General features: G+C 32.3%; 3 protein-coding genes and 2 long non-coding RNA genes across 7 annotated transcripts; 4 read left to right on the top strand and 1 right to left on the bottom strand.

Moving 5' to 3' along the window:
- The first annotated feature begins 11,681 nt into the window (after nucleotides 1-11,681).
- On the top strand, nucleotides 11,682-70,057 carry LOC108460623 (uncharacterized). The gene is made up of 9 exons (XM_017760187.2): nucleotides 11,682-12,173; nucleotides 13,128-13,245; nucleotides 13,383-13,813; nucleotides 14,536-14,633; nucleotides 14,765-14,886; nucleotides 16,446-16,520; nucleotides 68,383-68,469; nucleotides 68,846-68,921; nucleotides 69,619-70,057. Exons 1-9 carry the CDS (start codon nucleotides 12,139-12,141, stop codon nucleotides 69,855-69,857), a joined length of 1,281 nt encoding a protein of 426 aa, XP_017615676.2. The 5' UTR covers nucleotides 11,682-12,138; the 3' UTR covers nucleotides 69,858-70,057.
- LOC128291740 (uncharacterized) lies at nucleotides 23,657-24,497 on the top strand. Its single transcript, XR_008281564.1, has 2 exons — nucleotides 23,657-23,826; nucleotides 24,124-24,497. It is a non-coding gene; the product is annotated as an uncharacterized LOC128291740 (long non-coding RNA).
- LOC128291741 (uncharacterized) lies at nucleotides 24,743-25,814 on the top strand. The gene is made up of 2 exons (XR_008281565.1): nucleotides 24,743-24,853; nucleotides 25,497-25,814. It is a non-coding gene; the product is annotated as an uncharacterized LOC128291741 (long non-coding RNA).
- Nucleotides 70,058-71,188: 1,131 nt separating the features above from the next.
- LOC108460309 (DNA gyrase subunit A, chloroplastic/mitochondrial) lies at nucleotides 71,189-90,985 on the top strand. 3 transcript variants are annotated; one of them, XM_053026946.1, is made up of 27 exons: nucleotides 71,189-71,742; nucleotides 71,967-72,036; nucleotides 72,174-72,239; nucleotides 72,321-72,422; nucleotides 74,090-74,133; nucleotides 74,225-74,324; nucleotides 74,498-74,584; nucleotides 76,546-76,616; nucleotides 78,109-78,217; nucleotides 78,319-78,381; nucleotides 79,531-79,596; nucleotides 79,685-79,773; nucleotides 81,004-81,052; nucleotides 81,840-81,926; nucleotides 82,101-82,194; nucleotides 83,145-83,215; nucleotides 83,322-83,411; nucleotides 84,000-84,125; nucleotides 84,238-84,395; nucleotides 85,376-85,457; nucleotides 85,545-85,709; nucleotides 85,802-85,903; nucleotides 88,435-88,571; nucleotides 89,205-89,325; nucleotides 89,416-89,470; nucleotides 89,585-89,684; nucleotides 90,620-90,985. In XM_053026946.1, the coding sequence occupies exons 1-27, from the start codon at nucleotides 71,321-71,323 to the stop codon at nucleotides 90,777-90,779; spliced, it is 2,886 nt and encodes a 961-aa protein (XP_052882906.1). In that variant the 5' UTR covers nucleotides 71,189-71,320; the 3' UTR covers nucleotides 90,780-90,985. The 3 variants fall into 3 exon arrangements, with proteins under 3 accessions (XP_052882906.1, XP_052882907.1, XP_052882908.1); XM_053026947.1 differs by having other exon boundaries at nucleotides 89,588-89,684; XM_053026948.1 differs by lacking the exon at nucleotides 71,967-72,036 and having other exon boundaries at nucleotides 71,695-71,742.
- Nucleotides 90,986-104,936: 13,951 nt separating this feature from the next.
- On the bottom strand, nucleotides 104,937-108,035 carry LOC108458861 (histone-lysine N-methyltransferase, H3 lysine-9 specific SUVH1-like). The gene is made up of 2 exons (XM_017758260.2): nucleotides 107,774-108,035; nucleotides 104,937-107,524 (listed from the first exon to the last, which is right to left on the bottom strand). The coding sequence occupies exon 2, from the start codon at nucleotides 107,406-107,408 to the stop codon at nucleotides 105,414-105,416; it is 1,995 nt and encodes a 664-aa protein (XP_017613749.1). The 5' UTR covers nucleotides 107,409-107,524; nucleotides 107,774-108,035; the 3' UTR covers nucleotides 104,937-105,413.
- Between the last annotated feature and the right edge of the window lie 10,496 nt (nucleotides 108,036-118,531).

A 118,531-nucleotide genomic window follows, 5' to 3' on the forward strand; every position in this document is an offset into this window, starting at 1 on the left:
CAAAATGAAATCTTCTTCTCTAGTTTTTGTCCATCATGTATTTCGAGGGCGCAGCCTCATCCATCCATGGCTTTCACCTTCGGATATGTTTGTCGCCGGAAACCAATCTTCTACCTTGTTGTTGTGAAATCGATCGACAAAGGGATGCCACCTTGCTACTGAATGTGGAGCTCATGCCCTTCGGGATTGTGGGGTGGCCAGGACTCTTTGGTCTTGTCTCGACATGCAGTAGCCTATAGATCAAAACCAGTGTAAGTTGGGTGTTTGGCTATCCTTTATGTAGGTGATTAATGGTTCCAAGGGGTGTATACTCGTCCTCTTAACAACATGGCTTTGTGGCATGCTCAGAATAAATTTGATCATGAAGGTGTAAGACACACGAGCAATGCAATTGTTACCTTTATTCTTAGCTATATGTGCACAAGAGCTTGAGGCTTTGGGTGTATGTCTTTCTGTCAACCGAGCTGGTTTAGACATTAGCTGGGATTCTCCTTTCGTGCCTATTGTAAATATTAATTTTGATGCACACCGATGGCTTTTGTGGGAATAAAAAAATTTATTAATTTAATCAATGAATGGAACCATGCAATTTATGAAAAATAATAACAAATATTCGTCATAGATGATGAAGGACAAGCTTCATCAACACAACAAAGGCTTTAACCTCAGCATCAATAGAACATCATGACACGTTGACAATTGGTTTTGTCACAACTCAAGTACGACATAACTAGAGTGATTATAAGCACTTAATACGATAAGGAAATCGGCTTCGGATGGTCTAAAGCGGCGAGCAAAAATCAACAAAAGAATCAAGTATTCACCAAACTAGAGAGGACGACAACAAAACAAAAAAAACTTAAGGCAATACGAGTTCAAATCGATTCGTGAAATCATTTATTATTCTAAAATACTCTCAAAACATAAGCATATAAAGAAGTTAACAAAGAGTCACCCATTTTTTAAGAAAAATATTGGTGACAGGTGGATTTTTATTCTATCCATCACAACTTATGAAGATAACAAATATAGTTACAAAATATATTTGTAAACTAAAAAGAGAGAAGTCATGCAAAGTAAATAAGAAAAATAAAGAAAGAAAGGGTTGTGGTGAGAAGGAGAAATGGATGAGTGATAGCTAACCTGAAGGCTACCATCACGTTAGGCAAAACAAAATATGAGAAACAAACAACTTGGAGAAAAAAGAAAAAGAAAAAATTCATTACATAAAAGTTAGATATATTGAAGAACGAAGAGTGAAGGATTGAATTTTAGGCGTTTAATCCCTTAAAAAAATAGTAAAATAATTGTTTAAATCCTTAAATATTTGTAAAATTATATTTTTATATAAAGATAAAACCACACATTCCCACCCATTTATAATTAATTTTTGGCACACAATGGTCAGACCCAATATTATTCCAACAAATGCTCTTAAAAATTGTAGAGGGAATGGAAAACACCAGTATATATTCCACCAACAAATAAAAGAGAAATACAAAAACAAGATTATGGCCGAAGTCTATATTTAAGTACTTGTCCATTAGTTTCTAGATACTAATTTAATTAAAAATTATTTTAAAAATATTTTTTAAAAATAATATTATTATGAAAGAGTTTTTATCGTTTTATATTTTTATATAAAATTTATAAAAATAACTTAAAACTAAAATAGATCAACATAATACTAAAAGTTAAATCTAAAATATCAAATTTCTTAAAGTTTCAATTTTACCATTTTAACTAAAATTTCGTTAATATTTATTAATAAATATCACTTTTAATAATTTTTTACTATTTGCGTCATTTTCTAACTTTCCGCTTAAAAGTTAACAGCATGGTATAATGTGGGCGTTTGGAATGAATACTTCAGATGTTACAAATCAATGTTGGACATTTATTACAAGGCATTCATTTGTAAACAAGTAACCTTCATAAAATTTACTTTCATTTTTATGTTTAAATTATACAAATATAATATTAATTTTGGCACACTCCTAATATAAGTGAAAAGAATTATGTATAAAATATATTTATTAAAAGTTTATATAAAAAAAATTCAATTCTTTTTGTTTCTTTTTTTTTTTTAATTTTCCCTTCATAATTGTAGCATCAAGTTAGCTAGATATGAAAAAAGATGAAAGTTGACACAAATCAAAACGATTCTAGCAAATGAGAAAAGAGGTAATTTGGCTTCGGAAAAAGTTTGGCTCAAGGGGGATGACCCTCTAAATGATGATAATGTGAATATGAATTCGCTAGATAGTGAAAGAAGGTTCTTTAAGACACGTTAATGAATTTCGTGTGGTGTAAGCAATTAATGGATGAACTTTTGGAACTGATACATTGATATGAAAGAACTTAGCATTATTTCTCTTAGTTTGCTTTCCTTTCCCTTTAGAGGGAGAAGCAACCGCTAAGTTAACTTTTTCTTTCTGAACAAGCTAGCCATCATTCAACATCAACTCAAAAGATTGTAATTCCTTCATGAGTTGTGTAAGCGTCAATTGCTTGTTCCTAAAGTTATATGAGGCCTTAAGGTCAGCAAAATCATTTGACAAACTTTTAAACACAATCTCAGTTTGTGTGTTTTGGTCCAAGTTGGCCCTATTGCCTTCGACCTTGATAAATTAGGTCATAAGAGTAACCGTATGATCTTTGACCAGAGTGTCAAGTTTTTGCTAAGCATTCATCAAACTAGTTATCACGAGCTGTTGAGCCAAAGCAGCTTGACCTTCGAACATGTCTTCTAGTTTGTCTAACATCGTTTTGGAGAAATCACCTCTCTAGTTGCTTATACAAGGTACTGGTCATGCTTGCCAGTATGTAGCAACAAGTTATCTCATCAGATTCTCGCTAGCTAGTTATTGCCTCAGCTTGGTTGTCCGGAGGGCATTTGCTATCAAGAACTAACTTATGTTTCTTACAACTTATGACAATATTGAGAATCCTCTTTCATTCTTTATAGTTGTTTCTGTTTATTTTATTTTTAGTTATGATGTTAATTAAGGGAGTTGGTGCCATTTTCGAATTGCAAAATAAAAATAGTCCATCCATTAATTATCTTTGTAGTAAGTAAATATTTTAAAAAATTATTTTACAATATACGATATGCATTTAAATGACACATGTGTCTTACATTAAAGCTTAAAAGCATTTGTAAGTCGTTGTAATAATAATCCCTACGCCTATTGAATTAAGTTACCGTTGATAATCTTTATCGACTAGTAAGAACATAAATTTCCATCCAATTAATATGTGAACTTAATTCCTTAGGTATTCACACATACTAATAATTGTTTCACGTTTGGTCATTATTCTAACTTAAGTAGAGCTTTGTGGGAAGTTACTTAACTAGAATAATCTTGAGTGCATAACCATCAACTCAACACCCATCATAATCTATACTATGAATGGGTTGTTGTGGGACAATCTTAATGACTAATATATAATACTAGTTTTCCTCTTAAAGGAAATCTCTCATTGAAATCCACATGATAATACTTACTTTAACATCTTAGTTCTGGCGGGTACAAAGTTTGACGTATAGCTCTGAAATAGTTTAATTTGCAGAGTAGTATTCACCCAAGTATATCTTTTGGCTTACAGAGTGGGCAGATTCGATTATGCATGTAAGATAATGGTAGTCTAATATCAAATTTCCATTTTGGTCGGAGTAGGATGTCAGATAAGTAATAAGGTATTGTGGAATGAGTTCACGCCTGAAAGGGATATGCGCTATTTTGTTTGTAGCATAGTGCAAGTTGAGTTGCAAGGTAAGCTAGTTAGGAACCAACTGAATATAAGTCTGGGTAATTAGAAAAAAGGGTACTCAATTAGGTTTCTCAAAAGTTGTAGACCTTTGGAAAAGACAATTCAGTAAGGATATGACATTTATCAAGTTTCAATAAGGGCTTAGGTTATAGATATTTAGGTTAGAAAGAGAGAGTTTTTCTTCTTTCTTCTAAAGTACTATTATTTAAATATTAAGGAACCTAAAGTATTTATTTCTCCTTTAAGTTAGAGTTGTAAATATGGATCTTTGCTAGTGAATACCCCATACTAAGGTAAGTATTATGACTCTGCATGTTAAAGTTATGAAAAATTATGTAACACCCCTTAACCCCGTCCCGTCGCCGGAACAGGATTATGGAGTATTATCGATTATTACAGTACATTTACATGTAAAACAGGAATAATACTGTACATCAAATACATCTTAATATACCTTTAATGAGCCATCGGTACTCAATAAGTACATTTAAAACAAACCGGGGCTCGATCGAAAGCTTAGAAAATTTTTCATGAAATTTCAAAGTTTCCTCCTATGAATAGTACCACACGGGGGTGTGGTCTAGGGGACATGCCCGTGTGCCCCTTTTAACATGCCCGTGGGAACACCCCGTATCATTCACATGGCCTGGACGCGCCCGTGCCCTCTACCCGTGGAACTTTCTGTCAATTTACTAATGGCTAACTAATTTCATACGGCCAAGATACACCCCCGTGTGCTTAACCCGTGTGGATTTATTTTTGATTCGAAACAAGCGCAGTTTTCACAGGGCCATAGCACATGCCCGTGGTGCATGGCCGTGTCTTTCACACGGCTGAGACACAAGGCCGTGTCCCTGCCTGTGTAGTAACGCTTGAGCATTCTGTTTTGGACATTTTTAGGTGCAGGGGACACACGGCCTAACAACATGCCCGTGTGCTAGCCGTGTGTCTCACACGGTCTGGTCACACGTCCGTGTACCAGGCCGTGTAGACTCAAAATGAGCCTTTTGTCATAAACTTACCATCCCTGCAAAACTTAAGCTTCAAGCTAGCAATTTCCTTAACTTTCAACCTTAAATCATCCAACCAATGTACCCTCATTAGTACCACAATTTATATAAAATATACTACATCACCACAACAATTAAACACGCTTAGATTTAACTTCAAACATATATATATATATATATTCCATACCGTAGTCCAACAACTTTAATACCATTTACTATAACTATCATGTATAAAACAACAACTTAATAGCCTAGGTACATGCCATTTTACCAAAAAGAAAGGTACTTCACCGCTTTGAGTCCGGGATTGGCTTGAATGTTGAATCCTTAACTCTTTAGTACCTAATCCTGCGCATGGAAACAAAACCGTACGCTGAGTATACACTCAGTGGTATTTCTATAAACTAGCACTTAAAGCATTAATAAATCGTTTATATATTTAAACCCTAAGCCTTTACTTTCATGATCTTAACGGTTCGTTTACTCATATTTATCTCTTAGCCTTTAAATGTCATTAAACAATTCTTTACACATTTTGTATCATTCTATACTTTTCAATAATCATACATTAGTATGTTATTTATATTCGCTAACAATCAACATTCAGTCATAATCATATAATTGGTAGCAGTCAGTCTTCAGTACCTTTATTTACCCCTATTAACATAACTCAGACCTGGACGGATACACGGATCCTACCCACACACCGGATAGTATCTGATGTTTTATCTACCAAGTGAAATACACCGTAAGGGTAATAAAGATATGATAATAGTAGCGATAGCGGTACACAGTACCTCATCAAAACAAATCCGGAACAATAACAGTGGTCGACACTTATAGTGTCTCATCAATACCCAGTTGGAATATCACTGAACACTTCCAATCCTATGGCATGCCAACTATATCCGACTAGCCCGACTCTGTTAATAGGGTTTTCATAGCTCGATAATAGATATAATTACCGTTACTTTCATTCATTATACATTTTTGGAAGTCACATTAATAATATATCCAATAAGTTTAGTTTATAGAAATACAAACCGTACTTCTCGAGTTTACTCGATATCCTCGTTCACTTTCTCCTTTCCCTTCTTCGATAATGTTTTCGGTGCTACGTTAGCTACATAAAAATTAACATTTAAAATTATCAATGAATGTTATTTAATGACACATTCTTTATTTTCCATGTAACTTTCACATAAATTCCAATTTAGTCCTATCACCATATCCATTCTTTCTCTTCAAAATTAATCATTTATTTTCAGTTAATACCTACTATAAGTAAGTTTCAACTCTTAGTATTCAATATAAAACAAGTTTCAACTCTTAGTATTCAATATAAAACATAAATTCTGAATATCTTTCAATTTAGCCCCTACTATGTCAAAACTTATTTCTCTTTTACAAATTAATCATTCTCCTACTCCTAACTTAAATTCCTATAAATTAAACTCATAATTCTTAAATTTATCCAACTTAATCAACATCTAACAATTCACTAACTTTCTAATTTTCAACATAATTCATGTAAAACCTTGTCTTAGGATTTCAAAAACATCAAAATTACAAAAAAAAAAAAAAGATTAAATTGATTTACCAATCAGACTTGAAACTTCAAAGCCCTAATTTTTGCTTTTCTTTTTCTTTCTTTCTTTCCCTGCTATTCGTGCCTTCTTTCTTTCTTTTTATGTTTTATTTATTTTATTTTCTTTATTTAATTAATATGTTATAATTATATAATATAATATAATTTTCTTATAATATAAGTAATTACCTAATAATCATACACTTATATCATTTATTTTAATTCCACATGTATTTCACTATTACCACACACTTGTCACATTATGGTCTAATTGCTACTTTAGTCCCTTAACTTTTCTTTAGTCTATAATTAAACCTTTATTCTTTATGCAATCTAGTCCTTTTTCCCAATTAATCTTAATTCAAACTAATTCACTAAATTAGAATCTAATTGATCACTCAAGTATCATTCGTAAATATTTCTTTGTTTTACAGAAATAATGACTTAAACCTTCAGTTTTTAATGACCGTAATTTTCGAGTCATTACAAATTAAGTTTGAATAAGTGCACGAATAGTAAAATGAAGAAGTAAGGCTTTATATGAGTTTTATCTAGGTTTGAGATGATGATAAATGTTATACGAATAAGTTTTAATGGTGTTTTTCTATTTTATAAGCTGCTATCTGGGGTTGTCAGATGAGCCCCTGAGCTGACTCTTGCATGTATACTATTCATATGAGACATTTAGGTAGAAATTGATCAAATGAAACTGAAACTAGAAAAGTATAGTATATCAATTATGCTATTGTATGAATGTTTGCCGAGGACAACACGTATAATTTGTATGGAATCTTTCAAATTTAAGCATGTGATAAGTACTGTGATGTTGAAGTATGGTGGTATGGATACATCTGGAATGTATGTTAGTTTGAGCGTATGTTAGTGAATTAAAGTGTTAATTCTTAAATGATGTTAATGCATGAAAGGTTTGTCAAGTGAGTCTGTGTCTATTCACTGCTGTGGAGTCTAAAGGGGTTTGTCGAAATTAAAAACACGAACTCAGATATGAACTTTTGAAGGAAAAGTCTATGGCCATGACACTCTTTGAAAGGAACTAAATGACGATGATTACCTAATGAGGTTTTCTACGTGTCCCAAGACGATGATGGGCAAACCTCACGACACGTGAGTTTATGAAAATCCATATCATAAACACGTTAGGAAAGAATAACTTTTGTGGCGAACTCTGAAAGAATAGCCTTTATATTGAACTTTAAAAGAATAACCTTTGTATCGAACTCTGAGTGGACATGCCTTTGTGGCATAATATGTTAAACCTCATTTATGAAGTGTTTTAATGGAATTCCTCGTGGTGGGTTACATATGAAACTATGTGGCATATTCTGCATGGCCCTTAATCTTGATCAGAAAGACTGGAATGAATTAGAGTATTTGATGAATTCAGGATAAGGACCAAATAAACTTAAAGAACAAACGAAGATTGATAGTTTGAATAGATAATGAGATGGATGAGCTCTCATTGAAAGAACAATTTTGAATAAAGGTTGCGTCTGATAACTTGAAAAAGGGCATCTTTTTATAAACAGTAAAGGAAAAGGGTTAGTCGAAGCTAAGATTAGGTATGAAAAAAATTTTCGAGCATTGGTCTGCATGGAATACAAGTAAGGAACCTTGATAAGATAAGTGTAAAAGAGGGTCTCGAAATAATGAACTTGTTGATGGTAATGGATTCAGACTAGGATATAACAGATAGAATGAATGGATGTGATTTCAAAAGTGTGATATCCATTGTGATAGATCATTGATGCTGAAAAAAGAGGAGCTGGCAGTGATGAATTATCTGGTACTTTATGGAAACAATGACTAGGGTATAAGTGGCTATTTCTCGCTGAGTTTTTATGAACCTACATGAGTTATACTTTATGTTTCAAGTTGAATATGAATCTGCACTAGGAAGGACGACGATACTAGGACTACACCAAGGATCAACGTATCAGGTTATTATGCATACAAGGCAAATCTTTGGTGGCATGTTCAAAGTCTGGATGTTACTTAGAAATTCATACTTTGGGATAACTATAATAAAATAGGATCTAAATTTAGACATTTTTGTAATTAATCTACCATTTCTTGCAGTTGTATTTATCTATTATATATACATATGTAAATCAGTTTGAACCTATGTGTAGTTAAGTTGTAATTAATCATGAATTGTATAGATAGATTAAGCTTTTGTCTGTATTTATGTGGTAATACCTAAGATCTGGATTTGACAAATCAGATCAGTTTAAGGGTGTTACATTTACCATAGGGAGCGTTGGGGTAAAACTTGCTCGAAGTAATATCATACCATCATACATAGACCATTGATAGAGGTTGGATGTCTGACTCACATGATTATTCTAATTTTACAAAAGAAAAAAAACATAAAATTAAAATCAAACTTGTGTGGAGATGATAGTTCACGATCTAATTACATAACCCAAAATTTATGAAAAACTTAAAATACACATGATCTAATTTCTAAGAATTACAATTTTTGGCAAAATTAGTTTATTACATAAATAAAATTATTCCATACATTCATCTACATATATCACAATCGAAACATGCATACAATTTAAAGAACGTCACATATTATCTCAATTTAATCAAACATGAGAAAAAAAGAGAGAAAATTCGGTATCATTTATAATATAAACATATCACAATCTGACTCTGATACTAACTGTTGAAAAAATTAGTTAAGAAAACAGTTATTTTCGTATAGTGGTAGTTTACAAAATTTTTTCTTAAATCGAGCCTGTTGTGATATTTATAGTAATAAACTCTAACCAAAATATACTTGTGCTCTGTGCGATGCGAATTAAAGTCGATCCTAGCTCTCAACTGAATGGTCTTCTCTGCTATCATTGAATCACAAATTACCTCGAGTGTGGGCTTAAGTAATACGAACCAAATCACAGAACGGAAAGTTTTATTTACTTCCAATAGGAAAGTAAATCTTTTCTATAACCGGTAATTGTATGTTTTTTTAAAAAATAGATTTTATTCTTAGAAATAAGTTTTCACTACTTTCTGGCAGAATAATGACAAATGAGCAAGTGTGTCAATTACTTATCCGATAATTCTTATTTACAGAAAAACAATACAAGAGTTCTGTTTAAATAAGACCTGATTAAATAATAATATTTTAATAGAAAATACAACTTCTACTCTAAGTAGAAGAGGTAGGGGGCAACAACACCCTTGTACAATATTCTAGGTTTGTCACTCATTGTATTTTACAATGCCAATTGGGTCTTTCTTATATTGGGTTCAATTATACGTGCTTCCTAACTTTTATCCAACACTTATGATTTATCTAATCCAATATTTATTTTCTATTGTCCAAAATATTAATTAATTAATTAACTAAATTAATTTCTTAATTAAATAATTTTCTTAATTCAATCCCAATTTTGTTAAATTCATAACAACTTCACCGTCATAGAATCTATGAGAAAATATATTTAATTTCCTTATTCAACAAATCCATAATGGCTAATTAATTTAATTACATTTCGAACTTCAATTATTTAATTTTAATTAATTAAATAATAATTCGAAGAACTTAAAATTAATTCTCAAGTAATCTTTTGTGCTTAATGAGAAAACACATTCACTGCAGATAGTGATACATGCGATCTATCTCTCTTCATCGTTTTCATCCATTTCATATTATTGGTTCTACATGCAATTTGTTTTTGGTTATCTCGAGCTAGCGGAGGAACTGGTTGGACATATATAATTAGGGCTCAAAAAATTTGCAGTTATGTTCCAATTTTTCACCTATTAATTACAACATTTTTTAGTCATGAAGATATTCCACTAAAGTATCATAACTGAGTTCTCCATTATTATATACCATGATGAAAGCTTCTTAATAAGTGTTTGTCCAACGACCTTTTCATCAGCATGTAACCCTCATAAGATATTCTTAATTTCTTTGAGATAAATCCGAACTCCTAATATGATTTTCTTTTATCTCATGGTAACTATTAATCTTTTTTCATGAAAAGCTAATTTCTATCAAATAGTAAAAAAAATCATTTATCATAAAGACAAATGACCCATAATCATATTTACTTTTCATCTATCATATAATGCTGATGAGAGTATATCATTTACCCTTTATTGGGCTATGAATTCCATTGTTGTGGAATGATGCTACATACTGCAGAAGTCGTATACCCAACATACAGACTTTCATTTATATCAAAGTATACGAGTCAAGTATACATAGTTCATCATCCACTTATGATTAATATATTCCATACTATGAATGTCACAAGCGAATGAATTCATAAACAGATCTAGGATCTATTCTACTTGATTCGTGTCTGATGTACTATTAGTCCAGTTAGTCACATTTATATTTCTGTCTTGTAGGAGTCATTTGCTCTGATACCTAAGATATTGTATCTCCTTAATTAGACTTGATAGACAACATATTAGTCTTTCAATTAGTTTATTCATTTTTTATTAGACTAAGAACATGTTTAAGTTATCTACTAATATAAGTTGTCTTTCTTTATTATGATCTGACCACATAATATCACTTAGTATTGGTTAAATGTTAGATAATCAATAAGTCAATATTTGCTTTCATTTTGCTTTGCATGTAAAAACCGTTGAGGACAATATACAAAGATATTCACGAAACTGATGAATATTTTATTAAACAATTTGTTCAAAAAATACAAATGCATATAGACAAAAAACACTATGCTAAAGGCACTAGATCCCAACACTTGCCACCTGGTCGACCACATAACCATTCCAACTCCCCTCACTTTCAGCTACGTGGTACTATAGGGCAATGAATGACCCTTCTATATATACCTTAGAGCACAAGGAACCAAAGGTCCCTCCTCTTTGTTTGTTATAGGTGAACTAGCATTTTGCTCCACCACTTTCTCATCGCTTTTCTCCTATCAACAATAATAATAATTTTCTTCTTGAGTTTCAGGTCTAGAATTTAGGATTTAAATCGAATTTCAAGTTTAAGGTTTAATGTTTATATCAACTTTCGAATTTTAAATTTAAGGATTAATAGACCATAACTTGAGTTCATGTTCGTATAAAGTTATTAATAGTTATTTTAAATTCATCGTTATGTACTATTTTATTACTCGTTAATATACATTAAAATTTTGCATTGACAATTCTTAATAATAAAAAAAACAAAACAAAACTCCTTCATTGACAAATATTTATAAAAAAATGCATGAAATATTCACATTATTAATTATAAAAAAAATCCAGGCTATTAATTAACAAAATTATTCCTTAAAACAGACGTCCTAGTTAAGTAAATGATAACATGATAATTATACAAACAATTGAGAAGCATTTAATAAGAAAAGAAGGAAGATAGGAGAGATGAAAGAAAGAAAGGAGAAATAATGGTGGTGAGGTTGAGGGTGTGGGGGCAGCGGCTGTCCAAATGGACGTCTCTCAAATAAAGAAAAGGGAAGAAACTTCTGCCTCTTTTCTTCTGACCCCTCCATTCCATTTCCCCATCTCAATTTTAGTGAAATATCAATCAAAATCCCCCCCAAAAGAAAGTCATCCCACCTATTCCCATCTCTTCCAATCCACTTTACTTTCTAACGTATTTTTCGCTGTCTTTTCTCTGCTTTTCCTTTCTCATCCCGAAACCTACCTTGTTTGTTTCCCTCACTTCTCATACTCTATTTATTTCTAATTTTTGGGAAGGGGATTTATCTGGAGTGTTGCTGATCAAAGTCTCCTGTTTCTAAAATGCAGAATTCCGATCAAGAAAAGCAAGATCAGAGGTAATTATAATCTGGGTATTTCTTCCTTTCTTCATTCTTGATGCTTTCACTTACTTCTTTTCTGTGTTCAACTAGTTTTAGCTCATGGGTCGTTTTCCTTTTCCAGATTTTTTTGTAAGGTATTTTTATCAAAAGTTTTTGGATTAGTATTCTGTTCATCTGTTGCTTATTTTTCTGTTTTGGGTTTTGGAGGAGTGAGCTGCAGTTAGGAAGCCAAAATTTAGGACTTCTACAAATACCATGTTTGTGTTGATGACCAAATTTGAAACCTGGTTCTATCTAATAAACGGTTTATCTGCTCATAGATCAGAGAGTTTGGTGCTTGATTTGGATTGATCAGGAATTTGGAAGTAATATTTGCATTCGAGAATGGACTGAATATGCTTCTCTTACAAAATCTGCTTGTATTTGTGTCTTATGTTTGCCCTCAGTTTGGAGATATTGCGTCCAGTTCTAATTTTAGTTGGTAGCCCTCTTTAAATCTAGGGTATTGTTTTCAATGAACCTTAAACATGGTTGTTTTTTTTTTTTTTTTTAGTAATTGTTGTTTAGTTTTCCTTTGAAGTTTCTCTTGCATGGCAGTTCCTCTTCTCTGTAGGAAGTTTCTTGATGCCTTGGAAGTACCGTTTCCTATTTACATTTTTTTATATAAGTAAATTCATTTATTGGCAAGTAGGAACTGAAATTTTGATGTAAGATAGATTTCCTGTCTTTGTGTTAGCTTTAATAATTGTTCATAGTTTGTGGATGAATTGTTGGAATCTTGCTTTTTGGAGTTTGGACTTGTTTTTGTTAATTACTTTCTTTTTATTATTCATGCATGCTTGTTGTGTGTTAATTTTTTTTTTTTTTGGGGGAGAGACGGGAGATGGTGATATTTCAAAGAGGTATACTTGATAAGGTCTGAGGTTTGCTGTTTGATTTTTGGGTGATTGTTTGGTCTTGTTTTCTCAGGATAACTTGCAACATGGAGGATTCCCATATGACCATTGAATTCCTTCGAGCACGTTTACTGTCCGAACGATCTGTCTCAAAAAGTGCAAGACAGAGAGCTGATGAACTGGCAAGAAGGGTATGTTTAAAATGTTTTACTTGGGAAGGTTTTTGAGGTTTGCTGTTTCTAGTTTATCTTCTCTCCTCTTTCTATCTCATGCTCAAGTACATCGACTTTCTCTAATGCTTTATAGTGTTGGATTTTATATAACTTAGGTAGCTGAACTGGAGGAACAACTAAGAATTGTGTCAGTCCAAAGGAGGAGGGCTGAAAAGGCAACAGCAGATGTTCTTGCTATTTTGGAGAATAATGGGGTAAGTGATGTCTCTGAGGAACTTGATTCAAGCTCCGACCAGGACACACCTTTTGAGTCCAACATGGATAATGTTTCTACTAAAGAAGAGGAGAGCTCTGTAAGTTCAAAAGCGAGAAGAAAAGAGTCAGATGAACTTTCAGGTTCCGATGATTTTTCTTCCGTATCTGGTAGAAGCCTGTCTTGGAAAGGCCGCAAGAGTGCTTCTCATTCTCCTGAAAAGTATAAAGACTCACTTGCAAGAAGGCGCAATAGCTTTACGTCTATGGGGTTTTCGTCCCCAAAACATCGCCAGGGAAAATCATGCAGGCAGATAAGACGCCGGGAGTCAAGGTTGGTACATGAGACTCTTGCTTTTATTCTATAAGAAAGAAGTGGCATGCCATATTTTACAGACAGAAAAGAATATACTGTTGTGTAATTCTGGATGATAAAATCTGTATGATATGTTCTCTGATGCAAGGAATATTAACATTGAAGTCATGAATAAAAAAGACTGATATGATAAAGAGAAGGATGGGTGCAGTAGTAGATCTCTGGTTGGACATGAGAGAAAAACGAAAAAGAAGATGGAGATGGAGAGAGTACATTTTTACTTTGCCACTTTTGTACGGCTTAATGTGTCATGGAAACTATAGAAAAGAAAGATCAAAATGAAATAATGTTCAACGGTCATTCTTCTCATTTTCGATTATAAAAATTTCTTCCCTTGAGAATTCTCTTCATTGTGTTACATGTTAATTTCTTTCATGTTCGACCTGAATGTCCTGTCAGGTATTTACTCATTAGTCAAGTAAACCAGATATATATGAATGCTTTTTTCCTTTTAGCTGATCTGTAGCAGAGGATCCTAAATCAGAACCAAAAGATTAAAATTGAAATAATTTCATAGTTAAGGATTATTCTTCTCATTCAATTGTAAAAATGACTGTACTTGAGATTTCTCTTCATCTTGATACGTTTTAACTTCTTGTGTGTTCAAGATGAATCTCACAGGTATTTCTGCTCGTTAGTCAAAGTAACAAAAATTATTTATGCTTGCTTTATTTTATCAGGTTAGTAGCAGAGGAGCCTAAGTCAGATGATGTCAAGGTTGATCCGCCTGTAAATGGACTTGTAAACCCTTTGGAAGTTAATACTAATCACTCTGAAAGTGAGTCTAATATCTTGCCAATGCATCTGAAATTCGTTAAAATAGAAGCTCTTTCGACACTCTACTTTCAGATGCCTTAAAAGATGAAAGAAATATAACTGCTTATGGTCTTGGTTTTCATGGGGACACAGGTGAGAAAGACATGGAAAAGGCCCTAGAGCATCAAGCACAACTTATTGACCGTTATGAAGCAATGGAAAGGGCACAAAGAGAATGGGAAGAGAAGTTCAGAGAAAATAATAGTAGTACACCGGTATGTTTAAGCAACACTTATTTGATACAGATAATTTATGTTCTTTTACCATCTTGCTTATGATATCATACTAAAACTTTGTGTGTTTTTCTTTTTGTTTCAAACAAGTAAATTCCATGATAGACAGTTTTAGATCAAGGTTACTGTGGTTGAGCATTTTAAAATTTCTAGTTCAAAGAAATTACATTTATATGAAACTATGGAAGTGCTATGAAAAAATTTGCTTTAAGAAAAAAAGAAAAAAGAAAAAAAGAAACTCCTTTCCTACTAGTAGAATTTGCTTCCTTAGTTATGGATGCCTGCTATCTCTTACATACTTCCATATACATGTAATCAGTATTGTTAAGGAAGTGCAGTATTTCTGGTGCAGGATGTTAAGGGCTTCTACAGTACCTTTTACGATATTTTAATTTTTGTTTAGTGCTAAATCAAATAAAATGTTAATGCCAGCTTGACATCTGGACTGTACATGGTGCTGAAATGTAAAATAGTTGGTTTCTAATTTATCAAGCAGATGAAGAAAATCGCATAATTGAATTGATGTGGTGATTAATTATGATATTTGAGGAACTTTAATTGAGGAATTGATAAAGGGAATCTGGTTTTCAATTGATGTAGGCTGGAAAATTGGAAATTTAAAGATGAAACAAAGGTTAAGACCTCAGCGAACGAATCTTATTTTCAAAGTATCTATTTCCATAAAAATACATACAGATGAAAGAAGTAGGACCTTGCAAAAGCTGAAGGTTGCCACTTTGGCTACTCAAGTAGAAAGGGAGGGTCTAAAAGCTTATCTTCTATCGAACTTGGGAAGATCTATAAGTGGATATATTTTTTTTTGCAGTGGAAAGTTGGGTGAATTTTATTTTGTTTGGCTATCCTCTAGTGAAGATTATTGGTCGCAAACTCTCTTTCAGACTTAATTATCTTTTATATTCTTGTGAGATGAGAAAACTCCCTATCCTGCACTCTCTCGTAGGCACGTGCATGGCTGCTGAAACTGCTAGCTGACAAATCCTTCATACAATTAACCTAACTTTTAAGATAGAATCAATTATTAAAAATAATTACATGTGCTGATTCTCTAACTTTTTTATCTGATCTTTTGAAAGCTGAATTGAAAGAGCTTTGGTATTTGGTTCTAAAGGTGGGATCCTTGTGTGCTGTCCTATGGACTAGTGTCACCTAGGAAGTCCCTCTGCTATCCATATCTATTTGACGTGTGATGTCACTTACACCATTGAAACTAAGACATTTGCTCACCCTATAGAGTGCTAGCATGACTCTTTATTTGATGCATTAACTTCCTGTAATGGCCTATATAGAGGGATTCATACCTCAATCTGAAGGGTGGGGGCTGCAGTGTAGTATCAATTTCCTTTTGTGGTTGCTATGTGCACTTTTTTCTTTTAAATGTTTTCTCGATCTCTATTGATAATGTGGTTGTGTTTATCATATGCTATATGCTATCTAGACAGTTTATCGAAAGATTTGTCGCTTGTCTGATTATCTTGCTTCTCCATGCTGACATAATGATTTTTTGGTTAAAAACTTTTTAGGATTCATGTGATCCTGGGAACAACTCAGATGTCACTGAGGAAAGAGGTAGCTCACAGGTCCAAGAGGCAGAGGGGGAACATATTTGCTTCTCCAAAGAATTACCCAAAACTCAATCCCATGATCCTGTCCCACCTTCACATGATGGGATGGATCAGTTACAGGAATGTAATTGTAGTAGCTCCTTTTCTCCTGCTTCTCTAGATCCTCCATCCTCAGGTCAGAAGTTTGTATCTCCCATGGCAAAAGTTTGTATTTGCTGCTCCAAAGAATTACCCAAAACTCAATCCCATGATCATGTGCCACCTTCACATGGTGAGATGGATCAGTTACAGGATCGTAATTGTAGCAGCTCCCTTTCTCCTGCTTCTCTAGATCCTACATCCTCAGGTCAAAAGTTTGCATCTCCCATAGCAAAGGAAAATCATGATCAGGAGAGCCTGCAGAGCAACCATTCTCCGTTACCTAGCTCTCATCAATTTGCACATGTACATGGTTCCCCTGGGCAGCAGGCAGTGCATCACTATTCATCTGATATGAGCAGTAGTTCAATCATGGAATCTTCAGGAAACAAAAATGAGCTTTATGCATTGGTGCCACATGAAGCACCTGGCAAGTTTACCAATGTTCTGGATGCTCTTAAACAAGTCAGGATGTCTTTACAACAGAAAATCCATACATTGCCACTTTTAGAGGGTGCATCTGGAGGAAAAGCTATTGAACCTTCTGTTCATGGAAGACAAATTGGGGAGAGAGTAGAGATTCCTGTTGGATGCTCTGGACTCTTCAGGGTTCCAACTGACTTTTCAGCAGAGGCCTCTAAAGTGAACTTTCGGGGTTCAGGTTTGCAGTTAAGTTTGGCAAACTATTTCCCCGAAGCAGTAGTTGCACCTTCTTCTAGCAACCATCTTCTTACCACTTCTTATATGAACACTCAGTCAAGTAGTTCTAGTAACTATCAGCCAGTTAGTAGTGATCGGTTTTACAGTAACCCTTACATGGATGTTAGATCAAGTTATTCTGCAGTCCCAACTGCATCTGGTTACATAAATGATGATCAAAATTTCACAGGTCGATATGCAGAGACAGGGTCAAGATCCACTCAGAAACCACGTTTTGATCCTTACATGGAACCAGGCCTACCCTCATCTGGTCTGCAGAGTTATCCAACTTTCCCTACCTATCCTGACCTAGTGCCGCAGATGCAAACTAAAGAAGCATTTCCAGTCTTCCGTACACCCAGCTCAGGTCAGGTACGTCCTGATCAGTTTTCATTTTACGATAACCATTTTAGATCAGATACTTATAGATTCTAGTACAGCCATTAAGGTTCTTGTAACTTATTTACATTGCATCTTAATCACATGAAGATGCTGGCCGTATCATATCTTTTGAAGGCCGTTTCAGTATCAGTATCTCTTTCTCTTTCTCTTCTCTTTAGTAGTCAAGGGAGATGGAGTTTACCAAGAGATGCAACTGTATTCATATATATATTTTCTCATTAATACCGTTGTTGACAGAAATACTTTTGTATCAATAAACAAACTTATAATATTGCTATAGTATTGTAGTCTTAGTGTTGCGCACTGTTAGTGAAGTCTCTAACCGTTCTTGCTAAAAGTTACTAATGAATTCACCAAGTAAAAGGATTAAACGAGTGCACTAATAGAATGTTCCTCCTAGGAATTTTTCTTTTACAAGATGAACACAGTTCATTTGGGTTAAAGTACCACAAAACCTCCTGTACTATATCTTGGATTGCATTTTAGTCTCTGTACTAAAAATATAGATAAATTATTTTTATATGTTCAGTTAAAATTTGGTGTTTATATATAAGGTATGATAACAAATTTAGCCTTCAATTTTATACATTTATTCGATTTGACCCTTACTTTTATTGGAAGTAAATTAGAAAATTTTGAAACTAATAAGGCTAAAGGGTCAAAAAGGCTTTAGTAACAAATTAAAAAAAATCAATTCAACTCTTTTAAAATTTAAAAAAAATTATAACAGATAGTTATAAAAATTTAAAATTAAAATTTTTTATTAAAAATAATTACCGATCTATTAAAATTTAATAGTTATAAGATTTAAAAGAAATTAATCTCTACTTTTTATTGGGGCAGTACTTTTATTTTTATTATAAAAATTATAATTTATAATCAATAAAAGAGTAAAGGTCAAAATGAATAAATGTGTAAAGGTTGTGAGTTAAATTTGTTAATATTTTTTTCATACAACACCAAATTTCAACTGAGGTGTTGTTTTGCTTGCTTGTCTAGCATATAAGGGTTAATTTGCTCATTTTTTTAGTAGAAGGATTAAAATGTAATTTAAGATATGGTACAGGGGGCTTTGTGGTTCTTTTACCATTAATTTGACATCCGAACTCAAAAAGTCATTGACTTACACACAAAAGGCTTTGAGCAGGAAAACAAAAAAAAACTGACCTAAACTGAAAATCGACCCGAACCGAAGTATTTGAACTATTTATGGAATGCAAGTTTAAAAACTGTGGTTACTCGAAACCGAACTAAATTCTTTCATTTATTTAGTATATAATTAATTTTGATTTTTATGATATAAAAATAAATATTTTATATTTAAAATAATGAAAATAATTTAAATTTTTGAAAAATTATTATTTTTAAAAATATTTATGAAAAATATTTCAAAATTTTATCAAATGATATTTAAAAGGCATAAACAAAGCTTATTTTATTAAAATAAAATTTTAAAAACTAAATATAAAAATTCAAAAATCAAACCAAAACCGAATCAGAATGACTGATTTAAAAAATTTTAAAAATTCAATTGAACCACACCGATATCATCCCTACTTACGGCCACTCATACCCCACTCAAATTGCTACGTTGATCAAACACCAGGGATCAAACAAAGTAATCCAAGAAAGAACTTTGAATCGAAGCAGTATAAAACCTCTTTACAAGTAGAAAAAAAGACGCCGAGATCTATGATTAAAGTTATGGTAATGATAGACTCCGTCATCCTCTCCAGCAGATGTATTGACAGTCAACGATACGATGGAACTTTAAAAATAACCATTTGATTGAAAGCACCAAAACAAACAATAAAGGAGCTGCTGAAAACACATAATGCTCCAAATACTCAACAAAACAGCCTTTTTTACCATCCATACCCTCACTGGAACTCATCTCCATCATGCTGACGATTAGCGCCTGAAAGTCCTTGCTTTGTTTCATGCAACTGTGTTGAAACTGGACTGGATCGGCCAATATATTGGTCTAGACAAAGAGACTAAGGGTGAATTTAGATGGGCGGTGCGTTTAGCTGCGATTAGTGTAAAAACAGCGGTAGCGGTGAGATTAGATATTGTAGCGATACTGTAACGTGAGACAAAAAGTAACTTAAATACACCGCACCGCAATCAATCGCCCATCCAAACAAACGAAGCCTAAGGGCTAGTTCTCGGTTAAAAGTGCTTTCAAAAAATGTTGTACAAAAATGCTTTGAAAAAGTGTGATTTGTTAATTTTTAATGTTTTTCATTGCTGCAAAAAATTATGATTGAAGGTTAAAAAAATCTTTTTTAGACATGATATGTGATATTTAAACAATTTAATATAATAATACATGAAGTATATACCTTAAATACCTTTTAAGTAATTAATATAAATTATTTGTAAAATTAATGACTCATAAAATATTTAAAAACTTAAATATAAATTTATATAATGATACATAAAATATAAATTAATTTAATTTTTTTATATATCTTTTAAATAGTTAATATAAATAAGGATGTTTTGATCGTTTTCACTTCCAAACGCAAAAGCCAAAAGCACCTAAATCTCAACTTCTGCGTTTGGGTGAAAAAATAATTTTCCATCGCAATTTTGACCTCAAAAGCCAAGTATTCTTCATTGCTCCTATGGTGGAAAATCACTTTTGGAATTTCAAATGCAATAAAGAACGGGACTTAAACTGATCTCTAAGCAAACGTCTCAATAAAAAAACCAAAATCAAGATAGAAAAAAAACAGTTGAACCAATTTATATATATATATTTATTAATTTTATGATTTTTTAATTAATTATTTGATTATAGTTGAACTAGTGGTTGAATCGATGGTTTGATTGATTCAACCACCAATTTGATTTCTAAAACATTGGTTCCATGGTTCTTGAACCAAGAAAAAAGACCTAAAGCTTAAAAAAGATAACTTTTGGAAAAAGATGATAAAAAAAGGGAGGAGCAAAAAAGATCAAGCAAGAGAGTCAAAGCCAAAGAAAACAAAAAGGGAAAAGGAAAATGAGATAAAAGAAAGAAAGAAAAGAAAACCCTCCTCTTTCGTAGAAATAAAAGGAAGGGAAAGAATCATCATATTGATGCCAACGAAAATTTTAGAAAAAAATTGGAGAGATGAAAATATGTTATCCAAATAATTGATTTGTGGTACCTTTAAAAATCTTATTCAGATGATGTTGGCTCTTTAAATAGCTTTTTCAAAATAAGTGGTAAATTAAAATGTTAGGTCCACTAATAAGACACATTGCATTTTCAAGGGAAGACATAAGTTCGAACTTTGAAGACGACATTATTGAGAAAGATAGTCAAGAATCTCATACATGCACAGTAAAATGAATATGAAGAATGTAAAAAACAAGTGATAACTTAGATAGAAATTTTCCTAATAATTTAGATAGAAATTTTTCTAATAATAACAATAAAGATACCTAATAATATTTTGGAGATTGAATCAAGCCAAATCACCTAAGTCAAACCCTTGGATTGTGGACATTTGGATTGGATTGGAACTCTAATTGGTTAGTTGCCAAGAGTCATTATTTGCATTACTTCTTATTATTATATTGTAATCAATTTTTCATTCCTTCTCATTACTACAGAGATGTCAAAACAAAGCGTTGATGCCATGTTCAAGTTAATCGATCAATTGATGAGTACTTTAAGAAGAGATTACAAAATGAAAGTAGGAGTACAAGGAGTACAACTAATCTCTCACGTGTTGTGAAATGTTATTGGTGTAGTTCAAAATATCATGAGAGTTTCTCATGTCCAATTAAATATCCAAATAGAGAGAATACGATTGAGCTATCACTTTTTGTGCAATGTTATTTGTGTAGTTCAAAAGATCATAAGGGTTTGTCGAAACCATTTTTAAGTTTTGAAAAACGTGGATCGACTTTAAAAATGTAAATGGAGTCGCCACCAATCTTTTCCAAGGTGAGATTGGGCCACCTTAAAATCAATCGTTTTAATAAAACATCTGGGCCTATTAAAACAATAATTCTTTTTGGTCTGCTAAGTTTGAGAAAATGGGCTCGGGAGTCAGTTACGTACGAGGAAGGATTAGCATCCTCGTAACGGCCAAAAATTGGTACCTATTTGATTAGTTGATGTATTGATGTCGAAATTTGAAAAGATTTTAGAGTACGATCCTTTTATTTGAAAGAAAATTGAAATTATTCGAATAAAATGTAAAGACCTACCCATTTCGAAGGAGAGAATGCCATACCCAGTAAGTTAGGGTCTAACATTTCAGACCTTCGGGACTAAGTTGGTCTTCGATTCTTAAAATTCATGTATGAAGGTTCAAGAGAAGGATATTCGATCCTCTGAGACTTATGAAAAATTAGAACTCAGTAAGTTAGAGCTCAATCTCTCAGAACTCCCAAATACTGAAGGTTGCCTTGATTTTGGAAATCACTACCCTCAATATAACGCGATGCCACACCCAGTAAGTTAAGGTGCAACGTCCCGAATTTCAAGAATAGGTTTTTATTTGAACCTCATACAATTAGATTTAAGAAGGGTACTCAATTATTTAGGTTCAACGAGGAAAATTGGTACTCAGTAAGTTAGGGCACAATCCTCCCGAGGATCCCAGATATCGAATATTGCCTTTATTTTGAAAACAATCGAGGATAAATATTTGAATAAAATGAATTTGGGGCGGTTGAAACTCAACACAAAAAAATGATGACATGCGATATGAAAATAGCGATATAATAATAAACTTGACGTGTATATATTAATACCTAGAACACAGTAAATATAAGAAAAATCAACAATAATTATAACAATAGTAATAAATATAATAACATAACAAGCATAGCAATAAAGATATTAACGATACGAAAATGCATAATAGAAGTGAAAATAATATGTCGAATGTTGATGTATATATATAGTGATAATAGTATAGTTAAAATAACAATGCTAAATTAGTGAAAGTGAAAATAATAAATAATAATAATTTAGTATAAAAAATATTCGATAAAAAACTATGGTATATAAAAATAATAAAAATAATATAATAGGTCTATTAATAATTATATTTAAAACACTTTAGCGAAAAATATATACATATAAAAATTATAAATAATAATAGTAAAACAATAGTAGTAAACGGTAAAAATAAATAAATAAAATATGATAAATAAAATATAATACATATAATAAACTATATTTAAAAAATTATTAACTTTTAATAAAATATATATAAAAAATTTAAAATAAACAATACAGAAAAATGATTATTAGTAAAAGCGAAAATAATATAACAAATAATGTAATAAGTATAATGACAATTTATACGTAAAATAATTAGTTTTACTTTAAATATATATATATATACATATACTAAGCATACAACAAATATATAAATAAATAAATAATATAATAATGTGAAACATAACTCAAATTGATTAAATTAAATGAAAATAAATAAATAATAATAATGAAAATGATATAATAAGTATAAAAATAATATATAAAAAATAATATAATAAATAATAGGAAAATCACTAAAATGATAGTAAAAAAATAAAATAGATTAATAATAATACCAAAAAAATTAATTTTGTGATAAAAGTGTTTGAAATAAAAAAAGGCTTAATTGGAATCAAAACGGGAGTTCTGGGGTAAAACATAAATAAAAGGGGATAGGAGGACCACATTGGAGCGCGCGTGAAACAAGGGGGGCTTAAAAATGTAATTTACCCAAATTCCTGAACCCAGCATTTAATATGGACCAAATTAAAAGCTGCACAAAATTGCTAGGCGAAATTCAAAAACAAAAGTGAAGCAGATTTGGGCAGCAAGAAAATGCACGGGGATTTAGTGTGCAAATTGACCCTTTACGGGCAAAATGCGTGGGCCCCTGCCATTAAAAGCTATTGAATGGCATTCTGCCATTTTTTTAAAAACCCATTTTATTTCTTTATTTTTCTATTGTTTTTCAAAAAAAAAGAAGCAGAATGCTTCTTCTTCCTTGCTCCCTCTCCATTTTTGCTAAGAATTCAACCTAGCTTGCGCTACCCTAGAGGATCATCGGTGCCACGCACCTCCACCCACCGCCGGTTCACGGATCAAGATCAGGTAAGCCCTCCTTTCTTTCTTTTTACTTAAAATCAGTCTATAAACAAAACAAAAAAAGAAGAAAAAAAAAGAAATACGAATCAAAAGAAAGTTACAGGAAGAAGAATGAAAAATCACCTTTCAAACCTTAGACCAGATTTTTGATTTACTTCCGATTTTTCTCTATAATTTCTGCTAGTGTACTTATATCATGAGCCAAAAAAAAGACCCCTTTTACAATGTTTAGAATGGCTTTTATAGCCTAGAAAAACAAATAAAATCTTCTATTGGTTGCTATCTGTTTGCTTCCTGTTACAGGTGTTGTTGTGGATATCTCGGAAGCACGAGGCGTGACAAAGAGGGACTGCTGGTAGCGCATGTATCGGAGGTGCGGTGGATGGTGGAGGCACGTACGATGTGGGGATTGGGGTATTGAAGTGAATTTTGTTTTGGTTTTGGGCTGTTTTGGGTTATAGGATTGGGCTAGTGGTTAATGGGTTTGATTAGTAGGCTAGGCAAAGAAAATTGGTCCAACAGGGTTTATGATGTCCAATTAAATAAGTATGACTTTGTACCTTTTGTTGACTCTTACTCTAGTGGAAAAGAGATTTGTGATGGTGAACTTTGTGAACTGGAAAAAGATGTTAGTAAGAATTTTTTCCTTAAATTTATAGAGTTAGATGAGATAGAAACGTCATGTTCTCCTACTGAGATGTATTGTACTAAATTAAATATTCATAATACTTATGAGGGGGATATGGGAAGTGAGGAAAAAGAAAAGAGATCATGAGTGATAAAAGTCTACTTGATGGTCCAAATTTGGTGAGTGAAAACCCATATGAGATGACATTGGAGAGTTCTCAAGTGGAAAAACAAAATGAAAAGCAAGAAAATATCCATACAAAAGTGAAGAATGATTATGTTTTAACTAACTCTAACTCAAATTTGTCCAACGGTGTTTTTTTTGTTATAGAATTTCAAGGATCCATTGACAGACTCTCAATTATATTACTCTACGATCGACAAACAATTTACTTGTGGGAAAGAGGTAAGTTGAGTATTGATAATTCTCCACAAGTGCTAGAAGGAAAGAAACGTAAGGATACACTAGAAAAGTAAGGATACACTAGAAATTAAAATATGTAGGCATACCTTGAATGTTTTTTATAAGTATTCTACTTATTTTATTTTTCCTTACAACATGCTTTCTCATTAGTCAAGTTTCAATAAACCACAGTCTTAAAGTTCAATTAATTTTATGAGTTTATTTAGGTATGTAAAAGTTACTTTCATTGCATTCGATAGATTTATTAAAGAACTTTATGCATTTGATCTTGCAACAAATTTTTTTACCTTAAACTTTAAATATGAATTTTATATAATAATATTAAACTTCTGGATTTTGATTATTATGTAAAATTGTTAACTAATCTTCAGAAATTCTTATGGACGACCATGCATATTCAAAGAAAGTTAAAAGTTATTTTTTACTTGAACACTCATGTGCCTAATATTTCTTTGTTCAGTGTTGATAGTTCGTTTTTTAAGGAGAGGTACTTGATCCATGTTGATTTGGAGAACCAAAATCATATCTTTGATCTTGGAAATAGATTTGGTGCACAAGAAAACTTAGGTAAGTATTTATTTGCTTTTATTGTTATTAATTCTAATCTCTTTTATTTTTTCTACAGCTAAAGATTCGAGGACGAATTTTCTTGAGGAATGGTGGAATGATACGAATCTCAAGACCCAATTTCACATTTATGGATGTGATGGGCTTACACTACCTCAAGGCCCAACAACAAGGTTAAATGTCAAACAAATCAAACCAAGATTCGATCAAAGCTAGTATATGATAATGAATCTTTTCGAGGAAATGGAGAATGATACATGCACAGAATGAGTGAAATGTATTAAAGTCAATTCAATCAAGCTGTCAACTTTCAAGCTGAAAAGATTAGTCAACTTATGACAAATTTTTGGATGGGATCCAACCATTTTTGGATTAAGATGTCTTCATAATATTCAAATATCTATTTCTTAGGTTTGAAACACACTTTGAATCACTCGATTTCGAGTTCAGGAACTCAAGTTATGATCATTTTAGTCAAGTTTATTTCTGATCATTTAGAGCCCTAAGTGAAATCCGCGACTTTGAAAAACTTACGATTCTTTTCCATACTCATCCTTATCAACCTTTTAGTTAGAAGCATGATGATGAAAATGAAACTGAACATTAATGAAAGCATGGAAATTTTGAAAATGAGTAATTGTAATAGCCCTAATTTGACCCTAGTCGGAAAGTGGTTTCGGGACCACAAAACCGAGTCGTAAAAATAATTAACCGTCATATTCGATGCTTATTATATGTGAACGTGCATGTGTGAAAGTTTCATACTATAATTTTGTTAATTGTATGTGAAATTATTAAATAGGACTTATGTGAGAAAATTTTGAAATGTGATAGATAAATTTATAAGTGGTTTATTAATGCATGTTTTAAAGAGTTTGGACTTGCATGTCAAATGTCTCTTTTTGTTTATAGTGGCCGGCCATGTTGATGTTTATGACAATATATATGTATTATTTATTAGTTTTAAGGCAACTAAATGGCTTTATAATTTTTATAATATTAATGAATAAAGAAATAAGTAAAAATTTGGGTAAAGAAAACAAAGCTTTATCTTTGTCTTCTTAGCCGAATTGAAAGAAGGAAATGGGGCAAAAACATTCGATCACTTGAAGCTTGAAGAAGGTTAGTAAATTATGTTAGTTTTTGAAATTTTAAGCTTAGTTTAAGTTAATTAACTAGTTTCATATTTAGCCCATTTGAAAACTTTGAAATTTGGATGTTGGTTTGAGCTTTCGGTTGTGGTTGTCAAGGGAGGAGATGAGATTTTGTTTGTCTTGAACAATCGTTTGGTATATAAATGTTAAATGGGAGCAAATGCCGTTTGGGTGATTGAAATAAATAATTAGAGGTTTAATTATCAAAAGGTTCGGCTATGTATATGATTTTTAAGGTATAATTTTGAATAATATAAGTAATGTTATGCATAGGTTTCGGCTTGATATTATCTTTATAAGTATAATTAATTCATTTTGATAATAAAGTATGAGGTGATAGGTAAAATTATTATGGTGGCTTAGGTTTAATGACATTCGGCTATGGATTATAAGTGTTAGCTAATTCGGCATAAGAGTATAAGTGTTCATTTCTTTGTATTTGAAGTCTTGAAAAATAGGTAGTGGTTAATTAAAGCGATGAAGGCTAAATCTTTAAGTTTGGTTAAATTAGGCATTCGGCATTTCTTATGACATTAGATATAAGTGTATGAAAGGTTAAGTTTAAGTAGTTGGTGTGTTAAAATGTTGATGATTTGGGTGCTACCTATGGTTGATTTAGGTACGGTCTTTGCATGAGTAAAAATATACTTATGGAGATGGTTACTATATTTTACTAAAGTATCACTATATGCATTTATATTAAGGAATATTCAGCTATGTTATATATATATATATATATATATATATATTGAAATGATTATAATGGATAATATGTAAGAGTAGTTTCGGTTTGTCAAATATGCGGTATGTGTATGGCAAATTGTATAACTATGATGCATTGAAGTTACCCTATATGATCGAGTAGATAATTAGATTACTAGTAGTATATATATATGTAATTTTTTATTCATGGTAACTTGGCATGTGGATTGGGTATATGTTAGTCAATATATGCATTGGAGGTGATGTGTTAAAATAATTAGGTATACGGTTTGGTTTCATTATTGAGTATAAGGGTTAAGTGCTTTAAATTGCCTTTGATGTTCGAAATGATTAAACAAATTTATTGGTTTAAATTAAGCTCAAGAGCAAAGAGGAGCTAGATCCGATAAGGGAAAGGAGAAAGCAGTCGAATAGCCTATTCACAACTATTCAAAATTTTCCGAGGTAAGTCTTTGAGTAATGGAACTTAGCTTATGATTTGATAAAATCATGATTTATAAGCATAATATATAAATTGTGACCTAATGTATCTACTTGAATTAAGTAGTGAGATAAGTAGTTAGTACATATGACTTGTATCCGAATGGTTATAGAAATCATGTTGGATAGTGAAACGAAATCGGGTTCTTTGCATGTGACTATTGAGCCGAAAGTGAAATTATTGATAAGCATGTTGTGCTTGAGTTCTAGTAAGGTAAATGAAATGCTAATGTATTATGATATATATATGTGAACGATAATTGAGGATTTTAACCGGGCTAAGACCCGCAGGCCTTGTGTGAGATATATATCCGGGCTAATTCCCGAAGGCATTCGTGCTGGTGTTATATCCGGGCTAAGTCCCGAAGGCATTCGCGCTGGTGTTATACCCGGGCTAAGTCCCGAAGGCATTCGTGCTAGTGTTATATCCGGGCTAAGTCCTGAAGGCTTTGTGCTGGTATTACATCCGGGCTTAAAGTCCCGCATGCTTTGTGGTGGTGATTGGATTTGGGTTTTAAACCTAGTAGACTTAATGCCGATGATTGGAGTAAGATTTTGATTTCGAATGTTCGTAGTAAACTACCATTGAATATGTTCAATACATTAAGTTGGTCAGGTATGTGTTATATACTTTTATATGTTAGATTGATCGGAATTGAATCATGAATGCGAAATGAGAAGTATATGTGAAAATCTCATATGTGTATGTGTGTATTCGGTTATGGTGAAAGGTTATATGAGATTGATTTGGTGATATACATGTTAAATAATATGAATGCAAAGAATAGGTAATAAATTTGCTTGAGACAGCAGCAGTAACGTGATTTCAGAAAATCACCATAAATTGTGGGAGTTGAGTTAGAGGCTGAATAAATTATGTTATGAAATCTTAATGAGTCTAGTTTCTTATAAAAGAAACCGTGTAAGCAAAAGAATTTCCAATAATGAGATAATTGAAGTGGCGCGGAATGGAGTCAAAATGACTTCGAGGTCCCCTGTTCTATTTTCAGAAAATCATTATAAATGGTACAAAAATGGTTATAAGATAAAATTTATATTCTTAGACTCCTTAATGAGTCTAGTTTCAAATGAAATAAATGATAACATATTTCAAATTCTGTATAATGGGAAAATTGATTCGTAGTGAAGAGTGGTCAGAATAGTCAAATAGTGAAACAGGGGAAATTTCAATAAAAATCTGGTATTGATTGGTCAAATCAAAAATTCTGAAAATTTTATATATGGAAGATATATGAGTCTATTTTCAGGGAAAATTTACATCACTTGATTTGGAGTTTCTTATCTCCAGTTATAAATAATTTAGTGACTGTTGCTCAGGAAGACAGCTTGTAGTGAATTTGTGATTTTGTTGCAAACATGGTTAAAACTTGTTAATGAGATGCTTTTCGAGTTCTTACGATCTTATTTGTGATTTAAATATTTGGTTTTAATTGAGTTCAGATTCAAGTGAGGTGAATTTGCTAAATATGCATTACGTTCATGGATACTTGGCCAAAGTGGCAATTATCTAGGAATGATTTCTTGAAAATTTGAAATAATCGATCTATAAGTAAATTAATTGTTTGCATTGCTTAAAACTTACAAAGCATTGAAGCTTCCTCCGTGTTCTCTTTTCCATTTCTTATAGGTTTATACTTTAGCTCGAGTTGGAAGGGCCGGAGATATCATCACACTATCGAGTCATTATGTGAGTTGAGAAGATTGTATATCATCATGGTTTAAGGCATGTATAGGATAGACTATAGGTAGAATGATATTTTAAATTTGTATACATTATAGCCATGCGAAGATGGCTTGCTCATTTTGTTTAGAGAAGCCTTATAATTGAACTAATGTGGTGAAATGTTTTAGTTATAACTTGACAGTAGCTAATTTGTTATTAGATATTCGGTTATGTTTTGATAGTGAGTCATTTTGGAAATTTATAAGAGCTCTTATGGAAAATCAATGAGACATGTTTGCATTGTTGATTATTTATGTCTGGTAAGTATCTTTGACCTTATAGAAGTTTTGTTCAGTCAAGTAATACCTCTTAACCTTATTCCAGCAACGGATACGGGTTTAGAGTGTTACAGTAATCAAAACTTTTAATTGATTCTTTTTTTTGCTTCAATCAAATATTTATTTATTTGTTTATGGCTTCAATCAAGCATAAGAAATCTTATTTATTTTTCTAGGTTTTGTAAAATAGGAAAATAAAGTCTTGTAAAAAGACGATGGTTGGGTTTGGACTCGAAAGTTTGATAAAATTTTTAGGATTTATTTTGTAAACTTTTAGATGTTTTACATGTGTATTTTGAAATTTTATATTTTTAATTTATGATTTTATTTATAAAATATTTTAATATAATTTTAATAATTTTTCATTTTTAGAATTATTGTTAAGATTTAAAAAAAATCAAAATGATATTTTAGTTATAGTTCGGAGACCAGATTAGTAATTAACCATTTAAATTAATGTTCCATATCATCATTTAAAAAATGAAATTTAACAGAAGGACTAATTTGCATGTTTCGAAATGTATAAGGGCTAATTTACGCTTTTTTAGAGTAGAGGGTTGAAATGCAATCCGCCCCTCTGTACAGGGGCTTCCCTAATACTTTTACCTTGAGTCCCTCCTACTTCTGCTTACACTAACAAAAGGTTTAGTTTTCTTTTAGCCATTATGCTTTTCGAAAGTTTTGAATTGAGTCCTTCTACTTTAAATTGATCAAATTTAATCTCTGTATTTTTTAATTGGTCAATTTTAGTCGTCGTATTTTTAAAATTTTAGTCTTGACCCAAAAATATCAATTAAATCCATTTAGTTAAATTCAATTACTAGTCATGTATTATGAGTACAATTGTAGATCTGATTCATATTCTCCAATTTGATCATTCTAAGCCCCTATACTTTTTTAAGTTTTGAAATTTTAGTATTGATGCAAACTGCATTTGTTAATCCATTAATTGGGTTTTTAATGACTAATATATGAAAATAACAAGTTAACATAACATTAATCATATAATAATATGTATGGCACATCAAAATTTGAAAATAACATCACTTAATAAATTTAACAGTTATCATTTGGTGAAGTATGAAACTTAGAAATTTGAACAATATAGAGATTAAGAATAAACAAATTAGAGAACAAATATTAAAGCTAAAGGTTTTACAAAGTACAAAGGCTAATAGCATATTTTAACCGAGGACAAAACAAAAGAGTTAAAGTTTGACGATATCTACCTTCGTTGATTTACTTGGAATGGTAAGTGATTCTATAACTTAAATAAAAAAAGGAAAAGAAAAAAAAGTGGGTGGTACCCTCCAAATAAGGAGTGAAATCTCAAGAAAACAAAAGAAAATGAGCATTTATCACCATGCTTATTGCTTAAGGCAAGATTTCATTCATCATCTAATTTAATGATTCTACTCCATTAACTTCGCTTCATCTTCTCATCATTTCATTTATTTTTCTTCACAACTTGACTTTATTTCTAGTGAGAACCCTACTCCAAATTTGATATCCTCATCTTCTTGTTTTAAGTTGGACATGGTATACAATTGAGAAACCTAGTAAAAACTAGATTTCACCATTAATAACTACTTCAAACTTGCTAATTTAATACATATATTAAGATATGATTGAAAGGCACAAATAAAGGATTTATAATTGCTATAAATATATGTTGTGTAACGTCCCCCTATTTAAACCTGACTTAGAAATTTCTTTAACTAATTTCTATTAATTTAACCCATAAAACCTCAATTTATTCAACTAAATCAATATCTAAAAATTCTCTATTTTTCTTCATTTTAACCTCATACATGTAGAACTTTTAATTAGGCATCCATAAACATAAAAATCATAAGAAAATGAGCTAAAACAACTTACCAATCAAACTTTAGGGCCTTAATCCTCAAATTTCCCTTTTTTATTTCTTTCTTTCTTTCTTCTTTCTTTCACGTTTGCTCTCTGTTAGTCTTTCTATATTCTTTTCTATTTTATCAATTTTACTTATTATACTATTATTAACCTATAATAAATATAAAACTAACATGTGTAATAGCTATAACATAAAATATCTTATAGCTATTACACATATATACCAACTATTACACACGTTATTCAATATTAACACACACATGGCACTTAGGGTCTAATTACTAGATTAGTCCCTTTTACTTCTTTAATCTATAATTAAACTTTTATTCCTTATGCAATTTAGCCCTTTAAACTAAATTCAAGCTACTTCACTTAATTAAACACTAAATAACCATTCAACTATAATTCATAAATATTTCTAATAAATATTCATGAATAAATTTCACGAAAACAGTACTCAAGACTCAATTTCCGATACCGTAACTTTCGGTTCATCACATGTTGGGGATCGACCTGCATAAACAACGAGATAATAAAAGTGGAGAGAAACGAACATAAATACTTTACGTGAAAAACCCTTCGAAAAGAATAAAAAATCACGGGTAAAGGGGGCTTCGTTTTTTCACTAATGAGTAAACAAACGAGAGTATAATATGGATAAAATAACCTAAATGTACAACATATACATTACCACAAACCTCGAATACAGAGCTCAAAATCTCAAAGAGCAATCTGGTAAACAAAACTCTAAATCTTATAGGGCACTCACAAAAGGAGTACAAAATATTCTCGATAATTATCACAAATCTCTTACCAAAACTCATATGCGACTACATCTTGTCGCTCTAAAAAAAAACCCTTATTGGTTGGCATGTCAAAACAAGATATAATGACCCTTTAAATAGGTTAAGATTAGAGTTCTAATTATACTAAAATATCCCTAAAATAATTATAGTCCAAATGGGAGAAGAAGTCCTGCTTGAAATCTAAAATTCGGCTACCAAATGAGAGAACACGTCATGATGTCCCGAGTTACATCGTCGTGACATCGTAATCTTCTCTATCACAACGTCACTATCTATTTCTCTTAAAATACGAGACATACCCCTCAATATATATTTTAAATTATTGATGAAAACAATTGATTTAACTTTTATAGTTGTAGTTATCAAGAGTTTGTGATTGTCTTAAAGATGTTTTTAATTGATGTGTACATATATACTACCCTTTTATTAGAAAAAGTAAACTAAAGGATCTCACAATTATCAATATATATTATATATGCATGTATTTCTCAAATTTATAGTCTTTTTCGGTTGATAACGCAATTTAATATCTATTAAAAATTCCAATTACACATATGTGCGTGTGAAAAATCAAGTATTTAAATCACTACATCAATTAATATTATTAATATATATAATTGATAGGTGTAATAAATTGTATATATTAAAATAAAATTTTAGTCGTGTGGTAAATTTAAAGTTTTACTAATATAATTAACATGGATTCAAATTTCATTGTATATATTTTTATTGATTTTATTAAAATAAAAAGACTAAAATAGCCTCAAATAATTTAAATTATTTTAATTATAGATAAATATTTTTGTATTTTTCCTAATTAAATTGGTGCACAATTGACTCGTAATACCTACTCAATCAGACAATTAAATAGTAGTATAGATATAACTATATATATAAAAGGTTGGTTGACATGTGGATCAAAATCTTTTTTTTCTTTTTTTCTTTTGCATTATATAAGAAAATGATAATTTTTAATTTAGTCCCCATGTTACAATCAAATTTTAGATTATATAATAATGATAAATTTTCAATTTTGATTCTTGTGCTACATTCAAATTTAAAATTCAATTTTTGACATAATTTGATACCTTAATTTAATTTTTTTATAATAAAAAAAGGCAATCAAATGCTTTAACTTAAAAAGACCTTACAAAGAATCACCCAATTTATCTTCTAACAATAGTTTCCTAACATGAAACGTAGGAAAATCAATAATCGTGAGCTCAGTATCCTCTCTTGGACAAGTTTTAGCTATCCAATTAGTAACCATATTCTCCTCTCTTCGAATGAACTAGAACTTCATTTGAAAGCACCTCCTAACTGCAGTAGTCTTACGTACCAATGTCATCGAATGACAGTTCCCAGATCTATCCGTAAGACGCTCCACTGCCCCCAAACAATCACTTTTCACAATGACTTTCTTATAATATCTTAGCTTAGCAACCTCAAGTTAGCAAAGAATAGCCTACCTTAATTTTTTACAATGTCATTGATTAGCTCAAATACTTTATGTTGACTAAGATGTTTATGTAACTTTTAATTGTTATTAATGTTAATAAAATTATTTGTTAAATTTAAGTCCATTGGAATGCCACTTTTTGTTACATGACTATTAAGTGAGTATTTTTTTAATTTCTAAAATTACACCAGCGAATTTAACAAAAAATTTAATGGTGTTAGCAATTAGATCTGAATTTTTAAATTTAAAAATAAAAAGACTAACTTTCTAAAATAAAATATAAAACTAAAATTTAAATATAGAAAAAGTAAAAAAATATATATATTTTAATATTCAGAAAATGAAATGAAATTTGTGCTATAAAATTAAAATCTCAAAAACAAATTAATTATAAAAATAAGGACATAAAACTAAAACAAAAAGTTATTGTTAAACCAAATTGTTTGTCTCCTCAGTTGTCACCTGGCTTTTATCAAATAATATTACAGATGATTTAAGTTTTATATGGAATGAAGGAGACATTGAAATAACATAGGTTTTATATTTATTGAATATATATATAATATAACAACTTAGATTTTGATGCATTACCTACTCTTTTAATTTTCTTCCATACTGAATCAGATCTTCTGTCATCAACAGCTGACTTGATACTAAAAATATCAGTCAAATTAGGATTAAAGGAAACACAAAAATTCTTCCTTTTTTTAGAAAAAAAAAATCGAATAAATAACGTTCTATAATGCCATATGATGTGTATCAAAGTCACTTTTTTAAGGTTATATTTGTTTCTATATTTATATTATGGTGTGCAAAAGAGTTACTGTCAATGAATCTCGATAATACAATAAAGTCCAATGATTGTTTACATTTTGCATCAAGGGAAATAGTCCATTGAACACTGAACGGAGCATAGCAAGAATATCAATTTCTATAAAGAATTTTTTGGCATGTAAATCTCATTTATTTTATTTTTTTCATTTTTATCCCATTAACAATTTTTTTATTATGTAACATATATTCAACATTTGTAAAATGTAGTTCTTTTACTAAGATAATTTCAAAAAAATTAATTACTAAAATAGATCACCGTAAAAATTTCAAGCAAATAATCCATTTTGGTATTTATTTTTGTAAACTCATTTCGATATTTATTTTTGTAGCAAACGTACCATTTTGATAAATAATCTCTTGAACATACCATTTAAGTTATTAAATTTTATATCTAGGATAACAAAGCAACAAATAAATACATATCAATTACAAATAAATATTCGAAAAGATCACATTCTTTCCCTCTACCCTTGAAATCATTTTGTAATGATGTTTCAATCATTTTGTTAGAAAAAAAAAATAGGTGCCGCTCATCTCTCTCTCTCCACCCCTTGAGACTGTTTGAAACACCTTATTTTGATAAATAACTGTATTGACATATCATTTCAGTATTTAATTTTTTTAAAATGTAATATACAAGAAAAAAAAGCCTTTTTTTTTGCGCAAGGTATCTTGGGTGTTCTGGCAGATGTGTGGTGCCATTTAGAATATACAAATTGCTTGGCCTAAAGATCTTTTGTGGAACCAAATATCTCGGAGCAGGAGTATTACTGAACTATGGAGGATGGTTTTTTATGTCACTATATCATTATATGGAGTATATGGACAATTCGGAACAGTATGGTTTTCAACGGCAAGGTTCTTGATTTGCAAGAACTATTCGACTATTGTGGCTAGACTGGGTTGGTGTGGCTGTGCTGGCAAGTTTTTCGCTAGATGATTTCTTTTGCTCTCCTGAAAACGTTGGAGTGCCAGTTGTTAGTAAGATTGACACCAAGAAGAAGGCTTGGATACCTCCTCCTGTCGGATCAGTTAAATTTGACATAGATACGTCTGTCGCAGTGAACCTTGGTGCAGCCAGGGTCGTGATCATAGAGGTGTCTCGTTAATTATTTTTTCTAAATCTATTAAGTGTTGTTGACCCTGCCTTGGCTGTCAAGGAAGCTCTAGCTATTTTATTGGCTTCCAAGTGTGCTTGTTCTTGTAAATTACAGATAGAAAGTGATTGCTCTAATGTTGTCTCTTGTTTCAAGATGCATCAGAGATATTATAGAGTTTTGTATTGGCATTTGCAGGGAAATTCTTATAATTCCAAGAGAGGCAAATGGAACCACTGATCGCCTGCTAAGGCTGGAGTTAATACAAAATGTAATGTCCAGCAGAGGATGATTTGTCATCTATCTACTTATGTAGGTCTCATGTCTATAAGGGTTACTAAGCCTTTAAAAATTTTAAACTATTTCCTTTTGTCATCTATCAACATTAAAAGTGAGAATATTGAAACAAAAATAATTAGCTATCCAATTTGCTTAGCTTCTTTCAAGTACAAAGTAAAAACAAAAAAATATTTTCTACATTTAACAACCCTTGAGCTATGTTCAACGAAAATTGAAGCCAATTAAACGACCACAAGTTATCCTGCTTTAAGATGGCAATCTTTTAAGATGTATTGTGTGATATCGCCCAACTCTTCTAAGCCAGTGGTTGATTGTTACGTGCCAATTAATTATTATTAGATTAGTTTATCATTTTATAAGGAGACTTTATTTATGAATATTTTATATCTTTAAAAAGATTTTTTTAATCGAATATATTTTAGAAACGTATTAGGAGCCTCTCTTTATTTAATGCGTTTATTTTGGTTTCTGTAATAAAATAAAGTCAAATTAAGCAAATTTTACGAGATTTGATATTCTCTCTAATGAGTCTTAAAGTCTCGAATTCCATTTGACGAATTTCATTTGTTCATAATAGGTGATTCACAAGGAAGAAGTAGAAAATTAGGGAAAGAGAGCAATGATAAGATAGATAGTTTGTTTGTGAATCATCCGGTGACAAGATCCATCAGTCGAGAGCATAACGATTTCGCTTCAAAGCTAGGAACAATGGGTGATTCCATTACGAGAGAGGAGTTGGAGTTGTTTAAAGCAAAAATAGAGTTGAAGTTTCATGCTACAGATGAGGGAATTGATGATTTTCAATCAAAGCTTTGATAATGAAAAAGGGTTGATAGTAGTAATAGCAGTGTTGACAAAAACAAGAGTCGATTAGAGAAATAGGAAACCAAATTAGAAACAATGACAAGATTCAGTGTGGTTCCACGATACACGAAGTTAGATTTTTCGACTTTCGATGGGACAAATGACCCTCTAGCTCAGTTGCACTGATGCGAGAAGTTCTTTGCAAATCAGAAGACAGTTGAAATAGACAAAATGATCTAGCCACTTTTCACTTGACAGGAAAGGCACAATCATGGTATTATCAAATGGAGCAAGGCAAGAACACCTTAACCTTTCATGGAAGGCATTCAAAGAATACGATACTCTACAAATTAGACCACTCTTGCACGAGAATCTTTTAGGGGAATTAGCGAAGTTAAGTAAAAATGGATTGATGGAAGACTATCTTTGCCAATTTCAAGAACTATTAGCCCATGTAGATTCCTTGAGATTGGATCAACAAATTAATTTATTTACTGCAGGGTTATTAAATTCAATCTAAATAGATGTGCAGTTGCGGAAACTTAAAAACTTGGTTCATGTTATGAATTTGTCATGAACTTTTGACACAAAATATCAATCGAATCAAGTTGACGACCTACGTAGTTGAGAGTCGACAAAAAACTCTAGTGATAACAAGAAAGATCCTCATTTTATTAAAAAGTTGACTCGTGTGGAGATAACAAAATGACGAGACAAAAGTCTTTATTACAATTGTGACGAATAATACTCGTCAAAACACTAATGTAAAAATTTATTTTGATTGGATATAAAAGATTCCAGGCTCTTGTGCAAAATCAAAAGGAGTTTCAATCTCAAATTTGTAGACGCTTTTTCCAAGAGTGGAGTGATGTTACATAACAATTAATTATTATTAGAATATTTTATTATTTTATAAGGAGATTTTATTTATAAGTATTTTATATTTTTATGAGATTTTTTAATTAAAAGTATTTTAAAGAGATATTAGGCATCTTTCTTTATTTAAAGTCTTTAGTTTGGTTTCCTTGCCTTATAAGCCTTATTTTTAAATAAGTAAATTTGTGTTTTAAAATTACTCATAGTCTCTTCCCAACTCATAAATAAGAGGATAATGCGCTTGAGTTCACTCAAACCTACGTTCTTCTGCATGGCAACAATACACATGCTAATCGAATTAAGACTTTATCCATAACTTATGTAGCTTTTATTTAAAAGGCCAATTGGTAGTAATAAAATTAAATCAAATTAAACAAATTTTATAAGATTTGAGATTCTCTCTAATGAGTAAATTCCTTTAAATGAATTTCACTTATTCATCATAGATGGTTCGCAAAAAAGAAGTAGAAATCAAAGAGAGAGGCTTGACAATTGCTTGTGAATTGTCTGGTGAAAAAATCCATCTATACGCACCATAATAACGATGGAAACCAACATTAAAAGAATAGGATATGGAATCCAGAAAATTGTGGGTTTATAATTTTTTATGTGCTTATCATTTCTTTTATATTTTAAATATTCTTTTTAATTTTTTAGTTTTAAAATTATTCATGTTTTTATAGTTTCAAAATTGTGGCCTTATATATTCTTTTTAAAATTTTAAAGTTTTTAATAAATTTTTATAGTTTTAAGAATAGAAAAATTTAATTTTTAATGTTTTTATAATATGAAAAATAGCTCTTAACTAAACGGTGCTAATTTGGAATTTGTTTAATCTACTTAGTCTCTAAATATATGTAAATGCTAACGTGACATTATTTTGTATTATATGCCACATCAGTAAATGAATCTAAAATAAAATAAAAACAATAAAAAAAACCCCTAAACACACATGGGCACAATTAAATCAATGTAAGAGCTCCTAAATGAAGAACCTTAAATCTCAAATCCTCTCATTCTCTACTGAAATTTTGCAGAAATCGAAGCTTGAAATCTAATGGGTTAGTAAAAGAATCGAAAATATTGTCTAAAAAAGTGGTTAGAAGTCATCCATGGAGAAGTTGCCTTATTCGAAGTTGGTTTCTTCATCACGAAGGGAGTTCGTTTATGATGGAGAGAAAATAACATGTTTCTGTAACAATTTTGCTCTAAGAGAGGCTTCGTGGAGCGATTTAAACCCCAGTAGAAGGTATTGTGGTTGCTCAGATTATTGGGTAAGCACATATTTAGCCAATTTGTTTTAGGGTTCATAAGAAATTGGAGATTTTTTAGTTTGTCTGTTTTTTGTATCGGTTAGCCAATTTGTTTTAGACTTCATAAAAAATTAGGGATTTTTTTAGTTGTTTGATTTTTGTGTCAACTAGACTAAATTGGTGCTACAATTCATCATAACATTAGATTTTTTAGTGAATTGTAGGTTTTATATAATAAAAAGTCGAACTTTTTTTGTGTGAATTGTAGGTTAGCGGATACGGATTTTTTAAGTGGTACAATGATAAGCTGTGTAACAGGGCAAATAAAGTAATATGTGAATTACGTGATAGCGAAAGGAAACTTGAAAAGGAGAATACAAGACTTAAGAATCATATTATGAAGTGTGGAAGTGTTGAGATGTTTGAGAGTGTTAGTAGAAGTAGTAATGTTGAGATGTATAAGAGTGGCAGTGTGCAAAATGTGGGCAATAATAACCAAACAAAAAAGGTCAATCATGATGTTGTAGATCACATTGAATTAAACACAAAGATTAAGAGATTGAAGCAAAAATATAAATCACTCAAGAAAGAGAAAGAGTTTTATAGGAAAATGTTTATTTGTAGTGTATTATTTATCTTATGTGTCACATTATTTAGGAATGTTATAATTTGAAAAGTATAGTGTCATGTTCTTCTCGTTTGTATATCTAGTACCTCAAACTTTCTTGTTGACATACATTGTCACGTTCAAATTGGTGCTTATAGATAATTTAAGGGAAGTATAATGAAAGGTCTACGAGCAAAATAAACAAAAGAATGTTTGTTGAAAAAAGAAGTTACATGTACCAAAATGTTGGATAATTGACATTGTATGTCATGTTCAAAATAGCAACTAACAAAATGACCCTAGACCTACATAGTTGCCTATAGTAAAAATGATATACCACATCAAATTGTTACATATACCATCATTATTATACCAACTTCAAGCAAGTCCTAGAAGCTTATCACATGTAATGACAAACAAAAAAATACGTTAAGCAACTTATTCAACAAACAAACAAAATGTTTAGTCAGAACAACATCTCAATTCATTTCTTCATCTTCTTTGCTAAAGTGCATTCATGTATGTCGATAGGTTCCTGAGATACCATCTTTTTTTTTTTTACTTCTAGTTCTAATACTCTTACCAGATTGAGGAAAAAATCACAACCCCAAACTAGATTTAAATACTTTGAAACTTGACAGTAAAAAAATGTTTATGATATACTTGTGATCCAGTTGTGTTAGGTTGAATGCATGGTCTTTTGTTGTTCTTTTTTTAGCTTCTAGTTCTTGTACTCATACCAAACTGAGACAATAAATAATCACAATTCCAAATTAGATTTAAATATTTTGGAACTTGATAGTGAAAAAGTGTTTACGATATACCTCTGATCCAGTTGTGTTAGGTTGAAGGCATGATCTTCTGTTGTGACCTTCACCACCATATTTTTTGCATCTCAGAATTAGACCAACCCTACTGAGTTGTCCATGCCTCACTTTTTTTTGATTCATTTTTTGCCTTCCTTTTATTCTTCTTTGGCCTACCAAGCATTATTTTCTCAACTAGTGGAAGCACAGGCTCAATACCAAATTTCTCCACTAATGTGACCCATTTATAGGTTGTAAAGCATATGCATATGCTTTCAAATACGTCTCTTTCTGGTAGTACCTATGTATGTAGTCATCAGGATCTTGTTCAATATGCCATATAGGGGTGTTCAGTCAGTTAACCAACCCAAAATAACATTAACTGAATTAACCGACCCTTCAAAATTTTTAACCGTTAACCGAACCAAAATTTTTTCAAAAAAATTAACCAAACCTAAATTTTTTCAGTTAATTTGGTCGATTAACCGAATTAACCGAAAATTATATTTTTTTTTATTTTTGGTTAAAATAAGTATAAAATTAACCAAATTAACCGAATTACCCAAATTAACCGAATTAACTTAATTATTTGTATAAAATTATATGTTATTATTTTTATTCTTAGTTTTAGATTTTTATTTTATTTTTATTTATTAAATTATTTGTAATTTTATGATTGGGTTGGATACTTGGGTTAATATATATTAGATTGGATATTTGGATTTATGTTGGATTGGGTTTGAGTGAATAGTGGACTATTAATATATTATAATTTTATTTATTATTTTTTTGGTTAAACCGAGAAAATTCGATTAACCGACCAGTTTCGAACCGAATTAACCGTTAACCGAAAATTTAAAAAATTATTAACCGACCCCCGACTGAATAAATTTGGTTAACCGACCGATTAACCGAATTTTTTTGGTTTTACCCGAATTTTGCACACTCTTAATGCCATATAACAGAACAAGCATGGGAACAAGGGATCTCAGATAATTTCCAAGTTCGACAACTACAGGTTTTATCCTACGTTTATTATGTACTGTTTTCTACCTTTCTTAACTTCACACCCATTTTCCCCATTCCAGATCATCTTCCAATCAACACCTTCCTTCTTGCTGTCATCAAATTTCTTCTTTATCAGTGGACCATAATTGTACTTTTATGAACTGCATTCTTTCTCTTATCCACTATTCTGATCATCATTTTAACTCTGATTTCCTTCAACATGGTTATTATGTTCTTGAATCTAGACTCCATGATGCTAAAGTTAAATGCTTCACAGAGGTTATTATTAACAATATTTGACACAGGTACAACCCTTGGAAGGCTTTGGTCTAAGCTTTCGAATTCTTAGAGAACAACTCATTTGCAACACTTTCATCAATCTTATACAATTCTTCTTTATTTTGTTTACACTCCCTCTCTGTTGTAAACTTCACAATTTTCCAAAAAGAAAATTCAAATGTCTTTGCTTTTTTCCTACCAGATTAGTTTGATAAGACAAACATAGCACAATTTCTATCTTCTACTTTAGGCGGAATGACATTAATGGCTATCTCAAGATCTTGCAAATTAATTTAAAAAATATAAGTAAAACATTAGTAATAAATTGGTGCAAAATAAATAGCATCAGTAATAAATTGGTGCAAAATAAATAGCACCAGTAATAAATTGGTACAAAATAAATAACATTATTTACCTTTTGTGGGTCACTAATAATGGTATACCCAAAACCATATTTCATTCCTAAGTCTGTTGTCAAAATACTAAGAAACCATGACCAAGAATTAGTGCGTTCCCTTTCAACAATAGCCCAGGCAACTAGGTACATCTGATTGTTTCCATTTCTCCCAATAGCAGACAACATCTCACCCTTAAATGGACCTTTTAAGAAGCAACCATCCAAACCTAGTATAGGTTTGTACCTTTCTTTCCAACCTCTTTTCAATGTTTCAAAATAGACATAAAGCCTCTTGAAATGTGGTGAAGATTCAGATGTGACTCTATTCACTCCCATCTTTATAGTACTTTTAGGATTTTTTAGTCTCAACTTATTAGCATAATCCCACAGCATAGCAAATTCCTCTACAAAGTTTCCTGCCAACTTATCATTCACCATTTTTTTTGGCCCATCTACACCTTGTCATTTTAACATTCACATATATTTTTAAAGTTACCCTTTTTGTATCTCCCTTGACTTCATTTTTGGATGGTCTCTAATTGTAGCTTCAAAATGATCTACAACTACTTTTAGATTAACCATTCTGTTTCTAAAACAAATACAACAATTGTGCTCATCATGAAAACTTTTCACTTGCATGCATCTAGACATGTTACTGTAACTTAGAAATATTCCTCATTTACACTTTTTTGATGCAATGCATTTAACTCTAACCCTATTTGGTTTATTCTTGATTATGTTAAGTTCCCTTTTACAACACATTGAGTACTTACAAATTGCAGATTTGAATTGCTCACCATCTTTAAACACCATCCCAATAAAGAAATGTGGACTTGTTTAGTTTGGATTGTATGTGGGGAACCAACTTCTTCTTTTACAAGCATCAGTATTGTCATTACCATCTGACCCAATTATGCTTTCATGATCATCACTATCAAAATATTCAATCTCATTTCCCTCTTCTTCTTTATCAACTCTATCATTTAGTCTTTCATCGACTTCTTCAAGGACCTTAACCTTAAACTGCTCTTTAGAGCTTTCACTTTCAGTCTCATCAAGTATTGCTTCCTTAGCTTTCCCACTAGTTTTCTCCTCTACTTCCCTCAGCTTTTGCCTAGCTTCTTGAAGCTCCTTATCATCATCACCATCTAAAAAGTACATCACCTTCATTAAATAAACATTCGCATCTTCTGAATCACTATCACTTTCATCCTCGACCCTCTCCTCACCATCTTCAACACTACTCTTTAAACCTCCATCACCCTCTTCTAACCCTTCAACAGATACATCTAAACCATCTAAACCTTTAACACCCTCACCACATTTACTACCTTGGCTGCTAACAACCTCAACAACCTTCCTACCTAAACCTTCACCACCCTCACCGCCTTGACTGCCAGCAACCTCAACACCCTTCCCACCTAAACTTTCAACACCCTCACCACATTGACTGCCAACAACATCAACACCCTTCCCACCTAAATCTTCACCACCCTTACCACCTTCACTACCAGCAACCTTAACACCCTCCCCATTTAAACCCTCAACACCCTCACCACCTTTACTGCTAATAACCTCAACAACTTCATTACCATCACCAACACTTTCCACAGTCGCTACAACTAACATTAAATCATCAACATCAAAAATAGTAATGCCAATCTCATACTCTACATGCAAGTTTATCTCCTTATACTTAACCTGGTAGTTCAACATGTCATAGTGTTATTGTCATTCCACACAACCCTAAGATTATCCTGCAAAGTCCTACTGCCAGGTACATGGAAATAAATTAGTTTCACTATGTTAAACTCTAACCCTTTTTTAACTATTTTACACAATTCAAAATATGATATCGTATATGGATCATCTTTAAGCCTCACCATCTCACCACATGAATACCTAATATGAGATCACGTACAAATTTATCTCTAACATACACGTTTATGTAGTATTCCTCCTCTGTAGACATCTGCAGTTTAAACAATAAAAAAAACATATTACAAAAGTTAGAAAATAGTAAGATTCCATACTAACAGACAAACAAAGTGCAGCCAAAAAAGGTATAGACAAACAAAATATAAAATATTATAAACAATACAAAATGCATATAAAGTTAACTGATTTAATAATTATATAATCAAATCTGATAAAGTCTATATACATATAATAACATAACAACAACAAAAGATAGAGGGACCACTTCAATAAGTTTAGCTACTGAATTATGCCTAGAACTATTGCCCCCACCAACCAACATTATAACCCCCATCTAAAATTTGTGCACTGAACTAAAAAGTATAATGAACATGCAAATTTGTCAAATGAAACAATCAGAAAGTCCTCTTTTTGGGTTTTGGGTTTATTGAGGGATTTCGATTTCATTAGTAGCCAAAAACTAAAATACACGAAATTCCTCTTCTAATTAGTAGCAAAACCCTAAACCAATGTCTCAAAAATAAAAATAAAAAAACAATAAACAAAAAATCCCTAAAATCAAAATACCTTAAATAAAAATTTCCAAAATCAAAATCCCTAACCCAAAATCTCCAAACTCAAAAACCTTAAACATAAACCGAAATGACATACATAATATTTTCAAAGTGAAAACTTTTAAAAACATACTCCAATATATCATCCAAAATCAAATGTGATTCTACAACAGCCTTTGGTAGTCTTCTTTCGCATAATTTTCTTATTTTCTTGAATTAGGGTTCACTATATGCTCTCTCTCTTTCTCTCTTTTATTAATTGATTCAAGAGTTTTTTGGTTTTAGGACCGGTCAAGCTTTTTTTTTTTGAATATCTGATTCTTTTTTAATTATTTTTAATTTTAATTAGGTGTCAAATGCATTGGTACCTAGGTGGAATAAATTTTTTTTCCAAATCAATGTCATTAGTCACCTAATGGCTACGTCAACATCTCTATTAAAAACATGCCAAATTGACCATAAAAAAAAAAACATTAGGTGTGAAAGTGATAAAAAAAAAGGTTAAAGGCCAAAATGACCAAACAACCAAATGTTAGGGGCTATATTTTATATTATGCCTACAATTTTTATAATTTTAATAATAGGTTACATTTTTCATTATTTTATATAATATTTATATTTCTCTATTAATTTTTAATAAATTTCTTTTTTATTTTGTAATTTTTATAATTTTGTAATTTTATATAGATTTCATATATTTTAATAATATTCTATTATTGTTAAATGATTTTAAATTTTAAATTTTACTATTTTTAATATTTTAAGTTTATATAATTTTGTACAATTTTTTTATATTTTAAACAATTTTAAGGATATAATATATCACATTTGCCACATGTCATACTCTTGGCACACCATGTGGCAAAGATAACAACTATTAAGGGCTTACACAAAACTTGGTGATTGGAGGGCTTAATTGATTGTTTATATTTAATTATTGAGGACTCAATTGATTGTTGTTTTTGATTGAGGAATCAATTGATTATTGAATTGTTTTACAGGCTTTATTAAGCCAATAAATCCTTAAAAATAAAAATTGATTCAACTAATTTTTATACTAATTCAATCAATCAGTAAGATTCACATATTAATTGATCCAATCCCTCTCTCCGAATATCGAATATTCTAATCCCAAACAAGTCTTGTTTAGATAATTGAATCGCATTCAAGTTAGTTTGATCCAACAAACCTTAAATCTTTCATCATCAAATTCAATAAAGAGTTGATTTCTTAAGACCATCCTAAGCTTTACTCCTTTAATTTCGTCTCTCATTAACTAATCAATCACCATTCTCACATCACTCAACCTCGCCATATTTCCAATAACGCACTTCTCGTATCCCCAGAAAGCCTCATTATCCCTAAAAAGCATTAAAATCTTTTGATATTAGCTTTAGATGAACCATCACCCTTAGAGAGAGACACAGAAATTAAATTCTAAAGATCCCTGTTGAGTATTGACGTGGACCATGAAAATTTCCCTTCCATTTTTTTTTCCAATTTTTCAATTTCTTTACTTTTATTTTAACTAATATAATTTTCTTTTTCAAAAATTTATTTTATAGACTCTTCCCACTATATCACTCATAATATCTTTCTAATTATTTAATCACATTTCATTAAATTTTTATGTCATTAACATATAATTTTGATAAAAAATTTACCCCAAACCCAGAACCCTGAATCTCAAACTTAAAATCATGAACCTTGAACCCTAAACTCAAGTTAATTATTCAAGATTCAAATTTAGGATTTAGAGTTCACGATTCAAAATTTTGGACTCTGTGTTCAGAATAAAAATTACTAAAATTATGTGTCAATAACATGAAAAAAATTATTGAAATGACGTTAAATAATTTGAAAGAAACCATACATGATGTGATGGGAAAGGTCCATAAAATAATTTTTCAATTCCAACTATTAAATTTTTTTGAGTTAAAATCAAATTTAATTTTAACTATGTCGAAATTTTAATTGAAGTATAAAAAAATAAAAAAGAAATAAAAAAAAAAACTAAATGTATAAAAGGAGGTCCAATGATAAACTCGTGGAGCAATACTTTTAGAAACACAATGCAATTACACTCATCTCACCTTTTTCACGCATTGAGCTTAACTTTGGCACATTATTTTTACTCTCAAGCACGTAATGTAGTAGTTTCGAAACACCGTTATTACTTTATTTTGAATGTCTATTAAAAGAATTATATCATTATACTAAATTAAATTTTATCAAAATATTTTATATTAATAAATAATTATTAGTGGAATGGTAAAGATTTTTATACAAATTTGTTAATTTTGTGTTTAATTTTTAAATAATATTTTTTAATTATTTTATTTAAAAATTATATAAAAGTATAAAAAGATAAAAATATTTTTATAATAATATTAATTATCTTTTAAAGTAAAGATATTTTAGTAATTTCATAATTAAATTGATGTCGAGTTGGCTTGTGATATTAACTTAGTTCACACTTTATATATAGATATATATTTTTAATTAATATTTATTTAATATCATAATCACTTTTTTTAATTTTCTTAGATACATTTCTTATATTAGCTTACCCATTTGAAACAATAAGGAGAACTCATAATGGGTACTGCGAACGTGTAGTACAAGATGGGGGAGTACTTGTGTACTACTTTTTAATGGAAACTTTTGTACTTTTAGTGCATTTTGTGCAAGGAAACACTTAAATTTGGCAACCCATCCCACTCACTTCTAAACTAACCAAATCCAAACGTCTCGTTATTGTTGAAAAAGTTAGCATATTTTATTTTGCTTCTAAGGAAAGAAAAAAAAATTATTTAGTAACTAATTGATGGTTGATAAAATGGAGAAAACCGAATCCTTTAAAATTTACATTTTGTAGGTCACTTAGAAGAGGGGACAATAATGCTTAATTATTTATTAGTATTGTTATAACAATAATTAAGTTATACTAAATGTATAACAATAAGATGATGGTGGATCACATTATAGGGACGTGGAGAGTTGTTAAAATAAGAGTAGTTCAACTATAAGTGGTGTGGAGAGCCATTAAAAATGGTGATTTACATATACTATCTCTTTATTGCCCTTCTCTTTTTGAACGAGGCTTCAAATGAGTCTTTCATCTCATAATTGCCTCCCTGATTGAGTCCAACCTAAACTCATATTAGAGTATGGTCCAAATGTGACTACTTTCAGGTTGGTGAGCTTGGGAAGTTGGAAATATGATGGTCACTAAACTAATTATAAATATGACAAAGGCAAGCGCATCTATCGAATAATAATATAGCTATGGTGAGTAGAGAATATCATATCCATGAGGACTAAAAGTATCAGTAATTATCATTTTTCTATTATTTAGCTAACAATTTGGAGTGATGTGTTTTAATCTAAATTTACTAAACTAATTTAACTAAGAACACAACCGAGTATGAATCAAGGAAATAACTGAATATTAACCAATAAGATAAACAATACCCAGGAAAGAAACTACTTAGACTTCACTTATTATTATGAATCTGAATTAAACGATTTATTCACTTGTTTCTTGATCCGTAGAAATCCCTAAATTATGTTAATATCTATTTCCAAAGTAAGAACAACTAACTCTAAGTTAATTAATTGAAATCTCTTTCTAATTAAAACCCCTATCATCGCATTAACTCAATTTATGAATTCTCTTATTAGATTTGACTCTAATTCGGTAGATTTATGTTATTCTATTTCTAGGATTGCATGCAACTCCACTTAATTATGCTAGATCTACTCTTAAACAGAGACTTTTGCTCCACTGAATTAAGCACGTTAAACATGAATTAATATCCCCAAAATATTAAAATAAGAAATAAGCATACATAATCGAGAATAAGATTATCGCTTAAAAATAGAAGTTAAATAAAAGGTTTCATCTTCCCTAGATATATAGGGAATTAATTCATAATCCTGAATGAAAACATCTCAAAGTCAGAATAATCACAAGACATAAAGAAACTCAATAAAACTTCGAAAGAAATTAAAAAGAGATCTTCGATCTTAATGAATATCCGCTTCCGAGTTGATTTCGATGGTGTTATTCGAGTCTTTTCTACGATCTTCTCTTATTGCCCCTTTATGTCTTCTTCTAATGAACATTTATAGACTTTAGAATGCTCAGAAAGCCTAAAAATTGGGTTTTTTCGCATATTTGGGAAGCAATGTGCGATATCAACACGAGCTGGCACATGGGCATGTGTCCAGCCCGTATGGCTCCTGAAAACAACTTTATTTGTTTGATTTTGGCTCGTTTTTCGCTCCTTTCGCTCCCAAATGCTCTCCTAAGTATAAAAACATTAAATTTAAAGGATTAGGAGCACCAAATTCACTAATTTGCATAATTATTCATCCAAAAATGCATTAAGAATGGGATTAAAATATGTTACTTTTATAACTTATCAAAATATTAATGAGAATGGATCAGATGAGATGGTTGTCCTTGGGGGCATCGTGGCAATACTCTTTTAATAATGGTGTACGGTACTCATATATAGGAAGTGTAGGAGGTACCTAGTCATAGGAGTATAACAATTGTCTACCATAATAAACAAGAAGTTTATAAAGTGAACTGCTTTGAAGAAATGATGTTGGAGCGATCAGGTGCCACTTAAATTGTTGTAGATTGGAATAGCAATAGTAGGGTTCAATGAGTACTTTAGTGGCAATTTCATAAATTTGAAACAATGTATTTAATGAGTGTAATTACTAATTTTAACGTGGTATTCTTTTCATTAGCAACATTTACATTGGTTTTAGGGCATTTTTCTCTAATTTTCTATCATTTTCCTAGCCCATGTATTCTTCTATAAATAGAGGACTTATGCCATTTTTTAAGGAAATTTTATTTTTACAATTCTTGAGCACTTATCTCTCTTTCATTAATTGTAATTACCCAATTTTTAGTGGTGTCAGAATTCGGTTTTGGAATCCTATTTACATAAATCGAGTTTGTAAATATTTAATAGAGATATTTACAGAGTTAGTGTATAGATGAATTGAAATTTAGATAAGTAATTTAGGTGAAATAATTGTTAATTAAGGCCCAGGGACTAATTGTAAAAGTTCAATCGTTATAGCTTTTTGATTAAAAAAGGCTTGGAGACTTAAATAAAAAAAAAGTAAAATGATTAATAAACCACTTTTAAATAGTTGATAGTGGATGATGATATTGGATGTCATTAATTAAGCTTAAACATGATTAAAGGTAACTAAATTTGATTAATTAAGATTAATTAATAAACTAATCATCTACTTCTCCAAGCTGTGAAAACCAAATAGCAAAAGAAAAAAAAGGAAGTTTTAGGGTTCATGTATTTGGCCATTAAATTGGTAAGTGCAATAGAGTCATTTTCTTGTAATTTTATAGATTTGAGATCATGAAAGCTTAATTTAGCTAGCTCATGCAACAATTTGTAAAACTGTTAAAGTTTTATAAAGTTTTCATTGTTGATTTTGCTGAAAGATCGGGTTTGGAAAACACAGCGGAAAATAGGTTTAAGGGAAAATCATAGTTTTAATTTTTTTTCTCCAAAAACAAGAACTTGATTGTGTTATCTGAAGTAATGAACACTTTATCAAAATCTTACCTTTATGATTCATCTAAGATGAACACTTTGACCGAGTAGTTTTCTCCGCTATCCTCAAGTTTACATCTGTCAAATGTTGACTTGCTTCGAATAAAAAAATTCAAAAAATTACTAGTGGGGCAATTTCATAATTTATCTAGGGTCAAGTTATAATTAATAAGAATATCTCTAGAAATTTTATGAAATAATTTCTTTAAAGAATTCTCTCTACAGTTTTTTTTTAATTCAACTGTTTGAGAATAATGACTTATGCTCTTTATATAGGTAGAGTTTAGAGAGTTTAACTAAGATTAAAATTAACCATATTAATATTAAATTAATAAAATATTATCTAGATAACTATCAAATTTAATTTAATATTAACTTCATTAAAACAATATTATCTTTGGAAAAGTTAATTTGAAATCAAGTTACCCAGTAAAGTTTCATTATGAGCCTAATTTTTTCATTGCTCTACCACCGAAGAACCGCCATTGCTGACCATTGGTCGACTGTTGGATCGCCAAAGTCGTAGCCGCTATGCTCGGTGGTGCCATCGCCGACGCAACTTTCCCCCGGCACCCCGAACCTTCACTGTTTTGCCCAAATGGGTCTGGCCCTTTCAATGCACCACCTCGTGAGACCGTCAATGTCGTGGTTGAGGTGGGGTTGGCAATTCAAACGGCTGACTCTATGCCCAACCTCCCCCTTTCCCCGATTGGCAAGTGCTTGCCTAGGCCAGTAGTTCGCACAGCTAGCCACACAAGATGCAGCATCCCTCGACTAAGTGTTCATATGCTTGACCCAATACTATCGATGAGGTTGGTTGAAATCCCCTAGCAAGTTGTTTGAACATGTTGCGATCATGGCCAGGGCACCATCGGCCAGGCATTTGCATGCCTGGCTGGTCTTGCATGCCTGTTCGGTTGATGTCGGTTCATTCTGAGCTAATGATGGTCTGATCGATTTGGTTTAACCACTGGTTGGACCGTCGACCCAGTTTCATACACCAAGCCGGTTTGGGTCTCGGTCTCAGGTTTTGGTTCTCAGGTTCAATTTTCGATATCGGGTCCAATTTTGAAGTTCAATTACCTATTGGGCTAATTGACTTGAAAATTAATTTCTAAAAATATCATATTTATTTTAATTAATTTGACTAATTTAATTTTACCTAATCAAAATTAATTTTCTAAAAAATCACTAAGATTTTCTAAATTAATTTTTCAAGAAAATTCTTTAATCAAATTCTCTAGTTGAACAATTCTCACAATCGCCTAATTTAATTCCACATCAAATAAATCGAATCAATTAAATTATTTCCAAAACTGTAGAATTTTCTTTTGATTCAAATACAGTCCGATCAAATTTTTGTTGAGCTAGTGGAAAGACCAATCGAACATATACAATTAGGCTCGAGTAATTGCAATTATGTTTAAAAGCATTATTACGATAATTCGTAAGTTTACTTAATCATGGAGTCAGTCCACAAGAAGTACCATGATTGAAAACTCCTTATTTTATACTATTTACGAAAGTAATTCATCCAACTGCTTTACCCAATGACCTTGCCATGTGTGTGTTACCCTCATGTGATATCTTCAATTCCTTTGAGTTAAATTCATTCACTCAATACAATCCTATTTTATTTCATTGTCAATATTGTGTCTTTTTAATGATTAATATGATCACTATCAACTAATGATTGTGATAAAATGCTCTTTTGAGAATAAGCAACCCGTGATCATGTTTCGTATTTATCAATCCACACAATGTCAATGAGAGGATATCGTTAACTCTTTAATCGAGCTATGAATTCCATTGTTGCTAGTAAAATCATGCCATAAACAAGTCATGTACCCAACATACCAGCTATCAGATCGATCATTTTTAGAGCATAAGCCTCCATTTATATCAAAGCACATGAGTTACATACACATGGTTAATGTCTAACTCAGGATTTAGGTAAGTCAGACCATGAACATTACAAGTGAATTAATTCACAAACGCATTAAGAACTAATTCAACTTGGGTTTAGTCCAATGTATCATTCTTCCAATGAGTGCATCTATGTCTCCATCTATGGAGTCAATTGCTCCGATAGCCAAGACTAATTATCTCCCTAATTGAAATTGTATGCGATATAATAGTCATTCTATGTATTTGGATCAAATGCTCACTTTAATTCTTTTATGGGATTACGTACTTGTTTAGATTATCTACTGAAGTAAGTTGTCTTTCTTAAAATATAAACATTGTTACAATGTTACTTATCATCAGTTTGAACTTAAGACAATCAATAAGCTAATATTTTCTTATATCAATTTTGCTATGAATGCAAAACATGAAAGACAGAAATACAAAAAATATAATAGTGAAATGTGAAATTAACTTTATTTATTTATCCATCGTTCAAATACATATAAGACAATTATGTGTTTACTACAATATAGGCACATTTTCCAATAAATTTTTTGAAGAATTAAGTGTGAAAGTGATAGAAATTAAGCTTAGTTTAAGAAAATGACTAAATTGTAAAGCTTAATTATTAGTTTCGAACATTAGGGACCAAATTGAATAAAATGAAAAATTATCATGAAATTTTGGTAGGAATAGAAATTAGGAGGTCCCTAATGAATATATATGAAATCATATTTTAACCCGAAGCTCCAGATTGAAAGTTATGCATGTCCTGGCTTTAGAGACTAAATTAAATAAATTGCAAAATATGTTTGACTTTGAATTTGAATGTGATTTGGTATAGAATTTGATATTGTGTTACTGTTGAATTATTATTCATAGCTAAAGGCAATGTAAGGCTATTAAGAGGGAAAGTGATATGAACTCGTTTCGGTGATGATTCGAATCGTTTATGTTGTCTGATCATAAAATAGAGAAGTATCGTTCTTTAGTTTAAGCAATGTATGGATTCGGCTAATTAAGTGTTTTTTAGGAAACAAAAAAGGGTTCAAAGGGCTAAGTGAATGATGGTGAAAGTGGTTAACAAAGAAACAAAGTAGTAAAGGTTTTGGATAGGATAGATAGATGAACTTAAGGACAAGAATGAACCAATACTATGTAGAGTATTGACCCGAGACTTATAAGTCGCTTAAGGTGGACCTTGACCCGTTACATAAAAAGGTAGGAACCAAAAATATAAATTTGGTAGAATGCCACACTCGGAATGAGTGATAAATTTCAAAGAAACAAGGTAGACGCCACTAGCAATGCTAGATAAGTCAGCTTGAGTCTTAAACGAAATAAGAGAGTTGAATAAGCTTCAACAATTAACTAAGGTTTTTACAAGCTTTAATTTTGTTTTTAAGTCATGTAGGGAAGCCAATAGTCATGTTTCTTCACTTGATTCTGGTGTAGATGAAAAGACATGTCTCTTCACTTTATAATTGACTTAATGAACCCTTAATGTGTTGTTTGGTGTCCCTTATCTCCCTTAAACTAAATGTTGAAAAACATGTGCATTCATTTCATTAAGTGGCACCATAACTGGCTTTAAGTGCATGAAACTGATCAGACTTGAAGAGTTACTCTTGGTCCATTTGAACAGCCACCATAATGAGCTTTGAAGGCTTGATAAACGTCTAAAACTTGAAGATCCAATTAGCCATATGAATAGTCACCTACAAGGTAGATAATTAAGCATTAAAGACACTCATAAGAATCAGCACACTATAAACACTTATACACAAATTTATTAATGAACATGCAACTCAAATCACCTTATTTAAAATGAAAATAAACACACTTTGATTTATGTAGTAAAAAGTAATAGCCAAATTAAATAACATACTTATATAAACAACTCAAACATAATTAACAACTAAGATGCTTAAATGCATGGTTTAAGATGTAAACTAAATGAACAAATGAGTTACTTAATGCATGACTTAATTTAATGATGCAAACTTTAACTAACGCAGGAGTTACATAATGCATGTCATAATTTGTGATGCAAACTTAACTTACATGAGAGTTACATAATGCATGACTTTATTAAATGCAGAACACATATTAATGATGTTCAAACTATGACATAATTAAAGACACAAACTAAAATAACTAAAGTAACTAAAATAAATGAATCAAAGTCCTTATTTTTTAGCAGCCAAATTAACAAACTGAAATTAAAAATTTCATTTTGCACTTAGGCCCCTCGAGTTTAGCCCAATCTCAGTGTCGACAAGTTCGTTCGTAACATGATGCGACCGGGTTCACATAAAAAAAAAGGGTAAAAGCCGATGTAAAGTGACTCGAGTTTGCAATTTGCATTTCTATGATTCGAGATCAATTTAATTATTGCATATTTGTGATATTTTGCATAATATGACATTTAGGTGAGTTAACAATGATTATTTGAATTGAATTGCTATGTTTGAGATTGAATATTGAGACAGTGGATTAAATTGAATAGAATAGAACCTTCATGAATTGATTGATATATGTTATTAGATATGGAGTTGGGTTGAAGCATGTTATATGATATGTTGAAATAGGGAAATTGATGATGATTTGAGAATGATATAATGTAAATTGAACTATATGATGAAATCAGAAAATTGACTGCACTATTAACTATTCAGGTAGAGTTAGATATAGTTAGCATGCCACAAGATAAATTGAGTACGGGTTATTTTGACTATATGTTGATAAACGTTGGGCGCATTTTCCTTTGAATGTTCCAATGAGTGATGTACACAATATTTACTTTGGTTATACCGAAGAGCTCTGGGCGTAATCTATTTACTTCAGACGTTCTGATGAGGCATTGGGTGCCAAATTGGTGTGTTGGATAGGATTTGTGTATCTGAGTTCGAGTTAGGTTATTTGGGGTACAAAATGTAAAATTGATATGGTAAATGAAATGGATTGATATTTTGAATTGGTGATAGAAGATGAATTACGATATACAAATATCGGTAGTACGTGAAAGGTCATGCGAACCAGATATACGAGCTTAAAGGCCGATGTGAAAACATGACGAATCAATCAATTCGATTTGAAAATGATATGTTAACATAGTCATATTATATGAATTTAGTGGAAATGTGAACATCAATAATGCTAATGTGTTAATATGGTACATCCATTAGATTGGTTAATTGAAACATGTATAGATAGGAATAAGGTAAATTTTGTTATTATGGTCTCGAGACACGTTCATACTATCTCAAGACTCAATGTAAAATTGACCCTAAATGTATATTAATATTAAATTAATAAAATATTATCTAGATAACTATCAAATTTAATTTAATATTAACTTCATTAAAACAATATTATATTTGGAAAAGTTAATTTGAAATTAAGTTACCCGGTAAAGTCTCACTAAGAGTCTAATTTTCCAATTCCTTTACCACCGAAGAACCGTCGCTGCCGACCATCGGTCCACTGCTAGATCACCACAGTTGTAGCTGCCATACGTAATGGTGCCATCGCCAATGCAACTTCCCCTCGGCACCCCGAACCGTCGGTGTTTTGCCCAAATGAGTCTGGCCCTTTCGACGCACGAGCTCGCAGACCGTCGGTGCCATGGTTAGGGTGGGGTTGGCCATTCAAACAACTGACCCTATGCCCAACCTCCCCTTTCCCCGATTGGCTTGTCTATGCTGATAGTTCGCATGGCTAGCCACATGGGATGCAGCATCCCTCGACTAAGTGTTTGCATGCTTGGCCCAATACTATCGATGAGGTTGGTTGAAACCCTCCAGCAAGTTGTTCAAATAGCTTGCTGTCATGGCCGGGGCACCACCGACTAGGTCTTCGCATGCTTGGCTGGTCTAGCAGCTAATTCGATTGATGTCGGTTCGATCCGAGCTAATGATGGTCTAATCAATTCTGTTCAGCCACTGGTTGATCGTCGGCCCAATTTCATACACCAGGCCAGTTCAAACAATTTTAGGTCTCGATCTCAGGTTTTGGTTTTTGGATTCAATTTTCAATATCGGGTACAATTTTGAAGTTCAATTACCTATTGGGCCAATTTTCTAACTTGAAAATTAATTTTCAAAAATATCATATTTATTTTAATTAATTTGACTAATTTTATTTTACCTAATTAAAATTAATTTTATCAAAAATCACTAGGATTTTCTAAAATAATTTTTCAAGAAAATTCTTTAATCAAATTTTCTAGTTGAACACTTCTCACAACTGTCAAATTTAATTCCACATCGAATAAATCGAATCAATTAAATTATTTCCAAAATTGTAGAATTTTCTTTTGATTCAAATACAGTCCGATCAAATTTTTTTTGAGCTAGTGGAGAGACCAATCGAACATATACAATTAGGCTCGAGTAATTGCAATTATGTCTAAAAGCATCATTACAATAATTCGTAAGTTTACTTAATCATGGAGTCAATCCACAAGAAGTACCATGATTGAAAACTCCTTATTTTATACTCTTTACGAAAGTAATTCATCCAACTGCTTTACCCAATGACCTTGCCATGTGTGTGTTACCCTTATATGATATCTTCAATTTCTTTGAGTTAAATTCATTCACTCAATACAATCCTATTTTATTCCATTGTTAATATTGTGTCTTTTTAATGATTAATATGATCACTATCAACTAATGATTGTGATAAAATGTTCTTTTAAGAACAAGCAACCCGTGATCATGTTTCATATTTATCAATCCACACAGTGTTAATAAGAGGATATCGTTAACTCTTTAATCGAGCTATGAATTCTATTGTTGCTAGTAAAGTCATGTCATACACAAGTTATGTACCCAACATACTGGCTATTGGCTCGATCATTTTTAGAGCATAAGCCTCCATTTATATCAAAGCACATGAGTTACATACACATGGTTAATGTCTAACTCAGGATTTAGGTTAGTCACACCATGAACATCACAAGTGAATTAATTCACAAACACATTTAGAACTATGTCTCTACCTATGGAGTCAATTACTCCAATAGCCAAGACTAGTCATCTCCCTAATTGAAATTGTATACGATGTAATAGTCCTTCTATATATTTGAATCAAATGCTCACTTTAATTCTTTTATGGGATTACTGCCTTGTTTAGATTATCTACTGAAGTAAGTTATCTTTCTCGAAATATAAACATTCTTATAATGTCACTTATCATCAGTTTGAACTTAGACAATCAATGAGCTAATATTTCCTTATATCAATTTCGCTATGTATGCAAAACATGAAAGATAGAAATACAAAAGATATAATAGTGAAATGTGAAATTAAATTTATTTATTTATCCATCATTCAAATACATAGAAGACAATTATGTGTTTACTACAATATGGGCACATTTCCCAACAAATTTCTTGAAGAATTAAATGTAAAATAGATAGAAATTAAACATAGTTTAAGAAAATGACTAAATTGTAAAGCTTAATTATCAATTTCGAACATTAGAGACCAAATTGAATAAAATGAAAAATTATCATGAAATTTTGGTAGGAATAGAAATTAGGAGGTCCCTAATCATTATATGTGAAATCATATTTTAATCCAAAGCTCTAGATTGAAAATTATGCCTGTCTTAGGTTTAGGGACTAAATTAAATAAACTGCAAAATATGTGTGACTTTGAATTTGAATGTGATTTGATATGGAATTTGATATTGTGTTACTGTTGAATTATTAATCGTAGTTAAGGACAATGTGAGGCTATCAATAGGGAAAGGAAAGGTGAGAGCCGACACAAAGTGACGCGAGTTTTCAATTTGTATTTTTATGATTCGAGATCAATTTAATTGTTGCATATTTGTGATATTTTGCATAATATGACATTTAGGTGAGCTAACAATGATTATTTGAATTGAATTACTATGTTTGAGATTGAATATCGAGATAGTGGATTAAATTGAATAGATTAAAGCCTACATGAATTAATTGATATATGTTGTTAGATATGGAATTGGATTGAAGCATGTTATATGATATGTTGAAATAGGGAAATTGATGATGAATTGAGAATGATATAATGTGAATTGAACTATATAATGAAAACGAAAAATTGATTACACTATTAACTATTTGAGTAGAGTCGGATATAGTTGACATGCCACAAGATAAATTGAGTACGAGTTACTTCAACTATATGTTGATGAACGTTGGGCACATTTTCCTTTGAACGTTCCAATGAGTGATGTATAGAATATTTATTTTGGTTATACTGATGAGCTTTGGGCGCAATCTATTTACTTTGGAGGTTCTGATGAGGCATTGGGTGCCAAATTGGTATGTTGGATGGGATTTGTGTATCCTAATTCGAGTTAGGTTAATAGAGGTATAAAATGTAAAATTGATATGGTAAATGAAATGGATTGATATTTTGAATTGGTGATAGAAGATGAGTTACGAAATACAAATATTGACAGTATGTAATAGATCATGCAAACCAGATATATGAGCTTAAAGGTCGATGTGAAAACATGATGAATCAATCAATTCGATTCGAAAATGATATGTTAACATAGTCATATGTTATGAATTTAGTGGAAATTTGAACATCAATACTGCTAATAGGTCAATATGGTACATCCATTAGATTGGTTAATTGAAACATGTATCGATAGGAATAAGATAAATTTTATTATTATGGTCTCGAGACACGTTCATACTATCTCAAGACTTAATGGAAAATTGACCCTAAATGTACATTTTTAAGTGTTGAAACCATACTAAAATATACCTTGAACATACCTAAACATTAACTGAATGTAAGATTATCAATTTAACACATACAAGCACAACTAAACATCATCAAATCTTAACCATCAATGCATCAATATCTAACCAACTAGTTCACATATTCAAACACATATAATCTATCATAATTATCTATTAATCAAAGACTGAAATTCACCTTGTTAAAATGTTATATACCAAGTATCATATATACCAAAATGGTAACTTAAACATCATGCCCAAAACAACCTAGGTACCTATCATTTCAACACAAACACATAAATACATACAAAAGAGGTAGCAAAATTATTCTAGACCTAGGTTGTTGAGAATAGATGCTTGAACACTTTCAATTTACGAAAATCCTTGTCCAAGACCTGTGCACAAATATAAACATAATCATACACTGAATATTGAATACTCAGTGGTGCTAATATAATTCAAGTTCAATATATTAAAACTAAATTAAAGAAAATATATAAATATAACATTATCTACTTGTTTTAATTTATCACAAAATTAAGAATCATGTCATTCCCAAACTTTGTAATTCAATACTTGTCTCAATATTTCATAATTTTATATCATTACATACTCAATGATTCAACTTACTACTCAATGTCTTTTTCATTACTTACACTTTCTGACCCTTATCAACCGACGATAGACATTAGAACAAATACTTGGATCTATATAACAAGTAAGTCCACAACCTTTTAGGAATTGATACTATTTTATTCTATCATCCCGGGTTACTCAACAATGATGACTTTTAGTGTTTGTCTGAACTTTTTTATTTTGTCATCTTGGGTTACTCGACAATGATGACTTTTAGTATTTATCCACAACCCTATGAGAATTGAGGCTAATAAACCATTGATAACAGTGACTCTATGACAGCCAACTATACTTGGACAACGCTTAACATCTTTTATGGGGCATTGACATCATAATCATCATTGTAATGAATATCATCATAGTATCAACATCTTAATATTTATATACATTAATCATATATATTTTAAAGCATTTATAGCATAAGTCAATTATTCATACTTTGATTCAGCAACTTCAATATCTAATCATTTCATAAAATTGGGATAGATATGATTACATAAAGTTTTATCTCATATTTATTTATACAACTAGCTAATTTATGAACAATTTATTGAAAATGAATTATAGTAGCACAAACCAGAAACAACTTTCGTCAACAACTTTGGCTTTCCCTTTATCTTGAGATGGTTCTACATCGTCTTTGGCTATAAAATTAAATCTGAATGCAAAAACTCATTAATCACATAGTTCAAACATAATTCAACTCAATATAAACATAGATGCATTTTATTCATTTTAGTCTTTATAAGCCTTAACATCTGAAATGCTTATAATTTTTTTATTTACTTTATTAGATTGAAAATCGATTTCATATTTCTTTACTAGGGACCTCTAGCTTTCAATTCATGACATAATTTTCTAACAAATTTCAATGTATTCAATTTGATCCCTAATTTTGTAAATCAACTACATATCTTAGTTGAATTTTCTAATCAATTCTAACATTTTTGACTACTTTTTAACTTAGTCCTAACATATTCAAAACTCATACTTCAAAATCTCAACAAAATCAAGCTTAGTTTCACCAAATCATTTTAATGGTAACTTGAATTTAACTTAATAATTTGGAATTCTAACACATGGGTAAGACATGCTAGTTTGAGATGATTATGAATTCACAAAAATCCAACAAAAATACACATATTTACCTTATCAATTTGTTGGCCGAATGTGAATAAGAAAGCTTTGAGTTTTCTTTCTTTTTCAATAGCTATGGAAAGCAATGCTAAGGGAGGAAGATGATTTTCTCTTTCATCCCACCATCTTTTATCCATTAGTCATAATTACTTAAACTAATTTATTTTCAATCAATGGTCTTTATTAATCCTTACTAAACTTAGTGGCTAACAATGGCTTTGACCATCTCGAGCATATAACTTATTTTAAACTTGGTTTAATTACTTTCAAGGACATGAAACAATTATCAAACAATGACATGCACAAAACCTCAATTAACTCCTTTATTTAATTACTGTTCGATTCTATTTGTTAATATCACATTCTACTTACTAACTTCTCAATTTGAGATTTTAAACTACTCATTTTTAAGAATAAAACCTTGAATCAAGTTTTTAACACTGATGAAAATTAGGTCGTTGCAAGGTGGTTGACCCTGGCCTTCTAAAGATCTCGAAGAAGCATAAAGTGATTAGTTTAGTAGCTTCTGTTGTTTCTATTGCCATCCCCCAAAATGAAGAGGCTTGTTAATTTTAAGCTAGTGTTCTTAAAAGTGTTCTTTCAATGATGGATATTATGACTTATACTAGGAAAATAATAATTATGTGTAACAGAAGTTGACATATACCACACTAGTAAAAGGTGTGAGTTCTTCAACTGTTGTTACTGTTAAGGGATCCTTAAGGATTGGAGATTGTAATATGTAGATTACAAATTGATATAGTCATCTTCATTGTATTCTTTTGTAGAAATCACATTTTGTGGGTTTCATTGGCCAAGATCTCGGCATTGTTGGATGATTTAGGGTCCAATACTTAAACAAAAAAAAGGGCTATAGAAGTTGATATTTCCACTACTCCAAGCCAGAATGACTTAGATTACCAAATTCGACACAAAATTAATTTTTTTTACACAAAAAAATTTTGGATCATTATAGGGAAGGATAGTATAGTTCATCTGTTATCATGCTATACTCTAGAGTAATAGGCAATGAGTGAGATAAATGACACTAGTAAGTTTGATGGGTCCTATTTATCCATCTTGAGGAATTAAGCTTGATGGTAAATAAGGTGTACAACTGCTTATGGCATGACCTCGGCCAAATTAGCGCTCTCATAAAGGAAAAGAAGCTTTAAAGTTAAATAAAAGGACCCTTTGGGTATCCTTTGACAAGAGTGCTACTGAAGTAACAAAGTGGATAGAGGAGGCACAAAGCTGCAAAGTGGAAATCTTCAAGGTTTTCTTGCAACTCGAGCTTGTTGTTAATGTGAGAAAAATTTTAAAGCAAGAGAAGGGGTTAGAGTAGTAATGTAAAAACATGGAAAATCATGCAACAAGTTAGGTTTCCAATGTGATTAAGGACATTTGAAAATGTTAAGTGCTTGTAAAGGCAAGGTACTTTAAAACGTATGGAAACTAAGAAGGTTGAAAGTTTTGAAAAGCTAATACCCTAATAAGGCAAAGTACTTTAAGAAGTTCACAACTTGATAAGGTTGAAAACTTTGAAAAGTTAGGTGTCTGAGAAGGTGAAGTACTTTAAGAAACATGCAACCTGAAAAGGATGAAAGGTTTGAAAAACTAAGTGCCCGAGAAGGTAAAGTACTTTAAGAAGTATGCAACTCAAGAAGGTTGAAAGTTTTGAAAAGATAAGTGCTTGAAAAGATAATGTATTTTAAGAAGTACCTAACCAAAGAATGTTGAAAGCTTTGAAAAGCTAAGTACATATGAAGGCAAAGTACTTTAATAAGTATGTGACTTGAAAAGGTGGAAAATTTTGAAAAGCTAAGTTCCTAATAAGGTAATCTACGACCGTTCACTCGATGGTGAAGAGCCGTAAGAAGAATGAGATAATCAGAATGTGGGTACTAATTGAGGAATGAAGAGGAGAAAGAGAGAGAGAGAGAGATAGTTGATAGTTATACAGGAAAGATTGTATTGGCTTCTTTTTTCAATGTTAGTAAGCTTTTAAAGGGTTGTTTTTAATAGTTCTAAAGGAGCCACGTATCCCTCATATATTGATTTTGGACTCGCTAGAATTGTAACAGCCTAATTTTTAGTGGTGTCGGAAATAGTGATTCGAGATCACTAACTGACGAATGAGTTTAAAAATTAATAAATTAATATTTATGAGTCAAGTGTGATTTTGAAATATTTTTAAATTAGTGAATTTTGTGGTTTAAAATGATTTATTAGCTAAAATGGGATAAAAATGAGGTACCGAGACCTCCATTTCATAAACCGAGCCGTAATATTTTTATAAATATTTACGGTGTGTTAGTGAGTCAGTATTAAATTTTTATTAGGAAATTTTAACGTTTTGATAGTTAATTAATTAAAAAGGACTAAATTGAAAAAGGTGCAAAACTTGCTAAAATGATTAAGTTACTCAAGTGATAAATATGAGAGGACTTAAAGGGCAATTGAGCCTAAATTATTTGGGCTGGACGGCATGTGCAGAGAAAAATCATGGCATTTGGTAATTTAGGGGTAAAATGGTCATTTAAAAATTTAAGTAAAAATAAAATAAGAGACTAAATTGAAAATCTAGACAATGCTTCATATTTCTCCAGCCAAAAACAACCATTAAAGATGTAACACCCCCAACCCGGCCTAGAAGTTTAGACCGAATTCGGAATGCTACATTGATCGCCAAAGTGATCGTAGGAAAGAAAAATTTGCAAAATAGTTTATCTTATCAAACCAAATCATTTAAAACATTTATTAACAAATCAGTACAAATCTTAAAATAAAGTTTAATGTAAAACCAGTTCAGATTATACGAATATAAACACAACTCAAAATTGTACCACAACACTATAAATCCTTACAATTTAAACTTTAAGCGAATAATGAATAAAACTAAAATTTAAAAAGAAAACCATAGTTTATCCACCAAGACTGTCCGAGACCTCCGCGTTCTGAGTCCAGTGTCCAGAATCCAGAACTGTACCTGAAAGGAGAAACAAAAGAAAGGGTGAGCTACTCGAGCTCAGTGTGAGATCAAATAGATATTCAATAGTGAGAAAAACTAGAAAACTAGAAGCAGTTCAAAAAATAGAACATACTTATAAACCGACTAAATCAAATACAGACCATATGTAACTTTATAGTCATATGGCTCTGTCTAACACAGTAACGGTAGTTTTCAACAATCACTATCCGGGCTTACGCCCTTTTCAGAGTCGGATCAGTCTCAGTTTGAGGCTTAAGCCTAACTTAGTACAGTATCAGTCAAATACACAGATTACTATTAGGCACGTGTGCCTTTCAAGCAAATAGTCAAATACACTCTATCACACACGCGTTCAGTCAATCAGATTAACAAGACATTGCAGTCACATAGTAACGATAACATTCAATCAAACAAATTTAGTCAGATGTATATAAGTGTGAATAAGTTATAAAACAACCCACCAATCCAAACAACACACCATCTCCGTCCAACCTTACACCTCATGTGGGGATATAATCGGTCCACCCATCCCTGCACTCCAATTAGGACCTTGAAAACCCCATCCAACCTTATACCCCCTATGGGGATATAATCACCCATCCATATGATGTCATCCCAGTTTGCTCGACAGTGATGATCATTTACATTGTCCACGACCTTCAGGGAATTAGGATCGCCCTCGACCCTCTGGGAATTAGGGCTATCAGAATGCAGATAGACTGCTAGTCACATATATTACACAGCAAAGCTAGCTATAAGCTGTACCGTGCAATGTGGTGAACCGTGGTACAGTCGTGCAGTATGTTCTGCCAGATCAGATAAAGGTACGTAGTGTAACTAACATACATGCAGTACGGTGCAATGCGGTAAGCCGCTATACTGATGGGTTGCAGAAAGCGCGGATCGATAATAACAATACGTAGCGATCTTGGCGATCGATTCATCTGATCACGGTAAAGGCGAAAATTCGAAGATCTGATCGAATCATCCACGACTCTCTGGGAATTGGGACTGTAGAATGCAGCTAAATTGCCAAATCGTAAATCTCCATTGTTTTCAAAATCCCACCCAAAAAGGTTTATGCAGATGAATGTATGCAAATGTATGAATGCCGATGCACCAGTTCAGAACACAATTTCAGACAGAAATTTAGAAACAATCGCTTGCAATCAGTCAATCAGTTACAGAAGCATGCACACTTGTGCACTCAGATTCGGTACCTAACATGTCACACTTCAATCACAAATAGTACATAAATCGAGGTCAGAACAGAGTCGTAATCACCTTAAATAATCTTAGTCGAGAGGTTGGAACAAATCGATTTGCATTTCAGATCAAGTTAACGTAAATGTAGTATTTGGCGAGTTAGGGCCACACGCCCATGTGCTCCAGCCTTGTGGAGCAGTCCAGGCTATGTGGGGGTCCAAACACTCGTGTAAGGAGTAGTATATGGCCATATGACGTAGACACACACCCGTTTGGTGTAGAGGCACGGCCATGGGAGTAGGCCTTGTAACTTACTGTCCAAATCCACTAATTTCAGAAGCAGAGCAGACACGGCCGTGTGAAGGTGTCACACGCTCGTGTGGCAATCAGACACGACCGTGTGTCCCATAACACACGCCCGTGTAGAATCTCTAGTCTCCAAATCAACTACAAGGTCGTGTGTCCCAAAACACACGCCAATGTGAGAACCCTAAAATCCCCAAATCAGTCACACGGCCGAGTGGCCAGGACTCGTGGCACCCAATTTGGCCTGGAACCCTAATTTCCCAAATCCACACGGTCGTGTACGCCCATGTGGTCTTCGAGGAGGCCATAAAACCACCTCGAGTCAGTCTCGATTTCGCTATTTTCGCCACTGAAATGATCCTAAAACCTCACCCTATCGAAAATGAGTGATTTCACAGCACTCCTATCATCTAAAGGCTCAGAAATGAAAGATTAACGCAAAAAGCCGTAGGGAAAGGGACTCACGAATCAAGATACAATCGATTGAAGTAGGAAAGGAAATAAAAACAGAAAGTAGAATATCAGTTTCGAATCCCACACCTATTTATTGCGATCTGAGATGGTGGTAGATGAGCGAAAATTCTGAAACCCCAAGTCAGAACCGAAGATTCCCTAAAAAGAAAGGAGGAAGGAGAGGAGAAGAGCAGAGATGAACGTCCAAAAATAGCCAAAATAGAAATAGAAATAAAAACAATCACAATAATTTAATTTCTTAACACAAAATTTAATAATTATAATTACTTATAATTATTACCTAAAAAGGAATGAATCAAAAATGAAAAGGTTCTCTAAAAAGCGTACCCTAAGACTTGAACCTAGAACCTCAAGGTACATTAACACTCCACTTATCTACCAGACTAGCTGGCCCATTCTGTTACCAAAGCGCACAACTAATCACTTAAGTGCCACCACCTCACTGCCCCTATGCTCAAAACCCAAAACTTCTAGGCCCAAAATTCGGGGCGTTATAGAACAGTTCTTCTAAGCTTGTTTTTCATATTTTTGCTACATATCAATAAATCAAAGATAAAAGTGAAAAAGAGAAAATTTCAGACTAGTCCCTGAATTTCTACAAATTCTATAGATTGGCTCAGGTAAGTTTATCGGGTTGAATTTTCATGTTTAATTTTTAATTTAGGAATGGTATAATATGTTATTTTATACTTTGTTATTGAATTATGAATATTGTAAAAATACGAAAAGCGGATCAAAAGTTCAAATTGAGTAGAACGCAGGAATTGAGTACGATCTTTCCGTGATCAGTGATAAATTGACAGATAAGACCATGGTTGGACCATGACAAAGTGTTAAATGTAAGTCTATAGTTAGGCTATTGCATTTCAGTGAAAAGACCATAACTGGGTTATGGCATCATGAATGTAAGACCATGGTTGGACGATGGCAGTATATGTGTGCATGTGTAAGACCATAGCTGGGCTATGGCATCATGATGATAATAAGACCATAATAGGATTATGACAATTCGAGTGTAAAATCATGGCAGGGAAATGGAAATAAGTGTGTAAGACCATAGTTGGACTATGGCATCAAGTTAACGATGTACTCAATTTTTATAAGACGTTTACTATTTGACAAATGTTGGTAAGTGTTATATGGATTAAAGTGGTAATATTTAAATAGTTATTGATATTGAGCTCAATCAAGTGAATTTATCATTTGATATTGTGAATGGCAGGCAATGTTAGTGAAATGCTTATTTAATGTTTATTTTAATATGCTCGGTAAGACTTATCTTTACAGCCTATGAACTTACTAAACTTCTAAAGCTTACTTTTGTGTAATTAATATTCCTTGTAGATTGACGTGAGTTAGGAGGATCGGATCAACACATCGGGTCACACTATCCAGATTGATCTACTAGATTTTGTTATACATCTTTTGTTTATATGGCATGTAAAGGGTTGATTTGATAATGAAATAGTTTGAATTGGGGTGCCAGACTTAAATGTGTATGTATGTATTAGAAATTGATGTGTTTGTGATGTTATATCATATTTAATGCATGTTTTAGCTTGAATTGGTTGCTTGGTTGGGCTATATTGGTATATGAGAGTGTTGTGTGCAGGATGATTGTATAAAAGGTGAGAAAAATGGCCTTAAAAATGGCTTATTTTCATCCATACGGGCAGAGACACGAGCGTGTGTCTCAGCCATGTGTGACACACGGCTTGGCACATGGGCATGTAGTCCGATCTTGTGTCCCTTGCAACTTAAAATTTAGAAACAAAATGCCCAGGTTTATGCACACGGCCTGGCACACAGGCATGTGACTTGACTGTGTGATCCTTGCACTTTGCAGACGGCCTAACACATGGACGTGTGGTTGGCCGTGTGTCACAAGTCAAAGAGTTACATGGGCTGGGGACACGGTCGTGTGACCTATTTCATATATCACATGGCCTAGGACATGGGTGTGTCACTTGGCCGTGTGAGCTACACGACCTACCCATATGGGTGTGTGACCCCTGTAAATAAGAAAAAATTTGAAATTTCACGAAAAATTCTCTGAGTTTTCGATTTGATTTTAATGCTCATTTTAGGCCTCAAGGGTCCATAGAAGAGACGTTATGATTAATCTCGGAAAATGAATAGTGTTTGACTTGAATTATTTGTAAATGTTCTGTCAACTCCAGTAATACTCCGTAACTTTGTTCCGGTGACGGATACGGGTTAGGGGTGTTACAAGAATTTAGTCGACCTATTAATGCCTGGTCTTCGTAGATATAAGTTGTCATATATGGGGAACTGATATATGTGATGTATGAACGATAATTATCTTATCCATGTCAGACGTGTGGTCCTATTGATTAAATTTTATACTTGTAAGATTAGTGATTTATCAACCCTTAGCATTCCAAGTAGAATCAAATATAAGAAGAAGAAGACAGCAAAATTATCCTTTTATCACCTAAACATTATTGATTCGAGGGTGGATCCAGAGCAGCAAATCCTATACATAAATACCCAAGATTTTTTTTTTTAACATGAATGCCTATTATGTATTTTCCACCCTATTAATTAACGGCAAGAAGAAAATTAAGCGCGTGGTTTGGACCTGACGTAGAAGGCCACTACCAATGATTCTTCTATAAATTTCGATTCTTTCCACCACCTCTGCTTCATACTAACGCCAATCAATATCCTCTTCTTCCTCTTCCCTCAGAATTTTTTTCTCTTTTCCCATAGCAAAACAAAAGCCATGTCTCAGGTTACTTCTTCTTGGCTCCATCTTTAAAGATTTCTGTTTATTTATATATGTTTGGAATGTTTTCTGGGTCAAAATTCTTCTTGTTTCTGTGAATTAATCTTTTGATTGATCTTTGTTGTTTCCCTTTTGACTTTGCTAGGGTTCAATTCCAAGTTCCTACAATTATATCGAATTTTGGTTGTTTTGGTTTCAAATATTTAAAGGAAAATGATTACCAAATTTCTTTTTTAATAAAAAAAGAAAAAGAATTTGAGTGATCATCTTGTGTCGATTCTTTGGAGATGAACATTGACATGTTTAGATTTCCCTAAATCCGATCTAATTTTGTTGTGGATCAGCGTTGTTAATTAACAAGGAGTTCATTGGTTCATTGCAGACTGTTGTGCTCAAGGTTGGCATGTCATGCCAAGGATGTGTTGGAGCCGTGAAGAGAGTTCTGGGGAAAATGGAAGGTCTGTTCTAACCCTTGCATTTTCAATTATCACTTTGCTCCTCTAAAATTATCTTTAACTCAAAGTTTTAAAGCCATATTACTATATCTCATCTAAAATTATCTTTCATATTTATGGGACGACTCACCTAGGTAGTATTTTCTTTTTCAAGTCAATAGGGTAGGGGAGGGGAAGGGTTGTCTAGGTCTGTACTTTACTTTCGAAGGAAACGCAAATCATTTATCATTACACCCATGATTAGTTAACTTGATTAGATATGAAGTAAATAAGGACTTGAGGGATGTAGAACATTTTTCGCAAGCTTTAATATGCCTACAGTATACAATACATGTCTAAACACTCCAAACAGAATAATAAAATCACTAATAAAAAGTTCTTTATATAGATATCAGATAGATGAATCTTTCTATTAGCAAATAAAGTGTCCTTGCATAGATAACTTCATTTAAAAATTATATCTGCTGATTGAATCTTAGTTCTATTAGCATGTTCATTGTTAACAACACAAGAGGATGTAGGTTCAAGTGTGTTGAAGCTCATTATTTTTCTATTTATATTTATGCGTTAGAGAGTGATTATGGGTAGTTCTAGTTATTGTGTTAATCAGAATCTATAATAAAATTATTTGTCTTAACAATGTTGCTGTAATTTCTTTTTTCTGGTTTGATTTAGTTAACTGTTATGATACACTTTTCAGGTGTGGAATCATATGAAGTAGATTTGGAGCAACAGAAAGTGACTGTGAAGGGCAACGTCCAGCCTGATGCTGTGCTGCAGACAGTGTCAAAGACCGGAAAGAAGACTGCCTTTTGGGAAGCAGAAGCTCTGGCCGAAACCGAGGTGAAGCCAGCCGAAACCGAGGTGAAGCCTGCGGAAACTGAGGCGAAACCAGCAGAACCCGAGGCAAAGCCCACGGAAGCTGTTGCTGCAGCTTAATCTGTTCCCCAGTTTGATTCATTGAATGGTAAACTTAATGCAGTTTACATGGATTGTAGAGTATGTATACTTCCCTTTAACATGGAAGCTAAAATAAGGTGTGGGGTGCATGTCACTATGCTTTCTAGGCTAAAACATACTGGATTGGCTTGTTTGTTGTATCAACATGAAATGAATATTTCCACTTGATTTTCTTTTTATCATGGAGATCACTTGTTTTTGGCAACTAATATTCCATCCCTTAATAGTCACCTCAAAGTATCATTTTATATACTTTTAACCCCCCCCCCCCAAAAAAAAAAAAGAAAAAGAAAAATCTAAATAATTAACGGTAGATCAAAGTTCTTCCTCCATAAAACTGGGGTCAAAGAGCTGGACTACGAAATAATTTAACTTTTGAATTGGTTTTAAGACAAATTAATATGAAAATAAAAAAATTTTAGCCAAAGAGGAAAATGTCTTACATGGATGATCTACGTTAGGTGATGGGAGTATTATTTTTTCACCGTATATGAGTTAGTAATAAATTAAATTTATTTTTCTAATTTTAAGTTTAAGTTTATACAGACTATTATTCATTGTAGTTATAATGATTTATTTGACTCTCAACTTAAAAAAAAATTATTTTAACCATTCATTTATTTTTTCACTTATTTTATCCTTTGAATTTGCACTCAAAATGGATAAAAATTAAAATTTTTAACTTTTACTGATGTGGCAATCTAGGTATATGCCGTGTTAGCAATTATTTAATTTTTAAAAAATTAAAATTATTTTTATATATCTTTTAATAATTTTAATAATTTGTTTTAAATTTTTAAATTTTTAACTTTAAAAATTAATTAATTGTTAACATGTGATATTTACATGGTAATCTATGTGTGTATTAGTTAACAATATAACTTTTCTATCAATGATTTGACAAATAATTAAAGTTTAAAGGTTAAAATTAAAAAAATAGAGGGCTAAAATAAATTTTTTAAAGTTAAAGGGCTAAACAAGTCATTCTACCTTCATTGTTTGTCTAACTATTATAATACATATGTATTAAATAAATTTTTCATCATGTTATTACATTAATAACTAAATAAAGTATTAATATTAGTTTTAAGTCCCTGCAATATATGCATAAGAAAAATTTAATTACTATAATATTATTATATCATATATATGCTAATTATTTTATTTTATATTTAACTAATAGCAAAATGCGACAAATTTGATAAACATATATGAAATAATAAATAGAAGTAAAAGGTAAATATAATTAATTTATTTAAAAGAAAATTATCAATTCAAATTAAAAATCATTTACTATTGTTAATGGAAAATAGAAAAAGGAAAAATGAGAAGCCCATTAATCCAAACGAATTGGCGCCACAGCAAGTTTGTCACTCTTCTAGGGTTTTACAATCCCTCCTAAACCCCCACACAAAATTGCTTCTTCACTTTCAATGGCATGAATGAATTCCTTATCTTCTTCTCCCACTCCCTCAATCTCACCTTCAATGTCTCTCTCCGCTACACTCCGCGTCTCTTCTTTCCTACGCCACAACCTCTTCCTCGCCCCTTCTCGCGCCTCCGCCCTCCGTCGTAATGTCTCCCACCTCCGTTTCCTCTCATCGTCCCCTTCTCGTCGTACCGTACACCATCCCGTCAAAGCAAGGCGCGGCGGGGGGCAGGAGGACGACAGTGGACCAGGAAATGGAAGCTTGATGGCCGTTGTCAAAGATGGAACCGGCGATGGCCGAGATGGGCGGGTTCTTCCCTTCGAGCTTCACAAGGAGGCTATGGACTCATATATGGCTTACGCATTATCCGTGTTGCTTGGACGGGCTTTGCCCGATGTTAGAGATGGTTTGAAGCCGGTGCATAGGAGAATCCTGTAAGTAATTTAAGATTTTATTCGTTTTTTAGTATCTATCTAGTTTTTGATACTCATTTTGAATTGATTTCTTTTTTGGAAAACGTCCAAAAATGAACCGGTCTTGTCTATTTATTTATCTATTTCGAATCCTGTGTGTCTTTTGGTCTGTGCTTTATACCCATAATAATGTTTTTATTTCAAGAATATTCATTAACATATGGCATTTGATTCCACCGCAACAGGTACGCAATGCATGAATTAGGTCTTTCGTCTAGAAAACCATTCAAGAAATGTGCTAGAGTTGTTGGTGAGGTAACACATTTCGCAGTGTACTTATGTTTTTTTTAGCAAAAATGCTGGGTGCTTTCTCCATCCATTTTCAGCTAGCAAGTTCTTTTTGAAATATCTGCATTATTTAACTGTTTCTATTTCTTATGCCTCTATCTCAGGTCCTCGGTAAGTTTCATCCTCATGGGGATAATGCAGTATATGATTCCATGGTGCGGATGGCACAGGTAACTGTGAATTTACTTTCTTTTTATTTTTAGCTTCTCTTTTCCTGTGATTTATTTAACAGTTTGTTATCTTTCATTCAGGATTTTTCATTGAGGTTCCCGCTTATCCAAGGACATGGAAATTTTGGTTCAATTGATGCTGATCCTCCTGCTGCCATGCGTTACACTGAGTGCAGACTTGAAGTATGCTTTAAGTTTTGCGCCTCTTAAACATAATTTTGGGACTCTAAGGCTCTATTTCATTGGTGCTTTTGCTCTTTCCTACTGCAAAAAGCGAAGTACCATCCAAATGGAGCCTATATTTTTGCTTGATTCTACTCTCTTAGTGAGTCTTGTTAATTTGAGAATTAAATTAAAGAAAATGAATTGGAAGTCAAGAAACAGCTTTTTTATAATGTTAGTTGGACTTTGATACTTGTATAATCCCTTTGTTTCAAATTTGTTGCCACATAGTATATAATCAATGGAATTGTTAATAATATTAAAATATGCAAGAGTAATTTACATTCCACTTTATGCATTCAGTTCCAATTATTTACGCTAAAATGGCCCTCACTTATTTTGTTTGAGAAAAATAAGCTGGTGATTGACATATTAGTGTACAGTCTATGGTTTGGCATCATTGACATTGTTTTATATGTACATACCAATTTGAAAGTTTTTAATCATTAATAAGAAAATTGCTTCAGTGGTATATTGGTCTACTTATTTCATGCTTTATTACCCATTGCATATATGTTATTTAATGAGTTGATTGGTTCCAGGATATGTGCATTGATGTGTGTAAACCTTTTGCATTTGTTGAGAAGTGAGTCAAATTTTTATGTTTTATGGATGCGTTGGAAAGTTGAAGAGATTATGTTGTGCAGGTTCTTTCCTGAAGAATCGTTTCCCTTATATTATAGAAAAATTATGATTTTGGTCTTATCAATTTCTACTCCATTTTTATTAAGCCAAACATAATAAATTGTTCAAAAAAATGATTCTATAGGCTACCCATGAAATATAGCTTTCTTGGTACATACAAAGAATGTGGATGAGGGGCTTGGATTGAAAAAAAAAAAAAAAGTATTGCAAGTCTATTCTAATCACAATTAGTTCATCCCGCTTCTTTAGCAGTGCTTCTGATATGCTAGTACATGTCCAGGAGAGTTGTTGACATGAAGTTCACTGGTATTACATTGAACCCTTTTTTGTAATTCTTTGTACTGCTAATCTTTTATCAAATCAACCACTAGATTCAAACAGTTCATATGCTAGATTCAAACAGTTCATATTTTTGTGGATGTTAATTTCAAGTTGATTCTATCTTATAGTACATGAATAAAATAGATGCATTTTATCTCAAATATTCAATTGTTAAAGTTCTACTCTCTCATTGTTGAATTAACAATGGATAAGTTGTTAAAAAGTCAAAAGAGGTAAAGGATCTAATAGTGTTTATATCTTTATACTAATATAAGTTTTACTCCCACATTGTTCTGCATTTATTTTTTTATTGGCCTCGGGGAAGGGGAGGGGTTGCAGGGTAGAAGGTATTGAGGTTTGGTGAACCTGTTCCCTTGAGTGCAAGGTTAACGTATATATATTTGTTTGCAGTTTATGAAGAATACTGATGTGCATGCCATTATTCCATTTCTTTGCTTTTTCTCGTTAATATTTGTGAGAAGAATGAGTAGTTAATAGTTATGACTTAGTTTCTTTTTTAGCTTATTGGATAGAGTGTTAAAGTTTAATTGCAGTCTCTATTGCCAGAAGTGTGAAACCCTGGATGCCATATTGATTATTCATATTCTTGATTCCATAAGTCTTGCATTCTGTTTTCAGTTGCTTCAATTTTTTCCCTGCAGGCACTCACAGAAGCAATTCTTCTGGCAGATCTGGAACAAGATACGGAAAGTTTTGGCTTTTAATTCTAGCCATTGTTATTTAAAGTTGGGATACTAAACTTGTAACTATTATATTCAATCGTTAATTTTATTGCAGGTTGATTTTGTTCCGAACTTTGATAATTCACAAAAAGAACCATCACTTCTGCCTGCTAGACTACCAACATTGTTGCTGAATGGGTCCTCTGGGATTGCGGTGCGTTTGTCTTTATTCTTCTTATTATTAAAAAATCAGGGACTAATCTTTATATGAATACATCGACACACACCTGGACATACATGTGCTTTATGCCTATTTCTTCTCAACTGCAGCTACTGTTTATCATAATTTTGACATTTTCCATTTAACAGTTGTGTGAATAATTTCAGGTTGGCATGGCAACTAACATTCCTCCTCACAATCTCGGAGAGTTGGTAGATGTGCTCTGTGCATTAATTCGTAATCCAGAGGCCTCAGTGAGTTTCAAATTCTCTCGCTGAAATGGTAGAAATTGAGAACTTATTTTTGTTTTGCATGTTGGGACTTTCAGTTTTTGACTGCTATTAGTTACACATAAAATGAAATTTGTGGGGCATTAGTTACACTTGCTTGTAGGAATATCCTATTATGATGTGCTTGTTTAACATCTTGGAAGTAGGGGTGAGCAAAATTCGATTCGATTCAAAAAAATTGAAAAAAAGTTCGAATTTCAAATTATTTGAATCGAGTTAATCAAATCAACTCGAATTTTTTCGAATTTCGAGTTCGAATCGAGTTGAATTTTTAAATTTGAATAACTCGATTAATTGGAAGAAACTAAATATCAAATCCTTTTACTTCCCTTCCCACCCCAAACCCCCCTCAAACCTTTATACTTTCCCCCAAAAAAATTTACTTCCCCTCAAACCCCAAAACCTTTTTCTTTTTATTTTCCCTCCAAAATTTTTACTTCCCCTCAAAAATTTTATTTCTCCCAAACCCCCAAAACTTTTTTCTCTTGCTTTCCCCCAAATTTTTTTTTCAAATTTATATCTACTATTTATATTATTGAATTAAATTTCTCATTTTGTACTATTTATATTATCGAATTGTTTAATCATGCTGAATCTTTATCAATTTCTGTTAAAATTGAATTATTGGTGATGCCATAAAATATTCGTGTTAAAATTTTCTGTTGATATCAATTTCATCTTTAAAATAATTTTTATTCAAAATACATGGTGACAAGAATCAGAAGATAATTGAAATAACTAAGCAAGTAAAAGAACTAACCTGTATATAAAAGATTAATAAATAAATTATGAGGTGATGAAAGTTAATAACAAATTTGATTACGGTGGGCAAATTTGATTACACTGAGTGACAGTGGCTACAAGGACCCAAAGTCATTTTTTTAATTTAACTCAAAAAAATATATTTGATTCGATTCGAATTTCATCTTACTCGACTCTGTTCGAGAAAATTTCAAACTGAGTTAGGATGATAAAAAAAGATTCGTCAACTCGAAAATTTTTCATTTGATTCGATTTGAATGGTCACGCTGAAGGAAGCTCAAATATCTTATTTCAATAAGGATTGTTGGTTAGCTCAGAGAGACTAGTGGTTGGGTGATGAGCTATTATTAGCAACGGATTAAATGTCTTTCTACCAATGAGAATTGTTAAAGATGGTTCTATTCTATTCAAAAAAGGAAAAAATTGGGCTTTGTATGCTGAGTATACACGTTGCTACTCCTTGCTATGCTATATCTAAATCTGGTTTATTCTTGCTATATGTTTTGTGAATGAACTAATTTCTGGGCCTGGCCCTCTTAGACATTAATCAATAAGATTTAGTGTGTTCAAGTTATTGCTTCCATCTTGAATTATGCCAGACAGAGCTGTTTATAGTTGTTATTGAAATATTGTGGCCAATAATTTTATTTCATGCATGTGTTAGCTATGATGGTGTCTATTGGGAAATCAGTATGTGCTAAGGCTATTTGCCAATAGAAATTCAAATGTTTCTGAAAAGGATGGATGAAAGATATTCTTTGATTCTACATAGATGCTAGCTGTCTTGTCTTCACATCAAACCAATTGGCAACTTTATTATGGGCTAACTGGGCTTTGTGTAGTCAAATTTGGATAAACTTTTTGCTGTTTGTCTATGATAGAATTAATGTAGACAACTGTGATAGTGTTTGATATGTAGATAGTTGGAAAGAGAGTTTGTCAATTGAACTATATTAGTATGATTAAACATTAATTCTATTCCAAGCTTATGGGTGTTAGACAATATCTTCACAACTAGATCTTCTTGTGCCGCTAGGTGGTCAAGCTGTTTGTACTTTTGATTGCTGTATGATACGCTTTGGTACCCTATATTATCGTTATTGTTGATGGAGGCTTTTCTGTTTCTATTTTTGATTTCCAGTTCTCTTATTGTCTTGTCTCAGTTACAAGAGTTGTTGGAATACATGCCTGGACCTGACTTTCCAACTGGAGGGCTGATAATGGGAAACCTTGGGTGAGTTACATTTTAGCCCCCTGACTGGGAAAGAAACAAAACATGTAGCCCTTTATTTTGCATGAATAAGCATATGAAACATCTCTACTAAATAACTTGGTGCTTGTTTTGGGTTAAAATTGGTGTAGATGGTCTATGCTTTGGGATGTTTAAAATCTTGAGATGTGGATAATACTATTTCTTTGTGAACTGTTTCCAAAATGTTGGATGGCATAAATGCTTTAATTTCTGTAATGTGGGGTTAGGCACTGGGTTGCTGCTCTTGTTATAGATGGCATCCGTTGTAAGAGTGGTGTGAATCAGATAGGTTGAATTGGAATAACTGGTTATCGTTAGTTAATATTTACAAGTTTGAAACGGTAGAATGACTGCCAATTTAGCATAAACTATGTGTCATTACAATGGTTGCATTAACATTGGATTTGTGATTGCTACCAGTCTTACTTGGTGAGTCTTATGCTTGGTAGTCCATGGCTAGGATTTACTTGTCCTGTTCTATTTTCTGAGGATTTTCAGTTTAGGGCTCATAGAAGGTGGATCATTACATGTGCTAGAGGATGGATGTAACTAAATTCCAAGGTCTCCTTTATTGTTTAGGGCACACAGATAAAAGCTAAAGCATCTTAGGAATCACCACCTTATTGAATCTAATCCTACCAATCAAATCTCTTTGGGATATCCATTTAAAAGTAATTAATCTGAAGACCAGTTCAAATTTAGAGATTTGAAAAGCTTAACAATCTCGATGAACTGCTTGAAACCTGACTTGACCAGCACGAACAAATTAAAAATATTAAAAACTTGATCTTGATGTACTTTATTGGAACAATAAAGTGTGATTCCTAGGAGACTTAAGGTGGGAAAATCTAACCACAGTCTGAACTCTGACCCAGATTGATTCCAAAGAGCAGTGACTTGAAATTGATTGACCTGGGCTCAAAGTGACCAATACTTGAACTGATTTGACTTGGATGGTTAACATCTCTACCTGTGAAATTTTCAATAGTTAATTTTACATATTATCCTAATGGTCACTAGTGGTGATTCTTGCAATGTCCATCTAAAGACTACCAGATTGGTTGATACTTTATAATATTTTGCAGTTGTTTGAATTGAACTTTAAACAGATTTAACAATAAGCATCGAACTGTAGTCCTTGTTGATTGACTTGGTAAAGGATTAGGAAATTAGTGTACACTGCCATTTCTTTGAAATAATCTGAGAAGCCTTGATTACTAGTAAATGAAATACATAACTGGTGTTATCGTGAGTTGTGTGCTTTCGAGATGAGTTCGATTAAATATATGATTTTTTTTTGTATATTTGATAATATAAAACCTTCATTATCTTAAGAAAAACACTAGCCCAAAGCTCTTTTTGGTTCCCTCTGTTTGCTGCGTGTTGTATTATTTTTTAGAGCTTTGTTCGGGAAACATAAAACTACATGTGATATCATGTGATAAAGTGTTCTAATGTTGATTACTTTGTTAAGGATCTTGGCAGCATATCGAACTGGGCGAGGACGTATTGTAGTTAGAGGAAAGGCTGACATTGAACTGCTTGACTCTAAGACCAAGAGAAGTGCAGTTATTATTAAAGAGGTGATTATTTTGATTGCATCAGCTGTGTATATTAATTTTTCTTATGGTGTACATGGCTTGCTTGAAAGCTCTCCTTATGTAATATATTGGGAATGGAACAGGTTCCTTATCAGACAAACAAATCCTTGCTTGTTGAGAAGATTGCTGAACTTGTTGAGAGTAAGGTATGGTCATCTTATTTGAGAATGTTAATCTCAATGCTTACATCAAATCATGATATGTGTGTAAGAAGTATTGCTCTTCTTTGAATTATGGCAAATTGTTTGTTTTTACTATTGTATTCCCTCAAAAACTTTTATTTCTCCTGCAAAAGTTGAGTAAAAATAAGGACACAAGAGCTATGAAGTGAAAAACATACCTCCGTCTTCTTTCAAAATGAATAGCCTGAGGGAAATAGCATTTTAAAGAAAATAATAATTGCATTATGGGCACTATGTTTCAATGTTGTTGGACCTTGTTAGCACAGCTTGAATTTGGAGTACACTGCAAATGTTTTGAGTCCCTACCCTGAGCACAAGTGCAGATGTTCCATCAAGTAGATGCTCAAGTAGGGACATGAGGTTGTTTTCTATAAGAACATTAACTTTAGAGGTGCTTCAAAGTGTCCATACTATACAATTACTGGAAGCATAAATCAGAGGTCTTTATGTCTCAGTTCATAAGTGTTCCTTTCCTTTTTGAACAAATATAAAGCGACTTAGAATAATGTGTCTGTACCAAATTACTTATCATTTTACCTTTAATTTGTGAAAGTAGTCTCATAGGTGCAAGTTTGTAATCCATTACCTTCTCAATGTTATATTTTGCTACGGTACTTCAATTGTGTTGGATTGTACTTCCATACTTTTATTGGTTGGTTTTTTGACAAAAAATAACTGTGATGGAATATTTGTAGATACAGTATAAATAAGTTTGGAGAAGCAGAAACAGAGATGTGGAATTTACAATTTCCACAATAATGAAGGGGGCGGAAAGATCCAACATGAAATTCCATGTCAACTTTTATAAAACTGCATAAATTAATATTCCTTCAGCTTCAATCTTTTTTCCATAAATTATTCAAAGTAGAAGTATAGCTGCAAAGTTCAGCATTGAGCATAGTATAATGTCAAGTTTGATTTTTATTCCTTAAGTTTTTTTTGGTGTCTTATTCTGGAATTCAACTCAATAAAGCATCTTTGTTGTTACTGCAAAAATTCTGTTATATAGTGTATTTGACTTATGCAAAACATAAATTTATTGTGGATTGACATTGTAGATATTCTTCAAATTATACGTGTTCTATTATATGATCTTTTTAATTTGTTTAACAGACTCTAGAGGGTATCAATGATATTCGTGATGAGAGTGATCGCTCTGGAATGCGTGTGGTCATTGAGGTATGATATGTTGGATTTTGTGCAGTTCCTTCCATTTCCAGCTGGTAAAGACACCTTTCCTTAATAATTTTTTTAATTCACTCCACAGCTTAAAAGGGGAGCTGACCCATCTATTGTGCTGAATAACCTTTACCGTCTCACTGCTCTTCAGTCTAGTTTCAACTGCAATATGGTGGGGTGAGTGGTTTATCTGTTAGTTCTATATGGTTCTAAAAAGCAGCTATGTTTCTACTAAGCTTGTTTTTATAAATTATCGGCCAAGTTCTTTGTCCCCCCAACTTCGGGAAGAACACATTAGTTATTGGTTTATGTGTATAAATAATTCGAGTTTCTTTATGATGGATGCTTTTTCATGTTATACTTTTCATAATTTAGGGTTTAGGGTTTTATGATGGGTGCTCCACCTAGAGCTAGTTGGTAAGAGGTTGAAATGTCTCTCCTATTTTATGTACAAGGTCTCAAGATGTTCTGAACTTTACTAGTTTGAAATTGATTACTGCTTAAACCTCTCCATTATGTGTAGATATGATGGACTTTTCTGAAACTTAATGGGCAGGGACATAGGCCTATTATGTGGTTTGAACTTTATGCATGGGAATAACTAGTGCAATGGTTGTTCTAAACATAGTTATTCTTGAAACGCCATTATTCTAAACAAGAGCTGTTCTGAACTTTAGCCGTTATCAACAGTAGTTCTCAAATAACAACTACATTGGATGACAGCTGTTCTAACTAAGCCCTGTTTTGAACATAGCTATTCTGGACATAACTGTTCTCGAACAACAGTTGTTCTGAGCAACAATTATTCTAAATAAGAGTTGTTGCTCCGGAAGAGATACTCTTAGTAGCATAATTTCCTGAAATATAATATACTTTATCTCAAGGAAGAGTAAAATGTTAGTAGCCAAAATTGAGTATCTACACCTATTAGAATGGACCAATAAAATCTTTGCACTTGCTTTTATATCACATCAAGCCTTTTGGTGTTGTCTTTGGCTATAATTAGTTGGTTATATGTGGATTATTTCTCTTGTACATATGGTGTCTTAAGAACCCTAAAACAATTACATATTTACTAGTGTGTTTCTTTTCTAATATTGTGAAGGTTAGAAATAAATGCATAACTTCTGTGGCTTATCTACATGGGAATTATGGTTCTAAAATAGAATCGTACTATAAGTTGTTTAACCAAAAGCATAATTTGAGATAGATGCCATTACTTCTGCAATGCATGCCAATGTTGAGTTTAGTTGCAAATTTTGGTAAAATGTTCTGAACAACTGAATCAGACTGTTGATGTGCATAATTGGTTGTATATGTTTGTAATTGATATTCTGTTTTTATTCTATATTATTGTTCCTGTTGTAATGATGTGTTGATTGAATATTGACTATCTTTTTATTATAGTATTCTTGATGGACAGCCAAAGCAGATGGGCCTGAAAGAGTTGCTTCAGGTGAGTTTTTTATGCTTTACATTTTAGTCCCGTTTTGCCTTATATTACAACTGAATTTAAATTTGTCTTACATATTTTTTCTTATTACGTCGTCTTACATGTTAAACACATACAGGTATCTTGTCCTTTTGACATTAATATCGATCTTATCTTATTTTTCCTGGTATTTATAAGTTTTGACAAGTGTATTGAAGTGTCTGGATTCTATAAAGTGTCTGGATTCTATCTTTGAAATTGTGAAATGAACTAATATATGTAATTAGCAAGTAGCTTTGACAAGTCTCCCAGGAAATTAATAGTGGCTTAGAACATGCAGGTTGAAGAGTTGGGATCACACCTTTTGGATTCATGGCTGTACTTATATAGCACTTTCACCATGCTACAAATTTGCTTCAAGTTTGTGGCATGTGTGTGATTTGTTAATGACTTTGAGCATGCTATTGGACTCACTGATCATTTGTCTCGCAACTATATATTTACTGCCACTATGCTAATTTGTATATTACTTTCATTAGATCCACAGCACACAGAACAGCTCTATATTTTGGCTTAGCCCTTATTCCAAAATGTGTCTATGTTTAGTCATATGTTGGTATGTATGTTTCTGTTTGTATGTACCATACACTGTTTGCTAGTCTCTATGGCTTTCCAAAGTTTCCATATAGCAAAATTATTACCATGTTCATCTTATGCTATTTTATCTTCAATTTTCACTCTTGTTCTTCTTCCTTGCAGTTCCACTATTATTGAATCTTATCAGCTTTTCCTTTTCTTTATTTTTTTTCAGGCATTTTTAGAATTTAGATGCTCTGTTGTTGAGAGACGTGCGAGGTACAAGCTTTCACAAGCACAAGATAGAAGGCATATTGTGGAGGTATGTCTACTAAATGGGTTACATTTAAGACTAAGAAAGATAAGGTGCTTGGGTATCCCATCTATTGAAAATCTCTATTTATTTTTACACTACCTGTGTGTATTTATATATTATTTTGCTAGTAATTTCATGTGATAGACCATATTCATTTTTCATATTTGAATGTGCACTCAGGGTATTGTGGTAGGGCTTGATAATTTGGATAGAGTAATTGATATAATCAAAGATGCTAAGGGCAATGCAGCTGCATCAGCTGGCCTGAAGGAGGGTAAGGCCCTTTAGTTTTTAACTTCTAAATGTCTTCTTCTTCTCTGATTTCATGGTCTTGTTTCTTTAACAAATAATTAATAATGGAAGAAAAATAAAACGTTTCTGCTACAGGATGGTTTTGTCTTTATCTTATGAAATTTAATGCATTTTGGCATCATTTTAGTCATTGCTTATGTATCACTATTCCATTTACCACTAGTGTTTATCTATAGCAAATATGTTTAAAGTTGACACCCACTACCAGTAATTCTTGCGTGTCTTGATAATATCATGAAGGGTACATGTAGGCTGTTCAGAGCATCTTTTAATCACATGAATGTTGTTTCGACTTTTAGCCAAAATCTTGGGCATTGTAGAAAGATGCTTAATTGGAATTGTTCAGGGAAGGTAGGTTAGGATTGGATCTTGTCAATGTTCCCTAGAATCATTTTCCTGCAGTTAAGAGAGTTTTCTTTTCTAGTATGTCAGGAATACAAGGTGGTTTTTTCTTTTTCCCCCTTGTTTGGGGTTTCTGTATTTTAGCCTTTGATTGGCACTAGGAGTTGATGTTGATTTATTGGTTGACTATCATTCAATGACTACAACTAATTTATCATTCATTTTCTATTTGAGTTGCATTTGCTTGATATTGGTTTCAGTTATGCTTAATTAATATGAAAATTGATATTATTTGATTTTGACTGGGTTTATAGTACAAAATATCATCACAGTGCAACTTTCTTTTCTGGGAACATTTAGCAACGAAGTTATGCACTTAGTGGTGGAGGATTTGAACTTGTATTCTTGTAGGACCTTTACTATCAAACAAGGGCTTTGTTGGGTTTTTCTCCAAATTTAAAAGGATGGTTTTTCATGTGACTTCAGATTAGATTTTGGCCACAAAAAATTACATGTCATCATTGGAAGCTCCGATCACTACAAATGGTTTATCATTTCTTTTGGATGCAGAATTCAATCTTTCTGACAAGCAAGCAGATGCCGTATTGGATATAAGCTTACGACGACTTAACCTTCTTGAGGTTTGTAGCTGCAATATCTTTCATACATTCTGAATCTGTTTGCTCAACAGTATTCTGTAGGTCACTAATAATATTATCTGAAATGTCATATGCTTGTTTTCTGCAGCGAAAAAAGTTTGTTGATGAAAGTGCATCATTGATGGAACAAATTTCAAAGTTAACAGAACTGTTATCAAGCCAAAAAAATATATTGCAGGTGATCTTTTATAGTTTAAGCTATTATTCCGATTTCTTTTTGCCTTTACCATAATTAAGATGCTTGAAAATGTAATCACAGTAGAGTTCGGCTGATAGAGTGCTGGGACATATGCTTATGGTACTCTTGGCAACATGAAATCTCTAGATATTTAGTTTTTCATCTTCTGTGTTTAACATAATTTAATTTATTGAAGAAACATATGATGTGCAATGCGTTTGATATATAAATCTGATCCGCTCCCTGGCACCCAAAAACAAAAGAAGAGTACAAAAGAGAAGATCTTCATGTTTCTGCTTCTTTCTACTTTTTGGAGTCTGATCTAGGTTATTCTCTCTAATACGAACAAACTACTTCTAAATAAATGCTTACTTTTCCTTATTTTTAAAGTTCTATTTGCTCAAAATTTTTGGTGTTTTCCTATGTAGAAGTAGCCCTTCAAATTTGAAATGAAATAATAGTTGATAGATGTATATTCTCAAATGGGCACAATTTTCTAGTAGTGATCTATACCTATTTCAAGCATTCTGCAATTTTTTGGGCTTGTCTTGTAATTTATTATTATTATTATTTCAACCTGTTGTTTAGCTAATAGAACAAGAAGCACTTGAGCTAAAGAACAAGTTTTCGAGTCCAAGACGTTCAATACTGGATGATTCAGATGGTGGCCTACTTGAAGACATAGATATTATTCCAAATGAAGAAATGCTGCTGGTAACTGATAAAATTGATTTTTCCCTGATTGAAATCATCTTGTCTGTCATTTTACATCGTATTTGAATATCATAGTATATTGTTTTTCTCATGATTATGTGTCCCTTTTCAGGCATTTAGCGAAAAAGGTTATGTTAAACGGATGAAGCCGAGCACTTTTAATCTTCAAAACCGTGGAACAATTGGTAAATCTGTTGGAAAACTTCGTGTAAATGATGCAATGTCTGACTTCATAGTTTGCCGTTCACATGACCATGTGCTGTATTTCAGGTACTTGTATCCCCTGTCCAGTTCTGGCTTATTATTTTTTATTGGCATTAGTGTTTTTTTTGTGTGTGTATGTGCTAATATTTGATCTTTCACAATTTTGGCCATTGTTTCTTTTTCTTCTTGGTGTGTGGGTAGGGTTGGATCTTGCTGTGAAAATTGGAAATATAAACTAAATTTCAACGTTTTTTTTTTTTTTTTGCAATCTTGCTGTTTTCTTAATGGGCTCTAAAATTCTCCCTGCAATATTAATACACTTCATAGTTTCAGGGGTTTATCTATTTAGATAGTCTTGCCCCTTTTCTATTTGCTTTCATGTTATGGTCTATTACTTTATATATATTGCCTCAAATTTATATGTAGATTGAATTGTACGGAAACTGCAGTTATTGAGTTATTATGGTCGCCTTCGTTGTCCAAGTTTCAATTATAAAAATTGAATTATTGGGTTAATTAGCTTTGAATTCCTTAACCGAAAAGTGGGGAAAAAATCTGGTTATAACTACTTGATTTACACATGAAACTATGAAAGGCAAAAACCCAAATTACAATTTGTGGTTTCTATTTGACATTCCTATTAAACTTTGATGTAAGATCAATGTATTCAGGAGAAAGAAATTGCTGAGCCTCTCTTATTTAAGAGGTTCAATACCAATTATCATGCTAAAATAAAATCCTTAGCTTGGAGTAGATATGGTCATAGTCATACCATTCTTGGGTGCTCATGGTTCAGTTAAGTAAGGCTTGCCCTGGTCTTTGGGGTATTTTATTAATGACTCTTTTATTGCTATTTGGTTGGCCTGTTTGCTGAGCACCCTTGTTCATGGAATTGGTCTCCTGATACAATGGGTGTGTGAAGGTTGTCATATTGTTTGAACTTGCATGGCATGCTAGTTCCTATCAAGATAGATATTTGCTGCAACTCCTAGCTCCTAAATTCTAACAAATAATTTTACATTATAAACCCCAAATGCTCTCTGCAGTGATAGGGGAATAGTGTACTCAGCTTATGCATATAAAATTCCAGAAAGTAGCCGGACTGCTGCTGGGACGCCCCTGATCCAGGTATTTATTGCTTTGCTGTACTTTTTTGTTTATAATTTTTTCCCGTGCTGACTAAAGGCGGCTTGTGTTGCTTCATGATCATGACAGATCATATCTTTATCTGAAGGCGAGAGAATAACGTCAATTGTTCCTGTCAGTGAGTTTGCGGAAGACCAGTTTCTAGTGATGCTTACAGTGAATGGCTACATCAAGAAAGTATCCCTAAATTACTTCTCAGCTATTCGGTCCACTGGAATCATAGCCATTCAATTGGTCTGTCTTTCTGTCTGCTTTAGCGTTGAGCTTCGAGTTGAACCTTTTAAATATGATACATCCCTTACCCCTCAAATATTTATATATGTCAGGTTCCTGGTGATGAGTTAAAGTGGGTTCGTTGTTGCACAAATGATGACCTTGTGGCCATGGCTTCACAAAATGGAATGGTCATTCTAAGTTCCTGTGACATTGTAAGTAATATTTTGTTGCTTCATTTTTTTTAAGTTGCAAGATTTACCAAGCGTTGGCATGAGTAAATCCGTGGCCTATTTTGTTTCCTATCTTGTTTCTCTGCTTCTATTGGTACATTTAATACTTCATATTCATACTTTTGCACAGCCTGAATGTAAATTGATTAAAGCAATGTTGTCAAGGGCGCCAGGTGCACTCGAGGCGCTAAGACCTCTATATAGCCTGAGGTGCAAGGCGCAAAAAAGCGCTCGCCCAAGTAAACTGAGGCGCAAGCATATAAATATATATGTAAAATGTATATAAAAACATATGTAACTAATAAATATAATTTCTAAGTATTAATTAATTACTAAAAGGAAGATAAAATTTAATATGGTTCAGTTTATAAATTCAAAACATTGTTCAATAGTTTAAGTTTAATAATTTACTTAATGTATTCTAAAATAACACACCATAAGAACGAAATTAAATATATTATCACAAACTAGCTCTAAATTTCCTTCATCTTCTCTTGAAAAGTTTTAACTTTTAAGAGTTAACTAGGTTTTTATATTACAAAATTAGGTCAATAATTAATTTAAAAAGTCATTTCTTATATTTTTCTTTTAGAAGTCAAAATGATAAAAAAGATAAACAGGAGAATGAAACGGCTCTTTAGTGAGGCTTGCTTCTTTTGCGCCTGGCTTTACAACAAAGGTGCCCAAAAAGTGCACTAGGCGCTTGCCTGATTGAAGTCTGCTCGCCTTGAGGTGACTGAGGTGGTAATGGCCATTTGTGCTGCACCTTAGTGCCTAGGTGCTTGCCTTGACATCACTGGAGTAAAGAATGAGACCTGCCAGAAATATTAGGATCAAAACTGGGATTTTAAATGATTGAGATCTCAATCCTGTAACCATATATTGAATTTCTTTGTCTTTTCTGCCCTCTGGAGTCTGGACATCAATCTTTTCTTAGCTTATCATTTTTTTTTTCATAGGTCTCTCTCATTCTATTCTCTTTTTCCTCTTCCTTCCTACTCGTGCTGAGAATATTTTCCCATGGATTAGTTAATAAAATGCAGTTCTGGAGTTTAAGATGAAATTTCTGAACAAATATTTTCTGGTTGATGTTAATGAACATTTCACTTGTAGACAATGAAAACAAATATACTCAGTTTTTTCATCCAAATATTACTTGTGTTTGAACATGATGAAGTGTGTTAGACAGCTGAAATTGTCACATGGATTTTTAAAGACAGCTTATGTATAACTTATTTTACCTATGTCTTATATATGGTTGCAGTTAATTCAAGTTGTTTTTATACTTTTTTGACATGCATTGACATGATTACCTTTAAAGTTCATCCTTTTTAAGCATAAAATTAGAATGAACTTGTTACAGAATGCTAAAAACTGTTCCAAGTTTATTCCAAGAAATTGTCTGTCTTCTTTATGAAAATTAATTTATACTAAATTTCCAACCAAAAACAACGTGACTTTTGGTTAAAAGATTAAGCACCGGCAAGGTGGCATATAATTGTTGATCAGCACTCAGTTATAATATCTTTTCTAGAAATTACTTTATGATTATAAATGTATTTTAGATTATCTGCATCCTGTATCCAGACTATGATGTCAGAGTGGCTATTTTTTAATGGATACAGTAAAATAGTTTTATAAAATTCTAGGTGAAAATTTTGGCTCATTTTTTTCCCTAAAGGTTCCAGAGCTCTTAAACCTTAAACCTTGCTGTCTGCCAGTAAAGGTTCTCCTAATTGGTGCACAGAGCAAAGCTGGTTGAGTGGTTGTCATGTGAACTTTTTGAGCTTTGACTATATCAAAAACTTGCAGCTTAAATATTCGTTCAATCACTTAAAACATAGGAATACTTAGAACATTTGAGATTAATCTGATTACAATTAATTAGGGTAAAAGAGCAAGTAATATAATATTTATATAATATGTAGAAACATTAAACCTTAAATAATTGGATCTGATCTTCCGCTGCTGAAGTTGAATGTTGGAAAACTTGAACTTGACTAGCTCAACCTATCTGAGTTGAGCTTGAACTCCTTGCAGCTATTTTTTGCTCAAGTTTTTGTGAGTTGGTGCCTAGTATCTCCTGAATGGGGTTTGACTCTTATTTCCAGTTCCAAACTGCAGTACAATTAATATCTCAAAGCACTAAATATCAATGAACCTGAGCTTTTTTGGTCTCAAAGCATTATACATTACTGAAATTGAACATTGGCTTCTCTTATAATTAGCATCTTTAAATTCTCATCTGTAATTCTTGTTCTTCTAGTATTTTCCAAATACTGTAATAAGAACTTATGACTTTTCATCACCTTATCCTTAGGTAACTTATCTTTTTCCTGTCCTAAGATCAAATATAACAATTGTAGAAAGTAGCAGGGACTAATTTTACATAGCATTCCTCTATCTAAGCTATCATTTATCATGTAGTACTTGTTCTTGCTTCCTAATGTTGTTGTTTGTTCAGATCCGAGCACTATACTTGTTCTTGCTTCCTAATGTTGTTGTTTGTTCAGATCCGAGCACTAAGCAGAAACACCAGAGGAGCTATTGCCATGAGACTGAAAGAAGGAGATAAGATGGCAAGCATGGACATCATACCAGCTCCAAGGCATACAGATTTGGATAAGACAGCAGAAGATTCCATTAGCTAGTAAATTGTTTTAAACTACTATTTTATGTTTGTCCATGGTGGTTACTATCTGTATTTGAAGCTTACCAACATTGTCAGAATATAATTTTGGGTTGGATTTAGGGGGTTTTGCAAAATCAAGTCAATGAAATGTGTCTTAAGAATTTCAAAAAGTTGCAAAACTGTTGCACTGCTCCTAAATTTATTTCCATTTGCTCTTCCAAGGCATACAGATTTGACTAATAAACAATGTGTTTAGAATGTAAGCCCAGATGCCGGTGTTCTTAAACTTGAAGTTTCCTCTTTAGAACTGTCTGTCGATTAGTTAATAATGTTCAGAAAAATTCAGGGTTTATCTATAAGTGGTATCACTTCAGAATCATAGGCTTAACATTTTTGCTTTTAGCTCAGTTTAAAGCTTCTTTCTTCATGATCTGATCTATTCCAATACATGGATTTTGGTTATTTTCTATTGCAATTTATCTTCTAATTTATCATGTTTCATGAGATAAGTCCGTCCATTTTGAGTCCTATTTGTTCTTAATGCATTTCCGGTTGAGTTCACTTCCTTTTTTTTGTTACTATTTATCTTATAATATTGGGCATTAGCTTTGATTTATTATTTATTTATTGTTTTTTCCTTTCCTGACATAGTGATAAGGGTGGCAGTGGTCCGTGGCTCTTGTTTATCTCTGAGAATGGCTATGGAAAGCGAGTTCCTTTGAGTAGCTTCAAACAGTCGCCTTTGAACAGAGTTGGTTTAATAGGATACAAGGTACGGCATCATCTTTGATTGTTTATGGAAATTTTTGTTCTGCCTGATTCAGTTTCTCCTAATGATAACAAGTGTTTGCTCTCTCTTCAGTTCTCTTCAGAGGATCGCTTGGTAGCTGTCTTTGTGGTTGGCTTTTCATTGACAGGTAAATTACGTAATTGGTGATTTATATGTAATGTTCTTGTAAAAGCTGACAGAATTAATTCTTAATAGTGCATATTCTGATTCTCTCTCTCTCTCTCTCTTTCTCTCCCTCCAGAAGATGGTGAAAGTGACGAGCAAGTGGTGCTAGTCAGCCAAAGTGGTACTGTTAATAGAATTAAAGTTCGGGATATCTCAATACAGTCTCGTTATGCAAGGTATAATAAGCAGGATAGTTTTTTTGTGCAAGAGGTGTTTAGTTTGCTAATAATGGGTGAAGTCATACTTAACTGATGCCCAAAATGCTGCATTGCCTCTGTTCTCCCTGAAATATATTTTAAGTCAATTTCAAATGGACAATTTTGTTCCAGATCACATTGCTGAAGACCCATTATTTTCAATTGTAACAACATAGGACATTATCTCGCCAAAAACTACAAATAAACAAAAAGGATAAATATGTAAAACAAATTGAACTTACATCTGTTTTCTTATGTACCAGTCTTATGATTAATGAAAAAACCTGTTTAGACGAAGACATGGTAGTTTGTCGGAATTGACTTATTCCTCTTATTTATGTTATAGGCCATTATGGGTCATATAAGAATGTAAGTTCTGAAGTAGAAATTTGTAGCAGTCACGATTTTCTGTGCTTTTCCAATATACCCTTAGTTTAATTGAACGAGGTGATGTTTGAATTATTTATTTGCTTATGTGTATTTGATTTCATTTATTCACACAGAGTGTTACAAGTTAATTTAAAAGTGGGAATTGTTTTGCTTAACTTTGGATCCTTCCCAAATGTGCTGCTTCAAACATATATGTTTTGTTTTTATTGAGTATAATTTTGGGGAAGGGGAGATTTGAGCATAACTCTTCAAGTAGAATGCTTGTATCAGTCGTTCATTACTCTGCCCACACTCAGCTTGTTGTGTTGTATAACAACGTGCTTATACAATAAGCCCTAAGAGTTGCCTTTTTCTTTCAAGATGTAGGATTTAAGCACCGTGCTTATTCTCTTGGGGTGACATGCTCTTACTATTTTGAGCCAAATGCTTTACAATAGACTGCTTTTAAAAGTTGAAACTCTTACTAAATATATCGTGGAACTTTATTGTGATTCAACTATAATTTGTCTTGCATTAATTTGCAGGGGGGTTATTCTAATGCGACTAGAGCATGCCGGAAAGATTCAATCAGCATCACTAATCTCAGCCTCAGCAGAAGAAGCAGCAGAGTTGCTACCCGGTATGCAATCAGAAGAAGCAACAACTAATGCAGGAACAGCTGAGGGCATATCTATGGCATCATAAAGACAACGGTTTGGCCGATTGCTCAAAATAGTCTCGTGTAAGTGTAACCATGTTCAAATTCTATGTAGTATAGAAGGGCTATTTCAGTTAGCAGAAACAAGAAGCATTAAGAAAATTAGGATAGAGAAATCTGATGAAAGCTTTATCTGTTGTATTTAAATGAAAAATATTTTTGAAGAGGGGTTGTATCCCCATTTTCGTAAGAATGTCAGTTTTGGTGGAAATTGGGGTTTGGTTTACTGCTGTTCTGATTTAGTGAAACGTATTTATTCAGATTAAGCTTTAGAAGCAATTCCGAGTATTAAGAGTATAATATCAATGTTCGCAAGTAACATTGAAAAAACATTTAGAAGAAAAAAAGACTGACTCGGGAATTGAGTTCTATTGAGTCTAATATAAAGTATATTAATATTTAGCATATTGTAGTTTTTAACCTCGAATGAAGTTCACAAAGTAAAATTTTATTATAAGGTTAAAATATTCTTTGAGTTTATGTGTGTTTTGTTATAATTTTACTTTTAAGTTTTAGATTTTAAAATTTAGATTCAATATTATGGTCAAATTCAAGTTGATTATGTCATCTTTTTAGTTAAATTACTATCATACCAAGTATTTTTCTTTACTTTAAAATGCCACCAATAAATTTAATAAAAATAATTAGGGTAAATTATACTAACAGTCACACAATTTTAGGATAGTTGATAAAACAATCACCTAGGTTTCATTTCAGTTACTCAACTTTTGAAAAGTTACAAAACAGTCTTTTTAACCATTTTTCGTTACAGACGTGACAGAAAGATGACATGGAATTTAACGGTGGGTTAGCTGTCATTTTAATAGTCTTTTTTAACCCTAAATAGCCTTGGACAGTAGAAGAAGAGAAAAAAGGAATAAGAGAAGAATCAGAGAAGAAAAAGAAGAGAAGAATAATTAAGAGAAAATGGAAGGAGATGAGACTAGTGCTCAACTGGTTTAGTCTGCTACACCAAGGGTTCAAAGAAGTTTTGCTGATTTTAGAGGCTCTCATGCTGATTCATCACCTGCTGCAACTTCTGTTATGTATATATATTCCTATCAATAAATACCATTTTTCCTCCATTTTTTTTCTTCTTCCTAATCTCTTTCTTTTCTTTCTCTTTTTACTTTCGGTGAAAATCTAGGGGATTCCGCTACTGTTTTCCTTTCCTTACATATGATTACATAAGATAACATAATCTAGAAAAGACTTAATTTTGCACCAGCGGCAGAAATAGTAGCAGCAGCCGCTATGAAGAAACTGGCGAGTGAAGAAGAAAATATAAGGGCATTATGCAAAGGCCATAGGGGGAATGGGCGGCCGAAATAGGTGATCCTCACAAAGCAGCAAGAGTTTGGCTAGGCACCTTTGATACTGCGGAAGCTGCCGCAAGAGCCTATGATGAAGCTGCTTTGAAATTCAGGGGAAGCAGGGCCAAGTTAAATTTTCCTGAACTTGTAAGACTTGTTCCTCAACCAATGCAGAACTTTCCCACTACCCAAACATTAGTTTCTAGTTCTCTAACAACCTAGTTTTGGCCACCTTATTCAACGCCATTGCCATCGCTTTACTAGTCCTAACATCTTTACAGCCCTATAGTTGATATGCTGAAAGATTACTGGCAGTACTCTCAGTTGCTACAGAGTTTTACTGATTTCCATAGACAAGAAGCTACGAGCTTGATAGAACAGATGATGCAATCGTCTCAGTTACCTAACTTTCAACGCCCATTCCTATCTTCTTCTTTGTCACCTTTTCCTTCTTCATTTGTAGCTCCTCCTTCTACTGCTTCATCATCTTTTTCTTCCTCTGCTTCTTTTCCTCTGGTTTTTTGTGAGCATCAACGATTGGATATTTTTAGGCAACTGTTGTTGTGGCTCCTGATTTGTAGCCATTATTCTGTTGTGGAAGAAAGAAGATGAAGAGAAAGGAGAGAAGAACAAGAAAAAATAAAAGAAGCATAAAGAGAAAAAGGTTGAGGGAGAAGAAGATGAAGAGAAAGATGATAAGAAAAAGAAGAAAATCATTCTGACCAATCATCTTTTCTTGTTTTGTTTGACCCTTTGACTATTCGTCCTACGTGGCAAGTTCAGCTAGTTAACTTGCCACGTCAGCACTCCCGTTAACCTCCTAACAGAAACTGTTAATCAGTGACTATTTTGTCACTTTTTCATAACGTTAGTGACTGTTTTGTAACTTTTCGAAAGTTGAGTAACTGAAATGAAACCTAAGTGACTGTTTTGTCAGCTAGCCCAAAGTTGAGTGACTGTTGGTGTAATTTACCCAAATAATTAACATATCAAATCATAAGATTTTAGTTTTAAAATTTGAAAAGGATGATTGAATTCTTAAAAATAAAAATAAAAGTACAATGATTTTCAAATTTGTGAAGAGTTTTAGCGGTATTTGTTGATGAATGGTTTTCCTCATAATTCCATATGTATTTATGAGATTGAGTATGGAATTTTGTTTATTCATTTTAAATTTGAGTATTTGTTATCCTCCCTTCCTTGTTAGGATTAGAAATCTTGCATTTTACATATCCACACAATTCAGTCCTTGGGTTTTCTAAATAGTGTAAAAATAAGTGTTTTGAATAATTGCTATTTGACTCGGACTTGATATAAAGCAATCGAAACGTTTCAAATTGCTTGTTGACATAGACAAAGTCAGGGAAAACTTTTGAAATTATTTCAATATTGGACTCTAGACATATAATAATTTTGAATCGGATCTCTTTAGAAAGAACATCTTTTGTCTCATGGTAGTTTGCTCCAGTCCCCTTATGAAACTTCCGTCATTGGGTTAGTTGTACATGGCATCATCAAATGATACAAATTTTGAATAAGAATCTACAGCGCATTAGAACGTCCTTGTTGACGATCTTTTACTCTGACAACATCTAAACTTTCTTGAACAATATGATATTTCACATCGAGTAAATCCTTAACTCTTCCCCCTTTAGGACTACAGAATGTTCTTGTGTATTATGGCCAATACCAGGTATATAAGCAATGATTTCAAACCCAGAGGTTAATCGTACTCTGACAACTTTACGTAAGGTAGAGTTTGATTTTTTGGAAGTGATAGTAGAAAAATTGATAGATAAGTCACCCTTACTACTACCTGATTTTTTAGATTGAAAAATATTTTAAAAAGTATGATCGTCTTTAATATAGCTGTCAAAAACTGATTCTTAAGAAAAAGGAAATAAAAATATAAAATTATAAAATTAACTGTTTTAGATATGTAAGACTTTTTTAATGAGGATATAAAAGTAATTTTAGTCAAAAGTTCTCCTGTAAAAGCTAAAAAAAATGAGAATTTTAGTCAAAATCTCTCTTGTAACTTGGTTAAGATCTTAGTTTATATATGCTTTCTTTAAAAAGCTCCTTATTTACTGTTGCTTTTAGTTTGAAATCATTATTTGAGTTGAAGCACATTTAAATTTCAATGGTAAACAACGCTTTTATCTTCACGCTGCAAGCTTTTCTTTTCATTTTAATTAAATCATAATTTTTTTATTAAATTAAATGAAGGTGTAAATTATTGTTTTATGTTAAATTATGGTTACTATGTTAAACTTTTGTTTAAACAGACTATCTTTAAATTTAAGATATAGTATCTCTACTTTAACTTGACATAATTTGATTACTTTACTTTTATAATATCATTAGTTAGTCTAAATAGTTAATACCTTTAATTTTTAATTAAGATATTAAGGCATAATTTTTTTCAGAATACTCATTTCAGCTTATCATATATTCAAAAATATTTTTAAAAATCACATAAGTATTTTAATCAAAATAATTAAAATATTAAATATTTGAATTAACTAATATTATTGTAAAATAGATAAAACAACCTTAAATATAACATAATATGAAATTTAATTTTCTAAAAGAAATAACATAATATGAAAGTTATTGAGGGTTTTTTTTTTTTAGTTAGTATAGATGTTCATTTATGTTTTCAGTAAGGTTAAGGGTATAGCGGTATCTTGCAATTTAATTTAATTGCAAGATTAAATTTATATAAATTTTAATTAGAATATTGTATTATGTTTTAACAATATAGAAACATATGCATATGTCATAAAGCAATAAAATTACAACTTATGAAACTATAAGTTTTATCAAAAGTGTAAGTGCGAAATGTGAGATTATCCCAAAATAAATTTTAAAACAGAAGTTCAAATCAAGATCGAGCTTCTTGGTTTCTGAATTCTGATAGAATTGGAGGTTAGCTAAACTCAAAGGAGGACTTTGACAAGGTTGAGCAGCAGGATTACTTAAAAAATCAGTGAAGTTTTTGAATATTTTAATAATTAATATGTCAATACAGCTAGTTGTTTAGAAAGTAATCAGATAACAAAAACAATTTTCATTAAATCATCTAAACATATATATAGATTAACTTCTACAGAAGAAAACTTCAACCTGCTGATTGCTGCAACAAGGATAATAGCTAAATGAGCAAATACTCCTAGAAGAAGATTTCGATATTCCAATTGTTTGGTTTTGGTGGATGAAATATAAACCATTTTTATATGTAAATACGTACATAATGTATATAATGAGATAGTGAAAGTGTGGATTTATTATTTATATCAACTCTGTGTATGTCCCTATTGCTGTGCATGCATGCAATCTTACCCTTTTGTTACAATTGAACAATAACAAAAGTTGAAATGCCGAGCGTACGAGTTAGTTTCCTTCAATCAGAGCACGATTCTGGAAATCTAAATCCAAATGCATTTATCTCAACCTACAATATAAACAAGAAGAAAACATTAAGGTAACAGCTGAAGCTTTTTGGCAGCATGAAGCCATACTTACCAATTTTAACAGCTGAAGTATTTCCTCAAATTTCACAAGTCATATCTACATTTATACACAGTTTTCCATGGACAATGATTATCAATCTTACTTACCTGCGTCAATATCAAAGCCATAAACATTAAGGTACTCAGTTTTATGCTACAACACTAATTGAGTAAGGACTGCCTTACATACTTCAATCCCTGAATGTCAATATAAATTGATTTTTAAAGGCATTCTTACCACAAGTAGACACTGCTTTCATCCACGTACTGCACATCCCATAATCCTTCACACTACAAATTTACCACTCATGAATATCCAAATATACAACCTTTTTACTTCTTATTTGAGATTGCAATTAAATTAAACAAGTCACCACAAAGTCAATACCTAAATGTTGAATCTCTATCAAGTGTCACGTGATTAAAACTTTAGTTTGACAAATTGCTTAACCTTAAGAGATTTCTTTGCTTCAAATTCACCTAAGTTAACCTTACTCTCGAAAATAAAAATTTACAAAGAAAATTCTCTAAGGTGCCGAAATAAAGCGGAATCAAACTCTCAAAAGACAAAAGAACTCGAATCGAACAGAAAAACCACAAGAAAACAATACCACACTAAGTGTTTGAGTAAATGCTCTCAAAAGTATATCATTACTCAGTGATTACAAATGAAGGAGGAGGGTTTTAATTATAGTTGAACTCCCCAAATCCAACTGTACACATTGAGTTATATCAATGGCTGAGATTAGTGTCTATCTACAAGATGAGAGTTTTAAGGGATTAAACTCTATACATTCTTATCCTTTAAGATTTACAATAATTATATTGGTAAAAAGTATAAGTTACTAAAGTGTTTACATTTTAATTAGGATCTAAGTAGATGGGTCTTGAGTCTCTTCCATGCAATGGATCAGTCCTGTCAGGTTGAATGAGCCCCAAGGGAACATGAAGGGTCTAAAATGTGTGCATCAGTTGCGGGCTCCTTTACGTGGCCCGTGACATCCTCCTTCATCTGTTCTTGTGATGCCCTTGTCGCATCCTCAGAATGAAACTAGGTTTTCTTTTATTGGAATTGCCATAAAGCTTCAACAAGCTTCCAACTAGTCTCACTATCGGGAAGTCCCTTCCATCGAACAAGGTACTCATGCCTCGACCTGTAGTACGTCTATCAAATCACTCGATTTGCCATAACACATTAAATATCACTATCATAGGAGACCTTTACCCTTATTGGCGCTCGTTCGGACTTGCCTCAATTTGGATCCTCCTAATCATCATGGAAAGACTTAAACATACTGATATGGAACTGAAAATGAACATTTTTGCTGGCAACTCCAGTTTGTAGGCCACTTTGTGATGCGAGTCTCAAGGTTCAATTTCAGACCTATGGATGTGAGGGGCTTACACTACCTCATGGCCTAATAATAAGATCAAAGGCCAAACAAATCAAATCAAGATTCGATCAAAGGCAATATGTGAGGATGAATCTTTTTGAGGAAACGAGAAATGATATATGCATGAAATGGGTAAAATTTATTAAATTCTATTCATCGAAGATGCCAATTTTTAAATTTGAGGAATCAACAAACTTGCAACAACTTTTTGGATGGGATTCAGGAATTTCATGGTTAAGATGTCTACATGGATTTTGAAGATCTATCTCTTAGTTTTGAAACACACTTTGAATCACTCGATTTTGAGTTCGAGAGCTCAAGTTATGACCATTTTAGTGAAGATTGCGCGAACATAATTTCTGGACGGGATTATGACGAGAATTACAAGTTTTGGGCTTTTAATTTGAGTTTAAATAATATTGGATTTGGGTTTTAGGCTTAATTTTTATTAAATATGAGTCTAATATTGTATTTATCAAGTCTTATTATTTTATTATTTAGAATTTTTATAATTATTAAGTATTTTAAGTTATTTAAGAGTTTTATGTCAACAAGAAAGTTTAGTTTAAAACTACTTCTTGTTCAGGTCAATTAGAGTTCTAGTATACTTAAGAGTTTTATTTAGATTTATTTATCTAGTCCATATAAAGGCCTTTGCATTGTACACAATCCATTCAATTGATTATTATTCAACTCCTCATTGAGTTTTTCTTTTTTCAAGAATTTTTCTTAAGTTTTCTTTTAGAAGAGTGTTAACAATCTTTTCAGGTTGTGGGGATCATCTTCAAACTTTTTCTTGCCAAGTTTTCTTTCTTGGAGAGGAAACTAGAGTCACTTGAAGGGGTTGTAGATTATTCTTGTTTCTAAGGCTCCTTAGGACTTTTACATGCCACGTTCCATCTTTTCTTTATTATTCTATTGTTCTATTTTACTTATGTTAGTTTATTTATTTCCATTATTTTTCTTCAATTTTTTTTATCTAACTTAGATTTTTTTGTGTTTCAGGTTGTTTCAAAATCTAAGTTTTTTCCCGAAAGTCTAAAGCCCTAAGTCAAATATGCGACTTGGCCAAACTACGATCCTTCTTTCACAATCATCCTTATCACTTTGCCTACCCTTTTCAAAACTCTCAAAAGTCTTTCATAGCATTGCACAAGTCCCTTGTGTTAGCCAGTGTGATGCAAAATTTAGTGTAATTTAGCAAGGACTGAGTCACCAACCTGAAACTATACATCCTTGCAATTCTTATTAGCCCATTTTTTGTTGCGTTTACTTGTCTTGTGTAGGCAAACTCTGGCTAAGTCATTATGCTCTTACCAATCTTTAGCAAATTGATAAGCTGCTAGATTTGGTCTTGCATAATGAGCTGCAATAGCGTTAGGTGTGAGTGGTTGTTACCCCGTCATTATCTCAAACATATTCTGACTCTTGGCCCCACTCCACTATAAGTTATAAGAAAATTAGACCACATCCAATTACTTTGGCTAGTCCCTCTGTGTGGCACTCACATAGTGTCAAAGATAATTCTCCAATAAAGCATTTACTCTATTGGTTTGTCCATTAGTTTGAGAATGCATGCTAGCGGAAAAGTTAAAGTTTGACCCCATCAACTTGAACAATTTTGTTTAGAGCAGGCATGTAAATCACTCATCTCGATCACTAAGAATAGGCTGTGACATTCTCTAATACTTCATCACATGCCTAAAGAACAAACGAGTTGCCTCTTTAGCAAGGTACTTATTGGTTGTTGGAATGAATGTTCCATACTTGTAAAATCTATCAACCATAACAATAATACTCGCAAGCCCTTCAGATTTAGGCAAACCAAAAATAAAGTTCATGGATATACTATCCCATGGTCATTCTAGAATGGGTAAGGGCTATAATAAATTGACCATAATTTTCAACTCCATCTTATCTTGTTGGCACACTAGACAAGTTTTCACATAGGTCTCAACATTATCTCCCATGTGAGGCCAATAATAACGGTCCTCCAAAAGTAACAATGTACAGTGCATACCTGAATAACCAGCCCATCTCGAATCATGACACTTTTTCATGATCTGCTTGCATAATTTCCCATTGAGGTATATAAAGACGATGCTCCTGAGTATACAAATCTCCCTCAAGCCAAAAAATACCTTGTTTTCCCTTATTTGGCAAGCTCAATAAATGTTTTGATTGTGGAATCATGGGACAATCCCTCTCTAATCCACTCCAATAGGGAACGATCAAGCTGACTAATTGGTGCAAACTCTATTTATCGGCTTAGTGCGTTAGCTATTGCATTGGCTTTGCCCGGCTTATACTCATTGCTGAAATCAAATTTTGCCAAGAAAAGCTGCCAATGAGCCTGCTTAAGAGACAAATTTTTTGGAGTTAAGAAATAACTATTTGCAACATTATCCATAAATACTACAAACCTAAAACCCAACAAATAATGTCTCCAAGTGCACAAACAATGCACCATTATAGTAATTTCTTTCTCTTGGACCGTATACCGCCGCTTAGTTTTATTAAGTTTTCAACTCTCGAAAGCTATCGGATGCCCATCTTGAATTAGTACTCCCCTAGTTGTATAGTCTAATGTGTTCGTATGCACTTCATACAATTTAGTATAATTCGGAAAGGCAAGCATGAACTATTTCATCATTACTTGTTTCACTTGATCAAAGGCTTTTTGACACAACTCATTCCAATTCCACACCTAACATTTCTTCAATAAATCTATTAAGGATACGGTGATTCTGGAGTAGCCTTCAGTGAAGTGTCAGTAATAATTCGCCAACCCAAGGAAAGATCGCAACTCTGTTACCTTGATTGGTGGCTTCCATCAACAATAGCCCGAATTTCGCTCCCATCCATCCAGATTTTGTCATTTCCCACAATATGGCCTAAGAACGGAACCTCACACTAAACAAATGAGCATTTCTCATCCTTGACATAAAGCCTATTCTTTTGCAAGGTTTGGAACACTTTCTTCAAATGCCCACATGCTCTTTAAGTGACTTGTTATACACCACAATGTCTTCAAGATAAACAACCACAAAATGATCTAAGAAAGGCTAAAGTACCATATTCATCAGGGTGAAAAATGTCGCTAGAGTATTAGTTAGTTCGAAGGGCATAACAAGGAACTTATACAAGTCATAACATGTCACACAAGTTATCTTTGGCTTATCCATTTCGGCTATTTTGACTTGATGGTACCTCGACCGCAAATCCAACTTAGTAAACCACTTTACACTACTAAGTTGATCAAACAAATTTTCAATAAGTGGAATTGGGTATTGTTCTTCATAGTAACCTTGTTCAATTCCCGATAATCGATGCACAATCTCAAGGACCCATCATGTTTTCTTTGAAACAAAGTCAGTGCACCATATAAGGCTTTAGATGGTCTAATGAACCCACATTTAAGAGCTCCTTTGATAGTTTCCACAATTCCTCAATTCTAGTAGTGACATTCAACAGAGGGAATTGGCTAGCAATTCAACATTGGGCATTAGTGATCCACCTCCCTTTTAGGAGGTAACATCTTAGGCAGCTCAGTGGGCATCACATCCTGAAAAGATTGTAACAATTGAATCACCACTTTTAAGATATCATTAATGGGCTTATGAGACTCATTGACCTTTAAAGTTTCTAAGTAAGAAACTTCATCTCAGGGCATCCCTTTAGCAAACTGAATTGCGGACAATACCTTAGCTTTCGCACTTGTCTCATGTTTAATCAATACCACACTTGGTGTCGTGAATCCAAAATGCACATGCAATAAAAAAAAGGGGGGACAAAGTACATTAATCCGGTCAAGGAATTTTAAACCAACCACAAAATCTTAATCTTTAAGTGGTATTACCTTAATTTTTTTCTTACCGATCCAACTACCAAGTTCAAGCACAACTCCTTTCGCATTACCCATTGTTGGAACCCTTTTGGAATTCATGATCTTAACCCATTCCATTTCTTTCTCAGCCTTAAGACCCAATCTCCAAACAGTTTCTTCGAACATGAACAAATCCAAAGCATTTTTTTCAACAAGGGCATTCAATCTTTTATTTACCACAATGGTGTCTACAAACATCAGCCCATTTTTCTTACGACCTTTCTTAGCTTCAATCGAACAAAACTTCATCGGTGCTTTGTCTAGCTCATCATTCTTAATGAAAGAAAGCGCATATTTGGGCAATCCCTCACTATATGTGGATTGCCACAAAGGAAACATTTCACTGGCCCATTTTTCTTATTTTCTCACGACTTATCGAGCTTAGCTTTCTGAACAGTTTGGGTTTTACCATTTCCATTCTTGGTTGGTTTGTCTTTGTCTTCTCCATTATTGCCCTTGGGTTTGAATTTGGGCTTGGATGAATCAATACTATTCAAATTTTTGCCCCTAAACTTAGAGAATGCCTTAGCCATAGCTAGGTAAGTTTAGTAATGCCCTGTCGACGTAACTCCTAGAATAGTGCTTTCTTACAGAAGCCAGTGCTACTTAGCCTGAGTCTCCTCAACATACTATGGGTAAAACTGATTCTTCAATTCTTTTTGGAACTTCTCCTACGTCTCAATTACAGTTTCATCACGTTTTTCATCTGTGGACCTACGACGTCACCATAAGAAAGGAACATAAGTAAAATAAATTGCAGCAGTGTTTACTTTAGTGGGATCATCCTCAATACCATTGCATCGAAATACTACTCTATCCCTTAGAGAAAATTGTCCATATCCTTCACAGACCTCATCCCTTTAAACTCTTTTGGCTTGGGGACACCCATTTTATGCTACTTAAAAACCGAAACAAACATCCCTTTTTCCCACAGAAGCTTTGCACATAGCGAGCTCTCCTTCAAGCTCCTTAATTCTCAACATTACGGCTTCAGTTTCCTCCTTCAAAGCCACAATCATAGCTTTAGAGCATCATTCCACTTAGTCAACGTCTCTGTCTAATTATACATAACGATATTAAGGGCCCCTTTCATAGCATCCAAATTGGAACTGAAAGCATCTGCTACATATTCCTTTAGTTGCTCTTTCATCGAGTCTAACTCATTGGTGCATCCCTCAACTACGTCGGGTTTTTCCTTCGTACCACCCATGAATTCCTCTAGATTGACCACTCAAGTTTCTAAACCCTCGATTTGGTAATTTTTTTGCCCCTTCCACGAGTCTAACTAGGTTAAATTTGCTCATCTACTCCTTTCATTATCTCTACCAGAGACTTCAAACCTTAGCTCATCTATCAATTGTCACAAGGCTAAAAATTTACTTTGACAAACCACATGGCCTTAAGCAATTTCTTTGCTTCAAATCCGCTTAAGTCAGCTTACTCTAAAAAACAAGAATTCACAAAAAAAAAAAAATCTCTTTAAGACATTGAAATAAAGTGGAAGTAAACTCTCAAAAGACAAAAGAACTCAAATCGAACAAAAAAACCATAAGAAAGTAATAGCACACCAAATATTTGAGTAAATCCTCTCAACAGTATAGTATTTGTAACACTCTATAACTAACTCGGTCGTCGGGTCCAAGCTACATAATGTCACATTCGTTTCGGAGAAACTATGATCAATTAAATACAAATTTCATCATTAATCATTAAGTTTCATGTATTACATACAAAAAAATTATATATAATCTTTTTCGGTCCATATACAAGCTTACGAAAGCTTGATACCATCCCGGGGTCGAACTACGACTAAACTATAACATTTTCAAAACTTCCCAAGCTGATTTAGCAACTTCTAGAGTTTGGTGTCACGACATTGGAGACAGTATGCTAGCTTCACAACCTGAGGACCAAATTGTAAAGTTTTCAAAATAAAATAGAGTCGATGTCATGACCTCAAACAAGGTCATCGAAACGAGAAAGGCTGATGTCGCGACATTCTCGGCAATCCACTAACTCCCAAATTCATACATTCCCAAGCTAACATAAGTCAACAATAGATGGCCTTAAGGCGCCAATTGATCTTCCAACATAATCAAGACATGTTCAATTTACAATTTCCAAACAATTAGTACCATTTCTATGCATGACAAAAATCATTCCATATATTCACAACTCATATACAACCATTTTGACCATTTTCAACATTGAACAAGATAATTCTAGGTACATGTCGTTTTACCAAAATGAAATTAGCTATACAAACTTAGTTGAGTCGAAAACGACAGTCCAAATGTTGGCTTCACTTCCTGAGACTTTAAGGATCACCGATACCTATATAAAAAAAAAACTGTACGCTGAACAGTAAAACTTAGTAGTACTTTCATAATTTAAGATAACATAAACATTAATAATAAAAGAGTTTATCAATTCAAGTTACTTGCCAAATACCTATCTTTAAGCCATACATGAATTACACATTTATGTCTTTGACATTATGCCATTTAATCCCATGTTCATTCAACCTCAATGCACCATTTAACTTATCATTCGAATTTATTTCTGGAGTTTATTTACTCATTCATATTCGTTCCGACCCCCAGAGCTCATTTTCAATTTGATCGTATAATAATTTACATGTCTTCTCTATCATGAATCATATATACACAATATGAATTCGGTCAAAGTGTAATTTCTAATATCCTTATAAGAATTGTAATTTATTTAGTTGTGTTTGGTTGACAAAATGTATTTATATCATAATGCTATTTTGTAGTACAAATTATAACTACATAGTTACATAATTTGAATTAAAAAAACATAATTACTATAAAAATTATCAATAATACTTAAATAATGAAATTAAAATAAAATCATCACATATTTTATATTAGCCAAAGAAAGTAGTTAACAATACGATATCAAAACTAAAATCAAATCATCATGTATTTTATATTAGTCCGAAAGTACAATACAATTACAAATAAAATAACAAGAAAATTAGATATCATATGCTATTTTATCTAATTGTTCTAAATTTGTTGATTTATTCTCTCTAACATTGAATATATATACATGTTGGTCAATGCTCAGTTTCTTCATAATTTGAATCGAAATTTGAATTTGTAATATTAAAATGACTAAGGTTTTTTTTTTCTTTTATGTACTTTTAAAAGTATAGATCATTCAAATTCCACCTACAAATGAAGCTATAAAGTACGCAATATGCTAATGGGATCCAACCTTACTTTGTTAATATAGGGCAACCTTTTTTTTATAATAACAAATGTCCTTTCAACTATATCTTAAAATTTTGAATATTTCAAATTAAAATATCTCTGTCTTTAAGTTTATTCTCTCGAATCTAATTTTTAACATTTATAGTTTTTATCATTTTGATCTTTATTAATTTTCTTTAGATCACATTGACTTTCAAACAACTAAAATTAGATGATAAATCGATCTGTATGGGGTGATAGATTGATATCCAGAGAACCTTTGATCGAAGGAATGAGTCAGAAGGCAATTTTAACTACATTAATATGATAACTTGTATGAATTATCACACAAGCTATCATGTGAATCCCATTAAAATTTTAACATATCAATTAATTTTATAATCTAAAAGATAATTTAATTAAAATTTAAAGGTTAAAAGCCAAAATGATAAAATAAAAAAAATTACAGCCGAAGTGACACAAAGTAGAGATTAAATTTATCACCGTGCCAATATTAAATACAAGTATATATATTTGAAACAAGAATATTTAATTTTAATTTTTTATGTACTTAAAGAATCATATTCTAATATTTATATTTCAATATAAATTGCTTTTAAGAAAAATGAAAAATCAAAGCACCATATTACCTTCGAAAAGCATTTTTGGGGTGAATGTGAAATGCATATACAATGAGATCATTAGGGCGCCAAGCATTGTAGCTTTTCCACCTTATGATATAAAAATACAAAATCACTTTAAAGACCATTATAACAATGAAATACAACACATGAAAAGACATGAATGAAGACGAAAGCTTTATATCACCACAAAACCATCTTTGATATGAACGTCAATTGCATACAATGAAATCATACTTTAGATATGGCATAATATTTACTACTAAGAGCAATGTAACTTGAAACAACCAATAGTAAACTAACCAAAATTCATAAACCGAACCGAACCAACAAGTCTTGGTCCCAAAATATTAATTGGGGTTGGCTGATTCTTAACAAGAATAATGAAGTTAAATACCATGTACTTTGGCATATCCTAACTACTTGAAACACAAACCTTTTTTTTTTTTTTTTTAAATACAAAAGAAGTAAGATAACGTTCATATACATGGTTTCTATATGTTGTCAGTTCTTCTGCATGTAATGGCAGCCACAGGAAACTATAATCTGCATCCCTAAAACAAGCTATAAAGGAGTAGAGATGAACTGCATGTATAGATAATCACAAAAGATGAGTGAGATTCCAGACATCTTTCGCTGAATGCAACCTAAACCTCAATAAAAATAACCCCGGCATTTCGGTGATCCACATAAGCATACCTTTCTTCCAGATGTTGTGTTGTCACCTTCAGTCTCATTTTGGCATGGAGTACCATAATCATATGTCAACTCGGTCATAGCAGGTATGCGTTTCTTTGCAAAGAAGCAGATATGGAGATAAGCTCCGTTATTATGCTCGTATACAATTGGCTGCCAGAAAACATTTGGAGTGCAACTATGATTCATAAATCGAGCTACATTTCCATTGTTCTTTGCACTTATGGTCAGAGGAGATGGAATATCATAATCTTCGGTGGCGTCTGAACTTGCCTCTCCTACTAACTCAGGTTCATAATTCCACTTGAAGGGCTCATAGAGTCTGTTTGTATAAAAAATGTATTCATTAATTTCGCCATCTCCATCATCCTGCCTTGCCTTATCACTGTCAAAAACTTCACCTGCATATTCACAAATAAATGCTCCGGCACGAATAGAGTCCCATGACCGCAGACCCCAACCCCTATCACTTGTCTTAAAAACTTCCAAGTGAAATTTCAAGCCACCCTGTGAGACTCTATTTTTGCAGTTCCGAATGCATGGACATGAAGGACCACATTCATATATCAAGGGTTTCCGACATGCTAGAACACCATTGGCAGTGTAAGGGAAATCACCTCCATTCTTTTTAATACATGAGCAGTTAGAATTTCCCGGTCGGCATGCATCATGGCAATTGCAGCCTAATGTAGTTTGCACTAAGTCGAATGATTTCAAATACTTGACAGTAGCTAAATATGTGAAGCAAGCAGGTCCCTTTTCATCATCAACCTCATTTACAAGTACAACAGGCGTGCTTTCTGCACCTGAAGTGAGGTCGGAAAGAATAAGTCCGACCCTGGAAGACACACCTTCTTTCCACTTGAGAATTGATTTCCAAGTTGCAAAAGCACCAGTTTGGCCAGGGATCCTAACCAATTTATACTTGAACGTATTGCAACCTGATTTTCCCTTCTCCATCCACGACTCTTGGATCTTGTAAAGCCCATCATATACATAGACCTTGGACGCTTGAAAGATAGCATCCTTGAAACCCCGAATCACTCTTACTTCATTGCCTCGGTGCAAGCTCTTCTCCAAAGCGAGATTGCCCCTCTCAAGCTTCTGATCAGATGCTTCTTTATCTCTACCAGCATTCCCACCTTGACCACTATATATCAAAATATCAGGATCTTCAGCATCATTATCATACCCTCCAGACGAAACAATGCTTAAAGCCACTAACTCTCCCTCTAACTCACCCTTGATATAGTCAATTCCAGCCATAGACTGAGCATGCAATCCCACCAAACACAACTCCATCCGGAAGAAGAAAATGTCCCCAATTTCAACACCAGGAACAGCCCCAATCCTTTTTTTCATGTTAGTCCGCACCCCTTTACTCATCATCATGTTGCCAGCTTTCAAATCCGATCGCTTAATGATCCCAGAATGCGATTCCACTGCATCTTCCATTTGGCTAAGCTTTCTCCTAAGAGCATCAAACCTCGAAAGCACATTTTCAACCAATTCCCTGTTACCATCATCTCGTTCGGATAAACTAATTCTAGGATCGAAATTAATAGGAGTGGTGAACGATAACTTAGAACCTTTGTCCACCTTTGCCTTCTTCTTAACAGAACTTGATGCAACCGATTTTTGCTTGTGAGTGTCATGTGCAGCATCCATTGGAGATGCATTTTCCACCCTAAATGACCGAATCGGCAAAATGGTTGAAATGAGGCCATTCTGGTTAAGGTCAGGTGTAGATTGAGATCCTTGTGGTCCACTAAATGGGAAAAAGGGCGAACACCCAGATGGGAAAGGACCATTAGGAGGAGCACAAACAAAAGGAGGACCCTCAGAGGTGTCCGGGAATTGAGGAATCAACATACGTAGCGGTTTTACATCCAAAACTGTGGATTTATCATTTGAATTTGGCACAACAGTGTTTCCACTTAACCCTCCTTCCATTTCAATCAATAAATCAATCCTTCCAACCTATCTTATCTTTCTTTTTTCCTCAAAAACCAAACATACCCGTTTCAGTTTTCCCCATCCTTGACATGTTTATGTACAAAATCAATGTCCTGTGTGAGATTAAAACTACAATATATATCAAGCTTTTTAAACAAAAAAAAAGGGTCTTTTTTTCCCCTTCAAAATCAAAACCAAGAGTATACCTTGTTTCTGTAATATAGAAACCAATATCATAAATAGTAGAAATAACCATTAACAAGAACATACAATAGAAAATAGAGATAAGGGAAGAGATATAAGGTTGTACAAGAAGAAAACATTTTATATTATAAAAGAGCAAAAACAAAATAGTAAATTACCAGTAGGGAAAATTCCAAGGGAATGAAGAGAAGCAGATTAACTATAAGAGAGAAGGAAAGCTTCTTTGAATGAACACTTTTTTAAATTAAAAAAAAAAAACTTTTTTTTTTATTTTGACAAAGAAAAACCTTCCTTTTCTGGTATTCTGTTGGGGAGTTCGGAGTGTTTTGCTCAGGAATGCGACGCACTGTTACTCCAATAATTTTGTTAAGGCATAATTGTAAAAAAAGCCCTGAACCTTTGGGGGCTTTTGGATATATGCCCTTTAACCCCTTCTTCTTTTTTTTCTTCCTGAAATCAACCCTTAATTTAACAAATTTTTCAGACATCAACCCAATTGAAAAGGTAACCATCAGCTGACCGTTAGTCAACAGCCAGTCAAAAAATTTGGTTTACGTGGAGTTCCTGTTGACCAATGACGTGGCTCACATTAAAATAAATAAGCTGACGTGGAAAAAAATTAAACAAATTTAATAATCATAAAACAAAAAAAAACCCTAAATCCCCAAATTCAAATATGTTTTCCCAAATTCTAAAATCCCCAAATCGTGAAATTCCTTAAATCCCTAACCTCCGAAATCCTTTATTGAATCCCTAACAATCTTCAAATCCCTAAATCTTCAAATACCTAAATCGTTAGCATTCCGAAATCTTTTTGAAATCTCTAAAACTTTTACGAATCAGATTGTTGATCCCCTAAAACTATTAGGAACGAAAAAGCTTCAACAATCGTGAGAGTTTCTGCAACCCAAAATCGAAAGGTAGGTGCTTTCTTATTTGGTTTGTTGGGAAAATAAATTCTATTTTTGGTCTGATTTGTTGGTTATTTGTGATTTAGTATTGCAATTTGAGTGCAACAATGTAGGGTTTGTTTTGTCGATTTTTGATGCGATAGTGGTCCCAATGTTATTGATAAAACTATTGTAAAAATTGTAGATGGTTAATTGTGATTTATTATTGCAATTTCAGTGCCAAAATATAGGGTTTGTTTTGTCGATTTGTGATGCGATAGTGGTCCCGACGATGTTGATTTCTGTTACCTAAGCAAAAAGATGTTAAAATTGTAGGCATGTGTACTGTTTTGTATTGTATTCAAAGAAGTGGTCCCGATATAGGTAGTGAGTTTTGTTTTATTATTTTTTAATGTTTTTTGCTTAGAAAAATGTTTGTTTATTCAAAGCAAATTATTTTTGCTCAGAAAAGATGTTAAAATTGTAGACTTCTATTACTGCTTTATTTTTTTTTATTTTTTTACTTACAATGTGTTATTGTTTTTTGTAGATGTCATCAAATGATGAATATTATATTATTTTGCATGTGGGTGGGCACTTTGTAAATGACCCATATGTTAGATATGTAGGTGGGAAAGTGATTAGGCTTAAAGAGGACCCAGACAATATCTTATTTTGAATTATGTAAAAGAGTCAAAATTGGTTTAGGGTTTAACACTGTCATGTTAATCTATTTTCATGAGCCTGGTACAGTAGAGTTACAAAATAATCTAAGGGTGATTCATGATGACACTTCAACCATAGCTATGTTGGACTTTTAGGTCAAGTTTAAGGAGATTAAGTTATATGTTGAACATGAGGTTGATAACCCTACAATTGTAGATGATATTTTTCTGTTGACTACTGGGGAGGGTGATGATGAAGGGGTAGAATCTGATGGTGAAGATGATTTAGAAAAGGTAGAATCTAGTGGGAAGGGTGATGTAGGAGAGGTACAAGCTGATAGGGAGGGTGTGTCTGCTACTGGTATTGAGGTAGATAAAGATATTGGCATGGAAAGTGGTGGACATATTAGTTTAGGGTTTGCTGTTGGAAAGGATAATGATAGTGAAGTTGCTGGTAATGAATATGCTGGTGATTTTGCAGCGTCAGATGGAGTGGATAATGTTGCTGATAAATATGTTGGTGATTTTGCAACATCAGATGGAGTGGATAATGTTGCTAATGAATATGCTGGTGATTTTGCAACATCAGATGGACTGGATAATGTTACTGCTGCACGTAGTGGAGAAGAGGATGATGGAAATGAGACTAAGGTATGGGACTCAGATGAACATGGAAGCTTGGTTGAGTCCGATGAAGATGAAGAACATGAAGATGGTGAGAGAAGGAGGAGCAAGTTTCCTTTACACAATGATAAGTTAAAATTTAGTCTGGGAATGTTGTTTAAAGATGGAAAACAGTTTAAGAGTGCAATTCGAAAGTACTCTAAAGAATGTAGAAGACAACTAAAGTTTATTAAGAATAAACCGAAAAGGGTTGTTGTGAGGTGCATTGCTTCCCCTAACTGTCCATGGAGAATTAGGGCTAGCTACAGTCCTGTTGCGAAATGCTTGCAAATAAAGACGTTTCAAGATGAGCATCATTGTTCGGTTAGTTTTAAGAACAAAATGGTGACTGCTACTATGATTGCCCAACATTTTGAAGCAAATATCAAGCATCATCCTAAGATGAAACTGAGGGAAATTCAAAGAAGATGTGCTTCTGAGATGCATGTAAATGTAACCATTGACTGTTGTTATAGAGTGAAGAAAATAGTGAGTGAGAAAATGGCTGGGAATCATAAGGATGAATTTGGCTTGCTATGGGACTATGCTCATGAGTTAAGGTCAAAGATGCCAGGTAGCACAATAAGAATGGCTGTTCAAAGGGTGACAGTAGACTCCCTTCCACATTTTAAGAGGTTTTATGTGTGCTTTGGTGTACTAAAGAGAGGCTGGAAAGTGGGGTGTAGGCCACTCATTGGGCTAGATGGTTGCTTCCTAAAAGGCCCATTTAGGAGTGACTTTCTCACAGTTGTTGGAAGAGACGCAAACAACCAAATGTTCCCTATTGCATGGGCTATGGTTGAAGTGGAGTGCACTAATTCATGGGGCTGGTTTCTCAGTCTCCTATCAACTGATTTGGGCTTGGAAGATGGGTATGGTTACACAATTATCAGTGACCAACAAAAGGTTAGTAAATATGCAATTTTAAGCATGGTATTGTTTTTTTAATCTGTTATCTGCATTTAACTAAAATTTTCTAACAATCTATCTCGTTCATTAGTTTGAATTAGGGCCTTGAGATTGCAATTTCTGACATACTACCAAGGGTGGAGCATAGCAATTGTGCGAGGCACGTGTTTGCAAATTGGTCAGGGAGGAAGTTAGGGAAATCTTATAAGTGTGATTTCTGGCAGATTGTAAAGTGCATGACTGAGAGGGAGTGGGGGGATCTATGTTCAACACTGGAGAAGAAAGATAAGGATGTTTACAATAATTTGATCAAAAAGTCTCCAAAGATGTGGACTAGGGCATTTTTTGGGACTACTTGTAAATCAGATATAGTTGACAACAATTTGTGTGAAGCATTCAATTCAAGCATTGTTGAAGCTAGGTTCAAAAGTATTATCAGAATGCTTGAGGATATTAGGACCAAGATGATGACTAGGATAGTACAAAAAAGGAAGTTATGTAATAGATGGAAGCAAAATTATGGTCCATTGGTGAAAGTTAAGTTTGATGCCAACAAGAAGGACTATGTAGAATGAAAACTTATATAGAATGGTGAAAATGGATGTGAGTTGAGGAAAGGAATTTATCAGTATACAGTGGACCTAAGTCAAAGGATATGTAGTTGTATAAGTTGGCAAATTAGTGGGATTCCATGTTCCATGCATGTGCTGCCATGTATCACTTAGGGCTTCAACTAGATGAATATCTGCATGAATATTATCATATTGATATCTACAAGAAAGCTTACTATTTTCCAATGCAGCCCATAAATAGGCCACATGATTGGGTAAAAACTGGTATTCAGCCAGTGCTACCTCCTATTGAAAGGAAGATGCCTGGGAGGCCCAAAAAGAATAGGAGGATGGCCAAAGATGAACCCAAAAAATTGAAGCCTGGTCACTTGAGTAGGAAAGGTCTACTCATGACATGTACTCAATGTGGCCAACATGGCCATAACAAGCGGTCTTGCACAAATTCAAAACAGGTACAATGTTGTTCTTTAGTTATAAATATTAAGTAAATTTTTTATTTTATTTTGTCTAACCAATGATTATGTTTACTTTTTTGAAGCAAGATGTACAACCACCTAAATAAAAAGGGAAATCTTCCATTAAAAGGTCAACTACCTTAGATAAATCTAAGGGAAATCTTCCATTTTTTGCAGTAAGTTTCTTCCTTTTACTATTGATATGAGTTATTTTATACATTGTTAAAATTACTATAAAATGCTCTTGCAGTCTGGTACTGGACAAACTTCTTCAACACCTAAGTCACGAAATAACAAGCGAAAGGCTCCTCTCGACCACCTAGGAACACAAGAATCAATTGCAGGAAACACGAGTAAATCATCGTTATTTTATTTTGAGTGACTTTTTCTGTTTGTCTTGTGATTCACTATGATAACTTGGTTTTGAACTTGTGCCATAGTTCATTATTTATTTTTATCTATATCTATTTTTTATTTTGCAGGACCATCTCGTGACAGCTCGTGATCTAAAAAGTACTATGTAAGGTATTTTGCATACAACATTCTGGCTTTGGAATAGAAGATGGTACTTACATTTTGAGCCTACAACATTCTGGTTTTGGAATATACCATTGTTGAATGTTATTTTGTTTTATTGAAAACCAATATATTGGTTTTCATTTTGGTCTATGTATAGCTCACTCACATTTTGGTTTTTGGCTGGTATAGCGTTGATGGTGTATAGGGTAAATGGTGTATAGACTAATCATATGCTTTTGTAAAGTACATTTATCCAAATCATATGCTTAAATGATCAAATTTGTCCTTTTAGTCTTATGTTTATTGTCACTGTATTATTTATTAAACTAAATTAAATTAGGCATAAACAAAAAATATTGGTCATTACTTCCAAGCATAATTTTAAATTACATAAAAAACAACCAATATTTTTCAATCAACATTTGCAACTGCTAGTTGCATATGCCTCTTACCAGTACTGCCAAAAAAGAAACCTATGGTGATGCATACAATACATAATATAGAGCAAGAAAATAATATCTTATACATTGACTTTTCTTTCTTGATAACTTTAATTTTTTGCTTCATGGTCAACATTTTCTTTCTTAATGCTACTTCTCCTTCAACACCACAAATTGATCTACCTCCTTCAACCTCAATGTCAGCAACACTACTGCCACCATTATGGTTACCATCAAATGCGACCAAATCCATAACATTTTTTCTAAGTGCTAAATTATCCTTCAAAAGATTTCATTCACTATCACGCAATTGACGCAGTAACTCAGTCACACGGTTACACATTTTCCCATCGTACCATTTGAAAAAATCACAACCAACGTCCTGCAAACAAATCCCAATTCAGCCAAATTGAAATAATCCAAACATAAAATAAAACAAATACTGAAATTTATGAAATCATCAAAATTGAGCTCAAGCTCAATTTGCAAATAAAAATTCTTCACTTACCTGAAAATCTAAACAACCATAAAACCTCCTCCCCGGATTTAAATCGCTCCATGAAGTGTCTCTTGGAGCTAACTTATTCCAGTGGCATTTTACTGCTGGTCCATTGTAGACATACTCCTTCGGCGATGAAGTAACAACATTTGCGTATGACGATTTTTTCTTCGAACCATGTGTTACCCAACCTCTAGGCTAACTATTCGAACTATGTGAATCCATGATTTCAGACGACAGAAGAAAAATAAAAATTTCTGGAAAGATTAAGGATTTCACGATTTGGTTCTAAGGGATTTCACAATTTCGACAAAACATCTTTTTGCTTGGGTAACAGAAATCAACATCATCGGGACCACTATCGCATCACAAATCGACAAAACAAACCCTACATTTTGGCATTGAAATTGCAATAATAAATCACAATTAACCATCTACAAATTTTACAACAGTTTTATCAACAACATCGAGACCATTATTACGTCAAAAATTGACAAAACAAACCCTACATTGTCGCACTCAAATTGCAATACTAAATCACAAATAACCAACAAATCAAACCAAAAATAGAATTTATTTTCCCAACATACCAAATAAGAAAGCACCTACCTTTCAATTTTGGGTTGCGAAAACTCTCACGATTGCTGAAGCTTTTTTGTTCCTAATAGTTTTAGGGGTTCAACGATCTGATTCGTAAAAGTTTTAGAGATTTCAAGAAGATTTCGGAATGCTAACGATTTAGGTATTTGAAGATTTAAGGATTTAAAGATTGTTAGGGATTCAATGAAAGATTTTGGAGGTTAGAGATTTAAGGAATTTCACAATTTGGGGATTTTAGAATTTGGGAAAGCATATTTGAATTTGGGGGTTTGGGGATTTAGGGTTTTTTTTTGTTTTATGATTATTAAATTTGCTTAAATTTTTGCCACGTCAGCTTATTTATTTTAATGTGAGCCACGTCATCAGTCAACAGGAACACCACGTAGACCAAATTTTTTGACTAGCTGTTGACTAACGGTCAGCTAACGGTTACCGTTTCAACTAGGTCGATGTCTGAACAATCCTTTACGTTAAGGGTCGATTTCAAAAAAAAAAAAGGTTAGGGGTATATATCCAAAAGCCCCCAAAGGTTGAGGGCTTTTTTTACAATTATGCCTTTTGTTAAATTAGGGGTTAAAACTTAGAATTAACTATGAGAATCTAAATGATGTTAAAATGATTATATTTAGAATTTTTATTACTTTTAAAAGATTGTGTATTTTTCTTTTCTTTTGATAGAAATAAGATGAAATATCGTAAACTATTTTTTTTTTTATCCTTCAATTTGAAAAGTGTTATTCATTTAAGTTGATTTTATTAATGACTATGAAAAAAAAGGGGACAATGCAATTTTTGGTCCTTAAACTTGGTAAGTACGTCCACATTAGCTTTTGAATTTGACAACTAGGTTCATTTTGGCATTTGTACTCTTTTTTTTTTTCACTTTGGCACTTGAATTTGACAACTGAATCTACCTTGGTCCATGAACTTGAATTTTGTCAAGATTTGATTATGTGACCAATGTTATTGGAAGAGGACCAAATCAAAAGGATCGAGAAATGATCGATATAACGATATGAACAAAGGAGTTGAACTGATTGACTCGGAAACTACTTGAAATTGGTAAGAATAAAAAATCGATATTGAATAGGTTGAATCAATTTTCTATTTTTAGATTTTTTAGATTTTTATGAATTTTTAATTATTGTTGATCCGACGATCGAACTGCTTGAACTGGTTAAATCGAGAATTGATGGTCTTACCTGTTCAACCATCGGTTCTGTTATTAAAATACTGAATATGACACTCTATGATTGTACCACATAATCATCTAAAACATTTTTATTTTTCAAGTGATGATGTGGCACAATCTCAAAGTGCCACAGAATCAAACTTTTAGATTTTTCAAGTTCAATGATAAGAAAGGGCCTAATTGTCAAGGTCAAGTATCAAAAGTTAATAAAAAAAGTACAGATATCAATGTGAACCTAATTGTCAAATTCAAGGGCCAATGTGGACATACTTATCAAGTTTGGGGGCAAAAAGCTACATTGTCCCCCTTTTTTTTCACGCTCGTTAACAAATGGGATTAAATGAATAACAAATTTTCAAATTCAAGAATCAAAGTGGATCAAAAAATAATTCAAAAACTATTATTGACCTATTTGTCAAGTTCAAAGGCTTAAAGTTACATTATCTCAAATAAGATTATCTTATGACCAAAAATACTATATTATTAAATGGCGGATTGAATTTAGTATTATTTTATTTGATTTACCGATTTAATAGTAAAATTACTAAAAAGCTAAAATTTAATTTTAGCATAGTTATCAAATTAAAATACATATTGTTGTTAGTATAGTAAGATTTTGGTTTAAACACACTAAAACGTGTTTATCTTTCTATTTAAAGATATGAAGAAAGGTTATAATTAATCCTAAGTATTGTATAATAAAATAAGTAAATTAAAATACAATTATGATTTACTCTTGAAAAATCACTCACTATTTTTTAACTCTTAAAAGATTATAATAATAAGTATTATTAAAATAATCATTTATTAAACTTCTTACCCATGTGATGCATGATTTAAAATGTTATGTATTAACTGAATTATATTATATGATTTATTCAAATTTTGTATTAATTTAATTGAAATATATTATGGTAATGTCTCGGAAATTATTTAATAATTGAATTTGGGTGTAATTACTTGTAATTACATAAGGTTAGGTGTTCAATTAAATTAACTATTGTAATTGGTGGCGCCATTGAATTGGGTGTAATTGAAACACCTCAATTACACTTTTCAATTTTTGGGAGGTGAGAATTTGAGTAATTACATGAGTAATTACACTTAAATTCGATTACTATATGACATTTCAAACGCTCGTACATTATTTAACTTTTAAAAATTATACAAGTTTAAAATATTAAAATTATATTATAAGTATGAACATGTATGAATGTTTGAGGTGATTATAGTAGAAACAATTCTAAAGTTATAGTATAAATCCTAAAATAGTTATATTATAAAAATAATTTATGTGTATTTTATAAGTTTATAACAAAAAATTATATTATTTAAATCCTAAAATGATTCTAAACTATGGTAAAAAGTATATTATAAAAATAATTTATGTGTTATAAAAGTGCTATAATATACTTATTTATAAAAAGTATGAACATAATTTATTTACGTGTCCATGCTATGTATTATAATTAATATATTTATTCATAAATGATGTTAAAAAAATAACTTTCTAAAGTTATGAAAAAATTATATCATTTATGAGAAGTGCTATGAAAGTTTTAGACATTTTATAAAACCATTTTTATAAAAGTTATATATTATAAATTTTATATTATTTTAACCTAATTTACATATTATAAAAAAGGTTATAATCAAGCATAAGTTCTTCTCCAAATTAATTTTATATGAGTTTTTATAATCAAAGCTACATATTGTTTGCATCATGAATTCAAATATTCTGTGGTAGATGTTAGTTATTCAAATACAAAAAAATTTCTTACATTATATCGAAGGATACAATACCATTTGAGAGAACAGAGCTAGACACAAGAACTAGAGATAGACTTGTGAACTCTTTAATTTGAAACATTCAAAGCTTTAAAATGTGATTCAAAGGATATTTGTTGTTTCAAAAAAAAGGTTTCTCATATTAACAACATCACCTTATTATATATAAAAAAAATGGTTGAATAGTACTAGCATGTTGCATGCTTCTTAACTTCATTAATAGGTGGAATTGAGATGATCCATACTTTGAAAAGTATATGAAAAAAGAAGATTTTGATAATCTTAATGATACAAATTCAAATTCAGATGACAAAGAACTCGATCAAAGACTAACAAATGATGATAAGAAGTATATGTTAAATGTTAAAAAAGGAATATCCCAACAAATATGGAATGCTAGAGCAATTAAATAAAATTGCATATGACGTTCATTTTTCTTGTTATACTTATTAATAATCGTATTATCGACTACTTTCTTAGACTAACATATTACATATGATTATTCTATTTTAATTTTGCTACTCATTTAAAATTTTTTACTGAACTGATATTTTTATAATAATTAATATTATTTTAAAAATATAAATTATGTAACTCTGTAATTACAACTTGTATTTGTTTGTAATACCAAACATGGCATAAGAAATTATGATACAATTACACTTAGTCAGCCAAACACTTTTAGGGAATTATAATTCTTTATAAGTACTAATGAATAAGTATATAATTATAATACATAATGGTTTTCAACCAAATGATTTGAGGATTAAATTGTATAACTTGTGACATGGGAAAAGTTGAGCCCACTCACGATCAAGGAGTTCCAAAACAAGCAAACTTGTAGCTCTTGTCTTTTTCCCACATAAAGCCATAATCGGTCAAGGGAATTTGGAAGAGGTTACAATCCAAAATACGTTCTTAGATCCTCTCAAACTAAGTGAAAGGGTATTTGACACCATCACATTTATTGTTGAAGTCCCTTACAGGCTTCCTGACAACAATCTTAGTAGATCTCAAGTAGCTATTTTCCTACTAAAATTTGGGAACTTATAAAATTTCGTAAGTCTCCATTTGGCTAATCCAAATGATTCAATAATAAAATCAATGTGGTTGTTACCAAAACTTTAGCATAAGAATTTCAGAGGAACGCGAACCCTCTACTTCTACCAATCCAATCAACACAAAAACAAGCTTCGAACTGAAGAGCCACCCGTATCTCCTCCAATATATTTGAAGGAATCAACGTTTCTGCTAAAAATACAAAATTGGGTTTTTTGGTTTCGACAAGTACTAAAATTGTCCGCAGGTTATCCAAGCCGTGATAGTTTCATGCTAAACAAACATTTTCCCCGACGGGTCTCTATTGGGAGACCAATTGATAAAAAAGAAGCAAACTTATCATCTATATAAGAACCTGGTCCTACACCCTCATCACTAGAAACATGAGTAGTAGTAGCAACTTCATTCTCATCCCTCGACCTCTTCTTAATCTCATCTACATTCATGACTGTATTTTCTTAGAACAAATTGTATTTTTTGAGCCTAGCCCAATACATTAATTCATATGATGCTTCTTATTATCAATTTGGCCTAGAATCATACAGATTGTCAACCATTTATCCATACAAGCTGAGATTTGAATTTCAACTTCTTAAGATAATACTTACATATATTTTCTCCATTTTATTACTTCAACTGATAGAATTTTGAACTCCTTAAGATTT

This window comes from Gossypium arboreum, chromosome 4 (genome assembly GCF_025698485.1).
Source record: "Gossypium arboreum isolate Shixiya-1 chromosome 4, ASM2569848v2, whole genome shotgun sequence".
Lineage (NCBI taxonomy): Eukaryota > Viridiplantae > Streptophyta > Magnoliopsida > Malvales > Malvaceae > Gossypium > Gossypium arboreum.

Coding starts and splice junctions, on each gene's coding strand:
- LOC108460309 (XM_053026946.1), top strand. CDS start 71,321: ATGAATTCCTTATCTTCTTCTCCCACTCCCTCAATCTCACCTTCAATG. Junction 72,037..72,173: donor GTGCTAGAGTTGTTGGTGAG/GTAACACATTTC, acceptor CCTCTATCTCAG/GTCCTCGGTAAGTTTCATCC. Junction 83,412..83,999: donor GCCAAAAAAATATATTGCAG/GTGATCTTTTAT, acceptor CCTGTTGTTTAG/CTAATAGAACAAGAAGCACT.
- LOC108458861 (XM_017758260.2), bottom strand. CDS start 107,408: ATGGAAGGAGGGTTAAGTGGAAACACTGTTGTGCCAAATTCAAATGAT.
- LOC108460623 (XM_017760187.2), top strand. CDS start 12,139: ATGCAGAATTCCGATCAAGAAAAGCAAGATCAGAG. Junction 13,246..13,382: donor CTGATGAACTGGCAAGAAGG/GTATGTTTAAAA, acceptor TATATAACTTAG/GTAGCTGAACTGGAGGAACA. Junction 14,634..14,764: donor TAATACTAATCACTCTGAAA/GTGAGTCTAATA, acceptor ATGGGGACACAG/GTGAGAAAGACATGGAAAAG.